The sequence below is a fragment of the Struthio camelus genome, chromosome 4 (genome assembly GCF_040807025.1).
Source record: "Struthio camelus isolate bStrCam1 chromosome 4, bStrCam1.hap1, whole genome shotgun sequence".
NCBI classification, from domain to species: Eukaryota; Metazoa; Chordata; class Aves; order Struthioniformes; family Struthionidae; genus Struthio; species Struthio camelus.
The window spans coordinates 60,605,242-60,748,087 of record NC_090945.1 but is presented as its reverse complement, the minus strand read 5'-3'; the positions used below and the strand labels follow the sequence as shown (position 1 = coordinate 60,748,087).

At 40.6% G+C, this 142,846-nt stretch overlaps 2 protein-coding genes and 1 long non-coding RNA gene across 3 annotated transcripts; 2 read left to right on the top strand and 1 right to left on the bottom strand.

Annotated features, from left to right (window-relative positions):
* Positions 1-68,120: 68,120 nt before the first annotated feature.
* On the bottom strand, positions 68,121-74,711 carry LOC104143098 (uncharacterized). Its single transcript, XR_693847.2, has 3 exons — positions 74,490-74,711; positions 73,920-73,986; positions 68,121-69,779 (listed from the first exon to the last, which is right to left on the bottom strand). It is a non-coding gene; the product is annotated as an uncharacterized lncRNA (long non-coding RNA).
* A 92-nt stretch (positions 74,712-74,803) lies between these two features.
* TMEM33 (transmembrane protein 33) lies at positions 74,804-87,240 on the top strand. The gene is made up of 8 exons (XM_068943019.1): positions 74,804-74,923; positions 75,075-75,142; positions 76,294-76,388; positions 76,812-76,999; positions 77,973-78,040; positions 78,559-78,692; positions 80,760-80,843; positions 82,203-87,240. Exons 2-8 carry the CDS (start codon positions 75,092-75,094, stop codon positions 82,330-82,332), a joined length of 750 nt encoding a protein of 249 aa, XP_068799120.1. The 5' UTR covers positions 74,804-74,923; positions 75,075-75,091; the 3' UTR covers positions 82,333-87,240.
* Positions 87,241-93,986: 6,746 nt separating this feature from the next.
* SLC30A9 (solute carrier family 30 member 9) lies at positions 93,987-132,926 on the top strand. Its single transcript, XM_068943018.1, has 18 exons — positions 93,987-94,139; positions 95,487-95,663; positions 99,200-99,262; positions 102,116-102,215; positions 103,268-103,360; positions 103,764-103,846; positions 105,377-105,435; positions 106,266-106,333; positions 111,405-111,507; positions 114,415-114,470; positions 115,827-115,962; positions 116,398-116,437; positions 116,878-116,949; positions 117,420-117,527; positions 119,329-119,494; positions 125,153-125,282; positions 127,712-127,825; positions 129,984-132,926. The coding sequence occupies exons 1-18, from the start codon at positions 94,043-94,045 to the stop codon at positions 130,026-130,028; spliced, it is 1,710 nt and encodes a 569-aa protein (XP_068799119.1). The 5' UTR covers positions 93,987-94,042; the 3' UTR covers positions 130,029-132,926.
* The last annotated feature ends 9,920 nt before the right edge of the window (positions 132,927-142,846 follow it).

Sequence of the window (142,846 nt, the reverse complement as noted above, 5' to 3'; positions counted from 1 at the left end):
GGGCATTTTAAAATATTTCCAAGTGCGTTTCCTCCGGGGGCACCTTTTGTCCCGTGTTTTCTCCCCCGCAGCAGCACCGCGCTGTCTCCGGGACCGGCGACAGGCCGCCCTCCTCCCACGGCTGCCAGCGCGGCCGAGCGCCGCCCGCGGAGCGCCCGGGGCCGCCGCGCAGACGGGCGCGGGCCGAGCCGAGGTGCCGGCCGGGCCGGGCCGGGCCGGGCCGGGCTCTGCCGCGCAGCCGGCGCCGGAGCCAGCCGGGCCCCCGCCCCTGTGTCCTCCGCTGCCCCCGGCCGGCCGCCTGCGCGCCGCTCCGCGCCTGCCCGCGGGTGTTGGTTTTGGCCCCCGCGGGCCCGGCGCCCCGGCTCCCCCTCCCCGGGGCCTGGGCTCCAGTTGTTCTTTCCACACGCGAGCGGCTCTGCCGAAAAAGTTGTAGCAAATGGTTAATTTGATTATTGCCACTATAGGCCAACTGCCTCCGCGGCCTTCCCCCACGCGTCTGGCTGGGGACAGAGAAACCATCTCTAAGGAATAATCAAATCAAGGCGAAGTGTGGAAAAACCCCTTCTGATTTCCAGGCGACACAAATAGAATTAGAGCCTCCCGGTTGCCTCCCCCCCCCTTTTTTTTTTGGCTTCCAAAAGAGCCCTTTTGTCTCGGTCATAAATTCCGACCCAGCCGGGCAGCGCGGGGAGCGCGCCGTGCGCGGCCGCGTATGCGCCGGCCGGGGGTGCGCAGCCGGGAGAGCCCAGGGGTGCTCGCCTGCCAGCGGGTGCCGGGGAGAAACACGCTGGAAGTGTAAAAGACACTTTTCTTTCCTATTCTTTGCCATTCATAGAGGAGATTCCCCCCCTCCCTCCGGTCGTGGCCCCCCCTGGAAGTCAGAAGGAATGTTTGGAGGCCGGGAAACAAAACAGCAAACAAAATGCCATTGTGCTGGAGTGGCAATTCATGGGAAAGCGCTTGTCAGGCCCCTCATGCCTCACCCCGATGAAGCTGTTTTACCGCAGGCTAAACACAATAACATGGGGCTGAATAAAATATTAAATACCGGCGAGGATTTCTTTTTGACTGCTTTATTTGGGGAGAAACGCCAAATCATCTCACCGTAAAGGCAGCCTTGTGGCCGGTCCCTGGCGGTGCTTCGGGCTGAAGGGGGGGGGGGGTTATTTTGACTGTGGGGAACGTCCTTGCGGGTCCCCGGCCTTCACCGGCACCGGGAGCCCGCAGAAAATCCGACCAGATCGCCGGGACGAAACCGGCGGCGGGGGCACAGCCCCGCTGCCGGGGACACGGGGCGGCTTTCCCGTGCCCAAAGCGGCAGAGTGCGGCGACACCTCCCTGCTTCCGCCCCGACGGCTTTGCACCTGCACGGACCGGGACCGCAGCGCCGGGCCCGGGAACTTCCAATTGCAGTGAGAACCCACCTTTTTCTGCTGTTTTTCCTCCCCTGTTTCCAGGGACTGTGCAAAGTGCCCGGAGAGAGTCACTGCTCCGCGCTGGCGGCCCTGCGCGGAAGCCAGCGGGCCCGGCCGCGCCTGCCCTGCGGCGGTGGCGCGCCGCGCCGCGGGGCTGCGGGGCAGAGAGGGCCGTGCGCGCAGGGCGGGGGCGGCCCGGCACCGCGCGGTGCGCAGTGCGCGCGGCAGCGGGGCTCCGCGCCGCCGGCGGGGCGCGGACCGGCCGCGCCTCTCCGCGGGGGCGGCCCGGGCCGGCGGTGCGCGAGGTGCGCTGCCGGGCTCTTGCTTCGTGACCATTCGGCGTGGGGGGAAATTGCAATCATTTCTGATTTTATTGTTCATTTTTCCTTTTTAAATTTCATTTTATTTTTTGCAGGGCGCCGCGCAAAGGGGAGCGGGCCGGCCGTGGCGTTCAAGCCGCCGCCAGCAGAGGGATCTGCGCGTTGCTTTTTCCCTCCGCGCTGCTGCCTCCGCGGCGGGAACATCTGCGGGGCTGGAGGAGACAGGGCGCTGGAGCAGACGCACAGATGTAAAAGTGACATCTGCTTGTGACAAAGGAGCAGCAATTAGATTAGGCGGGGAGGCCTTTCTGCAGTAAAAAAAAAAAGGCGAAATACAAGCTGCAGACTATGCAAGCAGAGGAAGAGGATATGAAAGGCAGGAGCACTCAGTGGGCAGCTGCTAGGACAGCCGGGGCAGCACAAGGGTCCTGGGAGCAGAAATAGCCCTTCGAGAGGGCTTTGCTTTCCCTCCAGAAGCAGAGATGTGCCTGGGTCAAAGCAAAGGGCAGCAGAAAGCACAGCGCTGCTGCGACTGCTGCAGTGCAGCCACTGTCAGGGACCTCTTCAAGGGCTGCCACCCCACTCCTCGGGCTAGCCAAGGAGGTCCAGCTCCAGATACTTCTCTTCTTTGTTTTCCCATAGAATAAATGTAGGAAAGTTCATAAAGCCAAAAGCCAGAAGGCCTGGCTGTTGCTTGCCTTACGAACTGCCTCATCTGGACCCACAAAAAAAGAGCAGAGAGTTAGGTTTGTGCACGTTTGGAAAGCAGGACATAGCAAAACTGAGCTCCCCCACTCAGCTCCACCCAGGAGAATCTTTTAAGTACATGACGCTACCCTGCTTATCAAGGAAAGGCCTATCCCACATATTTCATATGGTGCAGTCTTTACCTTCTGCTTCATAAGCAATATTTTCCCAGTTACATAAATATCGATATTGAATGTTGCACTCTTTTTTTTAAAAACCTGGTTCCTTCTACATTAGAGATGCTTTCTGCCCCCTGCAGAGCAGCACACAGGAGAAGAAGTAGTAGGACCTGCAGTATAAGGCAGTCTAGGCAAAACCTGCTATGTTGCAGAAATAGCAAGCTACAGACCTTGTTTTGCTGTGCGTGGGGGCAGATCTAGTTGAACCTTTTAGGGCCTTGCTTCTAAGCCTGCTTAAGTGGTTGAAATGTTCTCAGCCTTTCAAAAAACGACTTTTATTTCAGCAGAGTTTGGATTAGGCCTTTAGGATTGAATAGCCTGTGGGACTGCAACTTGCCTGTGCAAACTGATGCTTAAACTTGTTACAAAGATGTGGAGTGTGAGCGTGTCACCTTAGCCAGTAACTGGGCTGAGGAGCTAGAAGACTGGATCACAGAAATTGAGAACCTCCTCATAAAATGTAGAGAGTAAGATGGGGACGGAGGGTGCAGTGAAAATGACTTAAAGGAGAATTAAGGAAATCCTATTGGTAGAAAAATCTGTACTTTATGTGTTTATCACAGCCAGAAAGCGCCAGTCCATCTATCTTCTAGCCGGTAGGAAGCATAGTGAAACAAGACATTAATGAGTTACACAAAAGGATCTATTTCATATTTAATTGCAGAAGTATATATATTTGTGCTGTTTAATGAAAAACATGCTTATGAGTCTTTTAATGACCATAGTCTGGATACAGACTCCAGTGCTCCGATGGCCTTTAAATTTCTATTGGCCAAGAAGATTTGCCAAGGGAAGGGTCCTTCTATATGTGCTGTTTCCTCTGTTTTTTCTCTAAGCAATCACTACTGGCCACCGTCAGACCTATGGCCTGACCCAATTATGGCAGTTTTAACGTTTCTGTGCCTGTTTGTGTCAATTAATCCAATGAGGTTGAATAAGGCAGTAAGAAAGATAGAAAGGTATGTTCTTCTCACAGTGAAAGATACAATTTATAAGCCAAGAGGTCATAGGAAAGTTAAAAAGGCCTCTTTTCTCAGAATAAGTAGCCAGTGATAAGGAGGCACAGTTTGGCAATCCTGAATTCCAGTCTGTAAGGACACACTGTGCCTTCAGGCATGGTGCTTCCAGCTCCCACCACAGGGGAATGGGCTAGCAGGAGTAAATACTGTTAAGCTGTTTAATCAAAGGTCTCCGTGTTGGCTCTGCTGAGGTATACAGCAGTGCCTATAAAAAACTGTAATATGTCTTGTTCAGTGCATAACAGCAACAGGTCAAAACAGTGCTGTCTGCCTTAAAGACAGATGGCAATTAGTTAGTCTTAAATGATGAGCAACAAATACTTAGTCAAAGGGCCTGGGACCTTTTGCTTAATGATGCAAATACCAAGAGTTTACTCAAATGTAAAGCAAGGGCTCCATTCCTGCTGGCAGCGCCTGGGTATGGTATCAGCTGCTGCTGATGGGGCTGTAGCTGCATCACTGCTATTGATTGGTATGGGTGCAGAGGCAGGTGGTATCCCTAAGGATCCAGCCCTGCTTACATTGCTCTATGGATCCTCTGCTTATTTGGACTGACAAATAGCAAGAGTTTTCTCTCACTGCTAAGAAGCATTTTTACTGAGAATAATTATCTTGTTATGGTAGCCTTTTCCAATATTTTAAAACAGGTTGTACTCAGATTGATGATACTCAACTCGGATCATTGACATAAAAAGTACAAGGTCAGCAAATACTATGAGCTGCTAAAATGATCACCCAAACCAGTTAAAGATAATTCCTAAATCAAATAATACCATATTCCCACTAGGGAACCCTTCCTTCCCATCTCCATCCTTTTTCTCTTCAGATATCTAAAAGAGGAGAACTTTTCAGTAGATCGTGAAGCAAATATTCTGAAGGCACAAAGACGTGTATCTTATGGGCATTCAGTGAAAAGACTACCGTTGGCAGGCTCCATCGGCTAAGGGCTGCAATCAGAAGGGGCATTATGGGTTTTATGGTATTTCAGACATGGTATTTCAGAACTGTTACTCAGTACTCTTAGTTCATTTTGGGGCTGGGCACTTGCCTACTATATCAGCTGTATTATTTCTATGAGGCAACTTATCAAAGCGTTTCTGTATGGGCTCTGCCTTTTTTTAGCAGTGCTTCAGCTTGCAAGTGATTCCAGATGCCTGATGCCAGGCACCTGCGCAAAGGAGGCACAGTATTGGCAGCTGTTCATTTTTAGCCCCCCAAGAAAAAGTATTCAAATCAAATAATCAATTAACCATTCAAATTACTGCTATTCAGCCCCCAGTGCTAACGTGGATAGTACAACAATGCCTTCCTGCCGATCACATACACACACATAAATTTCATTTTATTGGAGTCAAAACGAGTTCACAGGCTCTTTTACTGAAACTCAGGTTATATAAGGTCTATCTCTTCCTAATAGAATGCAAGAAGGGTGCTGGTGAGAAATTCAGACTTCAGTGGTCATATCCAGACTCCTTCTATCAGGATTTCAGAAGAGGGAGTGATAATACTTGGAAAGTATTGGCTGAAGAGGGAAAATAATATAAAAGTCTTAATTTCTTGGAGACTGCAGGAGGCAGAGCTGAACTTGAATGAAAAGCAGGAGACGTAAGATGTAAAATACATCTCTCTTTATGCTGACCACATATCTTCCTTAAGCTGATTATGCTGGATGTGAGGGAGCCTTAAATTAAGGGTAAATTATCTGTTTACGTTAATAGAGAATATGAATGGGTAATAGCTTCAGATGAGAACAAGACTGCAGTTTTTACTAATACCTTTTATGTAATCCCCACTTGAATCTCTCTTGGAAAATGTGGGCTTGCATGTGTACTCTGGGACCTTGTGCTGTGCCATTAACTAAAATAATTGCCTATATCCAGACAGGTGCTGAAAGGATTGGCACTGGGTCAGTTCTTAAAAGTTTATTTGCAATCTGTAAGAAGATTTCTTCTAATGCTTTTATAGGCATTGTTCTAGTTAATACTCATGTAAATAGAACATTAATTGAGTTTTTTGATTCTATACTCATATACTGAGATATGCTGATGTCTTCAGAAGTAAAGACAATGATGTGTGAAAGTAAATAGATGGTAGGGCATATACTAGTACACGACTTGTTTATACGCAGTCCATCCAAACAGACAGGAGATGATAGCGCTCTAACAAACTCTCAATGTAATTTAAATTACTTTGGATCAGGCTGTTAGAGTTCATCTGCTGCTGAGTAGACTCTGGAGTCCCAAGCAAGTTTTCTCCCTAATAATTGTGTTGCGGGGGGGGGGGGATGTCGCTGTTTCCAAGTAATGCAAACTCATCACAATTATTCTTGCTTTTATTACTGCTAGTACCACAGGTTTAGTTTAGAAGGCCACTGCTGCTAAAAGGGATGTTATAGAGTCAGATGAGCCTAAACTTCTTGGGGTTTTAAAGACTATTTCATGCAATATGGGCTCAACCCCAAAATGCAGAGGAAAATGAGGCATTGAACTGAAAGTAAACGTTGTGACCATATTGGCCTGTCCATCCAGGGACTGAACTGCTCTACCTTACATCAATGTGTCTGTAGTCTCTAACATTAACTATACCTTCTTTTAGAAAGGAGGGCTGCAGATCTGACACACATAATGAAAGCCACAAGAACAACAGCCTGCAACAAGCCTGAAGCCCAGAAGCAGTGACGGCTCTATCTAGATTCGGAAGTGGTGAACCATTTCCATGAAAAAGGGTCTCTGCAGATGATGGAAAAGACTCCCACCTTCGCTGAGTCAAGTGACAATCTCTGGCCACTCCCTCAGTCCCTTGGCATCTGGGATGGCTCATTTTGGGATTAATCTGGGATAAATCTACTATTGGCTAACTTTTGCTCAGGCCTCAAATCTGATCAGATGCAATGAAGGCAATTACAGGTAATGTTATTGAAAACACTGATTTACTAAGAAGTAGTAAATCTGTAGTACTCAGAGGATTGAAAGTTGTAAAAGAGTTTTGTACGCTTCTCTAGCAGGACAAAGGTAAAAAGGGGAACCCGGATGATTTTGGGATGCATATACAAAAAGCATGAAAGCAAGAACTCTTTTGTATTAGAAGATATTACTTTAACTAATTCAGAGAGACTCAAGGGCAGGCTGTTATACTAGCAGTCTTTTTGTCAGGCCTTGAACTACTACACTGAGGATGGGAATTTGAGGGATTCTTGTTCACAAATAGCATAACCACTTTTGCTACCCCTACTGTGTGCTTAGGCTACTGAATATGGCTCCAGACAGCAAACAATATCAGAGAGGCACCATTATATCAAAGAGATACAGAGAAGAGATTAGGGGAAGAAGTAAGAATAAAAATTTAAGTGTGCTACTAAAATCTGCATTAAGTTTTTGGGAAACTGTGATTTATATTGTTACCAAAAGCTTTTCATACGAAACAGCCCAGTGCAGTTTTCCTAGATAAAATAGTTGTGTATTGGTACGTATATATTTCACTCAGAAAATCCCACATGTCAACAGATCACAGGAAAGTCATATTAGTATTGATGTGAAATCAAATGGTCATGCCTGGATCAATACCTTATAATATTATTATGATGTTTTGGGAATATGAAATGCAAATTAGCAGTGATTGAAATACCATTCTCATCTTATATTCTAAATAATACATATTCTGCATTTTTCAGATGTCATTACATCACATATACTTTGTATCTATAAATGTACACACACATGCACATACCTACACATACATATAATGTACATCTTCTAATAGTGTATCATAACTGACAGTTGTAACATCAAGCAGCTACGATTTGCCTGTAAGACTGTGAAAACTGTAGATAAAATGATGAGGCCAAAGGGACTTTACTCGAAAAAAAGCCTTGGTAACTACTGAATGAAGGCCTTTGTATTTGACCCAATGAGAAATTTTGGCAAGATAAAGCAGTTAGAGCCCTGAGATGAGTGAGATCTGCTGTTCCCCTCACTTTATATAATACATAGCCTTTATATTACGTTGAGACACAAAACATATCTCTTAGGAATATTCCTCTATTTATACCAAACCAAAAAATCATTTAATTATAATGACAAAATATCCTTTTAGATTCCCAATTATTTGTAGTTTTGCTGCTTTCCTTCTTATTTGTTATGCTAATTTAAGATTGGTATTGAATGCAGAATTGCAGGGCAATGAGTATGTGTTGTAAAATATTTTGATTCAGATTTATCCTTTGGTCTTATTGATTACAGAAGATATTGCCAGCAAGATAACTGCTTCATACTTCAACCACCCTGATACGATAAGAATGGGATAATACCCATGCATTTCATATATGCAGTATGCTGATTTTGTGAATTAGGGATGTTTGTACCGGACACAAAGAGACCTCGTATTGCTCCTGAACAGTGAGTTTTGTGAAGGATAGGAAGGGTCTTCCACTATTACATATCTCAATTTTTCAGTGCTCTAATGGAATGGCAGAATAAGCTGCAAGAGAAGAAAAAAACAGGGAGACTCACGGGTGGTGTTCAGAGCTAAGGCAATCCAGAGTAAGAATGAACACCTTTAAGTTGTCAAGGATTACTCTGTAGATGAAATGGAAATGGAGATAGCAAAAGTAATTCTGCAGAGGATGTGAAAAAAGCTGAGATACAAGAAGCGTAAGCAGGAGAGGAGTGTACTCATACATCTCCCAGAAAAGACACATGCAGAGAGAAAGAGCGAGGCAGAGAGCAGAAGACGGAAGAAAGGACAAGGTGCTGAAGGGTTGAATAGTGAAGGGAGAGGTGATGGTATCTGAGGAGGCAACCCTGCCTTCAAAATTGGGCTGAGGAGGAAACATCTGTGGAAAAAGAACGTCTCTTATGTGAGAGCTTAAAATCCAAATGCTCCCTTTTCCCTATGGGTGCTAAAGTAGCTAGGGCACTTGCTATAAAAATGGAATATTGTGCTGAAGTTCAGTGGTAAGGAGGTCTGGATTTTTTTTTGGCTTAAACTCTAAACTGGTTTCTCCTTTCTACCTCAGAAATAGCTACATTTCAATGAATATACTTTGGTGTACATGTGATATCTGTCTCAATTGCGCTTTCAAGATATATTCTGCATGGACAGAGAATTATCTGTATGTTCTAGAGCTCCCCACAGTTTCTCTGGATTGCAGCTTATGCTTGCAATATGCTGGTCCAGTATGAGGTTACAGCCAGACTTCTCTTTCCTCCCTGGTCTTTATGGGTCATCAAGGAGGAACAGCAGCAGTTAGTTTTGTGCTACTTTAAAAATTAGCTCCTGGACAGAGGCACATAACTTTCCTTAAGTATTTTTATTTTAAACAAACCCTTAAATACCTAGCTATTGATTTTCTGTGGACCTTATGCATAGTTATTTGCATCCTAAAAGTCCCACTAATATCAGAACAAGTCCGAAGCAGCTGATAAGATGTAAACCCAATATATTGCAATTTATTCTTATGAAGTATCTTTTATAGAAAGCATAAAAGATTGTTATCTTTTACATGTAGAGCACACTTTCAAATAGAGGGGTTCCAAATTGTGCCCAGTAGTGCATAGTTAAGCAGAAGTATGGAAAGAAAGAAAAGACCATTTGAGGACTAAATAATGGCCAAGTATGATGCAGACTATCGTAGTCAGGAGAATGACAGAAAGTGGTGGCCCTATTTCCTGATGACGCCCTGGAAAGAGGCGAATGGAGTTAGATAGTCCAGAGGAAGGGCCATGATTTCCTGGATGGAAAATGTATTAATGTACTCTCGGGTAGGAAAGCACACAACATGATTTTTTGTTTCATTTTCTTTGTGTTTCTTCAAGAAAAATGCAACTCATTTAAGTATCCATGCACATTCATTGCTTTCCATGTAATAAGACCTTGTAACCTTGTGCCTCCTCAAGTCTGAAGGCATGAAAGATAACTCCTTCTGAAAGCTTAGTACTGGAGGTTATGTTCTCCCGGACATGCGCCGCAATGCTGTGGTTAAGCTTTGTGGTGCGATGAGCTAACGAACGTGGTTTAGAAAGAAGCAAGAAGTCCCTATTTCAAGGACCACAAACTGGAAGCAGAAAGAGCCTGATGGTTCTTGGGTTTGGAAGTGAGGAGTGGCAGGATTAGTTTTGAGACAGATCCAGAGGGACTCATCATTACACTTGTTCCCCTGATAAAGGTGGAACAACTTTGCCTTGGTTCTTTCTGATCTGAACCAGGTAATGTGTGTGCTCAATTACAATTTGTCCCCAATTTTGCAGACTTTGTGTATGGATTTCGATAGGACTATTGCAAAGTTGGGATCTCTAGAAGAGAGCTTTTTTCTCTGGTGGCGTGATTTCACTCTCTATTACATTGCTGTGAGCCAAACAAATGTAATGAATCCTCGAGGGTGATAAATGATACAGGCAGGATTTCACCATTGCTGACTACTGCTGAAAAGCTGTGACTCGATACCACTTTGTCCATGAGCTGTGAAATGGCTATTTCCATAATATCATTGCATTAACTGTTCCTGCTATAAGTTCCCATAATGACAATGAATCCCTATAACCCAGGGATAGTCAGTAATGAAGAATAAATAGCTTTTTGATAGAGGGACAGACTGGGGTTACTAACTGCAGTTTCAACGGTTGGAACTGGGCATCATTGATAATACTGCCTAAATTTAATTACCTCATTTTGTGACACACAGTATCCCCCTTGTTTTAGCCTAATTGTTTTGACTTGCTATTGTGGGGAGAATATTTTGTGCTTGGAAAGGAAAAGAAGGTGATTTTGAAGTTATAAAAGAATGTGAATTAGTTTTCTGTTATTTATAGCAGAATATAAATATAGCAGACCATATGGCATATTTTTGTTATTTGAAGCATTCATATAACCGTTATATTCCCTGAGCTTACTTTCAAAGTAGATTTTCCAGCAGTTGAACCAAATAGTACAATAGCTGAGCCAGAAAAGAAGCCTTGTTATTTATGGTAGAAGATGAATATAACTATGTGCAGTTTTAAACCGTGAACTGTAACCATGCTGAAGTCATATGAACAGAAAGAAAAGACTAGTTTATGGAAGCTATTTGACACATCAGTGTAAAGCAAATACTGTGTTCCTTATTTAACTGTGGAAGAAAGCAATTAGACCTAACAAGAAACAGAAAATAATATTATGAATCCACACAAATAATTAATTTATTTACCACAACAGAGAACTTTGGTTAAATATTTCACTTACTTTTATTCTAAACTAGGCCACTGTAGTTTTTAATTAATAAATATATTTTACTTTATTTTCACTTTTCTTTTATTAGAGTGACTTTATTTTCATGAAAGAGATATATCAAATTTATCTTCTGTTAGCTTTAGCTTCCAGTTTTCCTCTAAGCATTTATATAAGTGTCAAACTTAGGAATAGGTGGTGCCAATTTTCATTTTGAATTCTCCTTAATTACTGTTGTTGCTACCATTGTTATCATTATTATGATATCTATAAGGCTACAGAGTGTGACATTTTAAAGATACGTTTACTAGTAGCTTTTCCAATTTCTGTTTAACTAAAACGTTTCCTACTTCATTCAACTATCCTTACAATTTACATTAGACAACACTCCATCAATAAAACCATCAAAATGATGTACTACATTGTAGACAAAAGTTATTGTGTCAAGTTGACACTAATCAGTTAATTCCAGTAAACCTTCAGATAAACAAAAGCTTGTTGTCTATTACTGATGTGTGTGATTAGCCCCCTGTATGTCCTATAGCTATGCACATCTATAGAGATGTATCTGGCAGACACTTGGCCTGAGGGCTCTATATGTAAACCAGGACAGGATCTATAGTTAATGATGTTGACCCTGACTCCCTCAACAGAGATTGGATTCAGTCCTCATAATATCCCGACAGCTGATATGTATACTGTGCTAATAATATTATCAATTACTTATGCTATTGTGATTCCCAGTGTTTAAAGCTGATAGAAGGTTATTTCACATTTCTTTTTTACACACCTGCTATCTAACTGATCATGTTTTAGTCGCTTTTTTTTTCATTTTTAGGCCCACTTACTTCATAGCTTTAACTAAGATAGTGACTAATATTTGAAGCTAGAATGACCCATATTCTACAGTCTTTGGTAACTTTTTATTTTGTTTTTCTCTTTCACATTTGCTGTAATCCAGAAAAGATGGACTGATTTAGCTACAGTTTCTGTAACTCAGTGATTTAAGAGGTCTCAATTTGTACATGTTCTACTGGAAGCTTCAGAAATCCGGCATTTTCTGAAAGCCAGCCCTGTGTACCACTGCTCTCAGCTGGGACAGCCAAAAAATAGCAGTCTGAAATCATCAGATACTTTGAAATCTTAGCCATAATAATGCACATGCTGGTGCTTCGGACCCTCTCCAGAGAGTTTCTGCCTTGCCCGGCGTGGTGAATGGGCAGTAAAGGTCTGTGCATAGTGAAGATCAGATTTTGGCCATGTTTAAATGTTGGTTTTGTATAACCCCCTGACTGTGCTAGAAGCAGCATCATGCTGCTTATAAGGTACATTTTGCTGTAACAATATGTGTTTATTTTTGTTATTGTTGTTATTCTAGAGGAAGCAACACCAGCACATGAGACTTCACTCACTGCTGTGAATCCTGTATGCTCTGTGTGTGCGCGCAGAAAAGCCTCTCAGTTCTCTGGGGCAGGGACCTGCCTCTTTCTATGTTTGCAAAGCATTAAGTACATATGGTATGTGACACAGAACAGATAATCACAGCATGAAGGAAGGGTTTATGCCTTCCCAAAACCTTTCTCAGTCCTGCTCTGCTTGCCCATACAGAAGCTGGTCTTCTAGCTTTCAGTTCCCATGATGTGCCCTGCCCAGCCTGCGGCAGGAGCTGTGATGAGCCCAGCTCTTCCTCCAGGAGCCAAATGGCAAGGTTGAGCTGTGCTTCCATGCACTGAGCAGCTCTGGTTGAAATGATGACAGGGACCACTGTTAAAAATTAAATTCTGCCTTATTTTTTGTGCAGTTCTTGTGAGTCACATTCGCGAATAGTAGTGAGAGATTTAATGATCGCATATTTTTTATCTTATTTCACTTCGGTCGATGCCAATTTTTTTCTGTTACTGTCGACTTAGAGCTCAGAGTAATTTAGTAATTGATTCTAAGCACGGCTGCTCACCAATGGCAGCTCTCCATTCAGGGGAATATCTTTGCTAATTTTATCCATCAGAATGAGATTACCATGCTAATCTCTCCCAGCCCTAGTACCTTGGTCAGTTGGGACACACTGATGCAAATGAAGTTATTAAACATAAACCCTTCACCCAAGACAGGAGGAAAATGAAAGCAGGAGAGATGAACGAATCAAAATCTGTTGCAAGGATTCCTAAGACTGAGCTGGCATTGTTTGCATGTGTCCTCTTCATCACCCCCTGAGCTCTCGTCTGTGCAGCACTCTTATTTTGAAACAATCTTTGCTTGCTTGTTTGTTTATATCCCAATTCCCCCCCCCCCTTCAGAAAGATTTGGGTACTTTTACAAATTTTTAGTGTCTAAGGTGTAGCAGTGGCAGCTGCCATGAGAGAATCTTTTTTCTGCAACAGTCTATTTTCAGCCTGTATCTATCAGGAAGGTCTATCAGCATTTCAAATCTCTTTTCTCTTAGGTTAGAAAGGATGCTCTGCATGTGGCTGCTCTGAGTGACAGTGCTGTAATCCCCTTTATCTTAATCATGGGTGCTTTTGAGAGGACCCCTCTGTTCTTGGCCATTCAGGAGAAAAGAAGCCTTCAGTTAACGTTTTTAATCTATGTGCTTTTTTCTGCTGTGGAGCCCTGTTTTGGAGTATGTCCATCAGCTTGGTAACTCCATCTTGTAAAGGATGGAGATCTCTGGCACGAGTCCTGCAAAGCACTAAAGCATATGCTTAACTTGCAGGGGCCATGCAGAGCTCCGGCGCTGACTCCCGCACGGCATAATGGGATCTGCTGATAACTGGGCCTCTTCTAGCTCTGCCTGATTTCAGATTTGCTTTCAATCAATAAGAACCCTTTTAAAATCACATAAATCTTGGCCCTGAAAAGCAATTTTGGCCCATCAGTAGTTTAGATTAGTTCCATCAAAAGCACAGGCTGTTCTGCAGATGCTACTGAAAGGATAGCATAGAAAGACCAACACTCATTTTTGCAAGGCAATTCATTAATTTTTGGTGTTCAGTGATATAATTATTTATTATTTTCCTTCAGGAAAGAAATCAGAACATTTCTGTAAGTCATGACTGATGCTATCTGGAAACTACAAGGGTCTCATCTACTCTTCCGAAGCATGCAAACTTTGCGTAATTAAAAAGCTGAATTTCAGAACTTCTCTCTTGCCCTAATATACTATCTCCTTAGACAAACCAGTACGAATGACAGAAATTAATTCATTTAATTGTATTAACATTTTTATTATAAAACCACAGCAGAACAATGTACAACACATTGATTTGTGTTATTATTTTATTTTATTTAATTCTACGTATTTTTTGTTTGTTTAATCTTTCTTTTTTCTTTTGGAATCATCTTTAAAATAAAGTAGAAAATGAAGGTGTGCCTTCAGAAGATTAAAAAAATAAAGGAGATAGTGGAACAAGACATTAAATTAGTCTAAATAAATATAGTAAATGTTACTTGATGAGTATTTGCTGGCTTGTATTTGGATGAAAAGGGAAAGGGATCTCAAAATATTCATTTCAAAGTTTGAAAACACAAACAGAACCCCCAGATACATTGTACTCCCAACAGTTTAAATTCTCAAGGACGAATTAGGAGAAGCACTTGTGGACAATTTCCGTCACCGTCTCCTTTTATAAACCCAATATTTTTGATAGACATATATATTGTGTTGGCAGTTTAGAGAGTTCACTGAACATCCAAGTTCTTGAGAAAAATCACAGATCTGGAAATTTACTTAGAATCCCAGCTTTCGGGGCTGCAGCGCCAGAGGTCACGGGTGACGCGACGCAGGTGGCCCTCGGGGGCCCGGCGGGGCTTGCCGTGCAGGCTCTCCCACAGCTGACGGAGCGGCATCCGCAGCGCAACATACAGCAGCGTCAGCAGGAAGGCAAGGAGCGAGCACGCTGCGTGGCACTGGGCGCTGGGATAAGCTGGAGCAATGGGCCTGTTCTCCCAAGTCCTGCAGAGAGAGAGAGCATCATTTGTAGACGGACACCTCCGACAGCTGGCTGGGGTCTCGTTAGTTTGCTGCTTACGGGCTGTCATTAAACCTCACTTCATGTTAAAGATATTCTCCCCTAGCCTGAAGGCTACAGTCTACTGCATTGAAGATGTGTAAGGAAGACAGAGCAGCTGCTCTCCATTAATGCCAGCCTTCTGCTGGCCTAGAGAAAGGCATGGTCCAACTGGTGGGTACGAACCCTTGCCTTGAGACACATCCTCTCTTCTCCCCCACGTGTCTCTCTGTCTCTTTCTCTCTCCATGCCTTATTTTCTTATGTGTAAAAGGGAGATGATACCATTTTTTACCTCAGAGTGACGTGAAAAGGATGATTCTAAGACTGTGCCGCATTCAGGCATTGCACTGAGGAGTGCACCAGAAGTATCTAAGATAACTTTGGTCAGTGTCCTATGGCTTAACATAGAAAGAGTCAAGAATTGAGGTTGACCTTAAATCTTAAGGAAAAAAGCCAGAACCCTCAGATAACCAAGGACTTACTGTTTTCCAGTTCAGTGAAAGATCAGGACTGTACCTAATATTACCTAGTTGTGCATACAAAAGTGTATACGATAGAGAAAAATTGGCTTATGTTAGGAAATCAACTGCAAAATGATACACAGCTTATAAAGTTTACTTGCTAGGTCTTGTCCTATATACTAGTTAGTGCTTTCCAAGCCATTCCATTTGAAATGAATAAAAGAACCATCACCTAGTAAGTTCTGGTTTATAAACGTACATGTCTATGGCAGCAGTTAGATTCTTTCACAATGAATACACTATGCAATATTGCAGTCCTGAACGGAAAGACACATGATAAGCTTTACATGACTGGCTCTGGTGCTTAAATAGGGTCTTAGGTGTGATTTTTGAAGCTTAAATAGCACTTTAGGTGTGACTTCAGGCCATAGCACATAGACTGTACATTCGTTGATATAGTTGCTCACAGTCAGAACAAGGACAAGTACCAAAGCTGCCTTACAGCAAGCAGCCTCAGACATTCTCTAGATGGAAAATAACCAATCTGCTTTTACTAAAATGTAGCATGTAGTCCATAAGGTGTCCATGGCTACGTGCAGAGCTATGGCTGCAGCCGCACGCCTGGCATTGCCCTCTGCCCACTCCTCGCCAGAAGGAACCAGCAGCTGCCAAAGCGTTTCCTCCCCGCAGGGCCAGTGCCTGACACTGCCTGTCTCAAATCACCCTCTGAAGCTTGATGCAACTCCAGCGAGGCCTGAGTGGATCATGCTGCCGAATGGGGCCTCGTGTTGTTTGGGTTATTGGTGTGAACGTGGCCCGAGAGCCCATCTGGGCTTTGCTTATGCCCCAGCCGTGGAAGAAGTTGGCTGTTGCCTAAGGAATGGCAGAATCAGAGTTTCTCAGACCACTTTGTGGCCCCAGTGCTGACAGATAAGATTAAGGAAGAGACTGCTGAGCTTTTTTTGTAGTGGCAGAGGCTGAGCATTTGGTTGCCACGTTGGAAAACAGTGACTGAAACAACCTGCTGCCTTCTCAAAGTCTGCCTGGAAGTCAGGGCAGGTCATGGCTGTCACACAGGCTGCCCCAGGCATCTCTGCCCCAGGAGCCATGGGTGCTTCTAGGAGGCACTCCATGTTACTCCTGACACCAGCCTCTTCGTTTTGGTTATGTCCTTATCTGTAGGCATTTAGGGCTGTGACTGAGGACAAACAGCAGAATCTAGCCTTTTACTTGTCTTTTTCCTACTGTTCCGTTCTCCAAAAGGTGTCACTGTACACCAGGCGCCTGTCGGTGAAAGCACTCTCCATGACCAGAAAGTCTCATTTTTCTTGATAGCTGAGCCTTAGAGCAAATATAGTCAAAACATCTCCCCCTTCTTCTCTGTAGCCTGGCCTGGGCTTCCCACTTCCCCTGGACCCTTTAACAGGCCCACTGTGTTCAGCATTAGACAAATCTCTTCTCACAGTATCCGATGTCTATTTGCTTGTAATGTCACATTTTTAAATGTAGTGAGAAGCATGAATGACATCAATGCTTCATTAACTGGACAGGTGCCAGTTATTGCCTGGCGCTGCATAGAGAGCACACATACATGCAGATGTATCAGAGGAAGGTATGAAAATATATGGCTTTGTATCATCTGAAAAATTAGTTTGCAGAGGATCGTGCTGCTTCCCGTCTCATATTCTGCTACAGAAAACCCTACAGAGGTCCGAACCCCAGATTTAGCAGGGAGATAGTTACTGCTGTATCATTCACTTGTCCACAGCAAGATGAAAGGAACAGCAGCAGTAAGACAAGATTTTTTTCACATGGCAGTGAAGGGAGTAGGTAGGGAACGTAGGTAGGTTTTTGGCATGGGACTCAGGAGACGCGGGCTTTGCCTGCTGTGTTCCCACTTTACCTCTTGGTGCCTTTGCTTCCCCTCCCTTCATTGCCTGGCTGGTTCTCCACTGCCTGATCCACCTCGCAAGGTTATACTAGGGGATCCTGCTGGCAAAGGGCTCCTGGTCTGTCACAGTCTATAATAAACAGATCTCAGGTTGAGATTTGGGTGATGTTGTAATAGCAAGAACGACATGTTGCCACTGCTTAATTATGCATCATTTTCCACAGAGGGAGAGTAATAAACAGAAAGAAATCCCAAGTAGCAGTCTCTAATCTTCTCTCACCCACTGGGGAAGCGATATGGAAGATTCGTGGCCATGGAAATACAGCGGTCGATTTTCTATACTACACGAGCTTAGCTGAACTTGAGGCTTACCTTGAAACTCTGTGCGCATTCATTGATAACCCCATTATGAAATTCAAGAGACCTAATGCAATTGTGTCTGGGAAGATTTACTTGTTAAAAGGAAAACAACTTTCACATAAATAATTTACTACAACAGAAAAATAATCCTCTGTGTTATCATCCTTGCATTGAAACTAATCGAACAGAGTTATTTTTAAATTGCTTGGAAGTGTACTGCTCTCGTTTCATTGTCAATAAATATGCTCTGTTTCAGCAGAGCACTTCGCTAAATGCATCTGAATTTTTCAGGGGAGGAAATTGATCAGAATTTTAAAAAATGCGGAAAGTAGAAGTTACTACAGAAAATTCGTATGCTGTAAAATTTACAGCTCCTTTCATAACCTGAAAATGGGTCATTTTTTTTCTGTATTGATTTAGGCCCAAATCTTGATTTGCTACTGAAGTTTTGCCACTGGCCTTAGCATGAACAGATCTTTACTCCTCTGCTGAAATGGATGCTGTCTAAATCCTGAAAAAATAGCAGAATATAGCCTTAAGTAAACAATGTTCAGAATTGTAACAGCTTCATTTGACTTCTTGATCTGACAATAACAGAAACGTATGATCATAGTAACAATTAATAAGTATTCTTTCTTTTTCTTTTTTTCCCCATCCTTTTCACCAGATTAACCAGTAGGACCCACAAGGACTGCTAAACAAGACTTGCATTTTTAACAAACCCTCTCCCTTGTAAGTATGTCAAACCAAGTAAAAGAACCTGCATTTTCAAGTAATCCAAGCAGTATTTTCCGTTTAACAATTCCTTTGTTGTTTTCTTTTCTGTATCTTTTCTTTCAACAATTGCTGATCATTTTCTTTAAGATTATTTTCTTTCCTGCCCTACTTCCCTGTCTTTATTCTCATTCTCTGCAAAGAAATGGAGCATTAAATTATTTGAAAGGTAGAAGATGTAAGTAGCTTTTAGACAAGGAATGGCTTGAGAAATTGCTAGGATGTTGATCCACACGGGAATACCGCCAAACTCTCTTTGTGTCAATCCCTGACGGGGACACTCGGCAGTCCCTGTTCTGCCACAATATTTTAGTATATGGGGTTAGTTAAGACAGGCAAGGGCTTGGTTTATGCTTCCAGGGAATAGTGTTGGAGTCCAGGGGTCAGTGTCACAAGGGCCAGAAACATAAGCTGAGCAGTCATAGGTGACACGAAGATGAAGTTTTACACAATTACTCTTAAAATTAAAGCTAGAAATAACCAAAAATTTTGTTTAAATAAAAGATCTGGATAAACAAATGTCCTTTCTAAAAGGGAAATGTTCACGGACCAGACTTCTTCATTTTTCTCCCTTAGTTTTTAATAAAAGCTGCAGAGTGAATAGTTTTGGTTTCCAAAACATGACATTTTTCATTAAAAAATACATAGAAGCACGGAGAATTTGTAGGTGGTGGGGTGAAGATTTTGATTGAAAAGTCACTTTTTAATGACAAGTTTGCTTTATTGGAAAATGCTTGCAGAAAATGCTTACCGTTATCTTGAAGTCTCTCTGAAAGATTGATTTGATTTTGTTTAGTAGGTGTTTAGTTCACAAGATCCAACAATAAATGCTTGCCCTAGCATAAACATTTTTGGGAGAATCATACATATTCAGTGGCAGTGAAAGGGCACTAAACACAGGTATATGTAAGGACTGTGGGATATTAGATGCGTCAGCATAAGAAGCACTCTTGTGTCTTGTTTTTATCCTCTCCTACTCTTTACGTAAGCCCTCCAGAAGGTCTTTGAAATAGCTATGTTCTCCCTGTGCATGAAGGGTTGCTGGTTTAACCATCATGAGATAGACTTGAACTGGCATAGCTTTTAAATGTAGACAGACTAATTCAGTTTTCGTAAAAGTCCCAGAAAGGCACCATCATATCATACGCCATAGTATCTGAAAGTCACTACTCCACAGGAAGTCATCTTCAGAAAAAGTCATCTCAGTCATCTCTTATTGTCAGGTTGTGTCATGGCTTGGATTTCCACACTGTTAAAAACCAACGTATTAATTTCCATGCACAATCTAATAAATGCAAAGGAAACAGTGTGGAACAGTCTTGTTCACAGCTGGTTATTTTGTGTTTCTGCAATTAGCATGAGCACGTGTAATTATGGCTGTCGATCCTCTTTGGCTGAACCTACCTAACAACTTGCTTCCTTGAGAGGGCGTGATCCTACTCTACCTTCCCCAGTCCCTCTCTCCCTCTGCCCCATGCCCTAGTGTTTGCTCCTCCCTTTCCCTCTTATGCCAGCCGCATGCCGGGCAGATCCTGCGCTGAGCCAATTCAAGTCACCAGCCTGGCAAAAAGCTATTCACTTTCTTTGCTAGGTTATTTTTCTGCCAATCGGCATTGAATTGGCTGAACACTGGGTCCCTTGAAAGCCAGAAATGGCACAAGGGGAAGGGACATGTGCACCTGGCATTGGGGTGAGCCATGGTGAGGAGAGAGGGAGGACAGAGACCTCCTTGTTTTGGAGCCAACAAGCTGTAGCTGTCAGATAGGGTAAAGCTGTAAGGTGCGATTTCCCCTTCTCGACAAGCAGCCCCACTCTCCTCAGCTGGAGCAAGTGGCTGCAGGAGCAGCAGCAGCAATGGAGCTGGGTTTGCGTTGACCGTGTCTCAGGCCTGACGGACTCTGGCACCCAAGAAAGCAATATTTGACTGATGCCTTTCCTGGCGTCGGGCATTGGCAAGGTCTTTTTGTTGAGGTGGATGTTCTGGAGTGAATTCAGGCCAAAGCCTTGCTATCAGTAAGGGCCATAATTTGGACTTCTGTCCTCTATTTAACTGTCTATTTTCATGAAATGTGTGGAAATAGAATTATTTTTGAGCTTGTTACTGATCAAGCTTGGTTGAAAACAGCCAAGGGGCTTAAAAGTTATTACAAGGAGGATAAAGAAGAACCCAGACAGACACACAAACAACTTGATTGCAATAAGCTTCATTTCCTTAGGAAGCCAGGCAAAAAATTACTCTTCCACAGGGTCTAATTTTGTATGGACAGAGATACCAGAACACTAATGCATAAAAATTACAAATAACATAGAGGCTCTGCTGACAGGCGGAAGAAATTCCAGTACGCTGTTCCAGACCATTCCCTCACAAAATTATCCCTCCTCCTCAACATGCATAAGGACGGCATTATTAGTATGTGCATGAGCTGTCAGGGCAAAACATCTGGTGTAATGCAACTGGTTTGTCTTCCACAGCTGCCACAATCTGTTTCTAAAACTGTCCGAACCATTTCATGAAGAATCGGTCCAGTGTACGGGTGCTCCTCCTATGCAACAGAGATACTGTAATGAAGGCCAACGGCCCTAGCCCTGTACAGAATTGCAGGGCTTTCTCGTCCATACGTACCTTCAACCTGTGCTTTCTGCATTTCAGCTGCCTGCAAAACACAGCTGCTTGTGTCAAAAGTTGCTGTACAAATTCTAGTGAAGTGTTATGATTAAAATATATGGGATATTTTAAAATTTGCAGCCTTGTGGCATTTTGATTTTTTTTTGTCTTAATCTGTGTATGCATGTGCCTAGTGATGACAGAGTTGTCCACCAGCGGCCCAGACTTGCTGCTGGGGCTGACTCATAACCACCCACTGCATGCACACCTTCTTGGGTAACAGCTGCACCTTCAGCCTAACTGCACGCAACAGGATGTGGGCTCTGTGGGCTCTTTGTGTCAGACACGAGCTGCTTCCCATTTACGGCAGAGTCCTCTGGCTCTCTTTCTTACAAGCAAATCTGATTTTTCCGAGCACCCCGGTCCGGGCATGGTTCCCAGTTCTTCAGGGCAGACTCCTTTTTGTCAGGAGAGCAGTGACACTGCACCACAGACCTGCAGAGCTGTCCACAGGGCTGGGGACTGCTGCAGCTGTCCCGCTGCATCCACAAACCTGCCCTCGCCTGGGTCTTGCCCCACATCTAACACTGTCCTTCTAACTGTCATAGTCTTAGCTGACACTGCCACAAAAAAATTGGTTTTCTGAAGTTTCATTTCTTGGCAAATGCCGGCCACTGTAGAGTTACTGCAGTGGGTGCATCGTCTCCTCTGCAGTAACATCCACTGAGCCATCACAGCTGTCTTCAAGTAGGTAAATGATACATCTCTTGTAAAACAGGAAAATAAGGGAATATCTGCCTTCAATATGATAGCTAGGAGTGAGGAGGACTTCCAGTGTTATTACTACGTCAGTGCACTCCCTCTTGTCTGGGAGAATTATTCTCTGAGGCTGAGAGGTAATTTAACGCTCAGGCTCATTCACCCCTTGGCCTCTGTGTTGCTGTTCTGAATATAATGGCAGTGGGCGCGGGAGGCAATGTGGATATGATAGGAGTGCATGGCCATGAGGAGCTAGCGTGGAGTCCCTGAAGCACTTCGCACAGCCTCTGTGACATTCAGAGTGACTTTTTGTCTACTACTGGCCTGTCTGAATTAGAATTGGCAGCAGAGAGGTGAAAGGACATGGATGCTGTTCCCAGTCCTCTGAGCCATCCAGTCCTCTGAAGGGTATTTTGAAATGTAAAGTGCAGTTATTTTATGCATGCTGTAGCAGCAATATTTTAAACAGAAATCCTACTAAAGTAATCAAAATACACAAGTTAAAAATATATTTGAATTACCTACCATAGCCTTACTCCAGAATAACTAAAAAAACAATCTGGTTAAATATTAGCATTATATTTAAATAGTGTACTTCTAGTCTGAAAGTGTTGTGTTGACCATATCTTTGCTGCCAGTTTCTCTGTTATTCCAGCCAAGGAACTTGTATTAAAGCGGCTTCATGACCTCTTCAAAGTTCAGCTTTGAAATTCTATGATATTTTCCAAAGTGCCCAGTGGTAGCAGCTTTATTTGATTTTTTTTTTTAACCTCCGTGTAGATTTTTGAAGAAACAATGGATTCACAGTGCTATTGCTGTCAGCTGGACTACTCAAGTGGGTAAGAGGCTGGATGTTTCCTTGAAGATCTCAAGTAGTCACGCTGCACCTTTCAAGGAAGGAGTGAGGTAGCCCGTCAGAGAAGCCCTCTCCACGTCCCCACCGTGGTCCTGCTCACAGGCCTGGAAGAGGACTGCGGCACAGCATCACAGCCTCTCCCAGAGCAGCTCTGCCCACCGTCACCTGAGGGCTTGGGCAATTTGCCTTGAACAAGAGTTGCCTGGCAGGCAGCCATGAAGACACCCACAAAGAGCGCACAATTGCTGTGAACCGCCTCCTTAGCTCAAGGGGAGCAAGCTGGGTGGAGGACCTCCAAGTGCAGGCAGCTGGGCAGTCGGTCGGCTGCGGCCACTGCAAGGCCTGTGGCATGAAATTTGTGAACAGTCCACAAATACGACACCAGTAGATTGGATGTGGGCAGTACACATCTAGAGTGCTACAAAAACACTGAGAAAACGGTCTGAATCATTGCAGACTGGGCATTTAGAATTAGCAGTTTGGGCCTCCGGTCCTCAGTAGCCGTCTGTAAAATGGGAATAAAGATATCATCTTTTTTTTATAGCTATGGCTAAGATAAATCTATTGATACAGTGTAAGGCACTGAAATTTTGGGAAAACACCCACAGAGAAATGAGCGTCTTCAGTTCAGTTTTTGAACAATATACAGTAAATAACCCCTGGGGATTAAAAAGTAAAAAAATGAATAGTTAATTTATAAAAGTACTTAAGTTGCTAACTGAATGAGGTGAAAATCCTGTGTGATTTAGTAATTAAAAAAACCCTTTACATTTACATTTAAGATTTGACTTACAGTTGCACAGGCAGCCTTTATCCTAGCATACCCAGAATTAAAGTGTTTGACCTTGTCACCTCATCATTCCTGTAATTGTAGTTTTCTGGGTGGAATATGCATGTACCTTCCCTTTAACCACTACTTTCCCATCATTTATTTAAGAAAATATTTGAATTGCTTTACATGCCACATGAAGTTAATTAAATAAAATTAGGAATAATTAAGTGTCATAAAACACGATATAAACTTGTTGATGTCAAGGTGGATGTTTAAAAACAACAATACTATGACCGGTAAATCTGACATATGTCAGTAGTTTTTCTGTAAGTTATGTAATAGATAACCATATTTGATTTATTTTCCAAGCTTTCCTGTCAATATAATCCAGGTTTACTCTATTCTGTAGCTTGATTACAGTAAATTCAATTTTATTTTTAAAAGTAAAAATTTTCTTCTAATCATATGCTTTGAAATGCCTAAATCAAACACCATTCTGTAATAAAAAATTTTAAGAATATGAATTGTTGGGTTGGGTTAATTAAAATACATCATTAAAATTGTATTTTCCTATATTAAAAAATTGATTGCATTTTACATCTTCCCTGCTTTTGTTAGAGCAGCTCCACTACAAGTTGCTGTGTACCAGCCTGTGGTCTATGTCTCTGCACATTGACCTTTGTTGTAAGATCTGCTATAGACATCACAAACTCTCACATCAATTTACTGCAATTGGATGTGGCATCTTCCAGCTAATTTGATTTAGGAAGAAATGCACCTGGCTCTGTTTTTCCCTATAGAATGTTGAGGGAGTTCGGAGCCCTCCCAGATGCCATCTATCTGAGTAGCCCATGTGCTTTTCAAGGTCTAAGCAGTTTGTCTTCATCTTCCAAAAAATAAGCCATTACAATAGGAGAGTAACTGAATTATTTAATGTAAAACTAAATTTGATTGTAGGTGCAAAATACACATCTATAATATATGTATGTATTTATTATATATATATATACATAAATCAAAATCAGTTCCTATGCTGCATCAATATTTAATGTTTTTTTTTAATTTGCTTAAATTTATTTGTTTATTTATTTTCAGTTAAGCTGTTAACTCTTTGGGAGAAGTAAACGGGTAAGGTCCTAGTGAAACTTTCCAGCCACTGAATTAGATCATATGGATGACAGAGTTTATTAAGATTAATCCTGTTTCCAGTAGGAAAATGGAGAGGGTGAGCCACAGACCTTTATTCTCTATTTTATCGCATAGGTCCAAAAGTAAAAACCCATTTTAAAGTATATATACCAACTAATTGTTAGTGTAGAACTGCGTTTCCTACCTGTGTATGTTTCTAGAGCAATCAAACAAATTGAATCGCTGGATATAGAGTTCCAAATGAATGTGGCAATTAAAATGAGTCTAGACCATCCAACGGAGTAGGTTGCTGTAGTCCTACTGGGTCAATGGAGCTGTGCTGAACAGAACGAGTACAGAATTTGTCTCACGGTATTTAGCTATATTCTAGATGTTTTCACTGGTTGATTTTTGGTATGGGGATGGGGGGGGGCTCAGGAGGAGTGAGGGAAAGGATTGCTTACTGAAATATTATTTTCATGACAAACTACTTAATAAATATGAAGATGTAATAGTATAAGCTCATCTTGTTCCATTTTACAGTAAGTGGAATACCTAAGTATACTAAAATGAACTGGTTTGAAATCTGGTTTGGGTTCTTCAGAACTGTAATGGTCGTACTTGCTCAGTCGGTGGCTGGCAGGACTTGGAGGAACAATCCAGCCCCCAGGACACCAGATTTCATCTTTTTCAGGAATCCAAAAGCTTTCACTGATGCCAGCTGGGGCCTGATCCTTGCCCGCAGATTACAAGGAATTCTTAATGGATCAGTGAGGGCTGCTTTTGTGCTTCAAGGCAGGAGAAAGGTGAGAGACGGCTTTCAGAGAGGTTTGGTCTCCAAGATTTCAGCAGGTGGAAATGGCCCTTGTAAGAGGTGCTACAGGACCATGAGAAGAACCAAAATACAGCAACTGAAAGCATAAATATCTGCTCTTAGCAACTACAGTAGATATAGGCAGAGTTAAATATAGTTTTTGTAAACATAAAATGAGTATTTAGGGTGATTATTCTGGCAGTACTTTGAAAATCTTTAAAAAATTTAACCAGATGAATGCCATATTTTGCTTTGATACTTTGATGGCTAAAACTTTACATTTTTATGTAGAGGTAAAAAGAAATGGTTCATTAAAGCTGAAGTTGGAGAGCTGGACTATTCTGAAATACTTTGACTGTTATATCTCTTCTTTCTTTTCCTGCCTGTCTACAGACTCATGAAAACAGAATATATTTCCTGATGCGCTTTTTGTATTTCACAATATTTCCAATTTCAATAAAACAAGTAAATTGTGTCAAAAAAAAATAAGGGAATGCCATCTGCACGTTTTGCATCTGCTTTGGTTTTACCATTGCAATAAAAACCCTAAATAATTTCTGACAGTATTTTGTGTAGTTCCATTTTCAAATCATTTAGGACACCAGGAAATAAAAAAAATATTTATTGTTTAGAAAAACAGCTTGCAATGAAATATAGATAAAGTGCTATTAGTATACGACCATCATTTACTTTATAAATGTATTTACTTCTTTTCTCATAGAATAATCTTTGGTAATGGTTTCTCTATTTAAACCATTTGTTTGTAATTTCCATTTACTGCAGTGACACCTAATGGTAGGAGAAGAAGAATTGATCTCCAGCAGCCTTGTTTGCTATTGAACAAAGGGGTTTCTGCATTTTAAACTGGTGGGGAATGTATGGATTCTTTCCTCTTTCCTCAGAGAGCAAACAGAAGCTGCTGTGATCTGGAAACCATTCAGCTGCAGGAACAAAAGCATCTAAACTAGAGGTCTAAAACTATAGCCCTTAGAAAGCCAAAGGTCTAGCCTGGTGATTTTCTATAAGCTTCTAAGCATCAGACTTCTGCTACAAGTAAGGAAGGGCAGCTAGTGCTCATTATTAAAATGACTAACAACTAAATGATATATAGTAGCTGTTTGTGGCGTACGGTCATAGACTATACATCTGGAAGCTTCAGGCTGAAGGGGGCTAATATTTGTGATGGATATTTTAAATTCATCTACGATAAAAGCTGCCAGAAAGCGAGTTATTCAGGTCAGAATAAAAGTTGGCAAGATGTATACCAAAGATGTTCAGAATTTACTTTTCTATAACAAGCTTATAAAATGCCTTTTTTATGCAGCTAAGACCAGCTGGACGAAAGTTAATCAGCCAAATGCAATTACAGAAGGTGTAAGTCTTATTAGTGTATTAGGAATTCTCAGGGTACGACTGGACCATTCCAGATGTGCTGCTGCATAATGAGTACAGGCTAACCTTGCTCAAGAAGCCAATCTGCCCGGGCTCCTCAGCCCTTCTATATAATATTACTATGTAATATTTACTTGTGATAGCTCAGAAGGAAGTAATAGATGTAATAGGTTCCTATTGAAATTTAGACTTCATTTTGCAATAAATGCAGTTCCATACAAGCCCGAAATGACAAAATTTTACTTCATCCTTAGTGGAGAATGCCACTTCTTCAAACATGCAGCTAAGCAAAGGCAGGCCTTATTTGGTACTCTGGCTAGGACAGGTACATATTCATGCTGTGAAAGCCAAACTAAATGATCAGTTTTGCGCTGGATTGGCTACAGCCTCCGCAGGATATTTCTTCCCAAAAACGCTAGCTATGTGCAGAGGTGCGGGGCAGCCAGCCACACGGAGGCTGGTGTTCCCGACTTCTGAAAAGACAGCACAGGCTCGGCAGGAAGGGCAGGTTGCAAATCCATGGAGAAAATTTGGGACTCATGAAGACATCTGAAAGTTTTCTGTTTGGCTGGTTTTCACTCTGACTGGGTTCGACCCTGTTGGTCATGAGACAGTTTGAGGAAATAGGTAGCCTGTGTCCCACTAAGCTGCTTCTTTCCCTGGACAGATAAAAGAAACACCCACAGGAAGCCTGGATTTGACCAGCCTACCCAAGGTACTCACAAAAATATCCCTACTCCATTTTTGCCTTCTGTTTATTAACATGACATTCCTAGATCAAGTTTCTTATCTGCAAATGGGTTATTCATTGAGCAGCCATGAGGACCAGCCTTTACCCTCGGACATTTGTGCAAATCAGGGATTACCTGTAATTATTTCCCAGTACAAGGGCTGCCAGGCGGCTCCATGGTAAACTGCTGTTCTATCAATATTCTGGCATCTAAAAAGATCACAGCAAACCTACGTATCTTCCCTATTTGTAGTGACAGATTCCCTAAAGGAGGCACGGTTTGTCTTAGGGACCTGGTATCCTCTTTGTAGATACAGTCAGCTTCTATTAATCTCAGTAATGAGAACTACATTCCCAAACAGAAGAAAAAAATTCGTCTGGTAAGAAACAGAGATTTCCCGGGGGGAGGAGAGAAGGCAGCTAAGGAGACAGTAAGGTCTTCTTCCATCTGCTCCCCTCGCTGGGGCACCCCAGGAAATGCCCTGGGATCACCTCTGGCAGCACCCGTGCAGCTGAGCCGGGCCACCCATCCACCCCGTTCAGCTCAGGCCGTGTCTGACGGCAGGAAGGAAAACCAGTGAGATATCTCTGTTGCCCCTTCCAACAGAGATCAATGTCTGGCCACGTTGAGTAGGTGTTTCTTGTGGTCCTTGGAAAAAAGACAGGGCTTAAGGAGGAAGAATGAATATGATACATTCACTCGCAGTATTTTCATCTCAGGAGAGAGAACATAAGCAGTCATTTAACCTTTCATATTTTATAATAAATTTCACTGAATCAAATCTGGAAACACTGTTGCAGTCCTAAAATAACTCTCATTTAGCTAAACTGTTTGAGAACAGAACTTACGCACAGTCTCCGCTGGAAGGAATAGCTTCTTGCAGGAAATGGCACAGCCCAGACTGAGTAATTGCCGTGTCTCACTGAACCGTGCTCTGCCTGCCCTCCTGGTGCCATCTGTGCAAGGAGCCTCCCGTGAGGAGGTAAGTTACCCCTTACCTCTCCCTTCTCCATCAACAAGCAGAGCTGCAAGCCAAGAGGAGGGACACCTGCTTCCTTGTCCTGGGGATAAGGCAGCTGGCAGCTGTCTCCCGTGCATCAGGGAGTTAAAAGATGCCCCTGAGCTAGCAGTCCGTGCCTGCTGTTAATTACAGCTTGATGACTAGTGATGGGAAATGCCATCATATATATTTAACAGGAAGCTATCTGGGACTTGTAGTGTCAGAAGCATCTGCAATTCTTACTCTTGCAAGGAAGAGGGAGGCCAGCTGAACTCAGGACGTGACCTGGGCAAAAGTAAAGTAAGTGCTTCCTTAGGGCAGCAGTCTGACAGGGGCTTGCAAAGGTCCAGGCCTAGGCAAGGAGCGCAGAGCAGCAGCTTGCAGGGAGCAGGGTCCTCAGCCCAGGGGAGGACAAGAGGAACGGGGCTAGAGGCTGGCCTTGTTTCTTGTCTTCCACGCGTTACATCCCCCCGCCCCGGTACCAGCCAAATGCTGATGTTCAGTGCTGGGAACAGGATGGGAGCAAAGGCAGGCAGGGAGCGGCATGGGCATGCAGAGCAGGAGCAATGGGAATTTTGCTCATCCTCAATGCTCTGAGTCATTCAAGAAGGCTGGTGCCAAGGAGCTGCTCTGCTGTGACTGAAAAATTGAATTTTGCTTGGGCTTACTGGGAAGTCTTGAGTCAGCCCTGGTTCTGCTATTATGTGCAAAAATGAAAATTACCCAGATTATGTAGCATTATTGCCTTTATTATCTATGTCAAATGAGTCCAATGTTTTTTAGACTTTGTGGCCTTATGATAGAATCATGTAGCATCAATGTTCGTCATTGAAGATTGAATTTAATTGCCTAACAGCTGTCAAGCATGTTGTGAGACCTGGCTTCAAACTCCAGCTGTGTGGCAGGCCAGCCTGCACTGAGCACCAGAGAAATCCCAGGGAGCCCACCCTGGCAGGCAGCAGGGAGCCTGATGCAGCACGCTGTGTCCATCAGCTGTACGCATGAGCTGCTCTGTAACTGGGAGCATGTAGATGGGACTTAAACATGAATTGAAAGTTAAGGATGTTCTTAAGAGATTCATTGAGCAGAGGTTACCTGAATCATAAGCTTTGCTGAATGCTTCAGTAGAATTTCTTCCTAGGCAGTAAAAGGCCATCTGAAACTCTGGTCATGACACACAGGCTTCTTCCTCATGAGGAAAAGCAGTCTGCTAACAACTCCACTGGTTTGCTTAGTACTTTCTTTTCATCAAGGAAGTGTTCTCCTGCAAGTGTAGGTGTAGCAGGAGAGAACAGAAGTTCCGTGGACACAGAGGACTGGCTTGGAAAAGGAAGTACAAGATTTCCAGTGCACCATGCTCAGCGCGAGGCACTTCCCAGGCAGCCTGGTGCTACCGACACAGCCAAATGTTCAAAGCCCCACCTACCTTACTCTTGTGTGAGGTGGTGTTTGGCTAGCTGATGTTCTCCCACCAGCCTGGAATGGCTGCTTATGGATGGAAAGCATGGAGTGACGCTGCTCCTGATGAGAGGTTCCCTGAACTCCCTCAGCCTCCACCCAGCAACATGATTATTTCCCTGCTGCACATCAAGCCTGCGTCCCCAAACTGTGTTTTTATTTAGGCCTGTCCGGAGCAGCTTATGTGTGTTTTTTGCACAAACGTTGCAAGTTCAACCAGGAGCAAGTGTCATATCAGTCTACCAGGTTATAGAGAGTTATCCTGAACTCAGGCTTTTGAGGCTTTCTGAGTTTTTTTCTTAAGCAAGCATTTACAAGCGGATGCATGAAGTTGGAAATAAAGAGAGCATACAGAGATACAGCTTAACAGTAAAGTAAGTCCTTCTTGCTATCAGAAAAACGTGTCTCTTTTGCCTATGTCAGGATTCAACTGCTTTTGTATGCAGCTGGGACATAACTGGAGTCTGCACCATTGCTTCTGCCATGTGTGTATTGCCTTTGCTTTGAAGCCTGTAGTCATGTTTTTCTTAAGCAAGTTTGCCATGTTTCCTTCACATGTAATGATTAAAACAAAAAGTATTAAAACAAAGGCCTTTGAAATGACTAGCTATTTTGTTTCCCACTAAAAATCAGGCTAGGTGAACATGAAGAATATAGAGTTTGCTGGCCGAGTGAACGCTCGTGCAGACCCTGCAGCACTCAGACTGGCACCTTTAAAGCTATTTATAAGTTGTTTGGTTGGTGGTTTTAAGGCGCTGGAAGATGATTTATGGTGCTGGGTACTGGAAGAGTTAATATTCTGTGCTACACAGATCACACAGTTGCCTCATTATTAAACCATATTTCAGTGTTCATGTTAAGGAAATCAACAAGGAAGGCCACTAACTTTCAAATAAGGTGAAAGAATAAAAAGGTGCATTAAATGTTCATCTGGAAGAGTGTGCTGAAATTATGGAGTGAAAACGAGATCCACAACTGCAAAGTTTGGATTTGTGTCTGGAAAATCAAATGTTCTTCAGTGTGCAAAATTTAGCTGGAAATCTAATTAGTAAAGATTTTTCTTTTCTTTTCTTTTTTTTTTTTTTTGTGAGATGTCCTTATCTCAATTTCCAGTAAGGTAACAGATACTAAGATACAAGCCTTCCCATGGTATCGTGTCTGTTTCATTTTTGGTCACTGAGAAAGCCCAGAAGTACAAATATGAAAAAACAGCATCCAAACACCACAGAACTTGCTGTGATATTTTACCTTGAGTTTGGTTCCAGCAACTTTCAAAACTTGGAAGCAATTCAGATTTTCTTGTTCTAAAAGCACATGTAACTGAAGTGTTCTGGAGGAGCAGGCACAATTTTTGATGTTACATCTTTAATTTCAACATGATATGGGACCCTTTCGATTTTGGAAAGAGGGGATCAGCTGTACGGCACAGTGAAGTAATGCTAATAATAAATTCGATTACGATCTGGAATGTCTTCTTAGCTGCAAAATAGTTAAGGTAAGACCAGCTTGCCTGTTGAGCCAAGACCTCCTTGCAGGAAAAAAGGAAGGAAATTTAGGAAATTATGTATGGGTCCCTCGTTCTCCGGCTGCTCTGGCACCAGGAACGTTAAAGCAGTTATAGAGCTGCTTTAATTATCCAGTCCAGAACCCAACACAGGGGAAATCTGAGCTAATCAAAAGAGCTGGTTTCTAGCCTCCTTGCAACATCTAAGCAGTACAGACTATTTGAGCCTGGAGGAAAAAAATTTGTCCTTAGCTAGCGCTCCAGAGTTACTCTCTGAAATCCTTTGCTCTCCTGAAGTGATGTTGCCTCCTAGGCAAGATCTTTTGGAAAGATCTTTTTCAGTGGGATATGATCTCCAAGTAAAACTCCCATCTTTCTATATTTTGAAAAGAGTCTCTCTAGGTTTGAAAAAAACTCCAAACTTCTGAAATTGCAAGCAACAATACTTCCTTCCAGGGCTCTGATTTTCCCATATAAAATGATCTCTGTTATCCAAGTGGAGAGTGTGTCTTCTTTGGAGTCCTGTTTTTATTTAAATGCAGGATTTTTAATTTCCCGTTAACTAAATTTCTTGTTCATTATTTACATCATAAAGGATAAGGCCTTCAGATAAAAAGATTTTAGTTCTTTTGACAATGACAGTAGTAATTAAAAAAAAAAAAAAACTTGTATGAGATGTCCTGATAGCTTGTATCTTTGGAAGGTATATTTTTAGTCACTGCTTTTTACGTGGACTTCTTGGAAATAGTTGCTATAGGGCAGATCTGTGCTGGGACAGATCCAGTTCAGTGCAATAAAATGGCCTGTTAAAATCACAGCCAGTTCCAAAGAAGCTGTTAAAAAACACCTGTATCAAGCTCTTGTCCTGGCTGCTGCTGCTCTTTCTCTTCCTTGGAGCCAACCAACTCGCTGGCTGTATCTTTGCCTGCTTGTGTAGGTTTATGTTTGGGAGCCCCTGAAGAGCCTGTTCTCCCTTTCTTAGATGTCATGGTCCCAGCAACCAGCAAGTTGTTTTAAAGCATTTTTTACCTCACTGTCCTTCAGGACCCAGTAAGCAACAGCCAGGTTGCAATCAGCTTTACCTGCAATTTTTCCACAAGCTGTTGTACACTTTCTTTTTTTTTTTTTTTTGATTGACTGTTATTCAAGAAATCGAAGGAAACTTCATTCAAGAAGCTAGAGCTCTTTTGAAAAGAAAGAAGAGAACAGTGCTTCCTCTTTGACAACTGGAAAGATGATCTTTATGATCCTGTTTCTGTTATCAAGCAAAAAACGCAAAGCAACTAGAGACTGACCAAAATTTGGACCCTGGGAAAAGGGCGGAGGGGGAAGGGAGGACATGAGGGGCAGCAGAGAGGAGAGGCAAAATCGTCCGTGAGCATGGATCAAACTTGTAATGCTAGTTGGGGACTAGTTTTACTTACAACATGGAAATCATTACTAGTCTGTTAATTTTAATACTGTAAGTGCTATATAATTAATGGAACATAATTATGACAACTCTTTTTAACTAAGTGTACTTACTCTATTATTCTTTTGAATTATATAAATGGTTTAGTTTAGTGTGCTTTTAAATAATAGTGCGTATTCCCTTCAATATTCCAAATGAAGCACAAATTATGCTGCAGATAATACTATTTTTCCTATATTTAAGGCTTTGAAGTCAATGTAGTCAATTTGATTACATCTGTCATGGAAAACAACATTTTTTTCCCTCCACTACAAAGCAAGAAACACTGCCTAGGTCACAAGCCTCACATGTAAAATGTAAGAAAAATATAAATAACAAAATCAAATGCCAAAAGTTAGACAGGGAGCCTGACACAGGGTGTCTGAAGTACGTGAGTCCTGGTACTGCCTCATGTGGTCTTGGCATGAGGCGCAGCTCTCTGCAAGCTCCCTTGCACATTCTTAGCAGCCCTGCCCTGGTTGGACAATGGAGGAGACCGAGGTTGTTAGGTTCGGTAAGAGCAGGAATGAGCCATTCATGTTGCTTGAAACCAGGGAAAACAATAGGTCTTTAAGACAGCTTGCACTGCTGAAAGTAAATTGTTTTTTAATAAAATGTAGACAAAAAAGGTGATGTCAGAAGAATTCCTCCCTTGTGCCACCCCGGAGATTTTTCAATGAATTGCAAGAAACGCATACGTTTGGGAGAACGTTTTCTGTGTTTGTCATGCCCACTGCATCTGTACATGTGACTTGATCCTGTAGGCCCAAGCCGCTGTTTTCAGGGGGGCTACTTACGCGAAAACGGACCGCGTTAGGTGTGCGGGGTGGCGCTCGCCTGCAACAAGTACATGGCTATTTTGCCTGTACCTTTAGCTGTGCCTTGTGGGACATTCCGCACCTGGTTTGCTGTTTTGCGCTTTTTCCTTCCTCTCATCCACTTCAGTTCATGTTCACTGTGAGCTCTTTCTTTGATCAACAGGAATCATGTAAAAAATACAGACCTACAAGCATATTCATACGTATGTATACACACAAAATAATTGGATGTGTGTGCACATACATATTTATATGTATGATTACATAGATGCATGTATAGGGTGTGTGCAGATGTATGTGTACACATACAGTCATTTTTTGGAGAGGGGTGCCTTGTGTTGACAAATTGTGATAATGAGAAATAAATCAAGCTAGTAAATAACGGCCTTTTAAGACAACCTATACGTTAGCAGCTCAGGTTTGATCATTTTCTTGAATATTACCACCTTGCGGTTAGAGTCTTCTGATTTCCTGTGTTGTATCTATATTAAAAATAACACAGTTACCTGTAATTCCTTCTGTATTTTCTTCAAACACCAGGGAAAAAACACATTCCCTAATATATTTTATGGGTGCACTCTCTTTGTAATATTTCCTTTGCAAAGGTCCTGCTCGTATTTGTATCTTATTACTTTTCCTATACTGGATTTATTGATAGTTTCTAACAAAAATATGATTTCAGTATATTTACTGAACAAAACTCAATATAACAGCCCCCAATTCAATTTTTTTCATCAAAATGGAGAACAATAAAGAATCTAAACTCTTCAGTTCAGACACATAGCATCAAAGCCCCCTATATTGTTAAAAGAAATAACTCAATAACAGGGAAGTGATAGATATTACTTAAAGAGCAGCATTAGCTTTGTTTACCTTATCTGTGTTTCTAATAATCCAGACTACAACTTGGAGAGTTACAAATATTTCACTAGTGGAACATGTATAAATTCGGTCATATTCTGTAAATGGGTAAAAATAATGCTCATACATTAAGAAATGCTTATTGTCTGGTGTTACTGCTAGTAATAATGTTACAAGCATTCAGATGCATTTCAGACAAAGGGTATTTGGTTGTTCTGCCACACTTCTTTCATAAATGAATTTTGTTTATGTGGCTGAATTTTTTGCTAAGAGTTCACGTTCTGCATTTCTAATGGATTACTTCTAGAGAAACACTGTGGAGCTAGTTCGGGGGATTGTTTTGTTTGTTTTTCTATTGACCACTAGCTAAAGATTTGATTAATAACTTTCGCTAACAATAGATTTTTAGTTAAATAGATGGATGAATTCATTATTTACCTGTTCTTATTCTCGTGTGTATTGCCCGGTGATGATTATAGCTGTTTCAGAAATGATCCTTATTTATGGTATGTTGCATCATCCAGAGATGTAGTAATGATTTTAGATTTTCCACCTAAATTACAGGGCACTTTCCACTGAAAATGGTAAACAATATTACAAACTTAAAAAAAAGAAGTAATCTGATTTCGGGGAAGAGGGAACCCAGTGAAAGATGTGTGCTTTTATAAGGATGGACAATGGAAAGCAAAATAATAACTCCTAAGTTTGATTGTTCAAATATATTCTGCAATACAGAGAGCTGCATGCAGGCTGGAGCAGGCATGGGGCAGGAAGGTTAAGTAGAAGAGAAGGCACAATACTTCAGATTGGCAGTAGACTGCAGCAAGAATAATCTAATCAAAACTAAATTAAATTATCTAGTCCCAGGGCAGGCTCCTGGGACTGCTGCACTGAATGCTAGCAGAGCTCCTCCTAGACATTTTTCCCCAGTCAAACTCACATGATGAATGCAGATGAAATTTGAAATATGAAAATCTGAAATAATTTATGGAAGTTGTCAGAAATTTGGCCTGCTTGTGGTGTAATTTCCTCTGAGACGAGGCAGGCTGGCTCATTGCTTCTAGTCTCAGAGCAGTTGCTGGTCTTCCAGTGGATGGATCAACCCCCTTAAAATGCTCTTCCAGACAAATTACAGCTCATTACAGACAGCCTTGCACCATGCCATTATGTCAGAGGAAATCTTTTTTCATTTGCACAAATTTGCTTGGAATTCTCATATTTATTTGAGCATCCATTATCGAATCTGAACATTGAATTATCCACAATTATTTTCTGGGTAGGCGGATGTTTGCGTATATAGAATAGATAGTGACTGTGTAGATATAAAAATATTATAGTATTGCTGAAAAGCTTACATATTTCAAACTGCTGCACTTACGTAGAGAGTTGCTACATATATAGAGAAAGGTTATTTGCTGAAGGTGGTCTTTTATGAGGCGTATTTACTTTCTGGAAAGAATCGTGTACAGAAAACAGCTCGCTTGCCTGTGCCTCAGAGTCTGTTCTTTGTTGTCACCGCAATTAGAAGTTCTGTCTGTGCATATGCAATTCGTGTATGGCCTGGCCCCATGTGAGACATCTCCAGTTGTTATTTACTTTAAATCACGTTCTGTAACAAACATGCTGCATGTCTGCATCGCTGCCGTGCTCGCATCCAGCACACCTCCCACCTCTTCCATGTGCTGACTGTAGAAGCAGGTGCTAGCATGCAAAAAAATGAAAGAGGCAGTGATGGGTCCCATCCTGCAGTTCTGACTCCTTCACTCTCAGGGGAACTTTACCTAAACTAGGACTGGGAGCTAACTGATGTACTGAATACTTTCTAGATGTTTAACCCTGTTACTAGAATACTGATACTGTAACTTCAGTGTTGATTAACGTCAGAAATATTCACTGGAAGAAAGATTTTGCTACTGATAAATCTGGTGTAAAACTGAACCCTTAGTTTATCTCTTCATGAAGCCCGGACTCTTAGATATGAAGATGTTTAAGGACAGGAGTTGCTCAAGTGTATGAGGCCGATACATTGGAAGGGGTTTTGGAGGATTTCACCTGAAACATGGTGAGTTGTTGTCTTTGTTTTAACATACATTCAATTACAAATAGTCTCAGGTCTCCAGATAAAAGTTTGACTGTATTAAAGTTTTTTAGCCACCATTTGTTCTACTTTATATAGATGTCCTTTAACTTACATCTAACCTATTCTAGCACTATAGCTCTGATCCCGTCTTCAGTTATGTCCTATGAACTTCTCATGGAAAACTTTGTTACTACCTCCAGAGACTAAGAGCTGTAGTAGAATAGAGGACAGAATTGTCTTTTCTTTTTTGTCTTGTTCACATAAATTATCTTTTTCCTTATTCAGTCAGGTTATTAAGTGCTGAGGAGAGGCTCACAGTGCTAGCAGACTTTTACAGACAGGTGCATTTAGGGCTCTGGCTTTTTATTTTCTTGAGGTAGAATTAGGTTTGAAAAATCTTTCACAACATTGCAACAAAGCAGGCAGAGTTCATTTTAACAAATACACACAGGCACCATGCACACATGTCTCCAGAGAGCCCACTCTGTGGAGCCAGTGGCCGTCCTCTGTCTCCTCCTTTGACATTTCCCGAAGCCTGCCTGGTCCTTCCAGAGGAGGGGCTCTGCCACAGACACAGCTCTCCACACATCCTTCTGCTCCAGGTGCTGCCAGCTAACATTTAGGGGAGACCTTGGACACTGGCTGACTGCTAGAGTGGCTTTGGTGGAACAATTCCTTTTTGCTGTTTGGTGTAGGACATGGAGAAGGCATGAATTAACATGTTAATTCTTCTCCCCCCAGTATTGTAGATTGCCTCAACAATACATTATTGAAGATACGCTTTTGCCACTAGAAAATAACTAAGAACTTTCCTTTTTATCAGGCTGAAATGATTGTTTCTAGTCAATCAATTTTTTTTTTTTTACTGACCCTTCATAGGTTATCTTTCTTGATGTTGGTCAGATATGTGGTGATATTGGTCAGAAAACTTTCCATCATATTTGATAGGGTTTGTGGTGTACTGATCTTCCTGATGCATCCCTTGCCTTACCACTTAATCTAGACATCTCCCTATATGAAGTCACTTTTCCCTGTTTAGCTTTTCATTCCATATTCATATCCCCGGATATAGCTGGACTGTTTGGAGATTACACAGCATTTGGGATAGAATGTAAAATACAAACTGTTCAATGGTCTTAAGAAAGTTGCCTGTCTGTCTCGGGATATAGCCTTAGAGTAGTAGTCACCGTAACAAACTCAGGAGAAGAGGGCACGATAGCATGGGTTATTTGCAAGGATTTCACAGTCGGTCGATGGCTCTTGTGAGCTGCAGAGGGAACCCAGCAGAGCTCGAGGAGCCACCCCCATTGCAGCAAGCAGCCAGAGAAGTCCCTGGTCAATTTGGGCCGTGAAGAAAACGTGTTCATTGCTGTAGGCCCTTGAAAGGGCTACTTCTGGCTAGGCCCAAGAGGTGCAAGTAGTTGTAAAGTGCAATTGGTGGTGTGCTGGGGTGATGGTAGACCATGAATGAACCCTGATTGATTAGGAGGCTTATGAACATTAGCCAAATGTAGTCATTTGTGCAATTAACGCAATGATGCTGAGAGCAGCAATACCTAGTATTTTATTGTAAATACCCTGAACAGAATTTTGAACTAAGGAGTCATTTGTCTACTATGGAAGTTATTTATGTTAAAGATTCTTAATGATATTAGGACTTTAAAAACTAGGGCCAGGGAACTATTAAACTGAGAAATCTCAGAGCAATTTTATGTATGTACTGCATTTGCATTTTACTCATAATAAATATAAATTGAGAAAATTCCTTTTAAAAAAGTCAGCAGGAAAAATAATTACCTGGGAATCATGAACTGATGTTTATTAGGATTTCTGCTTCTTTTTCTGTTAGGTGTTTTGAAATATTAGTGAAGCTGCTTCCCAACCCCCATACCATTTGCTAGTGTTGTCAGGATGAAAAAAACAGTCACAGAAACATGTAATTTATTTAAGCCATCACATTCTTTCTTTCATCTGGATAGCTGTTTCATGGCTGGAATAGGTTGCACCCTCCCAGCTTCTCTTTGCTGCAGGAAACTTTGTAATAGCACTTAAATAAATAAAGAAACTGGGTAGGAGATTATTGCTTTCATTGTGCTATTGTATAAGTGTATTATAGAGTCACCCCATAGATTGACACAATTAGTTGAATGTGGGACAAGACAAATGTTGTATATGACAGTGGGGTAGTATTGAAAGATGACCCCATATCTGGAGAGCTAAGAGTTATGGATCCATTGATAGCTGTTACCAGCATTTTGAAGCGTGGCTGTTAAATTTTGCCTGCTGGCTTCTGGCTGCTGGCCTGCCTGCCTGGGCAACAGCGCGTTTGAATGGAACTGCAGGCAGCGTCGGCACTTTGTTCTTCTTTTATAATAACTGACCACTGGCAGGAGGAGCCTCTGCAAAAAGCCAACTGAGACACATCACTGCTGATCTTTGTTGCTCAGCTCACTGCCTGGGCTTCTGTTGTTGCAGCAATCTAAAGGGTTGAGAAGCTTTCAGACGCCTGTGTATGGCTGCACGGGTAGAGAAAAGACTCTCTGTTCACAAAGAAAATATTCAACATAAAACTGGGAATTGTAATAAAACGTTCAGCATTCCCTCTGTGGAGAGAGACGCTGAGGAGAAAACTTGACAATAAGACCATAATAAGAAACCTAACAGTGACAGCTCAGCACCTCTGAATATGAGTCGTTTTGTATTTAGATGCATGCATGTATTATGCATATGCATATGATATAGACAGCTAGCTTCTTTTGGTACCCAGCCTTGAAGATGTTGGCAGAAGTTCTTGTTTGCTTTGTTTTGCATATCTATGATTATAATAATAGGTGTAAAAATTTTATGGTGTTTAGTCTTGGATCACCACTTCATCTGTAAATAGCAAGGCCAGTATTCCCTAGGTAGAAGATTTAAGTGCTTCAGCAGATGTTCCACATATTTACCAGGAAAAATATTTAGGAAATTTTTGAGAGAATTTTTGTCTGACTTCCTGGGTAAATAAGGTGATCACACCGTTTGGGTTGTATGCCAGTGCTTGTGCACACGCTCGCCCGTGAGCGTTCCCTAACTTTGGAACCCAGAGGACAGTCTACAATAAAATGATGGTGAGACGAGGCAGGGATATGTTTCTTGCAGTCTCTTGGAATGGGCAACAGCTGATTTTTTCCTACTAAAGAAAATACTAAATTTGAATTCAGCTTGTACAAAACAAAGAATCCGTGCAAGTGAGATGTTTTAAATATGGCAATTTAAAAATGAAAGCTAGCCAAAAGGCAAAGTCTATAAGAAAGAGAGTGAAGTTCTGAAAAGTTTTAAGGTATAAGCCTCTGCTAAAAAAAAAAAAAAAGTAAACTGCCTACTTGACTACATACAGAAAAAATGTGGTGAATTGTCTACTTGACTTGTATACTTTTCATAAAGAAAAAATTAGGCACATGGTTGACTGTTTCCAAAGGGGAGCCATTTCTATCTCAGATAGTTTATAAAATCCTGGTCTCTTTCCCAGGATATAATTGTGTGGACACTTTGATTTGGGTAGAAGGAATTCCATATTTGGAGAAAACTAGAAGTTTTTATCTGACTTTTCTAAGCCAATAACTTAGTTAAAAGGATGAGTGGTACAAGTTAAACATTGCTAAGTGCAGTTTGTCACTTGACCCTGTGCTCATTGCAGGGATATTGGCTACACACACACACACACATATACAGGCAGGGATAACTCTATAGCATAAAGAGGTGTCTGTTGACATAACCTCATGCCATTTTGGAGTTTTTTTATTACTGATGAAGAAGAAAACATTTTTTTGAATTAGAAGACCAAACAAGCTAGTGTTCCTCTTCACATAAAATCCATGTGGAAGGGGGAAACTTGTGACTTCCTGTGAACAGTTTCCACCAAATTACTGTATCAGGAAGAAGATGGACTTCCTCCCCCCCCCCCCAAAAAAAAAAAAAAAAAAGAGCCTTGGCAGGCTCCAGGCCTTTGCAGTTTCCAGTGCCTCTGGCTGCTGTGTTCCCCTGGAAGCTGTGCTGACAGATAATAAGCTGGCTGGTTATGACCCCTAACTTTCTGGACTATCTTATCCTCTGTTCCTCTTTGCATGTTTGAGATGCTTAGTCCTTGTCCTTTCAGCTGAACGTTGGGTGCTTCCTCTTTCAAAGGTATAGTCGAGTCAAAGAATACTTCATCTCATAGCATCTCTTTTTCCATGTAGAACATGGATAAGTAATACTTGCCCTGACATTGTAGCCAACCTGTGAAATTTTGTGTGCTTTAAGATCTCCAGGAAGAAGACAGTATCTACATACTAAATACAGTTGTGTTTTATGTCCTGCTCATCCATTAATAATTTTTAAATGCTCTGAGGTCCTTGGATGTAGGGTTGGATAGAATATACAGTAATGTTATTGTTAATAATAAAATGAAGATAATTTAGCGATAAAAGGAGATTGATAGATGTAATAGAGTTCTGTCTAGGAAGAGACAACAAGTAGTTTCTCTTTACATTGTCCCAAATGTCTTTGTTTGCTGTTAGGAGACAAATCACAATGTACTGATAATTTCATTTAACTCACTGATTTCCTTTGTCCCTCCATTTTTTTAAAAGCACTTTACTGTTGCTTTTGCAAAACAGTGATCATGACTCACCCTTCATACGCATTTCTTAATGAAGTTGTGCTATTATTTTTCCATAACGTTCTGGAGTTCAGGAAATTTTGTATGGTACGTAGTGAGTGGAATTACTCTCTTAAAGTAAGGCTTTTTTTCCTTTGCTGCCAGCCATCGGTGAGGCTACTCTGATCCCAAGGCAGCTGGTGAGAAGAATGCGGTTCCTGTCCATAAAGGTTGTTACCTTGGTCTCTGTTAAACCTGCTCACAACGCCGGTGTAAATAGTTCCTTGGAAGGTAGTGGGAGTGATAAGTAAGGTGAACAAGATTTTAGTCTTGCTAACCACAGTAAGAGTTTTATCTGTTTCGGGATTGAGGGACTAGTGCCAATGGTGGGTGATCAAAGCCAAAGTGATGGAGATGAAGGGAAAAAATGAATAGTCATCCTTTTTTCTCCCTTACAACCTATTCTCATTGTTTTACTGAATTCTATTTTTTACAAATAGTACAAAGCCTCTTTTCATGATGCGTTTTCAATTAGTATAAAGGGGGAAAAGCGTGGATATGTTGCAACATATTATTTCTGGTACTTTCCTTTCCTGAAAAATTTAAGAGAGCGTTTGTGGAGGACTTCTGGTCCATGCCGGGAGCCCTAGTAGCAGGATCTCAAAGTGTTCTTCTCCTTGCAATGAAAACTACCTTTCTAATGGTTAGGGGGGGAAATGCAAACAAGGTTTAGAGGGTCACTCCTTAAAAGGATACTTTTTTGGATACATTTTGGATACATTTTTGCATAGGACTCTTTCCTGCCATCGATTTGTACACAGTATTCGAGTATACCTGTGAGACTTCGATGAGCCTTTTCATTGCGAAGTACTACGTTCAACGGGAAATGTTTGCAGATGAGGGGTTATAAAGTAAGGGCTTTCCCATCTAGTCATCTGGTTATTAGGTTTAGTCCACTTCAGAGAAGTCATTTTACGCCGGGGCGGGGGAGGAGGAGAGGTTAAACTGAGGAGCAAACCTAGCTATGCTACTTTCACCACAGTAAGACAGTTGTCACTTTGCAAGTCAGGGTCACAAACTGAGTTTTCTGCCCTGCCTGCCAGAACGCCTTTCCAACAGCAACACCCATCCTACCCGGAACCACCCCAGCGGCAAAGGGAAGACTATCACGGCCGGCACCTTCCCTAGGGTCTTGGCTTGCCTTGTATTTCCCCCAGGCGAAAAAGGATGGCAGGCTCAGCTGAGGAGCTTTGAGGAGCTCACAACCCCGGAAAATACGGCTGTAAATTGACAGGCCCTGTTCCACCAAAACCTTGGGGGCATTGGTGATAAGAACGTCTTTAACATGCTTTATTTAAATCTCATTATTATTATTTGAACATCAACAGTTATTATCTCACGTTTATCCTGCCACACGTACGTGTGCTTGGGGCGGCGGGCCGGATGTATTGCAGGTGTTATAGGTATGTTGCGTTATCAGAAACGAGTTAGTTGTACAGATGCCCGAAAGATACGGGCAGAGTCTGCTTCAGTTCCCTCAGCACATTGGCCGGGGCGGAGGAGACCCGTGTGTGCGCCGGCTCGGGAGGCCGGGGCGAGCCCGCAGCCTCCCCGGGCGGCCGGAGCCGCCGGCGCGGGGGAGCGCGCAGCGCCGGCGCCACGCTGCGCTCCCGGCAGCTGCGCGGGCCGGGCCGGGCCGGCGGGCTGCGCGGTGTGCGTGCTTGCGTGCGTGTGTGTGTGTGTGTGTGTGTGCGCGAGTGTGTCAGGAATGCCCCCTTTCACCCGCCTCACTTCCTCTCCAGCGCTGTCCTGCTTCAGGCGGCTGGTGGCTCAGTGCATAAACTGATTAGGTAACAACAGAGCACCTTCCCTCCCTGTTTTCCCTCAATGCGCTTGGGCCACGGCTTTTGAAGGAGCCCAGCCCTGCCACTATCCAGCCATTATGCCGGGATGTATGGGGCTTTATCCGGAAAAAGCTCAGCCTTGCCCCAGGCTTCATCAATCATTTAGACCGGTTCAAATCCCCTTCATCGCGTTCCGCCTCATTAAACCTATCAAGGGGGACTGAAGAGAGTTTGTATAGGTCCAGAATGCCTGTACACTCCTTCTCGCTATCTCAGATAGCGGAGATGAAAAAGGCCGAAGAAAAAGGCAAGAATCAATTAAAAGGAATTTCCTTGCCCCGTCCGCTGCCTCCACGCATGAGCTCGGCCAGGAGCAACGCCAGGCTTCGAAATAAATTTGGGGGTTATTGCGGAGAGGGGATTCACAGCTGCTGGGGACGGGTGGTGTCGGGCCCGGGCAGCCGGGGGCTCCCGGGCGGGCGGGCGGGCGCGTCCCGGCCCCCGGCGGGCACCGCAGTCCCGCCGGGCGGCTTAAACAGCCCCGACGGGGAAACGCCGCTGGGTAAACGCCGGGGTCTGCTCCTCCTCCAGAGCGGGCTCTGCCCGTTTGCAGCCAAGGCAGGAGGACATATACGCACAGAAATCCTATAAGCAGAGAGTCAATCAGCCCTTTCCCATTGGGTCCCGTGCCTGTCTTTTTCAAACAAACGTATTGTATTCTCCCCTGGGCGGGCGAGATAAATCAGCTCTGGTAAAACGGCGGTGATTGTTATTTATTGTTATATTTTTATTATGACCACGTCACTCCCCAAACAGCCCGTAGCTTGCTACCGACACCTGGAGCGAGCCCAGGTTGCGGTGCGCTGCTGGCCGGGGCTCCGCCGCGGCCGCGCCGTCGGGGCTGCGCTCCGGGGCCGCGCTTCAAACCCAGCCCCGGCGCAGCGCTGAGAGCGGGAGGCGAGCGGACGCGCGCCGCGCTCGGGAGATTGACTCCAAAATGTTGACATTTGCATTTAAAACAAAGAGGGACGGCTGCATTATCGTCGATTCCTCCTGATATTAATAGTCATAAAACCTGGTATGATTACCAAAAGGGAACGTGTCAGAAGCCTGGGTAGGGTTAGGTTAAAATAAAAAAGGCATTAAAAAAAAGGCAACGTACCGAATCCAAGTCTGTATTTTAACTTTTTTAATAATGATTTTTCCTGTGCTGTAAGCTTGCACCGAATCCTGGAGGAATTGCTAAATCAGATTAAGGTTATATTTTGCAACAGACTGGATGGAGCAATAAAGGAGAAAGCGCGGAAATGGGACTTCACCCATCAATTAGATCTCTATTAGCAGCCAATGCAGGCTTCACCACAGGAAATGTCACGTCCCGGCAGAAGCAGAGCCTTTCGCTTTCCCCTGAAATTAAACAATTCTTCATGCTCGCAGACCCCGGGCGAGCGGAGCCTTTGTTCCGCGGCCGCAGAGGGTGCGCGTCCCGCCAGCACCTGCTCGCGGCCTGCCCGGCGAGCCGCGCCGCAGCCACCGCCTGCACAGGTTGCCCCAACACCTGCGCTGCTCGCCCGCCTGCCCAGCGCCCAGGAAACGGCGCGCTTAAAAGCCTCTATTAATATTAAAGGGGTTATTCCAGTCATAAACGGGCCATTACCAACACAATGGGCAATATTTTGAATAGCAGGTCCGCTCATCTGCCTCCATAGATCATATCTGCCAAAGCGCCTCCCCCACCGCCATCCTTGGCGTTTCTGAGACCAAAAGCCCGAAGCAGCCCCTCGCACCACTTCCCTACGGTGGCATCTTTTCTCCGGCAGAGAAGGCCACTCTCCAAGATGAAGGAGGAGGCTGCTTCCCCCTACTTGGTGCCGAGCAGCGGGGGAGCTTGGCGCCGTCTAATCGGGACGGGCCTGTACCACTCCCCCCGGTACCGCGACCAGACGGGCCACCCGCTCCTGGGAGCATCCTGCGGGGAGGGAGGCAAGGAGACGCACGATGCCTTCCCTGCACACGCCCCCGCCCCTCCTTCCCCCCTTCCCGCTCAGAGAAAAGAGAGAAGAAAGAAGAAGAAAAGAGAAGAAGAAAAGCCCTTGAATTTGCCCATAAGCAAGAAAGGTGCAACAGGAAAGGAATGACCAAGCAGGGGGAAGTTGCAGGGGGGATAAAGGGGGCTCTGTTACTCTGGTCCTTGTTGTTCTTGCCGCTGCTCCATTCAGGCACCGAATTCAAATGGATATTTACAGCTCAGCCCAGCTGAACGGGGGCTCAATGCCTGAAAGCTGCCGAGCTGCCTCTGCGGACATGCTCTGGGCCTGATATTATAATTTTCATAATGCGCTTTTATGTAGCTCCAACCTCCTCCGGTGAGGAGCCCGCAGAGCGGCTGAAAGGGGCTTTGAGAGACCGGGGAGCGGGGCTGCAGCGAGCTGCGAGCCCCCCGCCGGCGTGAGTGGCACTGCCTGCCCCGACCAAGGGCGCCTCCCTCCTGTCCCAGCCCCCGGGCCCGGGGCTCCGCGCCCCTCTTCCCCGTCCGCCTGATTAGCATGCACGGGGTGCGCCAGCCTCGTCCGGCCCGGCCCGGCCCGGTGCGGAGAGCGTCCCGCGGCCCCGGGCGGCCCCGGCTGCCGGCAGCGGGCGCCGGCCCCGGCAGCGCTTGGGTCAGTTTCGCTGCGGCCGGGCTGGGGCGCGCCCTCATGTATCTGGACCTGAGAGGCCAGGCTCCAGCGGTCCCACTTCCACCCGGTGAAAAAGGCAGGGAAAGGGGGGGTTTTCCCTGCCAGACACGCCTCGGGACCCGGGTGAGCTCCGGAGCCACCCTTACACCCGGCCGGCGGGAGGGAGCTAAACAATAAACATCAGGAGGGTTGTTTCTTTTTCCAAAAGCCAGGTCAGCTGAAAAATCTGTAACTGTACATTTATCAGTGCAAATAAGCCATCCACCTTTTAACGGAGTGTCCGGTTGAAACGTTAATCGGCTGGTGCCTGTGGCTCGGAATGACATTCAAAAGGTTATTGATTTCCCTTCAGCACAAAGTCACACGGCTCCACCAACGCCCGCACCGTCCACCCCGATCAGCAGGTGAGCAAACCGCGCTGATCATGTGAAACCATCCGAGTTTCGCTTTAGAGCTGTTCTCCCAGCCCCTTCCGTCTTGGGAGGCAGTTATTTGCCAGCAGCAATAGCTGAAGAGGTCGTCACTGCAAAAGGAAAGGCCCATTTAAAATCTTAAGTAGGTTTTTCTGCAGTCGGAGGAAGGATTTTAGTTCTAAATGTGTCCTTAAATATTTGCCTCGTAAGGTCGAGGAGCTGAAGGGAAAAAACAGTTTTAAAAAAAAAAAAAAAGCAGAGAAAGTGGGAGTCGGCTAGGCTCCGGGGCCCCGCAGGACACAGGGAGGCGGCTCAGGGCCGAGGAGGACCCGCTCTAGCCGCCGAGCGTCTCCCTCCGACGGCGCCCGCCCCTGCGCGCCCGCGGAGGTGCTGCGGGACAAGCGCGCAGCCCCCCCAGCCCCGGCCGCGGCCCCGGCGCGGGGAGCCGGGAGCAGGCCGGACACCGGCCCTGCGGTCCAGCAGGGCTTCACGTAGGGACAAAGCAAGTAAGGACTCAAGGAATAAATACGTCTCTACCTGTTCATCGCATGGCTTTTGACGCTTAGCAAGGGGTGGAAAACCCCGAGAAATTAATTACTGTCTTATCACGCTATTTATAGCTACAACCCTAATATAAGTAGCTTGTCCCCCAACCTTTGTGTAACTATTGCAGCGCCGGGGGCTGCCTGCGGGCTCGGCCTTGGGGCCGCGGGGGGCCGCGGCGCCGGGCAGGGCCGGCTCCCAGCGGCGCGGCGCGGTTCAGCCCCGCGGGCCTGGCCGCCGCCGCGGCTCCGCTCCCCCCGCGCGGGCAAACCGCCCCCCGGTGCGCGCACCGCTGCGGCAGCGGCTGCTACCAGCAGGAAGACAAAAAATGTGCCTTGGCTTGAGGTGGGGCGGGGGGCGGGAAGACCGTTTTTACCACTTTCAAGTGGAATCTCACCCAAGATCCGCCTCAGGGAGGAGGACTGCTCGCAGCCCCGAAATCCGCATCCTGTGAATTGCTCTGCTTAACACCCACGGGGCCCGTGGGAAGCCACGAGCGGCCACGGGCCGCGGGGCGGGGACGGCTGGTTTAACCCTTTGGCAAGTTTCCCTCTGCCTTTCTATGTGATTCCTTGCAAATTGGCCAATAGGTTGTCAGGCAGCTGGGCCACCTCATCCCCCTTTTTCCCCAGGGGCAGAGAGAGGCCGGGGACCCCGTCTGCGCTTTGCAGAAGGGTCCGGGTCCTCCAGGAGGGCGGATGTGCCCGGCGCAACATGGATGCTGGCGCTTCTCGGTCGTGTTTGCTGGAAACCTACCGCGCTCATGTTACAAATGCAATTAATAGTAAAAGCAGCTTTTATCGGAGGAGTAGGAGGCAGCTGCACACCGCGGGTCATTATCCATTAGCGGAGAGTGTTCAGCACTTAGCAGGGTGGAAGTGTTCAAGGCGAGGGGAGGAAAGGCAAAGCTAATGCTTTATCTGAATCTCTCCTCTCTCCGTCACCTCGCTGTCCGTCTGTCTGGGGCTGGGAGCGGTCGGCAGCGATCTGGCCTGGGAACCAGGGCGGCCTGTGCGCTGACTTTCTGGTGGCTTGCTTCCTGGGGCAAACCCTGGCTCCCAAAGGGGCTGGCCCCGACCCCAAGCAGGCTGCAGTGCGCCCCCGTTACGCTGCCTTAGACCCGGCTTCCTTTAAGGGTCCTGACTTCTGCGCCTTGGATAGGCGCTAGCAGCTTCTGGGAAACTGGAGGAGTTCAGGCCTCCTGAAAGAAATCCCTCTTGCCTGCCTCCGTCCAAAAGGGTTCCTCACTTCATTTCGTGGCGCTGGGAAGGGGGTGACGGGTACCCAGCCACCGCCGGGAGCTCGTAGCACTTCCCCTCCGGACCAAACCGTGGGAACGCGGTCCCGCGCCTCAGCTTCCCCCTCCCGCACACGCAGGCCGGGGCTAGCAGCTTGCTTTGCAAAACACCTCCAGACCGACGGCTTTTGCTAGTGCTGGCGATGCTAACGGTGTTGCCACACCTCCGCGGGCCTCCCCTGCCAAATGACCTGCCTATCCTAAGCTAGCCCAGACACGTAGCTGCTAAACGGCTGTCCCAAGCGCAGCCTTCTACCCGGTGCAATATTCCTCCTCTCTCGGCCAGGGGCTGTAGGACCACGTCGGGCAGCGGCCGACATCTCGGTGCCACGAAAGCCGCGGTGGGACCGCGGAGCCCCCGTGGACGGAGCGGGCGCTCGGAGAGGCGGCTGCGGAGGGGGCGCGGAGGAGAAACCCGCCCTTTTCCGCGACACAGCCCTCTGCCAGCCACAGTTTCAAGCAGCTTGGGCCAGTTTAGCACGCTCCACCGAGGTTTCTGCCTGAGGCTCTTAGGGCTTCTCCCCCTTCAACTAAAAGCTCTTCGACAAGTTCAAGGATACTCCAACAGGTCTGTGTGAACCTAACTCGGGATGCTCGCTTTTATCGCGGCATGGAGCAAAATATCTCCACACCAGCCCAGGCGAACTACCTACCATCTGCTTAAACCTTGGGATAAGAAGAAATGACCTATTGATTGAGTCGCTAAAAGAAAGAGAAGGAAAAAAAAAATCTAAAACAACCCTTTCTGTACGCTGGAAGAAAAAAAGCACCACTTCGTAGCTCAGTGGGGAAAAAGGTCAAGTTACTATTGACAACTATGTAAAGACATCTTCTAACCATGGGAAAACATGTATAAATTGTTTCGACTCACTGCATTCAAAACCAATGGAAGTGAATTACAAAACTGCACTTCTTGCATTGTTGGATTGAAAGGATATCTATTTATCATCTTATAAGACAGCTCGAATGATCTTTATCTGCTTTGCCCACTTTCTGACCCAAATTCAGGGTTTTTATGGAAAATTGCAGTCAGTTTGATTGATGAAATCCAAAGATGTCTAAAATGGCACCAAAGATCTCCAACTGTGCAGACTCCAACCGAGGGCTTCAATGTTGGCATTGTTCCTACGAAAAAAGTTGAGAAAACGAGCAAAAGTTAGGGAATTTCTGCTTAAAAACTTCAAATTTCAATGAGCATCCCGAACCTATTATCCCTATTCATGGAGCGAGCTGTGTGAACATAAAAGTATTTCCCACACATTGCAAAACAACAACAAAAAAACCCTTAGTTTTAAGCCGTGCAATAAACCTTCTTTGTAAAACGCTGAATAACCCTTTGCAAAAAATAAATCCAGCCTTTCCCGTTTAGAAATCAGATAAGTTTAAACTGTATAAACGGGAATCTCACGAGCTGAAGATTTTAAAGCGATGAAAGAAAAAATTTATATCATCTGCTCTGTGTCTCCGCAATTAAGGGGAGCCTGAGTGTGAAATTCGGAGCGGTAATTCCAGTTTCATTTTTAACCCCGAAACGCACCTTCAGAGCGTTTGCTCCAAGTTTTAAAGGCAGCAGATCCCTCAAGGAAGTTCTTTCCCAGCCCCACGCGTAAAAACGCTGCCTGTCACAATTTAGCCGGCAACCCGTCTAATTGCGGGCTGGAAACTTCTTAGGTAAATTAGCGCTGGCTGCCTCTCGGCTCAGCCGGGCCCCGAAAGGGAAGTGGCAGCGGTGCGAGCCGCGGCGTTGCTCAGTGACGGATCTGTTGTTAGCGGCTCCCTGTCTCAGCCAGGGCCATGCATTATTGTGGAATATTGTCACCTGCCTAATTGTTCTAAATGGCCACCTCCTATTATTAATAATAGCTGGAACGTGGCTCCTAGACACGTTACCAAGGCTGGCAAGCTGATGAATGAAACCCCTACTAGGGAAAATCTTGGTAGCTGTCTTCTGTCGCATTACCCAAGGGGGCCGACTATAAATCTTCCTTCATTTTAACCACGTTTACCCTCATACTCCTCCAGGCTAGGGATGCTGTGTTAAGATTGCACTGATGTGCCAATGCTTTGGACCAGCTGCTCCTAAATACAGACAAGTCCTTGTCAATTAAGCCATTGAGGAGCAGGGCCTGGGAGCTCTGGGGCATTTTAGCAGGCAGCAGTGTGCAGCCCCAACAATTAGCATCCATTTTGAAGGGACCTCCAGGGCACAACTGCACAGGCAGGGAAGAATCAAAACACCAGGCAACTTCAATTCTGAAAACCGGTCACATAATGATACTGAACAGACCGGCCTAGGAGAAGGGAGCCAATCTTTCTTGGGAAGGACATTCACCCGCTCCCCCAGCCAAGCTATAGGGCCGAGGCACGCCGCGGACCGCGCAGTCAGAGGAGATAAATGAACACATTCATTTGCCTGTGTGAGCCGAAGTTTCCTTTGGCGGTTCTTCTTTGTAACTCGGTGTCACCTCAAGCAGCTGGTGGCATGCAATGCTCCCATGATGCTGGCCTTTGGCCCAGGCGGAGCTGGACAAGGCAGCCCGCTCCAAGGAGAAGAGCTGCGATGTCTCAGGTCAGAGAGGCCACGCTGCCAGTGGGACAGGCAGAGCACCAGGAGTTCAGCTAAACAAAACCGCCAGGGGAATAGGGAGCCCGGGGGATCATTAGCGAAGGTGTTTGCTTAAGTCATTAGGAAGCTGGTAGCTAGGGGAAAAAGGGGTTGTTACACAAGGCACCTCCCCAGAATAGCAAGGTTGGAAATGCAGAGGATATCACAGCACAAGACTATGTGACCTTACCAAGTTCAACAACAGAGCAAACAGCACATGCCATTAGGGACAGCAGTCAACTGGGAGGTAACAAAGAGGGGAAGGGCACTGGCAAAAATGTTCCAGTATTAAATATGGAAAAGTATGGGGACAAGGGCAGGGGTCAATGAAAGTCAACAAGAGAGCAGGCTTAATGATAGAAAGAATTTAATATCAAAAATACATAAATCTGCGTGGGAGGCAGCCCCAGAATAGGCAGAAAGGAAGGCAGTGTTGGAGTCAACATTCACTTGGAAATAGAGCCAGAATGGATAGCACCAGGTTGTTAACATTTAACACAAAAGTTAGCGGGGAATAAAGGAAGGAGGGGCGGCTCCTTTAATTGTGGGTCCGCCGGGACATTTCCATATGTCACACTAAATGGATAACACCGGCCCTGCTCTGCAAGGCCTCTGCTGGGGGGTTCCTTTTCCTCCCCCCCCCCTTTTACTTTCATTCCCGATTATTTATTTTCTCTCCGTCCCTTTCCACAGTTCCTTGCAGAGTTCCCGAAAGGGCCCGAAATAAAGATTTGGTTTTAAAAACCATCGTGGAGGTGGTGCAGGGAAGGATGGCACTCCAGCCCCTTAGCTTTAGGAAGTGCAGTCCGAAAGGCCGCAAGCGGCTAAAACCTGCGGTCAGAGCAAATGCTCCCCAACTGCCTTTTTTTTTTTAAGGGGTGGTATTTTTTTTTGCTCTCAGTAAAAATATCAGCGGGGGAGAGAGAGGGAGAAGGCGATTTTGCCGGGCCTACACGCCGACCCGCCAGGCGTCCCCTGCTCCGGGGTCCTGCGGGGGGGTCCCTGGCCTGCCCCGTCCGGGAAGCCTGCCCGGCGCGGGGCCGAGAGCGTGCAGGGCCGGAGGAGGCGGAGGCTCCCCGGGAACCCCGCGAAGGGAGACCCGGCCCGGGCCGCGGCGCTCCTCGCAGGAGCTCGCCGGGGTGTCGCGACTCGCCGCTTGCTGTCGCGACATGAAATTTAACTCCTGTCGCTTTTGAACGTAGAGAAGCGAGGGAAAACGGGGTCTGAGGAAAAAAGGACCCCTCTCCGGTTGAGCAGGGCTCTGTCACAGCGTGGAAAAGGTCTCGGCCCTGCCGCCACCTCCGTGCGGGGACTGAGACACGCGTGGGTCCGGCCCCGGCGGGCCCGGCTCGGGGCAGCGCATGGACTGGGGGACAAAGTGAGTTCGCGTTTTCACGGACCAAAAGAAAAAAAGAGGAAAAAAAAAGAAGAAAAAACCCGCGCCCCTGATCAATACGGCAGTGTTTCCGCGCTGGTTCAGGAGGTCACGCGGGCGTAGACACAGCATGGAGAGTTATTTATGTCAAGTCGGGTTATTGTAAACGAAATCCAGCAAATTGCACATAAGTTCCTCGGGGCCGCCAGTGGGCTCGTGGGCAGAGGTCAGTGTCAGTCAGTCTGTCCATCCCTCTGGAGACAGTAATTGTCCGGGGGCTGACACGGCGTCGGGGGCGATAGGCGGCTCCATCCATCTCCATCCAGTTGCCCCGCGCCGCCAGCGGCGCCGGGGCCGGGCGGCCCGCGCGCAGCGGGGCTGGCGGCGCTGCTCGCCCCGCCGCGGCTCGCCGGACGGGGCGGCCGCTGCCCGCGGCCCGCGGTGCTCCGCCCGTGCGTGCCGCGGAGCCGCCGCAGGGCCCGGCGCCGCCGGCGGACGCGGGGCCCGGGGATCCCCGCTGCCGAGGGCGCCCCCGCTGCCGGCCGGGCCGGGCCGGGCCGGGCCGGGCGGAGCTGCCCCCCTGCCGCCGCCGGCCGCCGACACCCCGCGGGCTCCGCGCACCCCGCGCTCCCCGCAGACGGCCGATAGTGCAGCTTCGTGCCCCTCCTCGCGAGCCTCCAGGATCCAGCTCTATCGCTCCCCCATAAACCCTTTATTAATAGGGAAATTCTTCCTTTCTGACAATTTAATAGTCCAAAGTAATCATCTGCGTGACATTGCCCATCCGTCTTCTCAATAGAGAAAACAAAGGAGATGTTTTTTTCTCTGGGTCTCTCCAGATCTTTTTCTATTTTGAGAAGGGCTCCCCACAATGGGGTCCTTATGAACCATAATGGTTATGTTTATGAAGCCAGCGATACCAGTGTATGAAGACAATTTTATGCCTAATTAGAAAATGATGTAAGCAAGGAGGAGACAAAGAGGGCTTGTTTTCCGTGGCTGGGTCCTCGGCCATCACTCCTGGGCGAATATATCGCCTCTTCTGTGCCTTACGTCCACTATTTTTGTAACATCTCGTCCATTAGCTCCTCAAACTGTTTATGATATCGTGGACAGTTAGTAAAACAGCTCAATTTAGCGGTGGATTAAAGCAATTTTGAAACATGTTCCGGAGGGAATCGCACGGGAGGCGAAGAGCAGCCCTTCCCGCTCCTATCCAAGGGGACTTCACCTCTGGGAAGACTCCAATAACTGCAACCCCAGCCCCACTCGATTAAGGGATAATTTTTAATATATATGCAATAAATGTTCACTTTGTTAGACTGAATGACAGACAATAATATCGGCAAATCTTCATATCCATCCATTACCGGCAAATGAGCCGCACAAAGAACATATTTGCTTTTGATTAATTTATTTGCAGACTCTGTTTGATAAAGCAATAACTATTTGGTTAAACTTGACATTCGGTCTTCGGGGGGTTATCAGACCAATTCCCTCTAGTTCGTGGGTGATAATAAAGCTGTTTAAACGGGATTAATTATTAATTGGTTGCAATTAATTTCCTCTCTTCTCCGCGATGACAAACAATGAGAATCACTCACTCCCAAACAAAAGCCTGCCGCAAGAGCATCGTCGTCCCATCCATATCTATCTATCCGTGTATCTGTCTGTCTCTCCCCACCCCGCCTGCTCCTTCCACACGACACTTCTGCTCTCCTCTCCCAAGCTTTACATTTTTTGCTCTTCCAGGCAAATCCATCGCCCTGCCGGGGAGAAGGGAGCCCGGCCGGGCCAGATGTGTGTGCCTGCGCTCAGGGCCGAGGGGAGCCGGCCGGGAGCCGGGTCCAGCCCGTCGGCGGGGCGCAGGGGAGCCGGCGCGGCCCCTCCGCCGGCCGGGCCGGGCCCGCTGCGGCGGGGGAGCGGGTCGCCGGAGGACAAAACTCCCCGATTCAGCCGCAGTGATGAATTGCTGTGGGGGAGAGGAAGAAAGCTGCTCTCTCCCCCTCTCTTTGCCTCGGCCTCTGATGAATGAGCCCGGAGGATGGATAGTCCAGAGTGTGTTATATCTTCATCAAACTGTGAAACCCCTCCCTTTACTAATAATCTGTCACAACTTTACAGAACACACACTGAGACCAAAGGGAAGCCCCTGCCCTGCAGCCTGCCCCTTTCTCCCTTGTCAGGAAGGGCTTTATCTGGACAGGGAGGACGGGGGAGGGGGGGGGGTCTCCCGCTGCAGCAAACTTTCCTCGGCCTCTGCCCCTTCTCTTCCCCCTCGGCTCCGCCACCCGAAGGGCCCCGTCCCCTTTCGGGACTGCCGGCCTCTGAGCCCCGGCAACCCCGTGCCTGCCGCAGCAGGCGAGGGGAGATGGTGCTGGGCACAGGTCGGGCACGGCGAGCCGAAAGCGCCCGAGAATAATCTCGGCTTCGTGGACAAGATTTTTACTCCTTGGAGGTACAAGACAGGGAAGGGGAAGCCACCCGCTTCCCTGGGCAAGCGAAGGAGAAATAACTAAGGCGAGATGCAGCGTCGTTCTGCAGCAATAGATTTTGTTCTTGTCACTGGTGTTTCATCAGGACGCAAATATACCTCCCCTTTTTTTCTCTTTGGATATTTACATTTCGGACAGACGCTCATTCTGGCAGAAGTCATGCCAGCTCCTTTACTGCATGCAGTTAAAAACAGTAACTGAGACTAGTTGCTTTAAAGTAATCGTGGACTGCACATAGGCGCCGACACTCGTGTGCGTGTGCGCCGCGACTCCCTGCCCTGCCGTGTAACCCGTGTCTGCAGCCCCGGAGAGATGCCTCCACCGCTCCCTCTGCCTCTGTACCTAGAGAAAGGGTCGTTCCGGATTATCTTACTGTTAGCAATAGTCATTGCTCTGGCCGGGAACAGTTGAAGGCGTAAAACTGATGCAGTGAAAGACATTAGTCTAATGGGGTTTGTCGTGTAGAAGCTGTTGATATTATGTTGTCATTCATCTCATTTAAAGTCCGAAGAAACGCATTCATGAGATTGTTTCTTTATTTTTGTTTCTTTCTCCCCTTTTCTTGCTGTTTTAAAAACATCGCTTTCTTTGGCTGTTTGCTTTAGGGGCTTTTCATCTGCGTGTTTCAGATAAGAAAAGAAATCAGATTCTTTTATTTTTCGATTGGATCCGAATTCCTTTTGATGTCCCCATTTAGTGCCTTTGACTTCTCCTGTGAATGGCAGCCTTTTGTTGCCGTCCCACATGCCCTTTAAGAAATTCTCCCTTAAACGCCTGGTACCCGCTGATGGATCCGTTTTCAAATGGACCAGAAGCAAAATGCAAGGAGAGAGAGGCCCGTTTCCTTAGTAATTGCTCGCGTTTGGGTGAAAATGCAGATATTTTTGTCTGATGTGGGAGTATCGGGAGCAAGAACATCAGCAGGGGTTTAAAACAAAGATTGTCAGCTGCGATCTCGCTGCACAAGGCGAGCAGCTCGCTTGATTGCGTTTGCTGTCAAAGTGGGGTATCCTCCAAAGTGGGGAGCGACGCGCAAAACCTCCCGATCACTAGAGCCGCCTCCTCAGGACGGGAGCCCCTGGCTCCGAGCCGGGCTCTGCCCCGACCCGGGCAACTGCGGGAGCAGCCGGCCCGAGCGCAGGCTGCCTGCCGGCTGCCACCCGCCGCTGCCTCATCTTCCCTCCTAGCGACCATTGCGTCTAAAGTCATTTCGGAAAATTGCTAGGAGAAAAAAAAAAAGAGTTTATGTGTGTGTGTGTGCGTGTGTATGTATATATACGTATGAGCATATATTCACGGATGGAAGGATGATTGCGTGTGTGTCTATTTAAATATTTCTGGCACTAAAGAAAGATTCGTGCCTCCCAAATTACACTTCCGAAGAAACTGCTCCAAAATAAGTTCGCCATCGCGAGCACAAATGCTCCTCTCCCGCTCCTTGTGCTCGGAGTCCCAGCAAGCGGAGCGACCCGCGCACCGAGCCGAAGGTGCGCTTCAAAGACCGAGTGTTACAGCTCACAGACATTCGTGAAATAAATGATTCGACCTTAAATAAGGAACTTCCCCCCATTACGACTCTTGGAGCTTTAAATATGTTTGAAACAACCTAATCGGTAAGCGATTTGAAGTCGCTTTCAATAAACGACTTTAAGGTCCATGGAGCGGGATAAACATCGTGTCCAACAGAGATCCATTCGCTACGCTGGAGCCCGTTTTCTCCTCCAAGTGCAGCACTTTTTGTTGTTGTTCGCCATGGCTACATCGTTGCAAAACCATTTCCTGACCATTTTCGGGTTTTTTCCCTTTCTTGTGTAAACCCTCCTCTGTTGCACCGTTATATATTGGGAAACTGAAGGATAATTAAATGCTCACAGAAATAGCAGAAGGTTGGATACATGACTTAGAACTATTTACTTCCACCCAAGTAGAGCGCGGTATTTCGGGGTTGTAATGGGAAAAGGCTACCGGGCTGAGCCTTTGCAGGGCACCCGGTGAGCCGGAGCAGGTCGAAGGGATGGAAACGCTAGGTCTCCTGGCAGGTAGTTAAATCTTGACCGCCTGGTTCTGCTTCTTTTTTGGCAAGACACTGCAGCGGCCGACCTGAAATAATCACTTTTCTGGTGGGGAGCTCTCCAGGGCAGATACCTTCTCCCCCCCAAGCAGCAGGAGCTAACCAGGGTCCTCCAAGTCATCTATTCTCCAAGGAAAAAAGCTCGCACTGCGGCAGGGGAAGAAAAAAATCAAGCAAGATTTTCTCTAGAATACAAATGCGGGAGAAAAGGTTGCGCATATTTGGAAACAAATGTAGCCACACATAACATTTCGATTCTGCATAGACAATGGCAATAAGAGCAGAGCGAAAGGTGCCTTACTTACGTTTTAGGCGAGCGCCTTCCCTTCCACACTGACCTGCCTCCTGTGCTGTAGATTATTTTATACATTTCTCCCAGATACACTTATAAACAAGTGGAAATTTTGCATCCTACCCGCACCATTTTATACATGATGAGCCATCAGTAATAGGATTATTAAACAAAAACCGTCTGAGGCGCTGGCGTTAACCTTTTTTAAAACGGCTAATTAGGTTTTGCACAGAAAAATTAGATTTAACATTGCTTACATTGCCTACATTTTCAGTTGATGCTACAATAATTTGGGGGGTAGGACGGGTAAAACAATTCGAAGACATAATAAAAAATTAACTATTTTAACATATATTATAGGTTTCCTACACTAGGATAAGGCAAAGAATATTTTCATGATCAAATATTATATACATAAAACTAATTATCTTTCGCTGCTGCCTCCATCAATTACGAGGGAGAACAGAGAGGTGCAAAGTGCCCTCTCGTGGCTGACTGTCGAAACGCGCTTGGCACATTAGAAACGCCAAATTCCTGTTCTCCTCTTCTTCTCCTTTTCAATTTTTTGGGAAAAAACTGTTCCTGTAATTGTTCTACGGCTGGATTCACATTCCTACGTAACATAGAAAATACAGAAGATGCTGATTATTTGATCTGACTGTTCTCTATAGAAATAATTACAACAGATGGACAAATTCAAGACAAAGAGATCGCTTTTCCTTACTACTTCCTTCCTTCCTTTCTCTCCTTCCTCCTTCCCTACCTTCCTTCCTTCCTTCTCTCGCTTTCTTTCTTTCTCTCTTTCTGACTCCATCACAATTTCTGCTACAACCTTAACCACGGTGTACGCTTCTATGTGTTTACAAGCTGAGGATGCAGGAAAGGGGGGGCTGCAGCACTGTATTTTCCATGAATTCCTCGCACCGGGCACGAAACCGCACGCACGGGGCTTTGCGAGGGGATGTTGCGAGTCAGCCCGGGTGGCCGCTTGCGGACTGGGCTCGCTTGCAGGTGCGGATCTGCTCCCCTATCCTGGCCCAAGCAGTGACCTGCCAGTGCCCATCCGACATGGTTCCGGCGGCTCGGGAGCCCCGTCCCCGCAGCGAGGAGCCGCGGCCGCTCCGCGCCCCGCTCGGCCCCGCAGGCCGTCAGCGGGCGGGCGCGCACCTCCCGCCCGTCGGGCTGCGGGGCGAAGCGCTCCCCCGGGAGGCGGCTGCAGCCCTCCCCCACCCCGGCCCCTGCCGGAGCAGTCGTGGGCTCGGTGCCTCCGACGGGGATGGCGGGGTCTGCTCCCGAGCCCCTCGCTGCGGGGTGGCCCGCTCTTCGGGCTGGGCCTCCCCGCTCTAACCGTGGGGTGGTGTTTGGGGGATTTAGAGCAGAAGAGCAGAGCCGCAGGCAGCTCTCCAAGAGGAGCAGAAGCGCAGGGAGAGGCAGGTCAGCAGAGCGCTCGCCCAGCTACGACTTCTCACGTCTTCTCGTTCTTCCACCATTTTCGGCAACAGCATTTGCATTTACTTCTGCTTTTTGGAAGGAAAACACTCAGAGGCAGTGGGCATCACCCATTTAACCTCAAAAGAGTCCACAGATAATTTCGGGGAAAGAAGCCCATCTCTAATGCCTGTCCTGTTGCCTCCGCCCCCGCTCCCCTCCCCAAGCTATTTAGCAGAGAGCGCTTGCTTTCTGGTGTGTGCTAACGAGCATCACGTAGACCAGCTAAAAGGGCTATCGTAGAAGGAAAAAGCTTTCAGCTGAAACAAACTAGAAATGTAAATGGTTTATCCGACATAGCAGCATTCATTGCTAAACTGTGTGCCCATTTCGCATCTGTGTGGTGGGCTGCTGGGCTTGCGGGATCTTTACAGGGGAAGGCAGTAAAATGGAGACATCTGCCCTATGCAACAGCAGCAGGAAACAAAATAAATCAGAGGAGGGCACTTGACCGAGGTTTTCCAAAACAGCAAAGCTGAAGGAGCATCAGTCTGTCTTTAGAAATGTTGCCTATCAGAACAGATAACAAAGTCAGTCAGTAATATGTTGCGTACTTAGAACAAACAAAAGATCTTTCAATTTGACTATTAAAACATAACATTAAAAACATTACACCGTAATAAGAAATGCTCCTTGGCTAAGCCTGGTCTGGAAGCACAAAAGCGCCTGTCCGCTTTTACATAACGCTTTTTCCCTATAAAGCCTTTACTGGGTGCCATAAAACTTCCCGATGTCAGCACCCAGGCTGTCGTGTCTGCGCTCAGCCCCTGCGGGACGGCGCCTGGGGCGCGCCCGCAGCCTCGCCTTGTAACAGGGAAGCGGCTCCCCGCGGCTCCGCTGCGGCTCTCGGCCACGCTCACCCAGCGACTCCGGTACTACCAGCAGCAGCTCGGATGAAATCTGGCGTACACACACATATGGTGCAATAGAGCACGGAGACACCCAAAGCAAGCTGTAAATGAGCACATTTCGCTTTGGCTAAATCACTCTTTTAAGAAAACTAATACTTTGCAACTTCTTCTGGTTTGAACGCTTTCTTTTAGAGGTAGCTAGAGTATCCTTTTATGGCACTGCGCTGAGCTGTGTAGGCATGTCCTTAGGCAAGAGAGCAATCCTCAAGATTCCCTGATCCTCAAGCAGCGCAGCTGGGTGATGGAGAGAGAGAGGGGAACTCCATAGCAGCTTCCCACCCACGTATACCAGACCATGTGCATAACATTCTGCCTACCAGCATTTCAGGCAAGGATAATCAGGAGTCTCCCAGCTAATCACTACTAGCACTTATAAATTAGCCGTATTCCCCACCTTATTTTCCTAAGAAGGATAGTCTGGTGGCTGAGCCCAGAGTCTGCTTGCTGCACACCTCCACAAATAACTTATTGCAGTCCTACATGCAAGTCCCTTCCTCTAACTTCTGCTCAGACTGTTTTCACGGGTTCTGTCAGGAGCTGTGAAAAGCTGACAATTCAGGCACTGGTCTCCTATAGCACAGTTCTGTACAGAGACAGGCTGTTTTTCATAGACTGAATATGTCCCATTTTGCAGAGTAATATTCACTTAAGCAGCCAGGAAAGAGATAAAGCCCAGTGTACTTAGTGGCTAACAATATAACAATCAGTGGAAAAGATGAATTACATTTTATTAAAATATAGGCATTATCTTGCTTTTTCCATACACAGCATTTATTTCAGTCACCTTCTGTAATATGTTACAGGTGGATTTTTTGAACTGAAGTATGCAAATATTTGGAATATAAGGCTGAAATATTCTATCTGTATGTCAAAATATGCTGTAGTATGTAAGTCTACTGCTGTTAGAGCAGACTACAAATATACCTAGCTTATCAACTTTCTTTATGGACTCTAAATCTTGGTATATAATACGGAAGGTTTTTTATTGAAAACAAACAACTGAAATGGCCCATTAGGACAGTTAGCCCAGAACCCTGTCTTGCCAGGGTCATTGCTTACAGTCAGGACCTGTGGTATAATGCAATTACGTGGCCCTGAGTTGTGCGGCATCTTAGGAATATATATCTGATCATATATCTTTCTTTCTCTGGTGAAAAGAGCTTGTGGACAGCTTGATGGCAGGATATGGCTGGTCTTTTTGCGTGGCGATAGCCAGACTGATGGTAAGGATTAAAGACTAAACACTGCAATTGCCTGTGATTTTATTTGGTTTTGAATATCATTTTGAATATTTTTTTTTGTCTAAGCTTTGATTAAATGGCTTCTAAGGCCAGAGCACAGGTTGAAATGCTTTCCTATATTTTCCCATACCTATCCAATTGTTACAGCGCTCGTTGGCAGGGTTTTGGCCCATCCCAACTATCACTGTACCAGACACAGGCATAATTTGGGGGGTAGTATGCAATACTGGCATAGAACACAGGCAGGAGTTGTGTTTCTTATCTGGAAAAATGCCTTATCTCAGAGAACAGATCCTGGCCCAGTTTATTTACTGATGTTGATGTAACCATGTTCTTATACAGTCTTTTATAAATACCTGAAAGAAGGAGCAAATTCTTATTCCACCTGTCTAGTTTTAAGTAGATCTTGGAAACTTGTTAGATAAAAGACTTGGACCAAATTTCTTCCTACAATGGAATCAGAGTTTGGAATATGAATAAGATTTCCTTTGGTTAAAACTTTAACACTCTACCCCCCCCCCCCCCCAAAAAAAAAAAAAACTTGCCACAGAAACAGCTTTAATCAATACAAATATCTATTAAGATACCAAAAACCAATACACTGGACCTTAAGAATGGAATTTCTTCTACGCTGGGATATTTCTGTCAAAACCAACAGGAACTGCATTAAGTTGGTAGAGTTAATTGACCTGATAAAAATGTCTCACTGATATAGCCAAGATGAGCCTAGCATAGAACGCGGACGTGGAGAACGAGGGCCGCAATACAGCGTTTGCATTCCCACTACAGCTTAATATTTTCAGTGATGAGCAAGAGCCAAACTTGTCCAGGATACATTGGAAGCTCCCTGTGTATCCCCTGTCTCGGTGATAACTCACAGGCTATGTCTATGCTGCTAAATATTGTGACTGAGGCCAAATGGCAAAATGGCTTGTGTCCACGCTGCTTAGCACTGGCTCCCTTTAAAGATCTGCACTGGAGAAAGATAGCCAGAGTAATTCAAAGCAGAGACAAGTAGTTAAGTTGGCACTGGCAATGTGGATAATCTGCCATGATTACTCAAATTCACTTTCTCAGCCTTACTTATTAAGTGGTTTAAATGCCCCTACAGTCATCCTGGCTACCCTGTATTTGTATTGCAACAAGAAATAATGGTGTGAAATCCAGATACCAGTTGATATCATCCATATTCTGTATTCCAGTCTGAGATGTACGTCACATTCCAGTCTGGGCTGTACGTTACATCAAGGATGTACCCTTCAACATCCCTTGTCCAGAGACTGTGGATCCAGAAGAAGGATGCAGGATGAATTGCTGAGGGTGGAGAGGATCCCATGACCTGCCTAAATAGTCAGGAACTGAACCTTTGTCTTCAAATTACGATTGTCATAGGATTTTATAAAGGTTTGTTTCACCAGCCTCCTCAATAGCTGACGCAATGAGGCACAGGGCTGCTGTGATTTATGCTCATCTAATGGTGTAAGCCAGTAGCACGGAAGGAGTAAAATCTAGCTGTCTTGCTCATGGATTTGTGTTGTAGTTTACATTGCAACCCAAACTGTATTTTAGCTAGAAAAATATTCTGCCTTTTCTAGTTACTTTTAGACTGATAAACACACTAACTGGTGTGGTGACATTGTTACCTACATAAACATCTACAAGGAACAAGTAAGAAACCACTAAACTGATTTTCAGTTATGATTTTAAAATAAGATTCCACAGAAGGTCTGTAGAGGTGAGATCTAACCAAAGATTAATGCCAAGTCACCTAGCTATCTGCTATCAGCCTTAGAAAGTATATTCTTCATAAAAAAAGAAGCTCTATTTTGATACCAGATGTTAATGACTTTACTCAAAGTGATCTCAGCTGATAGCATTACTGAAGAAGCTTTTAGCAACTGATAGAAATTGAAGTGCTATCTCTATTTGTGTATAACTAAAACATATGGTAGGCATCCGTTTAAAGTATTTTTCAAACTAGATGGCTTAGTACTCAATACTCAAATAGGAGAGAAAATTATTCACGCTGATCTACAGAGCAGAAAGAAATCAGATGACTAGGGCTGAATAAGCTAGGTTCATGAAAACAATCTTTGAATATTATGGGTTGAATATAAAGAACGCACAGAACAGATCAAATTCAAAATGCAATACTGTATTTCTATTCACTGGGTATCAATGTGCCTCTTTTATTGGTCTTTCAGAATCCGAGGAAGTCGTGATTAGATGGCATGAGTGTTCCATTTCCAACAGAATAGATAAAAAGCATGAAAGTCCTCTTAAGAGTTTAAGAAGAAATCCCCCCCTCACTATTTCTGGTTCCTAGTAAACTCTGCTGTTCTTTGAGAAATACCATTCCTTCCAGATATCATGCAACTCTACGTCTGCAAATGCCAGAAATACTGTGATGCCAACACCACTGAAAAAGTCCTTCAATATATTAAATACTTCTCTTAACTATTCTTCTTGTCACAAATAATATTCACTATTCATTTCTACTGACTTTTTTTTTTCAGTGTTGGATAGTTAGTGTTAGTTTATATTTTAAACAAGAAGGATCTTAGTGCAAGGGTCTCCAATGAAATCTTGAGAGATAATTATACAGTACAATGGAGAACAGAACTTATTGCTATCATTCAGCAAACATCATCATTCTACACTTCACTGCTTTTGCTATTGTTACCTCCAAAGGCCTCAACTGAGGCTGTTAAGACTTTGCTGAATGCTGCACTTGCTCAGATGAAAAGAAATCATTTTTTTTTGGCCTGCTCGTGCAGTCTGAGATCCTGAGCAAAGTAAGGGGGATCATCTCAATGAAGTTAAGCATACCTATAAGTATTTACTGGAAAAAAAACAAATGCAATGCCCCGTTTAGCTTAACGACTCAAGAACAATGAGCAAACACAGTCCAGCTTCTGGATGATTAGAGATCTGGGTTATCATGACTAAACTTACTTGAAGGCACAGTAGGAAGCTATAATTCCAGTGCACCTGGAATAAAAATTAACAGAACATAATGCTTTAAATCTTCATGTAATTTAAATAGAACACTGAGAAAACTGCAGAAACAGGAAATTTACCCATGTTTCTTCACCAGTTATGATGTAACTGGAAATTCTTAATAATTCCAGGATTCCAAAATTTGTTTTGAAAACAGATTCTCTACATTGTCATTGAGGTTATACTCCCCAGTTAGTTCATTCATTGAGATTGAATGAGAAGACTTGAATTGCATTGGATATGGCGTTCTTATCATAATAGAATCTCTTAAGAGATTTTCCAGCAGTCATAGGGACATAAAGGAAGAGTTATTTCTTCAGACATACCTTCCTCTTGTAGAGCAAGACATAATATCTTCAGAAGAGATCAGGAATCGCAACTCATTTTTTAGCATAACATAATATATGTATTCACTAATTTTGTCTTTCCCTTTAACTACTATTCAGCCCTGCACCCTAATTTTTTCAGGTTCACAATGGATAGTCTCTTCTCTGGCATGCAGTAGAACAGAGCATATCTTCTTGCCTTGGCCAAAAAAAGACTCATCTTTTTTGTGGACTTTAACAGGGAAAGCTCCATGACCTGCTTTATTTCAGACGGCTAACCCAGCTGCATCTAATGGTCAAAGCATCCAAACGTTGCAGATGAAAGGCTGATCTTGGGATTGCAGCTCATGAAAAAGGCTCTAATTTGCTTGGCCTTGTTGGTGCCCAAAATACACCCAAAATGAGGTCAGAGATTGGGACTTGTCTTTCCTGAAAGATTCTTTGAAATTCGATAGACTGGTGTTTGGAAACTGAGGTGAGTGTCAGGAACAGATTTTACCTTGTGCTTGGAGATGGCACTGACAGGCTTTCTCCCGCCTGATGCTTTATATTTTAGAGACTTCTGTGGGGCTTTTGTTTCCAGCTCCAAAGTTGGAGTCCCATTTGACTGTGGCACAAACATGTAATTCTCTCCTTGCTTTAGTCACGGAACTTCAGAGATGCTTTTTTCCAGCCATCTTGCAAAACTCTTTCCTCAGAAATTGCAGAGTACAACCCTTCTGTTTCAGCTTATTAAAAAAAATCACAAAGGAAACTCATTTCCATCTGTTTGAACAAAAAATTGCAGTGGAAATATATCTTTGAGTTGAAAAATTAATCTGCTTTCAAAATCTTAAAATATCAGTGGTACCAGCCATTTTCTTCCAGCAAAAATGAATATATCAACAGATTTCAAAAGATGCACTAGCCACTGAAATTTTCTTCGTTTTTGTGGATATGTGATAAACTTCATTTAAACAGCAGCAACAAAAAATAAATAAAAACAATCATTTTGGATGCTGTTTCATGTCTCCCAACAAACAGATACAATTAACTGAAGTTTTAAAGATGATTCAGAGAGTTCCTCCTTACCCTCCCAGAGGGAACTGCCTGGATTGTCAAGCTGTATAGACTTACTAAGCTCTATTTTAAAAGTATTTGGATGTTTCAGAGGTTTTCATTTCACTGTTCTTGCTGAAAGGCTTTTACAGAGTCGTAGTGCTTGGTTACAAGGTTTCTTCGTGTTTCCAGCCTACCTACATGGATAGCAATTTATAACTATTTATTTTTGTACCAACTTCAACATAACTAATTTCATGCCTGCCCCAGCATTACCTGCCCAAAACACAACAATTCTCTTCCACTATCCTCTCATGAAATCAGCTATTCCCCTGCTATACATAACGCTTTATACTTCTTTTCCTTATTCTTGAGCTTATGTGACCTGAACTGCGCAGTGTGTTATAGACGGAGTTTCACCTGTGCCTTATTCAAAGGCAATAATACTTCCCTACTTCTCCTTATGGCCCAGAGGGTCATGTTTATTTCTCGCGTTGCATATCACGTTGGCAGCTCATATTCGTGTTTTGGTAGTCTGGTACCTTCAGCTCCACCTAGATCACTTCCCGATTATGCGAGTTTCCCCTGATAGTTCTCTTTAGTCCACAAGGTTATGATCTTGCCTTTAGCACTGCTGAATTTGATCCTTTTTCTAATAGCCAAGCCCTCAAACTCATCCAGACTTTTGAGCGTGACAAAGCAATCTTTTTATGTCTTGAAGATGCCTCTTATCTTTGCAACACTGCAAATAACCCCAGCTCCCATACTAATACCTTTGTCATTATGCCATTATGAACGTATTAAACAGTCTTTGATTTATCTTTGGATAAGTCATGCAATTTATCTTCAGTAAACTAGCAACTAACCACCAGTCCTCCCCTTTTTGTGAGCTGTAGCATCTAGGAATAGCTGGATGGTACAGTTTATAGTAACCTGCATTCTTTCTTTTGCATCTTTGGAATCAATATGTGTCATAACGATACCATACCCGAGAATATTTATTTTGTTATTAACTTACATTGTTACTCAACTTGACTTTTATTTTTACAATTCCTTAAGAGTCCTTATCCGTCAGTGCCCATGTATCAATCATGCCTGCTATTCCATCATGAGTTTGCTGTCCTTGCAATGGTGCATCTGATGCCCATCACTAGTTGCTTCAGTTACTTCAGTTTTGCTGCTTGAGACCTTCACTCTTCACAAAATCACATCAATACTGGTTGGAAGGGATCTCGAGCCAGCTGGTCCAGCTTTCCTCTTGAAGCGGGTCAATAGCCAACACTAGATTAAGTAATCTGTGGCTTTTTCTAGCTGAATCTTCAAGGAAGTAGATTCCACTGCCTCTGAGCAAAATAGTACTGTCTACAAATTCTTCACTCATTGCCTATTTCTCTTCTCCCATTTCTCAAGCACACTCCTATCATGCACAGCGCCTACTACAATTGTAGTTTCTTTCTTCTTTCTCTTGAATCTTATGCTGACTAAAGTTCCTTTATCTATGTTAATATCTGTATTTCCATGATTTTTTCTATTTGTGCTAAAACTAGTGTGCAAGCTATACTTTTCCCTTTTCACCTTATTTCTCAATTTTTCTTTTTATCCACCCGACCAATCTTAATCCTAGAACACTTCTCAAGGATGCTCTTAGCATGAATGGCTTTAGTGGTCAAACATCCTCACATCTTTCCTGACTCACCCATCATGAAATTACCTGTTGAGATCTTCCCATAGCTTCTTTATCCGTAATGGGGTAAAAGAAGACTCATACTAAGCACTGACTTGGCCACTTCTTCTTTAAGCATGTTTCCCAGGATATTAATTACCCACGCAGTCATTCCAATGTGAATTTTGTGGTGTAGTGTGAACCTTTGGAATATTTTTTTTTCCTTCTCATGAGAGCATTCTTTTAAACTTTACAATTGTGTCTTGTTTCTTGCTCAAATGACTCTGAAGGAATCACATGACAGGCCCGCCAGATTTTTTAATATTTCAAGGCCTTTAAGAAAGGCCATTACCCTAATGTCATCAATGAAGATAAAAAACAAAGGTGCAAGACATTGTATCTTCCCATGCAAAGACATATTTGCAATGGCCTTGGGCAAACTGTAACGCTAAACAATATTACCTATGACAAAGATGAGTTTGGAAATCTCTATTCTTGCTTTGGATTAGGAAAATGAGATCAAGGGCACTTGCTTTATTTTTAGAAACACGTAACTGAATAAAATTCATATAAGGAAGAATAAATAATGTAACTCATCAAAAGCTGCATTAAACCTCAGTGAAGAAGCTAATGGTGAGTGTGGACAGTCTTTCACGGATATTCCCAGAATTCTCTATGCTTCTTTTCCTGCCTGTTCCACATGCCATTGATTGATATACCCTTAACCACTGTATTTTAGGAACTGTATGGCTATATCTATGTCAATAATCTTGCTCTGGGTTTAACTCTTCATTTAGCATGTGACCCTCTCCAGATTGCTTACGGCTTTCTTTTTATAATACCAGATACATCTCCTGAACCCTAACCCCTCTGTATTTTACTTTCCTAATGAAGTAATTACTAGTGGCTACACATAAGCAAAGAAAGATTGCCAAAGGAGAAATGTAAGATAGCTCTTGTGTGCATAAGACATCTTATAACATGATATTCAATAAGAAGTTATGAGCCTCAAAGAACATGCTTCCATTAGGAGTTGCCATGCTAAATATATAAATCAGAAGTAATATGACTGAGAAACTTTTCCTTGACTCATCAGTAGACTATCTGACTAATTGGTATCCTTGAGGATTTTAAAATCTCAGTATGAACATTTTCTGGGATATGGACAGCTTGATTTCATTCAATTTCACGCCACTTCTGCACATGATTAGATCAGATTTAAATGGATGGACTTTACCTATGACTGTTTGGAAGGACAAATCTAATTAAACGGATTGTCTTTCCATGTATTCTTTATCTTTTCTAAGTTCTAAACTCTTATTGATTACCAGCGGCAACACAAAAAACCAGTTGGATAATATATGCATTTTTTGTTGGCAATGATTATAAACCTAGATTAATCTAATTAAATTATATGGAATAAAATGAAAAATAGAGGGATTAATTATATAAACTGGAAGCCTTTGAGCTCTTGCCTCATATGTTTGGCATTGCATATGCTGTAAATGAATAAATATAACCCCCTACCAAAAATACCATTACAAAATATCTATAGAAGACATGCCAGAGCTCTGTGCTTAAACAATTTATTACAAAAAGTTAAATGTTAAACATATTTCCACATATCCATATCACTTATTCATCCATGTGATTTTCTTTGTCTATGAATTTCTCAATGGCTTCTTATACGAAGTTACTGATTTCAGAGGTTACTTGCACCCCAGAGTGCTCTTGAAAATTCAATACCAGAAGTATCCTGTACAAAAACCAGAAGAATTTGTATCATATAATAAATGAGACTACTGGGACATACACTGATTAGGAAGATATGACTGAAAATACTGTCCAAAACCATAACCTTCTTTCTGAAGCCTCCTCTAATCTTAATAAGGATTTCTATATGCACCTTCAAAACACTTACTTCCTCAGTACTTTTGTAACGGTCCTGACAGTGTAGATAATATTGATAGACTTGAAAAGAGTTTTCTAATGACTTGTTCAGGGATGAAACCAGAGGCAGCTTTGGAGGTGCAGAAGCTCAGGAACAAGGAACAAAACCTCTTATCAGGAAATGCAGCCCCCAAATCTGCTATAGTTGTGAGAAAAATTGTATAGGTGAATGGGGTGGGATTTCCAGCGTTGTGACTACTACGGTTATGGCAAGGAAGGATATCTAGTCTTTGGCTGTTGTTAGCTTCAGATAAAAGCAGAAAACTTTCTGGTAGTTCACTTCCAGTATCTCAGCTTATACCGCTTGCAGTCCTCGCTGTTTATTTTCAAAAATCTGCTCCTGCTGAATGAGTTGCAGAAATGTAACCCTGTTCACGAATACCTCTACTGGAAAAGACTGAGCCATAGACTATAGTGCTATTAGTCTTTTAAAGAAGCACTATTTCTAGTGTTACTGTTGCCAGATTTTGTATTTTCTTTGCTCAGTTCATTTAATGGATGGTTTTCAGAAAGTGAATGTTTCTTTGCATATTTCTACGCATATGTACAACTAACATTCCTTGCATCATGAATTGAAGTCCTCCTTGGGCAAGTTCACAGCTTTTGGTTTTTGTCCTCCTTGGTCTGTCTTTTTATTCCCTTGCTGCAGTCCATGATTAGTAGGGCAAAAGGGAGTCTTATACCAGTTACTCAGTACTTAGTTCGGCATTGGTCAATATACCTCCAGCTTTTCCTTCAAGCCTGCAAGACGATGCTTATCATTTTTTTCCTGCAGCAGGATTTCTAATCAGTCAGCATAGGTAGCTGAAAGTCCACATCTATTCACTGTGTTTCTCCATTTGTTGGTAGGTTTTCTTACTGCAGAATTCAAAAATCTTTCTTGTAGGAATTAGAACCCTTGTCCTGGCTGGAAATGCCATCTTTCTTTCTATTCTGAAGTTTCCAAAATTGTTTATGTCCTTGATGAGCTGGGCATTGAAAATAAAATACGCAGATAACACTGGTCTCTGATTCAACCACATGACAAGGCATGTGCCATATCACCACTCTTTATTTATCATACTTAACAATTTATTGTTGTCCCTTGTACCACCTTAAGCTTACACCTGCAGTTGCTGAGTGACTCATCTGAATAACGCATTTTAATAATGCAGGATATATCAAAATGTTGAAAGCTACAGAAGTGTTGACACAGAAAGCAAGAGGAAGGAATCCTTCCTATTTTGCACATCTCCAAAAAGGTTGTGGTTTATCTCTTTCTTTGTTTTGGCAGGCGCTTCCTGATTAACAGGGTAATCCTTCCTGGAAGGGTGAGTAAATGGAAAGTTCAGCTGCAAGGGAAAAGAAAGAAGACCATGTTTGATATTGCTATAGACCATCGAGCAGAAACCACAAAGCAATCCAACAGAGAGACAGAAGACTTCTCTGTTTCTTTTTCTGAAAAATGTAACAAGGATTGACCCGCTGTCCTTCATTGTTTCTTGAGCTTTGGATAGCCAGCTTGAGATAAGCACAAACAAGAACCAAATTGTTCATTACAAAATTTGCATAAAAACTTATTTCAGCTTTGCATCATACATTACTGATACAAATAATGTAGCTAGTTTGGCCATGAGGAACTGCAATACTATCGACCCTGTAGGAATGTTCTCTCTTTTATTTGAAAAAAATGAAAACTGTAAATGGATGTTATCAACAGGATCTTCTTTCAAGTCATGCACTATGAAAAAGATAAATCACCACCTAAACAATGTTATGTCAACTCCTATTAAAATAGTAAACTGAGGACTCCCCAAGATTGTGGTCTTGCTAATTTCATGATCTTGCTGATGTGTGTGCTACAATTACTACTCCACTGACAGTAAATCTCACATTTTAGAATCAAGTATCCTGCTGAAGAGTTAATTTTTATAATAATCCTATGTGTTTGAATGTCAGAATTAAAAAAAAAGACATGCCACTAAAAACTCAATAAAATGCCCACCTACAAAACAACCTGTAATGTTAAATAATGGCCTATGATATATTTTTAGGGGTGTTTAACTTTATATAATAATTGTTATTGTTTTTAAATATTTCTATAGCATCTGTAAGGAGGTTCTCAGTAATGAACTTGAAACACCATAAAAATATCCTTCTCCTTTGCATCTTCAAGCTGGCCTCAAATTATGTATGCAGTTTTGCAGTTGCTTTCTTTTGGAAGCAAACAAAGACTGAGAATGAAGTGGTGGTAGGGAATCAGGAACTCTGGATTCTGTTTCCAGCCCAGCCATGCTACCGCTTGTGTGGCTACAAGCAAATTACCAGTCAAATTGTGTCACAAAGTCCTCAGCTAACACGTAATTCACAGTTATGCTGTGAGCATCAGTGAACCTGCAGTCTATCTGGAGAGTCACAGCCTAAGCTAAAAAAATGCAAAGCATTTATGTTTTGTTAAATCTGTGAGTTACTTTACAGACATAATAAGGTGTTTCCTTTTTTTCTCAGACTTCTAAGTGGGTTAGTAGAAACAGGAATGCATACTTGAGCCCAAAGGGTCAAAATGTATCTCCTTGTATCCATAATTTTATAATTTATGAGAAAGCTGCTCCTTGGTACCTTAACCGTCAGCGGCTGGTAGGCTTACAAATGTGTTGAGGGAACACAGAGAGACGTGTTACTTAAGATTTCAGCTATGTCTGTGCCACCTGTGTTGACTGCCATAGAGGAAAAATAGCGATGTATTCCTAATGAGAGAGGTAAATCCTCAGTAATAACAATGAGACCTTTCTAAATATCTGAACAATCAATCACCAATGGAAGTAGGAGCAAGCAAATTGGTGGCTTGATGGCATGGAAGAATCGCCTTATAACTGTCAGAAACCAAATCATTAATAACGTAGGAATCAATTTCTGTTACTCCTCTTTGCTCCATCAGCAATATTATAGCAGAGAAGAACTGGGAATGAGGAAGCCAATAGCTGAAACTTGATTTTTTAAGATACAACTTAATGTACTTTCTCAAGTTAAAGTGAACGGTTAAAGTTAAAGTGAACGGTACTGTGGCCCAGATTGCTAGTGAGAGAGACTTCATTGAACAAGAAAGAACAATGGGCAAAGATCTCTAGGCATAGAACAAAGGTGAAGGGTGAAGTCAGGAAAAACAAAAAAGTGATAGCAAACCAAGGAAACTTCCTGGCTGTCAAGAACCAAGCATGATATTTCTTAGTAAGTTTTCCAAAGCATGGCATTTTTGAAGTCATTAACTTTTAAGAATAAACAACGGAATAACATTGTATTTATATGAAATTACAGGAAATTTGTGAGAGAAAACCTTTGCAAAAAGAAAATGTAAAATTTAGTGTGTATGACTGACAGACAGCAAACCAGACTCTAGAAGTGAATGCTCTTCTGTGTGCGTGGGGAGTGTGTGTGTGTGTATTCAGTCATTCCTACATTACAAATGCTAAGAAATAAACAAGCATTCCTGATAAAGATATGCATTTGTCACCTCAGGTCAATTTAAGAAATACATAATCCTGAAGAGAGGTCAAAAGGTGTTTTTCCCTTGTCATATTCTGTTTTGCAGAGTCAAATGTGTAGTGGTCTTCGTTGGGTATTTCCACATTTCAGCTTCATCTAAATAAACCTCCTGGATATGCTAATATTCTCTTCTGTGACAAACAAAATATTATTGTAATGATTTAACTGTAAATTACTGGAGCTCTATTCAGAGCCTTAATTTCAGTTTAACATAACTGTTTGTCAGTCTTTTTATTACATTTGCATAGTACTTTTGAGAACATCTGGTAGACACACTGGCAGTCCTAATTCACTACAGCTGTTTACCCTTAAGAGTCTCCTACACCTGTAGAAAATGGTCCCAAAACAGCAGGTAGTTCTTGTGCCTACTTTGCATCCACTTTATAGAGATGAGTGGTGAAGAAAAGAAGTGAAAAATCAGGTTATACAGCTTCAATTTAAAATGTGTTAATTAGCGTAAAGCCTTAGTTTACTTGTAATTGTTATGGCATTAGAATCTCTGTCAGCTGACTGTTCTTTTGCTCCTTCCCTGTCAACATATTTCATTATGCATTCTCCAGATGCTTTCCTGTGTCTGTTCCAATCAAGCTTCAAGTTTAATTACCATAAATCAGAAATGAGGCTGGTTGCTGATGTTGATTCCAGCATCCTTGGTCACAAAAATATGCTTTTTTGCTGCTAAAGAGTAACTGTTAGCATCATGGAACGCTTAGGAATGGGAGCAAATGGCTTCCTTTTCTCCAGCCACTGTGCTGTGCCCCCAGAAGGTGGAACCTGCTACACATCCTTGAGAGAAATCCAAAGGGATTCAAATCACATGAGGCTATGGAAGCTCAAATGCAGTGCTGCCAGTCTTGAGGACCTCATTTTGTTTTCTTTTACTAGACGCTGACTTTAGTGGAGCTATATTAGATTTATAGAGACCTAACTAAGAACAGAATCCTGTTCCCATAACTATCCACTACAGATCAATTAAAAAAATCAATATTAAGACCAGGGACAGATTAACAAGGGGGGGATTAACCCTTTCCCTGCACTTTCCAAGGCCTCAAAAACGGCATATACTACATGTTACCAAGTGGGGAGGAGACTTTTGTATTGTGCCATCCAGCTCCATCCTCACATCAGCATTGCTAAGATACCTGTACTTGATTAAAACCATACTTAAGTTCTTTAGCTTTAAGGTTTTAATCTTTAATATTATTGAGATTTACAGTCGGTTATAAATCCTATTGGTCTGTGCTGCAATATAATGCAATTTTGAGGTTATGTGTACGGTGTGAGTCTCAGTTCTTTGGCTGAAGTGTGGTGGACATACATACAGGCTGATACTGAAGCTTACTCAGTAGTGCATTGCAGGGTCCAAGCAGATCCTGTCATTTTAGAAGTTTGCTTTAACACATTATCAGATTTTGTTAAACGTGCAGAATCTGGAAGATCTTGGGCTAATTTCCTAAATGATAAAAGGGATGAATGATTACTTAACAAAAGGACTTAGAAACTTATTTCAAAGCTACTGCATTTGAATTTAATCCTATTTATAGTATGAGTGTTTGTGCATACGCAGGTTTGGAAAGGTTTCTTTCTTTTTGTCATTTTACACTATAGGAAACAATAACACACGAACACAGCCTGAGATGATGCGTTACCTAAGCTGTACATTGCATCGTTGCTGTGTGACATTCCTACATTACGTCAGTAATGCAGAACTGGAGGGTGTCATGTCTGGTATCTGCAGCCTTGTGGCTCCTGCTTACATTATTATTGGATAGCAGTAAGCTGTGTGTTAGTCTATCTCTCACCAAATGGATTTGAGATGCCTACTTGGCCCTTGGTAGAACGCTCCCCAGGTTCACACTGCATTACTGTTGCTGCTGTTCACTGTCACATCACAAGTCTATGGAGCAGTATCACTATATAGGTCATAGGGTGGGTTTAGAAGCTAATACCTGTCCTGATCTGCACAGCAGGGTCCTCGGCTGCCTGGCAAAGCTGCAGTGGGTAGCACAGGAACTACTGAGGAAGGAAGGGAGAATGCATCTTCTTAACTGTCTTGTCCTTTTGTCATTCCCTGACCTATAATTCCTGGATTTGTTCCCATCCCACATTAGTGTGAGATTATGAATTGCTGTTGTTGTGCTGGTGCAATGTATGTGATGATGTCATTGTGCTGGCCTGGGAGTTCAGTACTGTATAATCACAAAATGGCATGCTAATGCTACTATCCGCCAAAGTGGTACATGGCAAACCGCTGCCACGCTAGCTGTGCAGTTTTATGTATGACTGCGCTGCTGGGTGTACGAGAGCACGCAGCTCCAGGGACGAACCCAGCCACGACGAGCAGGGCCAGCAGCTGCACAGCGCTGGGGCTCTCCGCTCCCCTGGCGCAGCGCGCAGGCCGCACCGGAGCTGCAGGCGTACGTGAGGGGGTTTATGTGAAGGTGCATGGAGCGCAGCGCTTCTTAGGGCGCCTGAACAGACCTGCCGGCAGAACGTCACCAGCGGCACGCGGTACATACCGTGACGCCACACCATGAGACGACACACGGCGTGTTGTGAGGCCCCGGCACTCAGGCGAGCCGCCGTGGGCCGCTGGCCCGTGGCTACCTAGCGTCCCCCGGCCACGGCTGATAACACCACACGGTGTTGGCCTGCGGCGGCGCCACCCGGCCCCGTCTGGTGTGGCTGCTGCCGCCACGTGGCGCCGGCCTGCGGACCCTCGCCGGGGCGAGCCCAGGCCGGACGAGGCCCTCGGCGGGGGAGGGGCCGGGCCCGCGGCCGCCCCGCCCCCCCGCCAGCTGAGGCGGGCAGCGTGACGTCACCCGGCGCCGCGAGGGGCCGGCGGCAGGAGGGCGGCGCCGGCCTACGTTGCCCGGCAGGCCCCGCGGTCCCGCCGGAAGTGACGTGCGGCGCCATCTGAGGAGGGCGGCTGGAGGGGCGGCAGCGGTACCGGGTGTGTGTGGCCGCCTGTGGCTGCCGTGGGGCCGCCGCTGGCGGTGGGGGGCGCGCGGCGGCGGGGCCGGGCCGGGCCGCGGCCGAGGCGGGAGGCGGGAGGCGGGAGGCGGCGGTCCCGGCCCTGTCTGAGGCGCCTTCTCTCCCCGCAGGTGCGTGCGGCGCGGCCATGGCGGACTCCACGCAGAACGGGCCCATGCAGGGCGGCGGCGGAGCGGTGGTGAGGAGCCCCGGGCGCTGCGGGCGGGGAAGGGGGGTCTTGTTGCTGAGCGGCGGAGCTGGCTGCGCGGGGCGGCCCGGCCCGGCGGCGGCGGCCCTCGGCCTGGCTGCGCCGGGGCTGGGCGCCGCCGGGGACGGGCGCCGCCGGGGACGGAGGTGCCGGCTCGCAGTGTGATCTCTGCGCTGCTCCTGGCTGTGCGTGGGGCTGCCTCACCTGAAGGTCACTTGGGGTGGCAGTAACTGTACGTCCCTGGTTATGTTGCGCAAATAAGTAAATGGATAATGAGGGGAAGCTTGGATAATGATGATAAGAACGGATAATGATGGGAACCGGATGCTTGCGGTTTACTTGGTTAATTTTCAGTCCCCTTAAAAAGGGGTCTAGGGGCATAGAGGGAGGAGCAGTCTTCAAAAGCTGGCTCAAATTCAAGCCACGCTTTTGAACTTTTCCAGCTGAAAGGCTGTATTTGGATGCCTATCTTAGTGCCATAATAGCTAAAAGCATGCTGTGCTTTTTTAGAGTGTGCTTTTTTTAGAGCCTTTCTGGTACTGTAGGTTTATCAGGAGTGAAGAAGAGTGTGGTTAAGCAGAACTCAGCAACAGGAGGTAGACTAGATCACTATTCAAAGCTTTTTTCTTTTTTTTCTGGCCAATAATCTTTTTTTTTTTTTTTCCTGGTGTAGTTATGTGAATGTTAACTGACTCCCTTTTGTTGCCCCATCTATAAGAAGTCCTGTATGGAGTCTTTAGCCCCATGTATGTGAAGTATGTTCCAAAAGCAGCAATAGAGACAGAAGTCAGTAGGACTGAAGAGCTTGCATGATAAGTTATCTGTCTAGTGAGGTGGGTCCATATAGGAAAAAAATACCTCTGTAGAAGGTCCTAAAACCATATTTGATCATAACTTTAAGGGAGCCTTTTGATTTTGACACAGCGTAGCTATTTTTGATTTTCATAGTAACATCTTATGGATCAGGTATCACACACCCAAAAGATGCTATTTGCTTCAAGCTATCATTTGACTATATTCAAAGTTGGAGATAGAGTTGAAGCTTAGTAAGGAAGGAGGGATGAATGTAGGCAAATATTAAGATGCTAATTTCTGGGGGTTTGGCTTTTTTTTTTTTTCTTTCCTCCCCTCTTCAAATGTAGCAATTTCTGATGGCTAACAAGTTGGATACAGCAATGTGGATTTCCCGCTTGTTCACTGTTTACTGCTCAGCTTTATTTGTCCTGCCTCTTCTAGGGTATGTATTGTAATGTTATAAAATAACACTTAAAAACTTAGAAAGCAATTACACTTCTTTTTCTTAGAGTTGTTTTTTATGTAAGCCTGAATGTATAATATTCAGTTTACTGGATGCTTTCTGTGAGAATATTTTACAGATTTTAGACTGGTTTAAAACATTTTTTGATTTGTTTGGAAAACTCGTTGAACAACTGTGGAGGCAGTTATATTTTTTTGATGTGTAGTTATGGAATAATATACTGTTTTACCTTTGGCATCATGCTATAAGTCAGTGCTACTAGTTTTCGAGGTTGTTTTGGTAGTAGTAGTTATAGTAGAAAAAGCTTAAAATGATGTGCAATTGTGATGCAATTCTCAAGGGTGAACATTCCCTAAGCAGAGACCTGGTTTTTATGGTAACATCTCCTCTGGTAATTTGCAGGTTGCATGAAGCAGCAAGCTTTTATCAGCGTGCCTTGCTGGCAAATGCTCTAACCAGTGCCCTCCGACTGCACCAAAGGCTACCACACTTTCAGCTTAGCAGGGCATTTCTTGCCCAGGCTTTGTTGGAGGATAGCTGCCACTACCTGTTGTACTCTCTTATCTTTGTTAATTCCTACCCTGTTACAAGTATCCTTTAACAAAGTGTCATCCTGGTGATTTTTAAAAATGGAAGGAATGAAGGTTTTTAAGATATTATCTGTGCCATGACTTGAAAAAGCAGTTTAAACTAAAACGTGCTTGCTATTCATAGAACTTGCTCTGTGTAAAATAGGAGCTGCTTATGTTGATTGAGTCATATTTAGGTTAATCGTCTCTAACTAGTGCGTTGCATCCTCTGGCTCCTAGTATTTTCTTTTTCAGGATTTAAGTGCAGTGGTTTTTATGACCAGTGTCATGTGTGATACTTTAATGGCAGTTGATAATTTTCATTGATTACCACTACAGGATTTTATGTGAGTCTTCACTATAGGTAGGATATATGTTGTGTAGAGACAGCTGTTCAGTAATAAGCTTCTTTCAGATAACAATTTTTAAACAAAGTCTGAAAAAAGGGCTTATTCCCCTGGTTAGTCAAGATGACGTTTAAGAAATGGCTATTCTTTATTTGTGCTTAGTTTAATGTCCTGCTCTTAAAATGACTGCCACAGGAATCTTGCTGACTAAAATCTGAATTGTTGGCAACTGCATGTTCTTTGAAGAAACACAGTCTGTAACATCTATTAATAAAAATATTTTGATGACTAAATCTGTATGATAGATTTTAATTATGAACCTTGTACATTTCTTCCATGCAGGAAGAATGTATTTCTCTAAAAATGCAATTGTGTGTAAGGTCAGATGGTATTTTGTCCTTTTACATACACACGTACACACTTTAAAATCAATAAAATGTGTAGCTAAGAGAAGATGGAAGAAGCAAAGGGAACAGCTACAGAATCATTATACGTGTGCCTGTCTTAATCCAGTGTAGTTGATTCTGGCCAACCTTTTGCAAAGAGCCAACAAACTAAAATTTGTGCGTGTTATTGTAATATCAGTGTGTTGGGGTGGGTAGTGAAGCACTTCAGCAGCTTATAGTTTTCCTTATCGCTTGCTTCAGTGAGTATTTTCCCAATTCTGCTGTTTTCTTTGCTTCATGCTGCCACATATACAAAGAAGGTTCTTGATGTAAGTATCACAGAAAATACCGTTTAATACTTCCCTGTGCTTGGGTTTTATAACAGGTTTGAGAGTTGCAACTGTGTATTCTTTTAGCTACAGTGGAGGAGATACTTGCCAGGTGGAGCTGCTGCTCATGCACAAGCTTCTGCAGCCCTTTAACTCCAACTTCTCATATGCCACACTGATGTCTTGCTACTATAGGTTCTTTTACCCTAGTGGGCAGAATAAGGCTGGTGGCCTATGCAGTTGAACCTAAAATAGGTACATGAGGGATTGAAAGACTTCATATTTTTAATTTAATTTTACACAGTTATAATTCCTTAGATTGTTAATGATTTCTCTGAGGAGGATTCCATACTTCCAATAGTGTTCTTTGGGATTCTAATCTTAATTTCTAGGGAGCTAGTCTTAAAATGCTGAGAAGAGTCATAACTGATAGTTGTTAGTATTTTGATTTCTTCCTGCTAGAGAAAAGATTTATTTAACTTGCATATTTTTCTGGCAATCTTTTTTCTTCCTTAAAGGCACGAGGTTCAAATAGCATGCCCCTTCTGAGAAATCTTTTGGAGAAACTGAATGCTAATCAACAGAATATTCTAAAATTCATTGCTTGCAATGAAATTTTCCTGATGCCAGCTACAGTGTTTATGCTCTTCAGGTAAGAATTGCAATACATATCTTCAGAATTAAGAGCTTCTTATACAAGATTACTTTTTGCAGTGAGTTCTCTGTGGATCACAGAGATCTCCATTTTTACAGTTCTGTTTGATCAAGACGAGAACTTGGATTTATTTGATTCTAGACTTCTCAAGCTGGTTCATTAAATCAAAAAGCATTCACTCTAAAACAATTTGGCACCAAAAAAAACCCTCTCTTGATAGCATGAGTAAAGTTGCTGGTTAAAATCGGAATTTTTCAGTCTTGCAACTTGCACTCATCTAAAACCTCCAGTAGGTATAATTTTAGTCAGTGTAATACAATATTGAGATCTTTAGCTTCACTGAAGGTGTCTTTTTACTCTTATTTTTGAGTACTTGATCCCAGAAATAAAATTGGCATGGAAACTTATTCCTGCTTGCATAATGAAATTATGTCGTCTCCTGTGTTACTTCTGACCAGGGACGCTTTTTAAAATTTCCATCTGGTTTTGACTGCTGGGTCTGTGTGCTGCCTGTTGAATTCATTTTAGAGACCTTGAGTTTATGCATGTTGGAATACAGCTGAAGTCAAACAGCCATAACGGCCTGTATGTCACTGAAGTTGGAGGCATTGCCTTTTAATATTTGGAGGGGGGGACATACCCTTTATTCTGTGCAAGTTACAGCACAGTGAAAGCATTTGTGCTGAGGGGTCGGGAGGGAGGCTTTATTTTCTTGTAAGTTAATAGAATGCGTAATTTGTCTTTTTCTCCTGATATATCAACTGAATGCTTTGATGCCTTACTCTTGATGGATTCTGTTTCATTCTGAAGTCACTTAACAACCGCCACATACTCTCAGTATACAACATCTGAAGCATTCAAGCGCTTTAAACTTCTGTTTTGAAGTAGTTCTTTCTCTTTAGAAATAATTTAGTATATGAGGTGTAGCTACTTGATAAATCAGCTAATAGGTACTGAAGCTTTTAAAAGATGGTATATTGAGATTTAAAATAACATAAAGGTCAATATAGTTTACAATACTTCAATACAATTGTTGTGAAAATACACAATCGTATATAATTGTGTATAAGTACAATTTTGTGAAAGTCTGTTCCATAAGCTATTTTAGCTTATTAAATTGCTTGTAATTACTGCACGGGTGCAAGACTATCTTTCCCACTCCCCATAGCTCATTTTCCTTTTCACTTTGTATTATGCTTCTGGGTAAAGATCCTGTTCATATTTGAAGAAGCTCTAGTTAATGACACTGTCAGGTAATATACAGCTTTACACAGGGCTTTTTAATACTATGTTTTATGAGGAAACTTCAAGCAGTGAAATTAAACTCATGGTATTTCTGTTATTTACTCTGTGGTTTGGATCTACTTGCTACCCTTTCACTACTGTACAGCACTATCACAGGGAACAGCAGCTTTGTGAAGTGTATATATATGTATATAAAAAATTATTTCAAGCAAGTGGAATGGCTTGATATCAACATGGTTTTAATATCTCAATATGTCTATGGTAGTTTCCAATGTGTCATAAGAAGTTTTACAAAAGATTCCAGGAATAAGGCCTGGTTTTTCAAAGTGCTGTGCTTAGGACAAAAAATGTCTGTTGTAACTGGACTATTTATGCCAGCCAGCTTCCATGTTTGACCAAAAGGCTTTTGCTTAATAGTAAATGGGCCTCCGCTGTCACTTCTGTGACTCTTTTCCAACTTTCAGAATCTAGACATATAAAACACTTCATAAATACAAAATCAACATGAGAATAGCAATATTGCATTTCTTTAATTGCTTTATTGAGCAGTGTTATTCTGTAATGTAAGCTTCAGCCTTCATAAATGTACTGTTAGTTTTCTTGTTTGAGGTTGTGGATTTTTCTTTTTTCTTTTTTTTCTTTTCCTCTTTCCTTCATCGAATCTAGATAGTTTGAACAAATATGAACCTCAATCTGGCTTGGTATTTTTTGAGCCTGGGTAGTTCCCTTTTATTAGGGAATAATAAAATAATGTGTTGTATATGTGGGTTTTTTTGTTTGTTTGTCAGTATAAAACTCCACTTCTCTTTTCCCTTTTAGTGGGCAGGGGAGTCTGCTCCAGCCGTTCATTTACTATAGATTTCTTACGTTACGCTACTCCTCTCGGAGAAATCCATACTGTCGGTAAGCACTACATTGATTTTGGGAGCTAATGCTTAACAGCTTAGTGTTTTGGCATTCAGAAATTTCACTCTTAAATGAATAGATAACTGATAACTCTCAACCTGTAAATGGCAGTTGTAGAAATGTGGAAGAACCATGGATATTAACAAAAATATGAATGAATTCAAGGTTATACTTATTTCACATAACTGAACTTTTCTGAAATGTGCCATTTTTAAATGGGAACTTTCAGAACATACCTGCATAATTAAAACTAGGCTTTGGAGGAGAAAGTCTTCTAGATGTTTTGTAATTTTTTACCAAAAAGGTAGCCTTGTTTTTAGATTGCAGGCCTATCTTGAGTCCATTTCCGTATGTGAACAGACATTTATGAACTTGTGTAATGTCAACTGAAAAAAATTTGTGGATGATCTTAAACATGTTCATTCCCTACTTAAGTTGAAATCATAATCAGGTTTACTGTAATTGAAACATGGCCTTACTGATTTTGTTTAGCATTGACTTGACCAACTTTCATTGCTCTAAACTTTGAAACCATTAAATATTTCTGTGAGAATTTTACTCAGGTCAGTGCTTTCTCAGAACTTTCTCAAGACAAGCATTGCATAATGTAAGATTTGGTGAACATGCTTTCCAATCTGATCATTAGTTGATTGGAAAGTAGTTTGGTAAAGTAGGAAGTGGCTTTTGGCTGTTGTGGTATGCAAAGGCAGGTTTGAGAACCATAAGCTTAATCTCCTGCTATTCCCTACTGTTTTGTAGGAAATCAATTATTCCATCTTATTACAGGTATTTTTCAACAAAAATCAATGAAGGCACTTTTTTGGTATCTACAAAAAACTTAAATTGTGGAATGTTAAAACTGTTTTTTAATACAACTACTCCCCAGTGTTTTGCTGGTATTTATGTGATTTTAAGTCAAACTAGTGTTGTGAATTTTATTTCTTATGGCTGTCTTCTGAGAGTTGGTTCTAGACAGCAGGCCTTTTGTCCATTCTGGCTAGAAGCAACACCAAAGCACCACTTGCTGCCTCTTGGTTCCTTACGCAGCTTTTGAAAAAGTGTTACCTGCCCCTACCCTCTGGTTTTTCCCTGCTTGAAGGTTGAATTTGCCTTCTGTCTTGATATCTGTCTTTGTGTGGAAGTAGCGTTCAAAGTTAATTAAAATATTAATGTTTAAAGGATAAGAATTCTCGAGCTCTTGCAAGGTACTGCAACACGGAGTTGATCTAAAGAAACTTGTTAACTACAGTTTCCATTTTTTGAGAAAATGAGTGAATGAAAAGATTTCTAGGTACTAGATACTTCTGGCTAATGCTTATAGAATCTTAATACTCTTTGTTTAAATCTGATTCTCAGGACTCTCTTCACCGAGCTGAGGATTGTTGTTGAGCATCTAATAATGAAGCCCTCATGCCCTGTTTTTGTAAGAAGACTATGTCTCAGCAGCATTTCCTTTATAAGCAGATTGGCACCAACTGTTGCGTAGCCAACTTCCAGGCATTTATGTAATGTGAACGTTATGAGCAGCTGGCAATTCTGCTGATGATTATAAATTCCTGGTTTTACACTGATCTCACTCCAGGCTGTAGACAAATGTGTATATGCTTCTCTTGGAGATAATATGAAATTTATCATCTCAAAAGCGAGTCTTGGAAACTTAAAATTACTGTGTTGCGTTGCTAATTTGTGAGAAATAGCTTCATCTTATCCAAAACGTGCTAAGAAGGATAAAGTCCAAGCATATGGAATTGTTTTTTTTAAAAATCGTAGATTGTTTAAGGTTGATTAAAAGTTTGATTGTTTGTTTTAAGGAGTCTTTGCTTAGTAGGTCTCTTAGTTGGAACCCTAGCTACTGCAAAATGTCTCCAGTGGACACCAGTTGGTACATATACCAGTGCACTACACCTTGGACAGTATTCTTCTGCTTACTGATATGACCATGGACTTTTTTGCCTAAATTAGTATATTCAATAAAAAAAAATGGCCCACTTTGAATTTAACAAAATGGATTAAAATCTGTCAAGCTGGCATGGTTAACACCTTTTCTGAAGGAGAGCGTATTTTTATTAATTGAGAAAAAGAAAAAACTCTTCTGGGTTTCTTCCTTGTGATGTAGTTCTACATCATGTTGTTTGGAGAAATCTCAAGACTCTGACCACAGAAAACTCTGTACAGTTATGTTGTCATAACAAGATGTTTTACCAAGCCAAGTTGCTGACCTGTAAGCTTTTTGAGACAAAGATGCAATGCTTAAACTTTTAACCATCTCTTAAGTGAACTAATCAATGTAAATGTGGTAACTTTTTCAGAATCATTGCAAATGTGTTCTTGTGTCTCCACAAATGTGAGGCTGTGGTAACTCAAGCATGTCTGCTTTTTAGAAAATTAATCTGTAGCTAGCTTTATATAAATTGTTCTCCCAGTTTCTGAGGCTCTCATTGTGATGGGAAATTTACTTAAAGGATTGCACCTGTTCAGGCATCTATTGAAACAAATGGCTGTAGGATTCTTCTTGGCATAAATCCATCTGATCTTACTGATCTGAAGGCAGTGTCATGACTACAGAAATGAATAATAAATTGAGTTCTTATTATGCATTCACCCAGCAGCTGAAAGGTAGGTCATGGAAAAAGAATGTTATCTGTCAGAATGCAACCTGCTTCCATAAAGTTAAGGCAAAGCGTTTGTCTAATCGTCTGTGGTAAATGTTGATATTTTAATTACATAAAATATAATGGAATTCATCAGCCTTCTGTAAACTCCTAATGCATTGTACTTAATTCTTGCTTGGTCGGAGAAATCTTAGGTGAAACACTTTTGAAAGTGATCTTGAAACAAAGTATTTTCTTGTAACTTAACTTGTTTGTGATGTGGCTATAATTCAGACTTTTCAGTTGTATTAAGTATTAGTTTGTTGGTTCAGAGACATGCATTTATACGTTTATTTCATTTTTTTGCTCAACCTCTTGGTGCTGATGAAGACCTGTTTTTGGTAACCCAGTATGATATTGACTTTTGAACTTGCTCTCTGAACATGATTCGCTATTTACAGAATACTTGTACACTGCAGAAGCAACTGCATGCAGTAATGCTCTACAGCTGCTAAGACTTGCAACTAGATTTACTATCTGTATATCCTGTTATTTGAGCATTTTAGAAAAACTAAAATTTCTACTGCAATAAAAGGACTGTTAAATGTAATGTAGTAGGCTCTTCAAGCTTATTTTTCTTTCTAACAGAACATACTGATACTTGAACCTGGAAGTTGAGCAGAATGCAATTTTGTGTGCATGTTCTCTTGACCCTACTGCCACTTCTGAATCAGGAAACAATCAATGTCTTGTGCATTTCTAAACAGTGAATTTATAGGGAATTTTTTGCCTTATAAAGTGACCCTTTCCTTCAAAATTTAACTCAAGAGTAAGTACTGCAACAGTGCTATCTGATATGAGCAGAAATCCAGACCTACTTCTGACTGTTTCTATATTTCAGCACTGCTCTAGGCCCTATCTGATGTTGTGTATTTTTAAGTGATGACATCAGACTTTGCACCACTATGATTTTAAAATAAAGTTTGTTACCTAAGAGTCTATTCGGGAGTGGAAGGCAAATGAAGGCTTTGGTAATTAGTGTAAACAAAGTAACATTACTCTTAAGTTCTGAGCCAGTTCTTGTGCTCTAAGACTGCTTTTATTATGGGCCCAATTTACTGTTCCTTTGGTTGTACGTTATTATTGGTTAGAATTATGTTAATCTTAGTGAAGAGTAAAAACTGGGTCTGATATGTTACAAAAGTAGAAGGGTGCTGAGTTTTGTGACCCAGCTCTTTATGAATGGGCAAGGAAGATTAAAAAGATTAAATGAGTGAGATTTCCAATTCTCTACCTACTGAAGGCTCATGAAATAGTTTATATATGGATACGGGATTTCTTGCTACCTCTTTCTTTTAAGTAGTGTTAGATGTAGGTTGAGAGGAGAGAAATTTTTATAAACCAAATTTGATTTGGCTAGTGTTACATTTGTTTACATGCTTTGCTGAGACTTGCCTGACAAAACTGAGGCCTGGGTTTTGTTTGTGGCCTATTTAAAAAAAAAAAAAAAAACTTACTTGCAAGGTATGCCTAGAAAACATGGAATATTGGGATAACTTCTAAGCAAAATGAATTAGGCTACTGACCTGCACTCTGCATCAACTTTGATTTATTTGCTCTAGCCTTAGACCGCCTAAGTGATAGTACTGAGTTTTGTGCCCGCTTTGTAACAGTGGTTTGTGGCTGTTTCTGTACTAACAGCTAAACACATCAAATGCTGGTTGTCACAATTTGAGATTTTTCTAGTGAAAAGAATTGTATGTTCCTATTTCTATACTGCCGGCAGATAGCCATGATGCAGAGCCTGTAGCAGGAGTCAGTGATAACTAGAGGAACTTTGTAACTAATTGTGAAATCCGTTTGCCTACCCTGTGAAGAGAAGCATCCTTGTCCTAATGAAAGTTTGCCAGCCAAATGTGGTAACTGTTTCTGCTGGTATAAATCATACTGGCTTTTTTTATGTTGTCTTAGCTTTCATAACTTTAAGTGCTGCTGCATGAATTCTATGGGTAGGTCATACCCCTCTTGGACAAGCTTGCCGTAGAAGTGATGTTCCAACATAAGGCTTCGGTCCTGAGGCTTTATTTATCTACAGGTGAGACAGACAAATTATGTGTGTTGGGAACTGCTAATGCTGGTTGGGTTTTCTTATAAGTGAATAATCCACTAATACGTCCATCCTTCCCTTTATTGTCCTTTATTTAATTTTATACTTCTGTCATCTTTTGTGCTGTCAGTTTTATGCATTCTGTTCCCCTGAGATCTGTTAGTATTAAGTTCTATGTTTAACAAACTTTTTTTTGTTATAACAGTAAGTCAGTGTTTGTTCTGACAGTTTCTGAGCTATGGTTTAGTTTCTAAGCTGAATTTCTACAGTTTGAGCTATATATTTGACTGTGCTATCCAGACATTACATAGCTGATTGTTTTGTACTCTGTGTTGCACCCTCTTTATCATTAGGTACTTATATCACAATATTTGCTGTAGAGATCCCTTGCTATTTAAGAAAGTACAGTTACAGCCCATTTTACAGGTAGAAACTGAAGCACAGAAGGACAGATCACTTGCCCAAGGGTAGTGTAAGAGCTCTGGCAGAGCAGGCAGTAAAAGAATGAATGTTGCAGAAGTGTTCAAGGGGCTCTGATTCTTTTGTATGCCACATATGATTCTGATCTTGATACTGCTGCTTAAACAGTTGCAAAAAATACTGTACAATATGGTGCTCAGATTAAGGATGACTAAGACCATTGAGCTAGAACAGCATACTCTCTTAAGTGCTGTCAGAAATTGCTTTCCTTGTGGAAGGGAGGCGTACTTAGGTATGGCCCCTGGTATCTTCCTTTTTCTGGTGGGGAGGAATGTGCAGCAGAATGAGATCGTGAGTGCTTATGTCCAAGACAGATGTTAGCAGGCTATGCTGATCTGTTAAAATTGCTTATACTTTTTAACTGCTGCGGTGTACATATTTGTGGTTATAATATAACAATATTGAAACTAATTCGTTTATCTTTGTATTGAAACTTTATTTAATGTGCTAGAAGTTCCTTAAAAATCGTAGGAAGAATCAGGCCTTACTGTTTTAAATTCCTTTCTAAGGACAGAATCTTAAGCAATCTTTTATTTCACAGATGCATTATCAGTATGGATAATGTAGTTGAATTTAAGATTAAATGTAGATTCAAAAATATCCTTTTCATAGAATATGTCAACACTCCTTATTAACTTTTCTACAAAAGCTAGTTTCATGACAATAGCAGATACTGTACGAGTAAGGGAGTTGCATTGCTTAGTTCTGTGCTATCCAGCAGCACAAACTTCTAAAATGAATTGGAAAATTCATCGTTTTGTTGTATTGAAGAGCTGAGGCACAAAATGCTAATGTAAGGCTCAGAGGGGAAATACAGTTCTCCTGCATATTTGAGAAAATGTGCAGCCCTCTCAAGAAAATCTAATAAACATAATAATCACAGGCTGCTGACACTAAGGAAAAAGCACCTCATTCGCTCTTTCTTTTATGCAGCGATTTACTGGTCCCTACTGATTTTCAAATTGGATCACTGCAGTAAATTATCCATGCCAGTACCTGTGAAAGTAAGCACTGGGATCCATATTTGTTTAGTGTTCTGCTTAAATCAGCAAGAATAATAAATTTGATGGTATGAAATTGCAACTACCAAGGGCTTCTCTCAGTGAATGAGCAAAGTATCTCCACTTGTAATTTATTGTGACCCTTTTCACTGTATGTGCTTTGTATGTCAAATATTTATTTCAAAACAAATTAAATTGTTTTCTTTCTGTATTGATACAGCTACGGTTTTGTAGTTCTTGAAATCAAATTGTATAGTTTTCTCTGGATTTAAAATATTACCAATGTTATGTTGCAAAACAACAGTTGTTTAAGTTCAGTTCTTTCAGTTTGAGTTAGTGACCAAAGGCTTTGCATGTTAAATGTTCTAGGTTCGTGTGTGTGTGTGTGTGTGTGTGTGATCCACACCCTCCCCCCCCCCCCCCCCGAGAATAGCACAGGATATAGTAAACTACTATAACTTTTTGCTTGCTTTCCTGGAGAAAAAGAAAGATTAAGTTGTGTATCAAACCCCAGAAAAAAGCTGATACCCGTCTTTAAGTCATTGGAGATATTATGATTTATAACATTGTAGATGTCAGGCCAAGTTCTGTGAAAACTTATGTAGATGCTCAGTTTACTACCATATTTTCAATGGAGGTGTTAATAGCAGTGAAGTTACGAGTGCATCTGTGTTTTGGCAGGAGTCATACCCTGTTCTGTGAGTCTTCTAGTAGGTGACTTTGTGACTGTGGTTATATAACCCTAGCTAAATAAGACCAATTGCTGATCTGATAACCAGCACTTGATTACTTGGAATTTATCAGTGTAACTTATTTCATAACAAGTAAACAAAATCATAAACCAGTGCTGTTAAGTGTGATCCCTGTTACTCTTTTTTTGTGGGGTAGCCTTATTTGTGATGATGCTTTGAATACTGACTTCTGTTCAATCCTAGTTCCCATTAGATGGGTTTTATTTTATCACAACTGACTTCAACCATAAATCTGTGGTCCTAGGTTAGTCTTGGAGAAGCAATAGTGTGGATTATATTCTGAGGAGCCATCAAAGACCTTTCTCTTAATGGAATAGTTAATTGGAGGTTGATTGTCTCCTGATTTTCACGTACCTGATCGTGGTACCTTCTTTGTGGGGTTAGTAAGGAGTTGCAGCAGTCTGCCTCTCGAGCAGGATCCTGGAAGCTGCTTTCCTCGCAAACAAGTGCAGATCACAGTAATTTCATTTTCTGCTGTGTGTGTGTTTTTGAGTGCTAACGCCTTGTTCTTCACATTGGCAAAGAGTGCGTTGGATGAAGATGGTGTACCAGTCTGAGATATTTAACAGGAAAACTAACTTTAAAAGTCAGAAATGATCATAATGATGTAAGACTAGACCATCAGCAGGGGTTAAAGCAATGCTGAGTGTAGTTTTCACAAGGGTAGAAAAGTAACAGGGAAGAAGTAAAATAGGAGAGAAAAAAAACAAGGGAAAAGCTGAAGAGTTTAGCTCTATATAATAGGTATGGAAATCCTACTTGGGTGCTATGCTGCTTTCATAAACCCATGAGTGGAGATTTGAGGTTTATGTCATTAATATTATCTGCACAGTACATAGTTTTCTAGCTGAAAATTATTTCAAATCTCTTCTGTATTAAAATGTCATTGGAATAGCATCTTCAGATGCTGCCATGTTGTACAAGAGAGGCAGATCTTTATCTACTTAAAATGAAAAAAAGAAAGGTTTTGTGGAATTATGTGCTCTTGTATGTTATTTTCAAGAGCACACATTTCTGAATTTTAAAATCCATCAGCATTTTAACAGTTATGTAATTGTTTAATACATGGGAATATTTAAACCTTGGAAACTACAGTTATAGCATCAAGCATCAGTTTAGCTTGTATTTCCTCAGCATCCAGTGGTCCTATTCATTTTTAATTGTTTAAAAATTTTTAAATGCTACTCTTTGGGGCAGAGGCAAGCCTTAGGGCTGCTCTGATGTATACATGCTGTGAATCGATGTTGTATACGCTTACAGTATCAGATAAATGACTACTAATAAATAAAATGCTTAATGTTGTTGCCATTTGAATATTTTTCATATGTTTTGCTGTTTGCCTCTTCCTTATCTCTGCCAGCCCTCTCACTTTTCATAATGTAGAACACATTGTGAGGGAAATAGTTTAAAAAAACAAAAACACTTGCACTGTATAGGTATTTCTAATCTCTTGCCATTGTACACTTCAAAGTAGTAGTGAAACTGATTAAAAGAGTATGAAGTAAGGTAAGGCTCTCTGAGAAGTAGTGTGGGCAAAAGAATCAAGCTGCTGTTAAGCTGGTGTTTGATTTGTTCACAAAAGATTGTATGGCAGAGCTGCAGTAGCAGCAGAATAGACATGATGCAGGAAGCCTCCTCCAGTTCCGTGTTCGTATGCATCTCTCAGTATTGCTGTTCAGGTGAAAGAGTAGTTGTTTCAATGGAGTATGCATTATATATTTATTGTTTTAAGAACTGTAAACTACTTTTTTCCATTAGGATGGAGGTAAGTGTTACTATCCTTAAGAGTTTTTTTTTTCATTACCCAGAGACTGGAAATTGTACTTGAATATGAAACTTGGTCAGTTGAAATGAGTGGGAGTATTTCTTCAATGTTCTCATTTTATTCCAAACCACTGACCTCTAGTGGCTGACTTGCAACTATGAAGCAAGGCTTTTTAGTAATGTAACGTACATCTCGGGTGTCTTAGCTACAGCAGAAACTTTTTTTTTTACCCTTTTCAAGAGAATAATGTCTCTTCATGATTTATTATACTTTGACTTCACAAGCATCTGGTTTATGCATTGATGCTTACAGGAAAGGAGACAAAAGCAAAACCAGATTTATGGTTAGGTTTTATTTAAATAAATAGCTACAAGCCCAAATGCTTTCTGATATCGTTGTTTTGCAGGGAAACTAAAAGATTCTATGATCTGTGAGAGCATCCCGTAATAAAGGTCCTAAGACCTCTATTGTCAAATCCTTGCAATTATAAGGCACTATAATTACATTACCAGAATCTTAATCCCTTTTTCTTGCTTAGGATATTACTGCTTTACATTTGAAGTCTTTCCTGAATGTGTAGGTGTGGGATTTTTTGATAAGGGAACTGTAACCTTTTCTACTTTCTGCTACTGTCTGCTCTCACTAAGCCCTTTCTCTTCTGTAGCCACATCCTCCTTTAATTGTACTTTGTCTTCACCTGATCCTGTGATAGTGATACTGACTTCAGCCTTGCAGAAGATCTGATGTGGTCTCACCTGGGTTTCCGAGAAAGTGGTGATGTTGTCGAGCTGTGCTATGAGAGGACTGAAAACGTTGCCAGCAGCAGGGTGACCTAGTAGCAGTGTCAGCATGTTGCTAACCCCATGACCGCTGCTGGCTTCGAAAGGACTGGTGATCAGTGCTGCCCAGCGTTCAAAAAGCTGGAGATGCCTCTATTGCACAAAACAGAGCTGATGTTCATGTGAATGAACTTTGTGTGAATAATGAAAAACACTTACAAACTTGCTGAGGGTAACACTATCCTTACTTCTAGCTTATTTTGATCTTAGAACCTGTGACCTATGAAATTCTTGCAGATGTCAAGTAGTACATGATTACACACTTTATTTTGTGCTTATGCAACCTGCCTCACAAAGTATGTTTCTGTTAACTTAAATAATTTGCCTGCAAAATTTAAAGGCTCTCTGGGATTACTGGACACCTTATGCGTTTATTTAATTTTTTAACTATTGGTAAGTATTTCTGTGGTGTTAACAATAAGTGCAGGATCATAAAAGGCACAAAACCCAGTCTCTCCCTTTAAAAGAAAAAAAAAAAGTGTTGAATGCAAGATGCGGAAGACAGGATGTTCTGGGAATTACAAACAGCAATTTCTTTCAAGCCATTAACTCAACTCTTGTGGGTGTTGTGAGGACTTAAAAGTCTCTTCCACTGTATGAACTTGATATATTTAATGCATTTTGAGATTTACATTGTATCAATTATCAAATTTTAAGGCACACTAAAATACTTCACTGTATATTATCCATTACGTATGCATCATATATTTCATACTAAGCGGTAACCGTGGAAAAGTTCACCATGAGGTTCTGCTGTAGCTCAAGTAATCCAGTCAGTTACCCATTTATTTTAAATAAACAAGAATGAGTAAAAATAGGCTGGCTTTCCAAAGGTGTCTATATTTTGTCTTTCAATTCAGACACCTGCTTTTATTTAGAACTGTTTATATATCAATAATTTTTTCAAACTTCTCCATAAAGCAGGTTCCAAATCTTAAAAGGTTTTAGTCGCACAGTCCCTGTACTTCCTGCAGACTTTTGCAAAAGAGGTAAAGCAATTTGATAACCTTTTAAGTTTTTACTGACAAGGTAATATGCTTCATACAGCAGCAAGATTTTGAAGTGTTTCTTGCAAAAGGAAGCTTGAGGCAATGACTCCTGCCTGATAAGGTGGACATCCCACATCTTATGAGCAGTACACTAAGATCTTCCTGTGACAGAACTGTGATAGATATGCCAGCGAAGGGGAGGATAAGCGTCCTCGCTGATGGCACTGCTAGGTGGGATTGGCATGGCTTAGCTATGCAGGTAGCTCCAGGCAGTCCTGCAGCGCAGCCTGTGCCCCAGGGTCAGGCTGTGCAGGAGCCTTGCACAAGCATAGCACTGGGGCTCTTCAGGTAGCCCATAACTGTGGCATGGGAGTTGTGCTCAAACTGCTCAGGAGCCTCGGTCAGATTTTACCAATACAAAGTTTTGCAATTCTTCTGTAGTACCAGTCAAAGAACGGCAAATCCTGTATGTTAGAGGAAACCATCTTCCATCTGCTTTCCCTTCTTGTAACAGAGAAGATTTTTAATAACTTGTATCATTGAGGGCATACAACTTGAATGTGAATGAGTGTTTGTTTTAAGACATTTCATGAGATATGGGCTTAAAATGGCTCCATGGTTTTATTAACAATAAAATGTTAGGATGCAATTCTGAATATACTGAATTATAATGTTGCTTTATTTTTAATATTGCTTTATTATTAACAATGAGAAAGAGTTCACCCATTCACTATGGCTATATAGTTTCCTCTGTTGTAAGCAGAAAAATGTAGTATAGTTTGTATGTGTTGGATATAAAGTTCCCTACCATTTGCAAGGTTGCTCCACTCACTGCTAGTGATCGATTAAATTGATGATTGTGACGCTGATAAATAAAGATTTGGGATTTCAGTCTTAAAGGACACTGCAGATGCACACCAAGAGACATGGCAATTCATTACTGATTGCTTCCTGTACTTGCCTTTCCTATGCTGAATAGAGGCCTTCTGAGATCCTATTGCTTGTTCTTTTGTCTCCTTCCACAGGTTTCAGGTTCATCAACTGAAAGGTTCATGCAGAGCCCTTGACATAAATCCTGGTTGACCTCCGTACTGGTAATATCTGTTAATTTGTTTGTGTTATTTCAGCTTAACTGATTTTCTTCCTTATCCATATTTATTGGAATTCACTTGTATATAAGAATATGAAATAATGTAGTGATTCCATCTGGTTTTGGGTGGGAAATGATAGACCCAAAGAAAAATATTTTTAGAAATAATGCAACAGTTTGCATCTCTCCTAGAGTATAGCAGGGACTCTTCATGAAGTACAGATGTTTCAAGTTTTTCTATCCATTAGTATTCTTTCTGATATCTTTACATACAGAAAAGAAACTTAAGGAACTTTGTTAACCTCACACCTTTATTGCTAGGCTCTTGCCAAAATAACAAACAGTCGGCAAAGCGTATATTGGTTGCATGTTACACTCCAACTGGTAATGGGTGAGTTGACTCCACCTTTGCTATTTTACAACTTGCAGTGAGTTTAGTATTTAACTCCATGGCTGTACATCTGGTACTTCATGCTACAGCATCTGTTGCAATACTAGCCATTCACCTGCGCATAGCTGCCATTGGACTATTGGGAAGATAGGTGTTAATCCTTCTGTGCAAGTATTTAACTTCAACCTGCCTCCATCAGGCTTACAGATAACTTACACTGGCAAAACTGATCGCTAGCTGACTGTTAAAGAAGTTATGTGCCAGTAAACCTTGTTCAAAATCTAATTGGCTATGTTAAGGACAGGCACTGTTATAATTCCCGTAAGTGATCAAATGCATTGTGGATTATCAGATAACGTCAATGACCCGAATTCCCTGCCAGGCTAACTGCTGGTGAGTTCCCAAGTTCCTTGCTGCGTGCAAATAAAGACAAGGAAGCCACAGATGGTTTGTCAGTCATGTAAGTTAACGTCTAAGACACCCTGGAAAAAAACTTCAAATTGCCAAAATGCTTCTTAAAAAAAGCTTGTGATCTGATGCCAGTAGGACCAACATCCACAGGTCCTGGGCCAAAATCTAGATGAGAGAAATGGAAGAAGGCTTCACCACAGAGCTGAGAAGGGAGACAGGACATTGCAATGATTTGCCTGCGGCATCGTGCACAGGGCACCTGTCTCGGGAGACAGAAGTAAGTTTTAGGGTTTTTTTGTTTCGTTTTATTAGCGCGGACCCAGGGAGCTATATTTTCAGAGGGACCTAAAGACAGGGACGATCCCTTTTTACATAAAGAGGAAGAGCTGCCTCGACGCAACGCTGGGGCGAGGGGAAGGGCTGTGGCGTCTTGCGTGAGAGACGCCCGAGCCTCCGCAGCGCGTTACCGGCCGCGCCGCCCCCCGGCCGGCGGCGGAGGCGGTTCGGGGGCGGGGCGGGGCCGGGCGGGCGGGCGCTCTGCGCATGCGCAGCGAGCGCCCCGTGAGTCAGCAGCGGCGGCCGTTGGGCGGCGCGCGCCCCTCTGCACATCCGGGTGCCGCGGCGCCGCCCACCGCCGCCGTCCCGCCTGCTGCCGCCGCGCCGGGGGCCGCGCCGCAGCCGCGCTGCCGGCGCGGGCCTGTCCCATGAGCCTCGGCGCCCGCCCGCCGGCCCGTGGCGCGCGCGGCGGGCAGCGGCCGGGCTCTGCGCGAGGTGGCCGCCATGCTGCCGGCCCTGGCCGCCCAGCGGCGGGGCTGCCGCAGCCTCTACCGGCTGTACGTGCGGTGCCAGGCGGCGCCGCTCCGCCGGGCCTGCCACGGTGAGTCCCTGGGGCCCGGCCCCTGCCCGCGGGGCGCTGCCGGGCGGCGGGGGGCGCCTTCAGCCCCTGGGCAGCGTTTGGAAACGCTGCGAGGTCCGCGCGCGTGGAAAGCCGCAGTTAGCCTGCGGGCCGCTCGCGTGGGTGATTCGCTGCCCCTCCGAGAGGTTCTGTTTTGCGCGTGGGCTTGCCAGGCCTGCGGGTCGTCAGCGCTCGTCTGGCAGTGAGAGAAGGGGTGGAGTAGCAGCCCCCTCTCCCCCCCCCCCCCCGCCCCATTTTGCCGGCGCTTGTGGGCCCTTGGCTTAAACTAGGCTCAGTCATGAGCGTGGATGCGGGGCGGGAACGCCTTCGTGTTGGGGCGGTGACGCCGCTCCTGGCAGCGCCAGAAGCAGCGCTTGGGTTTGTGGCTGCCTTTAGAGTACTTTGGCTTTTTTTTTTTTTCCTTTAAAGAAAGGAAAATACTTAAGTAATAAATGCCTTGGTGGGCGAGGAGAGCGAAACAACTCATTGCAGGTTTTTTTTTTTTTTAACGTGCACTGTGTCGGCTTCCAAACCTGTCAGTTCCAGTCCTACCTAGTACTGTTTTATAATGTATGTTTTAGAGTTGAAGTTTGTAATAATTATAAAATAAAGTGCAGGCTTCTAAGATTTGCTTTGGTTTGGCAAGTAAGCCCTGGCCTTTTCTTTAGGCCGTAGATCCCATGAAATTAAAATTCTGACCACTTTTGTCCCTCTTCATACAGTCACTTATGGTTGAATTACAGTAAATACTTTTTTTTAGTGTATACATAAATTAGTTTTTCTTGCTTATTCAACTGAATGTGCTGATTAAGTTTCCATTTCAACTGCTGCAGTACTATCAAGGCTCAGGAACTGGTCATTTTATGTCATGTTTTTGTTGCAGTCTTTTGTGAACTATAATCTGTAAGGTCACTGAGCTGTGCTGGGTTGATATTCTGGGTTTTTGTCACATTAGCAGCAATTAATAGTTAACAAGAGCTTATCTGACTATTCCTTTTGTGAAATCATTCATTAATAAGGTCTAAATCGGCATGCACACACCCATGCAGTTGCTTCTATTTTGGAGGACTAAAGTGAAAGGAATACGGGACTGTGTAGAAAAACCTGATGTGTTAGAATGACTTTTAAAAATGGATGTTTAAATGGACACAAGGAAAGCATGCTGTCTACTCCCATTTTGTAAATCCTAAGCATAGGTAAAATAGACGTAGATCATTATTAAAAGCTAACCTTTTATAGTCTGTGTTGGTATTTCTGGACTCACTCTGCTCTCTTTTTTTCTTTGAAAATGATTTGTCTGCAACATCTTTTTTTCTTCCTCTCTCTTAGGATGGCAGGCTTCAATGAAAAGTGGGAGTCTTTCTTATGTTCTACCTTGCATTCGTCTGCCAGTGCAGCTGATGAGTCAAGTAAGAGTTTATAGCTCTAATGGTCAGAAAAAAGATCTTGGATCAGAGGATACAGCTGTATCAACCCCTGAAGAAACTGTGCCCAAAGCTGGAACAGGTCTTTATGTTTGTTTCAATTTTAGTAGTATTAAGACTAAAGTAAAGAGTATTTATTTATGTAAGTGTTAAAGCTTAATGTAAGTAACAATTGATACTTTTTTCACTGCTATACTACAGTTGCAGACCTTTTAATATTTGTGGCTTCTGGGCATGCCATATATAAATTTCAAGTGTATAAGCAGAGAAGAATGGCATTCCTAAGAAATTCTTTATTTAATTTAGGGTAGTGGAACTTGGTGATGATGATAAAATGTACATGTCAGAAGGGATTAGATAATTCAAGACATAAGAGATGGAATATATCACTTGTCTTTTACCACCTTACTTACTTAATTGAACAGTTTTTGTAGTATTGTAGATCTGTTGTGTGAACTGAACTGGTGCTAAAGATTAAATCAGTGTTGTGACCTCTCCAGATTAGGCCAGAGATGACTGGTGAAGAAGGTTAGGCGGTTTCATCTGCTAGAACTCGCTAATCTGGTGGTGGTTATACCTGCAACATTTGCAATAAATACTTGATACAATTAGGATAACCTGACCTTCCTTGCTGTTTGATTTGCTCATCAATCTGGTTCCTGTTAGAGGCTCAAGAAATTCAGTGCTATCTCATCCTTGCTCTGTCCCTGTGTTAACTATGTTTTCAGCTTATTAAACGTAGTTCTGTATAGATATGCATTTGAAAGACTAGTGTGCTTAAGAGATGGTAAAGATTTTAAAAATAAAAGCTCTCTTTCTGAGTGCTTTTGTCTAAAACGGAATAGTTTACTAAAGAAAAAATTATTCTCTGCACTGTAAGGTAGGTTAGGAAGTATTTGTTTTTACTTTTGTAACTTGTAAATTCCTGAGGTTCACAAGGGTCTTTAAAAGCTAGTAAAAGTAATCAGCTGAGAGCATTACTTTTCTGATGTTTGGAGTACCAAGGTAGATACTCAATGTTGTTGTAATGGTAACAGATACTGTTTCTGGAATCTGAGATGCAATTGGATTTTGAACATATTCATGCTCATTTATGTTTGGTAGAAAGTCTTGAGGTGACAGCTCAAGATTCAGAAATGAAGAATCTTGCAGACACATCTGCTAAATACAGCTAAAGACTGCAGAGTAACTTGTAGTTGTTGATATTTCCTAGGTTCTTAATACATGGGGACTTGTGTTCTTAAAAACTGGACATACGAAAATAGAGTTTAGCACTGTTACTTTCGTAATTGCCTTAAACTTATGTAATTGTTCACTATCAGGAGAAGGGTGTTCCCACCTTTTTCCCATCCCTATCTGATTATACTCTCCTGTATTAGCATTAATGATGGTTTAGGTTTGTTGAGCCTGAATTTTTCTTTTCTTATTTTGCGAAGTTAGCGTTCAGTTGGATCAGCAAGCTGTGCAGCCTTGGCTCATACTAGGCCACCAGTGGAAGTGTGCCATAGGGCCTCCATAAGACTTGCATTTTGTTGACGGTGGTGGGTGGTATTTGCAAATGTACGTGAAACTGCAGCCCTGAGATATTAGGCATAGACGAACAATTGCTTTGAAGTTTATTTTGGAATGAATTTTGTTGTGTGCACACTTCCTCTAGGAGGTATTTTCTGGGGGTTAGTGGATGCAACATTCATATCCAGCACAGACATATTACTGCTGTTTATTTTTAAAAACCGTGATATTCTGATAGAATTCTGAAAAGGCCATGTACTTCTTGTAAAGATTGCCATGCTCTTCCAGTAACTTAAATCTTCAGCATATTATAGATCTTTCTTGAACCTCTATTTCTCTATCAATAAACTTAGGGAATGCTTTTCTTGTTGGAGTATTGAAAATAATGATGTATTCATCTTGAAAGTACTGTTATCGTCAGCCTTTGCTTTTCTGAAGAACAGTAGTCCTGATTTGAAATATTCTATATTTTTTCTCATTGATGCACCTTTTTTTTTTTTTTTTTTTTTAGTTCAGCCTCTAGGCCAAGGTAGTAAAATTTAAAAGGGTACTTAATTTGGTCTTAGTGCTCAGATATAGATCTTGATATTTGATGTGTGATTTTTTTTTTCTCTGCAACTTTATGACTTAACCTTTTGCTAAGTACAGTTGATGTGATATGTTTTAGTGAGATAAAAGTTTGCATGATGAGTTTTTGAAGTGCTAGAGAATGACTTGTCGCATTTTCACTCAGTTTTTTCTAAGCAATCTTGGTTGAGGTCTGTTATCATGAAGAATAACAGGTTGGCTTCCATGTATTTTAAGCCTGGTAAGAAATGAATAGAAAATAGCAGCAAAGGCATCTTTTAATTGCTGTTCAAGTCCAACAATAATTGATAAGGATGACTGTTTTAGAAAGAGAGTTTTTTTAATAGTCCAACCTTGTTTGTTGTGTGCTAAAAATCAGTTTAATAAGTTTATAAGTGTTTTTGTCACTGCTGTTTTTCCAAGAAAGTACGCTTGGATTGTCATTAATCTTACTTCTCAGTTGCTTTAAGGCCATGACTAATTATCTGAAGAAAAATATAGTTATGTAGTCAAAGCTTCAAGGCTATCTGGTTGTTAAGTAATTCACATCGCCTGTTAAGCTAGGTGTATCTCATTCAACAACACAAATCTACTTGAAGGATCTTCAAATTTTGAATATAATTTTCAGCAAGGTTAGTTTTAATGTTATTAATGACTGCAGATGCGTGGCAAACCTCCAGAGTTAATGTTGGAGCACAAAAGAAAGGGTATGTTGATTCTAGGTATTCGAATCATAAGATTTCTGTTCTGAAAGCTAGGCTAAGATATATGAAAAAAGCATGCAATATTTGTCGGGTTTATCTAGTGCCATTCCTAGTTTGTGATTAGAAATCTTAAATTGCTGGAATTTATGAATTTCCAAATATGAAGACTCACTTCATGGTATTGTAAATTATATTTTACAGAAAATAAATATTAATATACATATTATTTAATGTTTATCAAGTCATATCCTCAAATTTCAAAAACAACTAATTGCTTTAATTATAATTTCAACTTGTGACGTGAGTTGTGGATTTTGATTTAAACTTTCTGTATTAAAAAAATAGGTTTTTTTATATTAAGAAGCTTCAGTCTCTTATAATTGGGTTACCTATTGAAAGCTGTATAAAATTCTGATAATTAGCTATCATAACTGCATTAATAGTTATGAACTGTCATAAACTGAACAGAATTCATTATATTAGTCTAAAATTTTGCCTAAATATTCCCCCAAACCGTAAGTATACAGTTTTGTTCTGTTGTTGGTGTTTTTTTTTTTTTTTTAATTTTTGGGTCTTTCTCTGATATATTTCAAGTTTGCAGTTTTCTGCAAGCTGTTAAGAATTTGCTAATCAATGCTAAGTTAAATGTCTTATTATCTAGCTCTCATATTTTGAGAGTATTTTAAGTGTTGGAGATCTAGTAAGAACATTTTTTTAATTGTCATGATGGAAAGCTATATTAAGTTATATTGTGATTTTATCTTGTCAACCAAACTCTTTACTAAAAAAGGTAGATATTTGCATATATGCAATGACTTTTATTTTTATTTTACAGGGCAAGATACTAACAGTGTAGGTCAAAAGCAATCTTTCCTGAAAGAGCCAATTCAAGTGAAAGGTAAGGAAGTACTTTCTGTATCATAACTTTACTTCTGTCTGCTATTAGATAAGATAGGGGTAGTGAAACTGTGGGTTCTGTTACTTTGATTATATTCAAAGTTACGTGAATAACATTTCCAAAAACACTTGTGTGTCAGTTTTGTTTGATGCCCAGTTTTTGAAAATGTCTCCTGAAAAATCAAGTATAGCGTTAGTCCTCCTAATTGTTCACCCTACAAGGATTGTTTTTTAATTGCTTCATTAAGCCAATTAGTTTATCAGGGAAAGACAAATTTGTTTTCTCCTCTGTTATCATGGCCTGCCCCTCTTACATCTTTTTAGCCATGTTTGTTCACCGTCTCAGCCTAATATGACTAAACTGAATACTTGATCTTGCCCTGCTCCTTGTTCTAAGTCTTTCCGTCTTCCTTCTTAGTGCTGAGTTAATCTGATCAATGTTGCTTCTAAATATATTCTGACCATGTGAACTACCTAATCTGAGTCCTGTAATATTTCCGTTCAGGCCTGCAATAAATACAGGCTTTTATGTCTTTAGCTACATTATTTGAAAGCATAAATGGATAAAATGAAAGGATAACTTTGTGTTTCTTAATTTATCATGACTTGGTTTTCCTCCATTTATGTATTTAGTTTCTATTATCTTATTGTGAGAATAATCCTTTAAAAAAAAATCCTGTACTTTGATCACTCCTAGCATCATGTATATGGAAAAAAGTCACCAGAATATAAATTATAATTTTCTATTAAATTCCTTTAAAAAAGAAGTCTCTGCAAGCGTTTCAAAACTGAGTTTCTGCTCATGACTGTAGGCTATAAAGTGTGTCAGAATTCCTTCCGGCCTCTTCCCTAATTTAAAAGAAACGTTGAATAATAAATAAGACATGTAACTAACAAGCTGATGTCCATATCTCCCTGTATTTGTTTTTTTTGTGATTTATTTGCATCCTTTATGTCAGTTTCTTTGGGTCAGTTGTCACTTAGTCTGTGCGTCTAAGGGACAGATACAAGGCAGATAGGAGAAGCTGCGATTACTTCACAGTCTTACTGTATCTAAAAATACATGCATCTTCCTAGTGAAAAGGGCTTTTTGTCTCTTTCTTGATTATAGGCATATGAGCAAGAATGTTTATGTTTAAAAAAAATATGATAATTTCTAGAAAGTGGGATTCTGGTCTTCACAGATCGCTGCAACCTAGACACTTATTGCTGCAAGTATTGCTAAAAATAATAATTTTAAAGGAACACTAACCTTAATCTGTGCTATTTAAGAAACTGTCTCTCCATCATTTTATGTTGCATTTGTCTGTATAGTGGAAATACAAATAGATATCTTTTTCATATTTATCATCAGTTTTACACAGCTACTCGAACATTAGGGTAGGATTGTTGAGATCTGTTACTGTATTAAAATAGTTATAGTATTTTCATCTAGTGAAACTTAGCTACGTTTCTGAAAGATGGATTAGAAAGTGTTTGATAAATCAACAAGTTATTTTTTGCTAGGGTTACGACACTTTGGATATACGTGTGTATTTTAAATAGGAAAAGAAGGGGAGTGTTCTTCCTATTTAAAAAGTGCTCGTACAATTTTAACCTTAGCGAATGCTGAACTGTTTTTATGAAATGCCTATTTTTTGACACTCACTTAAGGGTTTTGTGGGATTAATGCAATTACTTAAATACTTCAAAAACAACTATTTAAGTTCAAACTGAATGACAGAAATCAGATTATCTTGGTAGATATTGGTATCTGTAATGTTTGTGGAGTGTCGAGTGTCAAGCAATGTGTTTTGCCTTGAAGATTTCAAAACTCAGAAATAAGAAAGTACAGAACTCTGAAAATTTTTTCTTAAGGTCTTTAAATGCAAAATTTTTCTGTATGTATGTTATGACTCAAGGAGGAGCCTTGAACTAAATACAGAAAGGGTTGTGTGAGCTCCCATGATAGGAAGTTAAAGGCTGTGTTCGTAAGTCTTCTTGCCTGTAATATTTGAGCTTTCCGTTTTCGGATATTTTCAGTTCTTTAATATTATATCCTTCAGCAATTGTAACTCCTTTTCAAATCTCCTTAACGGTTTTCACAGAAGTAAGTTTATGATATATTAAATTTGAAAATGAATTCAATTATGTATGTATAGACAAACAGGCAACAGTGGCATGAGTTTGAAATTCTGTTTATCCTATTTCTAAATAAGTCGAGTGTTCCTTTATTTCTTGTACATAAATATCTGATGTGATAAGAGTAAATTTTCTAGATGTACACAGAATTATAGATAAAGAATGTATATTTTAATTGTTATGGATGTGCAATATTGTGTGGCTGTTTTGAAAATAATAGTTGAGGAAAAACCATGTATGCTGCCTATCTCAGTTCTTCATATGATCTGCAAATCAAAAAGCCTGATCTGCAGAAGAATTCAGAAATTGGTTAAGTACTGAAGACAAATTCTAACTTGCCGTTTCACTTGCTAGAACAAGGGTTTCCAAACTGCTGTACATGAATGCTTAGTAACGAAGCACCATCTCTGGCATTCGGTTGGAGATGTAGCTGACAGCAGTAGGCGTGTGGGATGTTTGAGAGCTTTGAACTAAAACTTTATTTGCAAGCAACGTTTTCAGATTCAGAATAGCATTCTTTGCACAGCTGGAGATGGAGTCCTGCTCTTACTTATTTCCACCATTGAGGACATTCATTTTTCTTCATTGTAAGTTTTCTGTCCCCCTGATAAGCAATGATTTTCGGTTCTCCACTTAGAGGTACTGTGATTTGATATTAGATTGAATTACCTTTTCAGGTTTCTATTGTAGTTTCCATGAATGACTTAACTGCTTATCTTTTTCTGTTTTTAAGTGAAAGCAGTCCTTAAAAAAAGAGACTATGGACCAAAATATACACAAAATAACTTCATCACTGGAGTCAGAGCAATAAATGAATTTTGTCTTAAATCCAGGTATGATGGGTTTGAGGTGCAATTTAAGTTGTGAATGCTTATATTTGCTTGTATGTGCTTTAAAAGTATTAACTATTGTAGCGTGATTTCGCACAATAACTCTTCTAAACGCTTTTGCAGTATACAGAATCGTAGCTGGTTAAAGTTAGCTCTGTTTCCTTGGTATTACAGTGGGTCAGGAACTTGCACTTTGTCTGCATGTCTCTGCAGTGGCTTCTTAAAGCAACTTACTTGTGTGTATAGGATCACATGCTTAGCTTGGGGACCCGGGGCAGGAGGGGGAGTCTGCCTCTAGAGCAGATAGTTATGACGGGGAATGGCAAATAACTCCTGTTTCAGTGGTTTGAGGTCACAATGGTCTGATGTGCAGAACATCTCTGAAAGAGCACTGGAAATTTCATGTTACAATTGAAGTCTATAGCATGTTGTGTTGATGGAACTCTTGCGTCCTTTACTAGTTTGTACATTAAGCTGAGGTCTACAATGTGGAATAAAATGTAATCTGGTTCCTTGTAGCCTGACTACTATTAGCTGATTCATATTTACTGGCTCTTACCATGTGCCATTCCTGCCAGCAGGTCTTACTGTGAATCACTTTTGTTTTATTGTCTCTGACCTTTTGCAGAAATGAGTAGGTGGAGCTGGGTGTATAGGTTTTGAGGATAACTTTGTTAACTTTTAGTGCCATGTGACTTCTGATTTCCATTTAGCGATGGTAAACTGTGGGCCCTCTTGTTTTTCGCTGCTACGTATCATCAGTTGCCTGCAGATTGTTCCCCGGAAATGCTTTATTACTTCTTCTTTCGTATATAATATTTCGTAGTGTGAGGATGTGATTTGGATTTTTGGCTGTGGGAAAACAAAATGACCTTGAAGAGCTTCCTAGAGATAGCTTACTTCATGTTGCATATCCATTCTGTTTGGCTGACGTGGACAACTTCCATTTTCTGTACTGCCCGTTATACTAGAATTGTGGAAGATAAAACAGACACAAAAATAAAATTAGAATAGTGTGAATTTTTTTCTTGCACTAAACTGTCCACTTTCCTTAGTGATTTAGACCAGCTGAGGAAAATTAAACGACGAAGCCCCCATGATGACACTGAGACTTTCACTGTGTACTTGAGATCGGACGTAGAGGCAAAGTAAGAACTTTTTTGTGAAGGAAAATAGTTGCATCATCTAAATGGGTTATATGAGAGAGAGAGAGAATTTTTAAAAGTGAGGTTTACAATGTAAAAGGGCAATAGTATTTTCCATTTTCTATCTGAACACATTTTATATCCCCACTGTTACAGTAACTACATGGTATATACAAAACTGAAGGGTGTGTTTTATGTGTCTAGAGATGAAACACTTGTCCTCCCTAAGCTTTTTATTCTGCAAAATAGTCTGTGTGGTTTCTTATTGGAAAGAATGATGTTTTGTTTTTAAGAAAGGCTTAGATTATGTAAACTCTTTAGTCAAACTCTGAAGAAGTTACAGGTGTGTTGTTTCATGGATTGTAACTTGCATAAATAGCAGTTAAGTTATTCTTACTCTGTGCAGGTCTCTTGAAGTTTGGGGTAGTCCAGAGGCTCTTGCTAGAGAAAGAAAACGACGTAAAGAAGCGGAGATCGAGTATAGAGAAAGTGAGTATAGAGTTTGCAAATAATTTCAAATATAAACAACAAAATATGAGGGTTAGAAATCCATGAGATGGTGAGCACACGTGGCATTGCATTGAGAATACAGAAATTTGGAGTTAGCAATCTCTGGTAAGATTTTATAGCACAGAGTTAGCATAATACATTCCTATGTGTGGATACAGTCTATTACTATCTTACATTTGACTGTCTTTGTGATATAATCAGAAAATGTATCCAGTGGAGAGCCATAGTCATATTCTGTATTTTTGGGCTTATAATGCTTAGGTGATAATAAACATCATCGTTGCTTTTGGATTTTTTTTTTCTTTAACTGAGAATTTTCAAAAGACTTAAAACCACCCTGAATCTTGATATCGTATCTTCATCCATTTATTTTTCCTCTGAATGAGTTCAGCTTACCTCTGTGCTTTGAAAGTGCGTGGGGGGGAATCAGCTTTTTGCTTAAAATGAAGTAATTGTTGTCATCTGTACTGCCACTATCAATAAAAGCTATAAAATCAGTAGTTTATAATGGATTTTAGTCATTTAGGTCAGTTAAAATCTCAAGAGAAGCAATACTGCTTCAAGGCTTAAAGGTTCTTATTCCAATTATTCATCTTAATATTCGAGATCTTTTCATTTGTGGGGACAAATCTGCCACTGAAAAAAAACTCTGTTAGTAAAAAGGTTAGAACTGCAGACACTTGTACTGATTGTGCAGCCAGTAACTCTTAAGGTTTTAGTGATCAGCAAAATAATTCTCAGACCTCAATCCAAAAAGCAAGAATAAAAAATTACTGCTCAGTTGTAAGGGCATACTGAAACGTTGTATGTCTGAAGTGGTAGCTTCCCTTCCTACAGACTAGTATTGCTTTTATCCTTGTACTCCACTGGCTGTTTTAATCTATTTAAATGATTGTGTATGTTTTGTTTTATATGACACAGGTGTTATGTTTGTATAATATTATAGAAGAGGATCTAGCACTAGTGTGTAGATACTACAGTATACCAGTGTATATTTATGAGTTACTGGGCATAAGTAGTGAATGGAAAAACTATTGCACTTAAGAGTTTCATTGAAACATATTCTCTTCTCCGTCCTTCCCCGCCCCCCCCCCCCCCAAAAAAAAAAAAAAAAAAAAGGCACAAAGAGGCTGAGGGGCAGGGAATCTCAGGATTTGGTTATACAGCTTTTTTTTTTGGTGCCTGGTCATTCAAGGATTGCCATAATGGTGTGTTTGGATTTTTTTTTTTCTCCTCTGCTTGTCCTTTTTTTGGAGAAATGGTGATAATGTGTAAGATCGTAACAGATAGTATTATACGTTTACACAAAATACCAGAAAATGTATATTTCTGATTAACAATGGGAGAGTTTTTTGCAGACAGAGATCCTTTTAAGAGATGTTAATTTGATAGGACCATCTTGCTTTAACATAAGCAGATTGTTAGCTGCTGTATAAAGAAAATAGACTTGAATTCGTTAAACTGCTGCAATTGCTAGTAAGTGTTCACGATAATAATTTTGTCCTGCAGATCTATTTAGAAACCAAAGGCTGTTGAAGGAGTACAAGGAGTTTTTTGGAAATACTAAGGTAGGAGTTATTTTAAAGTTTTTGGCTAGAAAAATGCCACAAGATGCAATGTGATACTTTTCGAAGGAAAGAAGTGAAGCAGTTGTATAAGCATAAGTAACTAGACTGTCTTGTAAAGTTTTTTTTCACTGCAATACACTAGATCTTTCTCTGATTGTAAAGCAGTGGTTAATTTTATTAGCACAGTTTAAATGGGTTCCAGCTGTGGGAGTGCAATCCACTGATAAGTTTTTTGTTAATTACCTTCTTTAGTAAAATTACATCTGTTTGTGATTCTACCCACTGTCCATAATATATAATTAAGTTGTATATAATATACTTTAATATAATGTTGTTATACCTTAACATAATATGAAGTATAATAAATATATTGTTAATTAGAAAAACTGAAATAGGTCTGTTAATGGAAAATTGTTAACACTTTACTCTATGCCCTACATTATTATTGGCCTTTCCACTTTCCTTAAGCAGACGCGTTCCCTGGCTCCAAATGTTTTGTCATGGCAGACTGATTTCTTCATCTTTCTCCTGCAAAACTTGCTGTTGTCCTTGTGGTTGCAATGGCCCCTGGTGGAGGCTGTTTTGGTTGTTTATCCTTCTTTATAGCCATCCATTCATAGTAACATATAAGACCCAACTGGGAATCTCCCAGACTGGGAGAGCATTCAGTAGTAAATTAGTAGACTTCCAGGAGTGTAACTTCATGTTTCCAATAGAATGTAATGCAAAGTTTTTATTACAATAATTTGTACAGAAGATTCTTCATGAGGTCAAGATTTGGTTGTTTAGTTTAGTGACTTGTTTTAATAATCTCTTATTTCTTTATATAGCCACGCTCCAGTACAGCATCTATGTTTCTCAAGGGACCAGGAAAGGTGGTAATGGTGGCTATTTGCATGTAAGTGTAAAAAAAGTAAATATTTCATATGTGCAAGTACAAAAACCATTGTTTTTTGTTGCCCTAAAAATGGGAACAGTGTGTGTTTTTGAGCTAAAAATACCTTTCTTACAAATCTGTGGCTGTGAAGTTGCGAAAAGCCTAAGAATGATCTAGAACTTCTCCGAGAAGATAAGGATCTCTTAATTTAAAAGTATGTCATATGAAAAGTTGGATTGCCTGAAAGCAGACCATTAAATCCGCACTTGAACCTCTGTATAAATGACTGATCAGAAAACTTCTGAGAACGAAACAGCTCTCTTCAAATGACTTCTGCTAATTTAATAAACAAACCAATGAAATGAGCAAGAAAAAAAGGAAGAAACTGTTAACATGTAGGCATCATTCCTCTTTCTTTATTAAAATAAAAAACCCCAAAATTCCACAGAGTACTGCAGCTTGGGCTTCTGAAATTTACTTATGCTTAACAGATGCAAGTACACAATGTAAACTACATAACAGATAAAAGCAAGCTGTTATATACTTAATATTTTGTGCAATATTAAAAAAGCAAGGTCACCACATCAGAAAGTGCATGCATTACTGAGCTCATTTTTTTATAGTGTTTTTTGTTGCATTTTATAAAGACGATCAGGCTAAACAATTTGATTAAAATAACAGAAATTTTGAAGGATGTGTGCAGGCCAGCTTTTAAAATTGTTCTTTCTTTTGCTCCTTTACGAGAGGAAGCTTTTTACATATTTTAAGCAATCTTCCATATAAATAACAGAAAATACTTCTCTTTTTGTTTTGTGTTGCTATTCAAACCCTGTTTTCAACTGATGGGATATTTTAGGAGGTTTTTGTCTTTCATGTGTCTTACAAGTTTGGATGAAGCAAAATGAAACTATAATAATCCTAATTTAAAGCAAATGAACACAGAGTCTATCTAGTATGAAAAGCACATAAGTATGTTAAGTATTTCTGAGGAAATTATATCTAAAATTTGCATGTCAAATAGCTGTAATTTTTTCAGATCAATTTTATATGTTTTTTTTAAAAAAAAAACATATATTTTCTAAAGCACTATCAACATAAGGGAGCAAAACAGATATGTAGGTAGAGAAAATTGAGCCAACTCTTTTGGCTAGAGATGCTTTTTTTGGCACAAGAAATGTTTTAAGCAGGAAATAGCTCTGAATTTTCCTGCAAAAGTGTATGCTTTTTGCTTGGGAAAAGAACACAAAGCTGATTTGACTGCAAACTTCCTTCTTTCTTTATTCAGAGCATTTTATTATTAACTGTTCAGAGCTTTCTACAGTAAAAACATCAGAGAACAGCTAGTATGGATGTTTGTATTGCCAAAAAAAAAAAAGTATGTTGATAGTTCCCCATCTTTCCTCTACTTCCTTAATTTTCTTCTACAATAATCTATATGTATAGACTTTGCCTCCAGATTTTTGAATTGGACGTTGCTATAAACATTGCACTTCCTGTGCTGCAGTCTTGCCTTCATAAATACCTTTCAGATGATTAGGGCCTGTAAAGAAGAATGTATGAAGGCCAGGCCAGCAGAAGCTTGTAGGGCCTGTTGTGCTGCTTAGTCACCTTTCATGTGAAATTTTTTAGGAGTTATAAGATCTACTGCGACCCTGAAATACCTGATGAATTTTCAGAGATTGAGATGGATTTTCAAGAGATGCCATCAGTGCAAGACATACAAGACTTCTTTGTTTATGGTGCTGATCTCATTGGCATCAGTATGGGCTTTTTTGGAGTCTAGTTTTGGGTCAGGAAAGGCAAATCTATCTCAAAACTTTTCCAGTTGGAATGATTTGGTAGGCTGTTTGCAAACTTCGGTTCTCCTTAGTGCGAGTGAAATGGGGTTCAAACAGAAGAGTTCTTGCCTGTGGATCCACCTGTGAGGACATAGTTATCTGAGCTGGTAGACTCGACAGTGTTAGACAGAATTCTGTGTCTGAGAATGAAACTTTGAAGCCATGTTGAAGAAATAACAGGAACACAATGTTGGTTCATTCCTATCCGATAACAACACTAACTAAACAAATTCTTTGGAGTATGCCATCGTTGAGGTGATTTTATGGTCATGCTAATATTATTATCTTTTCAGACAGCAAAAACTTTGCATGGTGTATAGTATTTCTTAAAAGTGCTAGTGGCAAAGGATGTTTCTCATGTTGCTGTTTATTTGGAAATAAGTCTGATGAAATGCATTAGTTTTCAAACTTAGATTTTAGACACCCATAATGAACCTGGATATGTTTGGTTTGATTATTAATTTCAACATTTATTTATTGCTGTCTTTTCAAAAGCCTCAATAATTTACATAGGTGTACAAGAATGGTTATAAATCAGACGAAGTCCTTCTAAGTCCATTATCTCTTGGTGTAAGCTAGAGTATAAATAGTGGGCAATCACATGCGGGTACCTCGTGTATATATTTTTCAGTTCCCTGTAATTCCAATACAACACATGCCTCTCTGGGCTTTAAGGTGGTTATCTTTGTTGGAACAAATTTGGAATTATAAATTTTAAAAAAAGTACTAAACCCCTTTTTTTTTTTTTTTTAAAGTTTACAGCTTTCTGGCGGGATAAGTTTATTTGAATTTCTTTTAATTGTTGTTTAAATTAGAAAGTTTGAATAATTTATTTTGATCTGCTTTTGCATTTATGTAATTTTTTTTTTTTTTAAAGCTGATTCTTTCTGATTGCATCTCAATACATTTTAAAGTTATCAACTACATTCCGACTTCTCACTAAACTTGTAAAGACAGCCTGGAGGATATATTGTATATCTGTTTCAACACATTTTTTTTTTACTTTTTACTTTTTCCTTTTGTTGGTGAATGTATGACTTCTCTGTGGGCTTTGTAATACAGTTAGAAGCATAGTTGTGTTGAATGAAACTATTTATTTTCTAGATGCAGAAGAGAGACTTATTAGAACGTATTGTGTATATTAAAAGTTTGGCTTAGTAAGCAAGAGATTTATAATTAACTTATGAATCAAACTTGTTGTTTCTTGACATGATATTTAAAACACTAGAATGAGTATTTTTCAGATTTTGCCTAGTTTTCATTTAGGTTTCGGTAAGATTTCCTATTCTTTCAGGTCCATGCGGTTTTGAAATGAGATAGTTAATTCAGTTCAGTCTAGCTCATTTCAGTACAATAGAGCAAATATTCTCTGTATCAGCAGTTGTGTTAAAAGTTGACTTTGTTATATCAAACTGATTCAGAATATTTTGGATGACCTCTCAGAGTTTTGGGCTATTTTCTCCTCTGCTATTTAAAGTCTTTGTAATATTTCCTGAATAGAATTTAGGCTTTCATAGCTCTTGTATTATTTTGAAACGCAGTGGTGAATTTGGTTTAGTTTTATTTTTACGTGAAATATATTGTATTTGCGGCAAAAATCTGATTTTTTTTCCCTCACAACTGACTTTTATCTATTGTCTAACGTTGATATGAACATCTTGTTAGAAAGGAAACACCAAATAGTTCTTGACTCACGATTTTCTTTACGATACATTTATTATATATCACTCTTGATCTTTCTACCTTCTATCTCCAATCTCCTGGGCATCATTAATAAATTAATAATGTTGCTGGACTTGACACTTGAAAAGCTTAGCATGGTTGTTTCTTTAGAGTTCTAAGATGTCAGATCCCCCCCCCCCCCCCCAAACATGGAATTTGTGGGGGTGAAGTAAAATATTAGCTGAGTCCCTATTGTGCCATCTGAACAGATGGGGGCCCTACAACTGAACTGCACCTTCAGATAAGCTGTCAAATCCATTAATGCAACACTGAGAAGAAGAATATAAAGCCAATAATATATTCATGAATCCCACTGTAATTTATTTCCTTTTTTTTCCTGTGCTAACGCTGTACTGTGCTGTGAGTTGAAAGAAATTGTTATTAAAACAGGAGGATTCAATTGTGCATTAGTGTTATAACAGACTTCCTTTCTGGTTGGGGTATTCATTAACCTAAGCTTTTCATTTCTCTCTCCGTGCCTATAAATTATGATAATACTTCCCGTCTTGGGAATTCTTCATGGGTGGCCTTAAAATGAATGTTATTCAGTAAACTGTATAATTCTGTGTATGGGAAGGGGCTAGATTTGTGCTTCCTCAACTTGTATATACTTTTTTGTCACGTGGTTGTTTAAAGGTGCAATTACAACAGGTTCTTAATACTTGTTTTTAACACTAAATGTCATTTGAATACTTTTTTTTAAAATTGCCAAACTTAAGGTAAACTTAAATATCTTTAAAAAGATAGAGGCGAATTTTGTAATCCTCCAGTCTGATTTCTTTTGTAACAAAACTGTAACAGTTAGCCTGCTGATACCGATAACATGGTTGAAGTGGAACCTATTATATTTGTGAGAGTACAGACTCTAATTTTAGTACTAATTGTTACTTGCTCTATACAAAATAACAAAATGCTTGCCCTAGTGGTCTTGTAATCTAAAAGGGACTTGACAGATCACACTGGATATCTTAATGGAAATTATCTTAGAAAATTGTTACAGCATAATCTATTGGTTATTCCCTGTCTTGTCTTCCTGTATGTCATTTTATGTTTGTATCCTGTTAGGAACTGCCCAAGCTGAGACTGGAGTGGGGAACTTTGCACTTCAGTATTGTGAGGGGATCTGGAAGGATTGAAGTAACAGAAAAGGGAATTAGTAAGGCCTGTATTCCTCCACTGATGGGAAAAGCTTGATATGAGTATAGAGATAGGCAAGTAGTTGCGCTGAGTTCTGAATGTGATGTTAGCTTTCAGGAAGCATACTCTGTCTAGCATTGCTTAAAGTTAACTATTTCAGGAAAAATAAAGTGTATATTTTACATATCAAGTTTGGCTGAAAGGGTTTTTTTAACATAGTATACATGCAGAAAATGTGTGTGCCTTATCTGCCTGTACAGGTCCCTAATGAACTGCTATTTGGTTTCATTACTTGCTGGCAGGTAGTGCATGATTATACAATGCTTGTGGTTTTACTGAAAATATTAAGGGCCAAATATTCTGTTGTTTAGCTTATTTCTTTTCTTTAATTTCAGAAATGGGTTGAATTTTTTCTTTAAGCTACTTGCTTGGGTTTACACGGGTTCTGCAAGTATGTTTTCGGAAGCCATACATTCTTTAGCAGACACTTGCAACCAGGTGAGTGTTTTTAAAGATAGATACTTACAGTAATTTTATTACGGTTGAAAGCAATAATACAATCTACTAGTGATCGTTAGTTAGCCTATAGTGTCTAAATAGTAACAAATGGAGAAATGAAAGCATATTCGTGTTTTATTTAGTGAGACTAGGGTACATGGCCGAATTCTTTATTCTTGTCATGTATGAACATACTTTGTAAAGGAAATTGGAGTTGAAGAGAAAAGCCTAGAAATTCCATGTTTGTCAGCATGAACTTTATTAAATATAACTTTCAGATTAAGCTGTGATGTTTATTTACTGTAATCTTCCTGTTCAGTACTTGTGTGTTCATTTTTGCACTAGCTTGTATGGTCTACATGCTTAGTAGTAGTATAATCTGGAAAGAAAAAATTAGTACTTAATCTAATGGCCATTTAAATAATATCAGAGCACAACAGTTTTAAGGTGTTTTTTTTTTTAGCTCAACCATTACACCTGAGAGAGTTGTTTATTTTTTAAATTTGATTATTGAATATTTTCTGGGTTTAGTCACTCAGATTACATAGCTTGCCTACAGTGTGACAAATTGTGTGTGCTTGCAGTAGGAAATGTACTCTTTTCTGTGTACCTGTAATATGTATGTGTATATTTATTTTTCTGCAGACAAAAGTGAGTTTCACTTGCAAAGTAATGTTATTGTTATTTACAGTTTTTATCAAACTACAAACAGATGAAGACACATTTTGTTAGGAATTCACATTACTTGCAGAAACACTGCTAAGAGCTTTGTGCTGTTTCCCAGCCTGAGTACAAAGCTGTTGTTACTCTGTTGCGCGTTTACTTTCCAAAACTAGAGGTTTCTACAGGTATTATGTTATCCAGCTGATCTTTTATTTACCTTTTATATTGATGTCAGTGATTTGATGGAGAATTCATAAACTAATAGCAGAAACATTGATCTAGTTTAGAAGTGTTACATATAGAAAGAATCACCCATAATCATAAGTGAAGTCTATTTTAATATTTAGACTCTTTTTTCTGCTCATGTAATACTATGTGCAATACATCTACATTATTTCAACTTCACCTCAATTATTTCTCTATTCTTTTCTAAACTCATGGTGTTTCATATAATAGAGCATTGCATACTTCAGTTGCGACTTATTTTTCCCTTTCATTAACTAATGAGCTGAAATTGCACTCCAAAAAGGTTAAAATATTAGTCAAATATACAAACATTAGGAAATAGTTCCCAGAACAGGCTTAATTTTATTTGTCACAAAGCATATGTGCAACATTACCATTTTTAACCTTGGGAGAGCAGTGTCAGTGCCGAATCCCTGTAATTCGAGTTACATTCTCTCTCCTCATAGTCATCGGTCTCGCTCACTGCCCTAACAGACAAGAATGAGGTATTGGTCATCTGGCAGCATTATTGAGTGTGTGTCCTGATGCTTCTAAAATTAAAATTCTGTGGTATTTTTAGAATTCATGTTAATGTCAGAATGAAACAAGTCAGAATATAGATTCTTAAGGCTTTTTAGAATTAAATTGAAAGACAGGAGTTGCAGTAAGTAGAACCATACTGAGTTATTTCATGGATCATCAGTGGGGCTTGAAACTAAGATGATCTGCAAAGCATACGTCTTTATTATTTTGGTTAAATGTTAACTTGAAACACCTTCGCTACCAGGTATAGAATTGACAGATTTTGTTGCTTAAACGTCTCTTGGTAGAAGAACATTGAGAATGTGAGCGGCATGGTTTCTTTTTCTGCTTCTAGATTGTCTGGTGGCCACACGTAGCGCAACTAGCCACACGTGAGGCATGTTCATTTTAATAGGTGATGTGACAGACTCAGAGCTGGGTGTGTTATATTAGAGTGAAGGGACCAGATTAGTGTTGACTTTTCCACTGTTTCCCAGGGGTGTGTGAGCCATACGTTGTGAGACCTGGCAATCTCCCTCTTTCCAGGGTAGAAAGAATCCTCTTTTTCTGCAGTTCTTGGTGTAGCAGGCCTGGGAAATTTAAAAAAAAAAAAAAAAAGTGAGTAGCTGGAACCCATTGGCAAACAAGGAGGATAGCCTATGATATGAGGCTGCTATAAAAAAAAAAAAGGTCTTATGCTCCTCTAACTTTGAGGAACGTACTGACCCTCAGAGCAGACTTTAAGCATTTTAACATTGTTTTTGCCACCCTTTTTACTTTGGTTGTACCTAGTATGCTTGTCTGTCTGGAAGGACTGAGTTGAGAACTTGCGTTCTGCTTTATTTTCTTTTTTTTTTTAGTGATCTTATACAATCTTTTTGCTGTTCCAGCTGTATAGTGGAGAGAGGGATGCTACTAATTCAGCTGATAATACTTAGAGATTTATGGGGGATTTGTGGGGAGACAGCCTTAAAGTTAAGGTATGTGAGATTAATTTGTCAGAGGGTGTCAATTTATAGGTGAATCAAGTTTGATAGTGGTATTATCTACCACTGATAAAAAAATTTTTTTTTTTTGTTCAGTTCAGAAAATGTTAAGTTTACTAATGAAGGAAGCTGCAATGTGAAATAATTGTGCTAAATTTTGAATGCTGTCACCATAGTCTGTGTATGATTTCTCTTCAAGAGGTGTTTATTTAGATAGCTGTATTTCCTGAACAACTACATCCCTTTATATTAGAAAGACAAAACTTGAAATTGCACTTAACACTCTCTTTAAATTGCCATTTACAAATGTCTTACAGTTGCAGTTAATAATTCTTATGGGAGGCAGATAGTGGAAGGCAGATATTGAGGACAATATTCCAACTGTAATATAACATCAGAAACAAAGTACATGTGAAAATAAGCAAATTGTATCTGATTTTATTTATCTTTCAAACTCAGTCAATCTTTCTTACATTTTTCAACTGATGGTTTTTCCTTTTGTCCTAAATAGGCATTACTAGCTTTGGGCATCAGTCAGTCTGCAAGGACACCTGACCCTAGTCATCCGTAAGCTTTTGGAGTAAATAATGGTTTCAGTAATTATATATAGGAGTAAGATGAGTTCTTTCTGTGCATTTCCCTGTTCTTTTTAATTTACTGATTAATATAATTTCTAAAGTGTATTTTTCCCCCTATCTTTACAATAGAAATAATAAGAATAGGGATGTCTGCCAAACTGCAGGAGTTTTAGCTTCAGTGTCTTGATGCATGTTATATTTTGTGGGTTTTTTTGTTTTGATATGCTTTTTGTAGTGCATTATTTTTTGACATTGTTCCTTAAAGTTATTCTAGGCTCTTCTGTTGGATAGATTTACTTTGTTCTTAAACATTTCTGTTTCTAAATATTCTCCACGTGAAGAGCAAGCTCTTTAAATAAAAGTTTACTGTCCTCTTTCCCGTTTCTGTGAGGAAACCACTTGTATCATTTGATACAAGTAAGGAGCTCTAGTTGACTGAAATTACTATTTTTTTTGTCCGAGTAATAGAGAATTTTAATGATATGTTCTTACAGTTTCATGAAAGCTTGAAGCTATCGTCTTTGTGATATTTTCTTGGCGATAACATGCTTTACCCTTCACATTTTTGGATGAACAAATCATTAATACTATAAGCAATAGGTTAAAGTATGTTTGACTTACAGAATTAGATAAACTTCTCTTCATTAAGAGCATCAAGTAATATGAGAAATGTTTTAATCTTAAATTTGTCTAAACTTTCTTTGCAGCTCCTCCCTCTCTTACTTTTTCCCCTTCTTCTTCCATAGTATTCTGTACTATTATTTTTTAAATGTCCCTAAAGAAATATATTGTTGTTAGTAGCAGTTAATACAAAAAAAGATGAATAAATGTACACTTTAGTATTGCTTTAGACGTTCTCCATACTCGTAAAACTGCATGTGTTGAAAATTTGCTGTTAGTAGAGCTACCTAAAGGTGTCACACATTTTATAATTTTAATTTAAAGGGAATAAAGTACGTAGACTAGCTGCCTACAATGCCCAGAGTTTTCATTTAGAAGTAACATTTCAATAAAATGTAAATACAACATATTCATTAAACACTAGAATGATTTGTTTACATTAATAAATACCTCAGTCTTTGCACAAGAGCTAGTACAGCTATTTATATAGCTTATTTAAAAAGGAATTAGAAAAATATCTTTGTACGTACTAAATATCCTTTTTCAGAGGGCTTTTTTTTTTTTTTTAAATTAGACAAGATTTAGCAGTTGTATTTTAAGTAGATGCCCAGTCATGTGGTGCTAGTTTTCAAGACATGGACAAACTTCATGGAAAAACTTGTAGATATATTTGTGAAGAGCTAGAATCTTGTTTTCCTAAATCACTTTCTTTGTTTTTATCTAGGTATGGTTTCACAAATATGCGCTATATTGCCTCCCTGATTAGCGGAGTAGGAATTTTCATGATGGGTGCAGGACTTTCTTGGTATCATGGGATCATGGGTTTACTCCATCCTCATCCTATAGAATCTCTTCTCTGGGTAAGCAGATCTTGTTTGATATTGTACCTGTAGATAGTACTGGTGGCTTAATAGAAAGTAATGGCGTAGTATGAAATACACTTCTTTAGTCAGTTTGAATCCCAAAACAATTGCAGTCAGCTTTGCTGAGAATATTTCGAGAAAAAAATCATGTGGAACTGTAGTTGATCTTACAGCAAAATGAGTTGTCCTTTAAACCCTGCAGTTTCCCTTCTCGCTTTCCAGTATCCTTTCCCGTTTTGCAATACATGTTGTATAATTTAGATGTTGCTGATCATCAGATCATTGTCTTTTAATTATGGATACCTGCATGGCAGAGTGGGGAATAGGGTTCTTGAATGTATCTTTTGAATAGTCTGTGGTGGGGGAATCTGTACAGATAGATGTATAATGTGATAATTAAGAGACACTTTTTTTTTTGTTGTTTTCATACAGGCATACTGCATTTTAGCAGGATCATTGGTATCCGAAGGAGGTATGCCTTGTTAAGAAATATTTCTATCTGTGTATTCTTAACCTCTGACAGTACAATCTGAGTAATTATTAGTAATAATGCTTTTTTCTGTCTTTGCTTACACGACAGAAAAGTTTTGAGCTCTGTTGCTGATAGTTATATTGTATTTGGGAATACTTTTTTCCTTTCCTCGTTTGCCTATGTAATAAAAAAGTGAACACATCATTTGAGAACATATTTATATTAAACTATAAATGAATAAACTATTTTGATTTGTGTGGGGAGGTGTGCATGGGGATAAAGGTATAGCTTTATACTTTGTCATTGGTTAAAGTATGGATTGCAGAGCTTTCTAGATGACTTGTTGCTACGATATAAGGAAAGGTTTTCACTTTTCAAAATTGAGACATAAATTATTTCGCCTCTAACCATTTTCAGCAACTACTCTGGTATTGTTTCAGCTACTCTTCTTGTTGCTATAAATGAAATTCGGAGGAGTGCTCGAGCGAAGGGTCTCTCATTCTATCAATATGGTATGTGTCGTTATAACAATAAGGTATGTGATTATTTAAAACAGAATCTATTTATCTGTATTTGCATAATTATAGAAAGCTTTGTCTATCTTCCCTTCCCCCGACCCGCTTAATCTATATGTTTTCTATTCTAGCAACAAATACGTTTTATAAAATAGGTAAAAACCTGTTGATTTAAGTAGCACTGCTTAGACAATTGAACTAAAGTAGTTTTGCGTTCTTCGGGATAAATCCCCCCCCATTAGATTTTCAGATATTTTGGAGAAGCTTCCGTAAGTGGTGTAAGGCTTGTTCTACATATTTATGAATGCTTTAAAAAAGTGCGCATATGTAAAAATTCATGCTTTACAATGTTATACTTTTGGAAATTTTTCCTCTTAACCTGCTTGCATTGATGTAGTTTGTAAAGTACTATGCATAATAAAGCAAGACTAAGATTTCTACAGCAGTGCAATTTTTATTGCATACAGTTGTGCAGAGTCGTGATCCTAGTACAAATGTGGTGTTACTGGAGGATGCTGCTGCAGTTCTGAGTGTGGCCGTAGCTGCTACCTGTATGGGTCTGACTTCTTTAACAGGTAAATTCTACCTCAAAATGAGGCAGACTGGGTACGAGTTTTCTTCTGTGCATGATATGAACACAAAACATGTTTTATTTGGCTTATGCCAGTTGATTTAAATATATGGCTATTCTTTAGGTTCATTGAACTTCTTGTCATAGTATGACTTTATTTCCACCTTGCTCTGCCTAGAATGTCAATTTTGTTAGCAGAAACAACTGAAGATTGACAACAGCTGTTCTTCAGTTTTTAAGTAGACCATTTGTTTCACGCTTTATAAAAAATGTGTTGCTGTATGGTTTACAGACAGTGGAAAATTTATTAGTTACGCAGACTTCAGTTTATGCGGAATTCTTCCCCTAAGATTGCACATGCATTTGCTGTTTCGTTGCTTCATGCAAACCACCCTTGCTGGTGACATTCAATTGCAGCTTATAGTGATTCAAAAAAAAAAAAAAAGAAAAAAAAAAGGAAAAAAACCCTGAACACCCTTGTGTTACAATCTGCTATTCAGATTTGAGGAATTTGAGTAAATTTCTAAAAGTAAATTTTGAAGAAAATATATCTCTGCTCTTTTCTGATTCTTCTATTTTGTTAGCTTCTGGAGGTTTTATACTCTTTTCTAATCTGATTTCCAGTAGATTGAAAGGAAGATATTTAAAATTAGAAAACAGTATGGGTTTTTTTTTCCATCTGTCTATTATTGGTGGAAATAAGCTTGAAAGAGTACTTGTATGCCAGTGGGTCTAACTTCCTTTTGACCTGTTTTGTCAGGCAGGCTTAAGGTATTTTTTATTAAAAGTATATTTAAATCACTCCCTATCTTAATGTGATTATATAATTTGAGCTTCCTTACTCAGTTGTATGCCTCTGCACGTGCACGTGGGGAGGATTTAAGGAAGCAGTTCTCGCCTTCCTTCAGATACAGAATGGTGTTAGTGTTGATCAAGAGCAGTTATTTTAATCCAAAGATAATGTGGCAAACCTAACTCATGCAGATATGATCATCTATGTGGCATATGATTCAAAGCTGCAAAAATCTGCCTTTGCTGCACAGTTAAGTTTTCTAAAGGGAGAAGAGTACTGATTTGTCCCTTTGTAAGTCCTAGCTTTAGGTTTTTAGTTGTTTAGAAAAATAAATGTGTTAAAAGCCTACAGAAAAACAAATATTAATGAGTTACAAGTTTCATTCTTTATATAGATGTCAAATTAATTTTTTTCATTCCACCTCTAGTTTCCGAACAAATCTGAATATGAATGAATACATGTTTAGCACATCCATTATATAAGTTCTGCATTCCAGGAGTGGTTAATACTTGCAAGCTTTTAAGTTGATAGGAAGAGTCATATAGGACTGTTCTATATATGCATCAAAATGGTGGAGTTATATGTATATTTATATAAAATTGTCTTCGTAAGACAACATTGCCTTGCTGATGAAAGAACAGTCTTTTGATTGTGCTGCTACTTATTTTTAGGTGTCTATAATTTTATAGTCATAAAGTTAAATGTATATCCCAGAACCCAAGTAGCTGACAGAAGAATTGACTGATTTATTAGTCCTAGAGGAGTCAGGAGAATATGGTATTTTCTAAGTGAGGGAGAGAGAGACATGAGACTTTATTGTAAGAACTTATTTTCTTCCAAGTTCATCTTATTCATCAATAGGGAAGTACAAAATGCCAACACATGAATTTAAAAAAAAACAAAAACCATCTCTTATGTTCTTCTTTTGGTGTGAAACTTGAATTATTTGCTATGTTTTAGAAATGCTCTGTGAAACTAATTTGAGGTTTTCTTTTTTTATTATTATTTTTAGGAAACCCTTATTATGACAGCTTGGGGTCTTTAGGTGTTGGAACTTTGCTAGGAACTGTGTCAGCATTTCTAATCTACACTAACACAGAAGCCCTGCTGGGACGATCCATTCAACCTGAACAACTGCAGCGACTTACCGAGTTACTGGAGAGTGACCCTGTTGTCAGGTGAGAATCTGGGCAACTGAAAATCTCAGCCCTGCAAAGAGCAAGAAGATAACACTTGAAAAGAATGGTTCAAGAACTTTAAATGTGAGAAATCTTTTTTTCTTTTTTAAGAGGGAATCTTCTGGATTAAGATTTTAGAAACTTAGTTTAGTTATCACATGCTAGAAAGTTTAATAAGCACGTACTACTTCTATCTGTCATTTCTTCCATAGGTGAAATAAAATGTCAAATATGTTCTCACTGTTACTAATTACAGGAATTGACACATATCTAGAGAATGCCATCACAAATTTAGAAGTATTTCTAAATGCATGAAGTGCAAGCACAGAAACGATACTGTAACGTTGTTTTTATAATTTATTAATACTTAAATATTTAAATTGTACTTTATTGTTGGTATCAGTGTCTCTGGAATTCTGTAACAGTTGTCAGTGAAGTGCTGCAGTAGTGTTATGATGTAATGGATTCTGCACATTAGATGCTTACAGAATGAACTCAGTGCTAATTTCCCTGCTTTCTTTGAAAGTCTGCAATTCGCAGTGAAATAACAAACTTACAGGCTGTTGGAATTCTGATGTCTTGTTTAAAGTGCTTTTAAGGAGCTATTTTAGCTAGTTTTAGCCCTATTAACCTTGGTTTAGAAACAACCCCCTTTTTGTTTTCTTCTTAACCTTTAGGTATATATTTTGGTGCAAATCAGCTGGAATATGTTAGGGCTTTTTTATCTGTAGTTGTTACTGAGCTGTGGACAAAACTCCAAGCCCATTAGTTTTGGTTTCAAGTAGTATTCCTGTATTAACTAAGCAATGCATCATCTCAATGGCAAGCAACAGATCAGAACAACATGCTCTTCGTTCTAGAGGCTCGGCATGTTGTTACAAACAAGATCCCTGTTATGGAGTAGGGCTGTGTTAGAATTTTCACTTGTCAGGAACTAAGCTCTATTAAAGCACTGTGATGGCCATGTTTGAAAGGTGGAACATACGTTAACAGCGTTGTTTTAGAGTAGTGGAGTTCACAGGGCTATTTGCTTGTGATTTGATAGCTGTTTTGTCCAAAGTGAATCCTTGCTTGTCCCAGGTTGGAATCCTAGAATCCTACAGTTTCTCCTATGCCAAACAACATTTAGTGTTATATTCCACTCTGTAAACAGCCCTAATTTCTCAACAGAGCAGATCTAGTTCATCTTCTCCTGGCCAAAAACATTTTTTTAAAACAAGAAGTAACTTAATTTTAAAAAAGCATGAAGGTAGAAAAATGAAGACTTCTTATGGTGGTTAAGTGCTTAGATGCATATTTCTCTTAAGGCTAGAAGCTGAAGCATGTTCAGGAGCTTTCTGTAACACTGTCTGCCTTCTGTGTGCAATCTATCTTGAGTGATCTGTATGTATGATCCATCACATTATTTGGCTCAATTCCTTTGTATTGCACAGCTTGTCTTTTGTCTAGCTCCTCTAATACCTTGTGCTTAGTTATATTACATTTTCTAGTAAGATACCTGGTCTTAATCTCAGACTTCTTTATGGTGTATAGCTGTATATTACCCTTGCTTATGATTATGAAATATTTGGGGGGGAAAAACTTACTCTATCTTTTTTTTTTTCCCTTACTCCAACCTCAGGCTGTGGGTGTGGGTTTTTTGTTTCTGTTTTTGGTTTTGCTTTTTTTTTTTTTTTTTTTTTTTTTTTTTTTTTTGGACAGAAGAAATCCTTTTAGCATCAAGTACTTATCCCGAAGGCTACTTGTACATTTTGATCAACTTACCTTTGGACTTGTAAGAGTTCAGGCATTTTCTCAAACCTGCAAACTCCCACATTTTCTTAAATGTGGGCATGGTCACTGTATGTACTATTTTAGCATTTTTCCTACTGTCACCGTAGGCAAAGGAAAAACAAATCCTGAGTACTGGGCTTCTTTTACAGCTGTGACTAACATTTGCACTTTTAATTTCAGCCTTTCAGAGTCTTTGGCTGTCAAGCCATAGATGAGTTCCTAACGCAACCCTTTTTGTAGTAGTTTGCATCCTAGAATAGAATCTTTTTTCTTTCACGGAGGGTTTGTGATCTTTCTTTTCAGATGCGTTCAGCCAAATATGAAGGGGGGGATATACCTGGGAATAATTTGACATTTATCAGAATGCGTTTTGGGTTCAAATTGACTGAAGAGAGGCTCTGATCAGAGGCTCTGATTTCCCTCCCACCCCGCAATTTATTGTTCTATCAGTAGGTCACCTGAACATGATGTTCTAGTGATAATTATAAAACGTTTGAGTTATCTATTGATAATTATAAAGTACTTGAGTTATTGGATAATACTAACTGATACACTACTGAAATAAATGATCTCTGTGTTACTAATCTTTTTTTCAACTAAATCTTGATTTATTTTTTTATTTTTGGTAGGGCTTGTTTGGCAAGGCCTACATTCCCTAGAACCTTGTTGACTGGAATTAATACTCTTTACATACCTTTTTTTTTCAGCTTTTCCACTATTTTGCCTTATGTTTTCAGGTGAAGTGCTTTTTAGTTAATCGGATTATCTTATTTGCCGTTCTTAAACTTTGGCACAGTGTCGTTAATACTTTTTTCAATCTCATGAGTACTGCAAGATGAAAAATTGATTGGCCTTCGTGGTTACTTTTATTTCTTTGAGCTCTTGAATGCAGGTTATGGAGCCTGCTGAATTAGAAGTATTTTATTTCTTTTTAACTATCCGATAAGCCTCTTGGTTACTAATAGACTGAGAAACGCTTTGTTGTACTAGCTTGTTGTTTTAATTTATCACATCAAGAATACAGTACTTGTTGCATATTTCTACCTATTCTGTATTATTAGTAAAAAAAAAAATTTTACCTTTTGCATCTAGAGGCAGGTTTGTTTCTAAGTTATCCTTTGTTTCTGCTGTGTTAACAAAAACTAACTCCTTCACATTGCTAGTAATGCCCTATCAGTTTCCTGGACTTCATAATTTCTTTTTATACTGATGGCTATTTACTTACTCTTCCTATGTATTTTTCCTCTGTAATTTCTGTTTGTAGCCCTTACTTCATCAGTGAACTATAAGGGCCTTTCAGTTGCAGTTGTTCTTTCTGTTGAAAGATTATTTGATTCTATGTTTTCTGGTATAAATGTTCCATTCTTAACTCTCATTCACAGATTTTGCTGCCTCTTTCTTGTATTCAGCTTAATTCAAACTTAGGAAAATAAACTTTTGAAACTGTGAAATAAAATATTTTATTTGGTACAGGCTGTGCTGAGTTTATTCCTGTGGAAAGCTGTAACTGGTGCCCAGGTACCTACTAATTTTTAGTGATTATTTCATCTTTATTTTTTGCTTATAACAACTATTTGGTAGTTGTACTACTGTTGTGTTGGAGAATATATCATTCTAGTTTAAAAAAAAAAAAAAGTATTTCTACTGATGGCTCACAATTCATAACTTGAAGTCCTCTGTGACAAATTCTGCTTTAATGCAAACTTACTCTGTTCCTTAGTTTGAACTGATGGTCTGTACTGGCCACTCAGAAGCTTCCATGCACAAGCTTTGCAACATAAGTTTTAGCATGCATATTTGTACTTCTGAATTACTAGTGACTTTCTCCTCCTGACTCACTGTCTTATCTTTTCGGGACAGGTTATAAACAGTAAGGTAGACTTCTTGTTTTTAAATTTACATATACAATACATGCATCATCCCACTGAGTTCTGATACCAAATTACTGTCTAATGAAAATCTCAAATTTCTTTTATCATCCTCTCTCCTAGCTCTGATATATCTGCACTTGATAGTTTTTCAACGGTTTTGAATCACATGAATTCAAAATCTCTTCAATAATCTTCACTGAACCACATCTCATATCTTAAATACCCTTCTGTGTGAGGAGATAGTTTGATGCCATTTTTGGTTACTTGAGTCAATGTCGTTTTGATTTGGTGGCTTCCCACAATTACTGTGGAAACTTGATTGGAGCTGGAAATTCTTTATAGCTACTAGTAAGCTGCTGGTTTTTTCTAATCTTCTTACATGTTTACTAAGGATGTATTTTTTGGTGTCAGTATTTAGTTTGTTCTTTTTTTTTTTTTTAAATGTGTTTAATACTACTCTCTTCTGCTGAGTATTACAATAAATTCCTCCTGTTCTCTGCAGGCGGTTCATTTTAGAAGGCTACTTCTGAAATACACCTTCCACTTCCACCCGCTGCCCTCTGTGAAATTCATTCTAATGCATGAGTGTTCAGATGTGAAGGAACATTTCTAACTGGGCAGAGCAAATGAAATGGTTAAGACAAAAGCGCACCCTAATTTTAAAGGTGCTATGAAATTGCACAGCCTAGTAAAATAGGTGCAAAAAATTTTGTACTTTCCATCAGATGAGCTTTATTGCTGAATCTAGATTTTTATGCTGGAATTTTAAATTTGCCAAGATTGGATTTTTCTGTCAGTAAAACCAAAACATTTGGAATACTTTGCAGTTTTTAGTTGACGTCAGGTATTTGTATTGCTTTGGAAATGTCAAAATAAAACCTTTCAGAACTTCTCTGTGATTTGTACCCCATGTTTTAGTCTTCCTGGTCTTGATGGAAAAAACGTGGAAACGTTCTGCAACGGCAATTTAAAATTCTACTTTGTTTTAAAGATAGATGAAGTTTGTGTTTATCTAATTAGAAAAAAAGTTTCACAAAATTTTACGTTTTTGAAATGCATTACAATACGTATTAGAGGATCTAGACATAAGGTTACTTCACACCTTATTATTCCTGAAAAATGGCAGGCTTTTTGTTTGTTGCCTGCATTCAAAAATCTTGGAGTTTATTCACAAATAGGAGTAAGATTGTATGTATAGAAGAACAGAAATCTTCGGAGGTCCAAAATGTAAACATACTGCAATGTTCATATTCTGTAATATATTCGGAATCTATAAATGGAATATTTTCACCAGTTACAAACAGTTGTATTATGATTAGGCATGATTTAATAATTCAGTGCAGTCAACACATTGTCCCCAACTTTGTCTCATATCAAATTGAACTTGGAATGGAAAATTCTCCAGAGAGTCATACCTTTACAAATTGTACTTATTTAGGAAAGGAAGTCTCCATAATTGCAGCATGTTCTTTCAGTAATTGGCAACAGCTCACTGTTCTCTTCTTCAAAATCAGGGTAGTTAATACATTTTAAAATAATTGCATGTATAAATTTCTTATTCCAGAAAAAATTATCTTTATATCCTAGAGCAGAAGAAAGCACAAAAACTTGTGTGCAATAGCAAACAAATTGAATTTTGAATTTGACTCAGGATTAGGGAAGTTTCCACTTTCTATTGTGGGATGTATTTGTGGGTTTATTTTCTTTATTTTAGTCTAGTTCAAAATCTACCATGCTCTTTGTACTTTGTTTTTTACTGTATTCAGCTGTATATAGGTGTGGTTGGGATAGTTGTGTTGGCTTAGTTACCTATGGAAATGATGTAACTAGTTAACTATAAATCAGTATTTAATGGGAGAATGGTGGCATGATAAGGATTTGTTAGTCCAAGGCCATGGCCTTCTAAAATGACACAATTGTTTTACTGTGACAATGTTGTGAACACCAGAATTCAAACTACCTAATTGTTTGCTGTGTGTTGTTCTACATTTTCTTTAAAAATTGTGTATTTCAGAGCAATTCATGATGTTAAAGCCACAGACATGGGAATGAGCAAAGTGAGATTCAAGGCAGAAGTAGACTTTGATGGACGGGTTGTTACTCGTTCTTACCTGGAAAAACAAGACGTTGAACAGCTGCTACAAGTATGTTTTAAAAAATGTTTTTGTAATTTCTGGCATTTGATTTTACTTTCCCAATTTCAAGCACGTTCAAAGCACGTTTTTCAAACAGGTGGGATATATTCCACGTCTTCATTTTGAAGAATTGCAGATGTTTTTACTTTCTGAAAGCTTGTTAAATATCTCTACACAGAATCATATTATTTGCTGCTGAAATAGAGCCATTTCTGGGTTGAGTAAGGCCTGGGTAGGGAGGAGGGCAGATTTTAATTCAACTTTTTTTTTTTTTTTTTTTAGCAAATATAGATTTGTCTGAAATCATTTTGGTAGGAACATAATTTTTCTAAGAAATATTTAGAGAGAATAAGCATTTATTTTGGCAGAGGCAGTCTCCTTGGGTGCTGAAGTTGCAGTCTTATGGTTTACAGATCCTGCTGCTCAAACTAAGCTTGAATATGGATTGCTTGTATCACATAACTTAGCAGCAGTTAACAATTAAACATCCTTAAGTAAGTGACTCTGTTTTTAATGTAGTTTGGCTTTTTTTTTAATCCCGCACTTCAATACAGAAATGCAAAACCACTCTTGGATGAGTTTTACCTGGCAAAGCTACAAAGCATGAAGTATAAAGGAAAAAATAATTTAAATCTCCTCGTATTATCTATAAGCAAACTGTAGTCATCCAGTTTCACTAATATCTGTGGCTTATATATGTTTTCTTTTGTAGCTACAAGATTTCTTACTTTGCTGCCCCTTATATACTCCTTCAAAATGAAAAGTAGATGTCAGATGTATCTGGATTTTATGTTTATCTGTTAAATGTGACTTACCAGGTGTCTGAGTTTACATGTAAGTTAAATTTAAGCCATTAGCCAGTGTCCCATTTTTAATACGTATCACCCTTTAATATCAAGAGAGTGCATCGTCCTTTAAAAAAAAAACAAAAAAACTGATGCACTAAATGATCTATTTTTTTTAATTTAATACTTTTTTCTTTAGAAGGAAGAGTGCTATCAACTTTGTACAACTGAGATACAGCAGATTTTCTTAGTTTTTATATTGCCAAATCTCAGGTATTTTGTTTTGCTGTTGCTGCTGTTCAGGATGCTGCTTTTCTTTGGAAGGATCTTACTAACTTTTATTCTTTACTCACTACTCCTTTTAGTGTTTTGCAAGTACCTTCATTGGTTCTTCCAGCTAGTTTTGTTGGGAAAGTTCTTCCTAAATGTTTCTAGGTTGGCAACTTTTTCTTATGCAAGTTAGGTAGCTCCATCTGGTAACCATCCGTCTGCTCTGAGACTGTTTCTGAAGGATAATCGTCAGGACTCATCCATCTGTAGTCGAGAAGAGACATAGTACTTGCCTTTTGGACTGTATATATTTTTAAATAATTAGATCATCCTGTATTGATATCAATGTTGCTCTTCCCAAAGTTGGGAAATACTTGTTGGGATGCTCTCCTTCAGATTAATCTTTTTTCTTTTGCTTGTTAGACTTGCCCTGATCATAGTCATAGCTTAGTGTGGTTGGAGTATTTTTAAGCTCACTCGATATTATTCTTCTTTTCACTGTTAGAGTAATGGGAAAACTAAACTTTATGTTACTTTGTAGTTGTATATGAAAAAAAAATTGATTATTTAATACTTGCTCTGTCTGTCAGCAGTAACCTATTTGTGTCAAACATACTGCAACTTTACCACCTAACCTATGGCCGAGATACTGTAGGGTAAACTGCTTCTGGCCGACTCCGTTCTTGGGTGTGGGACCTCTTAAGAAAAACTTACAATACTGTTGTGATACTTTCTTTGGTGTTTCTAATGCCTCTTTTCTGGAGGGAGGAATTCTCACCTGTAGTGGAAATCTGCCTAATATTAGAGGGAGTGTAGCGTCCTGTCTTCCTTAACCTGATTCCTGCAGCTTGGTATACTCTTGGTCTCCTATGCTGAGTTCACATCAGCAGTCTTCCAGTTTTTGGATATCACAGAGGGGTAGTGTTTACAGCAGATGTCTCAGTATTCCATGTGGATTTTGAGTTCAGTTGGTAATGCGATGCCCACAGTAAGCAGTACGATGGAATAGCAAGAAGATATGAAGATGAGGAAAGAATACAAAGAGATGAGCTACTTTGTCTTGCTGTGGGCAGGTGATACCCTGGAAGCTTCTAGAAAATGAATGAAATTTTATAAACTTAGTCTGCAAATAAAGGAGAAAATCCATTAAAAATAAAAGGTTGTTTTGTATCAGATGCAGGTGTAATGGTAAGCCAGTCATTTTCACCAGATAGATACTGTTTTTCCATGTCTTTGAAACATCAGACTAGATGCTGTTTGGAAAGAAAGTGTCAAAAGCTGGTAACTTTTTTTTGTGTTTGCAGGCCTGGGAAGCATGTCAGGACCCTTGGTAGGGCTTTTTCCTGTCTTTATCTCAGCCTTCTAAATTTTATTTCTTGCTAGGAAATTCAACAAGTAAAGACTCTTGAAGAACTAGAAGCCTTCATGCTTAAGCATGGTGAGAATATCATTGACACACTGGGAGCCGAAGTAGACAGACTTGAGAAGGACCTGAAGGTAAGATTTAGCTGTTGATAAGGGAATGTTTATTCTGTAAAACATTTTAAACAATATCACTGCTTCTACTTTTGAGGATTGTCTTTGATTGATAATCTTGATGCCAAACTTTTTGCTATGATTTTATTAACTAAATTCTGTTCGGCAGCAAGCCCTTGCTTTGCCTTTGATCTGTTTGCGATGTATTTTGGTCAGGTTTTTATGCCGTTATAGAACACTTTTCGTGAAATGATACTTGATTGTGTTTTCATCAGTGCTAGGGTAGTCTCAGAATGTCAGGTTATTCACAGGCTTTTGGATTCTGTTTAAGTTTTAAAGAAGCAAATTTCAAATGGTTTTTAATCTGACGCTTAACCCTGTATCAGAACTGATATCATTGTGTGATTGAAAGCTCTGGTTACTTGACCTTTTCTGCTCTTGGTAAAGCAGTACAATGTTCATTGCTTTATGGATCTATCATAACTTTTTAATAATTACATAAAAATTCATAATTCTTTTTTTCATTTTGAGTTTTAAAAATCCTTTGTTTGATACAACAGAACTGTTACAATTTTTAAATCTAATTATAATATGGCCATTAAAATCTTAATCTGAGAATTAGCTGCGGATAGTCAGAATGGCTTACTTGCTTTCATTTTCTCTTTGTATGTTCTTTACATACTGTAAATAGAAGCAGTTTAGTTCTGAGTAGTCTTATGACGAAAGATCTCTTTTTTTAATCATATTTAACACATTATTTGTCTCAGATCTTGGCAATTCTAGCATTATATCACTGATCTGATTGGACACCTAGCTGTGGTTATATGTGACTTTAGGCCTATGTTGGTACCTGACTACTAGTTCTGAACAGAATTGGAGAAGCATGTGATTTTTAGTGTTCTCTACTTCTGTGTGTAATTTGTAAAAACATTTTAAGATCCCAAAACAAACACCAAACCAAACCTGGACTGTTTGGATCTCAAAGAACAGGTCTGTGTGGAACACAGTGGAAAAGATGGGTATTTTGCATGTTCATGCCCTCTTGTGGTTGACCAGCAGAGGGAATAATACTCAATCATCTAAGAATGGTGTATCTCACAAGAAGTTGTTGGTGGAAATTTGTGTATAGTATCTATTCTGTACATTTCCATAGTAGGCATTCTGATTTTATGTTTCTTTATAAAATGCAGGATTCATTTCCTTGTTCTTAGATGGTTAAGCAAGGCATGTGGTCTGACAAATGTTTTCAGTTTGGCGTCAGTTCTGTAGTATTTTCTAGAGTGAATACAGAACTATAGTGACTGCTAGACAAATACGGTCTTTCCATGAATGCCTTTGCCTTCATCAGGAGACACTGCTCAAGAGCACTACAGCCTTGGCTGTAGTGTAGAATTTTTTAGAAATATTCTGCTTTTAGTTTCATCTCCCCCAAGTGATGCTGTTTAAAAATCAAATTATTATTTTTGAGTATAATTGCATCAGGAGATCTAATTCTTCATGGTTTTTGAGCAGCAGGCTCATGACTAGTTTTAAGCATGAATACTGTTTTCTGGTGTATCCAAGGATTTCAGTGATTGTGTTGCTGTTGAATATGTTTTACTAAATATGCTGCTAAGATTCACATGCTGGATGTCTTTGAAGTCAGTGACTTAAAACCTCATGTGGATTGTGCAACCCAAATAATGACCATAACATTTCTACAGTATCAGAAGATGCATATTTCTTAACAGAAACAGTATTTTGAATCTTTGTAAATAGCTTCAGTGGCATAGAGCAAATTATTTTAGCAATTATCTGGTGTTTGGGAAAGTGCCTGCTAAACGTGTGTCATTTTAAGAAAGTTTTATTTGGACAGTTTTATATAAAAACTAACTGCCTTTTTAAATCAAAAGAGCTGTTTCATACTTTTTAATGCAGAACTACTACTTTAGCTGTGAAGTTGAAAGTATTTGTCAAACAAAGAGACTTGCTCTTCAAAATTGCTTGTAGTATGGGATACATTTATTGAAGTTATTCTTCATTTGAAAATAGTCCCTAGGTTACCAGAAGTAGGGATTTGTTATCCAGTTGACAACGTCATACCAGAAATGCATCATTTGTATCCATGTGCAAATACGTGTTTGAGCATTTTTAATAAAAATATTTTGTTTTACTTTTTTTTTTTTTTTTTCCTCCTCAGCAACGAAATCCTGATGTTCGTCATGTGGATTTGGAGATACTCTAGACTTGACAGAAGAAATCTTTAGGTTGCTACCAGTTTGGAAAGAAGTTGTGTAAAGGGATGAAAAGCTTCTGAGACTGCAGTGACCTCAGTACCATACCTCACTTACTTTTGCTGTAGGCTTCCTGGACTGTTAGCGCTGTTTCTGGAAGAAAATTAGACTCGCAGGCAAAAATTTCTATGGCAAAATCTATTTCAAAAAGCTACTTTACTTAATTTCCACAAGAGAATCTGTCTGAGTGAATTTACTGCAATTCAGAACTTGAGACTTGAGGTTTGATTAGGCAGATATTACTGCCTGAAAATATAGAGCATACTTAGTTTTCCATTGTGTCCCTTTGCAATCAGTTTGCACTTCGTTAGTTTCTTTCAAGATATCGTTAAAGGTTCTTGGGAGATGTTAAGATTAACTAGGAAGACTTTGTTCCAGTGGAACCTGCCAACCTTAAACTAGTTGTTAGTTTCCAATTATGTAATTGTTTCACAGAAAGAACTCATCTCTAGAAAGAAAATCTAACAGGCACTGGCCTTCTCTCAAGTACCATGGCCTGGAAACCTGCTTTTTGCCACTGTTGCAGTTCACAACAGCACGTAGCAAATCCGTTCTTTCCTCAGCGGAGTCAGCTTTATGTGGCTAGCCCCAGAGTATGTTGTGTTGCTGTGAAGAGATTACTGTGTAGAGATTTCAGTGAACTTCCTCTGTTTAAATTTTGTTCTTTTCCCCCTAATTGTACACTTTTTCCTCTTATTTGTAAATATCTTCAGGTGTAATCTGGGAGATATTTATGACAGTGCTTATTAAAAGTTACCTGGCATTTTTGGTTTTTTATACTTTTAATAGGCTGTATTGCCAGAAATGGTCTTTGCTAGAGACATCATGTTTGGAAGTTATAATAATCAAAAATGTATTAGAAATATTTATAATTAAACAGAAATGAATACATTGTATTTTTAATTTATTTATCTATAGGTATTATCTGTAATCTGAATTCTGAACTGCTTGCTTTGCGTTTTTTTAAGAATCAACTTTGCTTGTCTGGAAGAGTGAAACCAATAGTCCTCAACAATCCTGAGATGAAGTGCCTAGAGTTTATAAGTTTGAAATGTACAGTTCTAGTGCTATATGAAATAGGCTTCTAGAATAAGGCTTTCTGCGATAGGCACCCAAGTCAGCAGATATTTTGAAAATCAGTCTTTTAATAAAGTCTATAAGTATTGATCATGCAAATCTATTAATTGGAATATACGTGAAATAACTACAGATAAATAACTCAGAAAAATCCTTTATGCACTTTAAAGTATTTCAGTAAAATGAAAATTGCTCATGGGTGAGAGGTGGCAGTAAGAGCCTCCTAGTGACTCAATTGCTGAGTAATTTAATGACTGATTTGCTGAGAGAAGAAATGTTAATATGAAACACAAGTCTTCAAAAATCAATTTGTTAATCTTAAATTACAAACATTGCAGTAAATAGTAAGTGTGGAGACCAATATGTCAGGATTTTATTAAAAGCTTTATAATATTTTTCATATAAAATGTCACCAGTAAATTACGAGAATTGAAAATAGCTTGGCTTTTGACAATTGCAAAGCACTTTGCATGCTGGTCATTTCAAGTAGAATAACATTCCAGACTTTTGTTTTCTAAAAATGAGCCTTCACATACTGTAATTGTGAGTGAAAGGTCTCTTTAGTACCCTTGTCCATAATTCCTTTTAACTAGTGACTTCTTTGTAGCATATTAGCTTATTATGGCTAATCCAAAAGAAAGTTGCATTCATCTGTTTTTTTTCCTATGGTAGAACTAGTAAGCCTGATGATCTGAAATGCATTTAGTGAAAAAGTTTAAAGGTAATTTGCAAATGTACTGTCTCAAGTAAATAAGGGATATTTTAGCTCGTTATAAATCATTTAACTGCCCCTTCCTGCCCTGTGTGAGCTTTGGCTCATCTTGGTTTGTGTTCTGTTGATGACAGTCTCATTCATGAAGAGCACTGAAATCTGATAATGCATATCCTTTTTCCTTCTTCCTTGAATATTTAAATGGATTTTGAGTTTGAATAGACACTTAAAAATGGTTATTCCAGAAATGTTAAAAGCACGAATAAGAGCGGTGAAAATGGGAAGACGTTCTTACTGTGGGGGGTTAGTGGAGACAGGAAACGTGATGTAAATGGTTTGTATGCTGGAGTTAGTGATGAATGAGTAGAGTTAGTCTGCACTTTGCAGGGATGAAATTTCATTCTAAATGCAGAAATGTTCCCATAGCTGTTTTTTAATAAGAGACATGAGCATATGTTCTTGTAGGAAGTCTGCTCCAAAGCCTGTAAAAAAAATGATATTTTCTTATTCATCAGAGATATAATTTGTATGAATTCTGATCTTAATCTCGTTATCTGAGTCAGAAGCGTACCCATCCACACACTTTTTGTTTGTATTCTGAGTTTCTTCTCTACCAATTGCATTATTGATTATATCATCACAATATGTTAAGTTTAAGAACCTACAACTTGAATGTTTTCAGTAATGTTGCTACTGCATAGTTTCAGGACCTCCTTTCATTTTTAAAACTGTCCTGGATGGTGGTGGTGTGTCAGAAAAAGAGGCAGACTGACTGTTTTTGGCAGTTGGGTGAAAATATTGATTCACTGAGTCTGTCAGCTTGTTTGGAAAAGAAAAGTAATTTCAAATTGCTAGAGATAAATATATATTATAACGTGCAGATTGCCTGTTAACAGATTTTTGTTTATATTTTTTTATTTTTTAAACCTTTATGGTCTAAAACTTGAGGTGATGTGGGTCCAGTATGTAATTTACTTTTCTTCTAGTGTTTTGGAGGAAAATTTGTAGATGGTCCATTTACATGACAGAATCCTCTGAATTAAAGAAAACTTGCAAAGTGTGTAGGAGTAGAGTTTTTCTTTATCACTAATGCAATTACTTAATGTTCCTTTTCAATTCATTTGAAGGATTGATTAAGGAAAAGGAGTGACAACTAACATTTATGTTCTAGGATATTTTTCAGTAAAGCTTTAGTCTTTTAAAATAATTTATTTTTGTAGTCTGTTTTGGCCTTAAGTTTTATTTTTTTCAAATTGTGTTCAAACTACTACTGCCCTCTGCTTTGTGAAAGATTGCTTATTTATTATATGATGTCTCATAATTCCATAAAACTTTTGCTGTTTAGGGGAAAAAAAAAAAGAGTCTTAGGGCTTCAGTATACTCCATGATCTTGATATATTTTTGCTGGATGCTAATATTAAATATTTTCCTATATGATGATTTTCTGTAAAGAAAATTCTGAATTCTTTACCCCCATGAATCAATTTCAAGTCTAAATCATCTCCTTTCTACACTGAAATTCAACATGTAATGTGCTTCTTTTCCCCTTTCTAAAGTAATTTAACTAAACATAAATATATGTGTGGGTGTGTGTATTGCAGACTGCAATTGCAAACAGCTATGTCAAATGTTCTCCACTGTTACCTAAGGATTTATTAAGCATGGTGTTCTAGTAAATCCTTCAGTGAAATACTATATTGCAGAGTCACTGTTTGCTGTGTGTCCTGGTCTAATAGCAGTAGGGGCTCGAGGAACAGGAAAACATTTTAATGACAAGTTGCATCCTTTGTCCTCTGTGGCTCATGCTCAAGCCAAAGGTGTTTTTAGGCTCTGCTTTTCTCCTTTCTTGAATTCACACACAGATTTCTTTTAATAACTCTTACTCTTACTCGAGTAAGAGTAATATCCTTACTGTGAAAGGAGGAAGCCATTGGGGGCATCTTATATTTCAATGGCAGGGCTGTATGCTGCTCTTGGACTCTGGATTTTATACTAACTACTTGTTTATTGCTAATGTAGTACAGCATGATTGCTGTTCTGAAAGCTCAAAATCATGTTGGCTAAAATTACCAGATGTTTATGCTTCTGCTGTGTGCAGGTTGTTTAAGCTATATCACAAACAATTGATTTATTTTAGAGAGATTTTTACTCTCCATCTTGGGTGGCGGATGGGGGACATGAAAGAATTTTAGGTATGGTTTGTCTAGGTAATACACTGATCGCAACTCTGTTCTCCGTATCTGTTATCATTTTAGCTCACTTCCGTTTTTTCCTTAATAAAGAAAAACTATCCATTATGGAAGTGCCTCTATTAATGACGAGTGCGTTAAATATTTGCAGGTTACATGCAAAGAGTTTTTAGGCTCTTATGCGTTGCAAGAAATGTTGCGATTTTGAAAAAAATCTCAATCGTTTTTCTAAAGTTGATTTAGATGTCTGTCTTACAGAAGAATCCACAGAAGCATACTAAGACTAGAGAGAAAAGTATTTCATTTTGAGGTCATATGTTCTGAAGGTATTCTGGCTTGGCAGAGTAGAACGATTGATTAGTATTGACTGTTGTACTAAAATTGAAGTTCTGTGCTTGCCTAAAGGCTTACACTGCAGAAGTGAATATAAAATGAAAATGCTTTTATTTTTTTTTTCTATCAAGTGTTGTACTGCTTCTGTTCTTATTGTTAGTCCTGAATAGAGAGTAAAACTTGCATCTCTTTGGCTGTTCACCTGCTTAACGTAAGTGAGAAGTTGAGATGCACTAAAAAGATTCTTTTGCAGAGGGGTTGGTTGGGTAGCTTAAAGAAGTAATTTTTCCTTTTTTGTTTGTGAAACGCAGGAATAATTATTAAAAGTAGACTATGGCTTTATTGCAGGTAAAAAAGAAATAAGAATCTATGCACAGTAGACTGATTTCTGAAATGCATGCTCTTTGAGGAAAATAAAATATGTCAGGAGCTCTGAATAGTTACGTGGACTGTAGAAGCTGCAGTCAATCAGGCTTTACTGAAGCTAAACAAACTATAACAAGGTGCATGGTAAAAAGAAAAGAATACAAAGAAGGAAAAACAGCATGTTGAACATTTGGGAATAGGAAAAGATCAGCAGAGTCTAGAAAATGTGGACAGAAATCAATTCCTCAGTTTAATTGTTTCCTAATATGGTGTTCAACCTTACAGGTTTAAACCTGTTTTCTCTCTGAAAACTTGGTCCTCTCCAAGAGTGATGGTATAATCTCAGTGTGGAGACTTGTTGATGAATTGTGTATTTGGTGAGTGGAGGTTGAATAATTTTAATGCTGGAAAAAGGAGTTGGAGTGAATTAAAGAAAAATAGTGAATTGCTTCTTTCAGCAAGAAAACAGGTGAAGCACCGTACAGAAGATGTTTTGGAAAAAAGGTGCAGTATTCTAAGGACTGCAGAACTGTTGCAATGGACTTGTGAACATTGTTGAATGTTAGTCCTTATTTTCAGGTTGCTTAAATGTCTGTGGATAAGCAAGTTTTCTAGGTAAATCATCACATTCTGCAAAGAAGTTAAAGAGAACATTCAAAGCATAATGTAAAAAGGATGTACTTAAAAAATACCACAGAGAATAAAAAATAGATTGTGGTAGATAAAGAACAATTTTTCTCCCTATTCTGTATTACAGTAGGCACTCAAAGACAATTTCTTTTTTGTATGTAAACCAGAACCACTAGTTAAAATATAAAGTCTTAGTTACTACTTACAAGTCTTACACTAACAGTAAGCCTGGATAAATTTTTGTATTTCTAGCATTCATAATATTTTATAGGGAGGTGTCTTTCCTAAAATAGTGGACTATAGCTCCACATTCTTTAGCCTAAGATAAATTTGATTTCTGTAACCTAAATGTAGACTGCATTTATTAAGAGAGTTATTTCGTGTAAAAACATTGGAGGTTGTGATGAGCTGCTTCAGATCTGAAGACAGAAGAAAAATGCAGATTGTTACAGAAATGACATAATTTAAGTTTTTTGGTAAGTTTCTTTTCAAAGTAAAAGACACTGAAGAAGGATGTGAAAAGTGTCTGAAAAAAAATGTCTAAAGCATTTAACAAGCATTTAGGCTATTACCAAAATTGCATTAAATCTGAAAGCCAGCAGTGAGGATTTTCACTAGTAGTAGAATTTTCAGTGAGTAATCTCAAAATTCAAATATGCTTTCCCATGCAGCCTTTTAATCAAATGCATTCTCCCCCTATTCTCATGCTTCTGTGTATTGCTTTTTCATTCTATGTCGAAATTATTTCATATTAGTGTGGGGAAATCATTTTAATCTGTGAAGTGTACACATTTAAGCATTTCTCTGCATAATATTGTCTTATAATTGACACTGGTACCTCTTGTAAAAACCTCTGGAAGTTGTAATTATTCAGTAAAATGTTACATAGCTGGTAAAGGTTGTGATCTCTTAATTTCAGCAATTTTATGTTATAAAGATAAATAATAGCATTGGCTTTAGGCAGTCGGTGAAGATTTGCTACAGTTCTGAATTCAAAGTGCGTATTACAGTATTTTACGGATGAATGACAAGGTTGCATCCATCCATTTGTGCTAGTTACTAGTGCAATGTTGTCAGTATATTAAATAGCATGCACTAGCTACTTGAGCAACCTGTCTAGGATAACCAAGCTATACTTATAAATACTGTGTACTTCATTGGCAACTGTGCTTTTAATCCTATTCCCTTCTACCCCCAAACAGTGAAATTCCCTCCACAGTATAGACTAAATGGATCTTTCTGCCTGGGTCAGATGCCTGCTGATACTGTCTTCAGTTTGGACTACTACTCCTTGTTCAGAGCTCAGGATGAGGTGAAGGACAGGCAGTAAAAGAGATCGCTCACATGTTTGTGTGTAGTCTCTAAATATGTGGAGAATTTCTTGGAGAGGTGGAGTTTGTATATTAGACTTACGGAGTAACTGATTTGACAATCCCAGCAGAGCTGTCCCAGCCTCTAAAGAAAAAGCTAAGAGTCAGCTTAGAAAGGATTTAACATATTGGTTCATTAAAGTGCCTCTTTTTATCACTAGTACTGATGAAAGCTGTCTGGTAGATCTATCCAGGTCTGAACTGTTTCAAATTGGACTAAAAGAATCTGGATGTGGACATAAAGAGGAAACATACAAATGCAGGAAGCCTGGGCAATAAAGTGGATGAACATGAAAAAAATGTGGAGTTTCTCTCTATGATACCTGATTTCAAAAATCAGGTAGACAAGCAATGTATTTCAGAAAAGGTAAGAAGGTTGTCCTTCATCTGAACCTTGATAACTGAGTTGTTTGTCACAAGAAGTTCAGATTCTTCAGCACATGGAGATGATAAATCAGATACTAGTTTTTTGGATCCAAAGGTAAATGGGGATATGACTTTCTCACCCTGGCATAGATCATTTTTGGGAGGGTTCCTGAGTGCTTACTGCACAATTGTATCTTCTGCAGAAGCCTTTTGATTGTAAGGGTTGTTAGATATCCTCATGGCAGTAGTGGATTAGGTATTTGGCCATCCTGGCTTGTAATGTAGCCTGCATTTAAATCACAGCAAGTGCACATATGCACCCTCTTCATGTATGGCTTTTGGAAGATCAAGAAATCAATAACCAGGTCTTGGAGAGCATACAGCATCTATCTTAAGTGCTAAAGATGCTTTTTTTTGCAAGAATTTCACTTTTAAGAAAGCCTCTCAAATGACTTTCTTGTAGCGGCACTATACGTTAATGCATGGTGTTCGGATTGATAAAAGACTGCGTGTCGCAAACTCATCTCCCATGCTAAGCAATGCGGGAGAGACTGAGCTAGCACTCAGTCTTCTCTTGTGATGTAAACTGGAATATCTTAAAATTCTTGCTTATTTTGATCTATTTGTAGCCTTCATTGAAGGGCTGTTCATAAAATAACTATGACATATTTGGTAACAGGTTAAACTGGGAACACATAGCCAGTTGGCTGGAGAAAATTGTAACAGATTTCAAGTTCAAGAATCAGTTTTTGTTTTAAGCAAAAGATTCAAAAAAGTAAGCTTTCCTTTCTATCAATTTAAATTAAATTTGTTGAAAATCAGAGGAGGGCAGTATGATTTAGGTAGTCAGCATGGATTCACCAAGGGGAAATCATGCTTAACCAACCTGACAGCCTTCTATGATGGAATGACTGGCTGGATAGATGAAGGGAGAGCAGTTGGTGTTGTCTATCTTGACTTCAGCAAGGCTTTTACCGCTGTCTCCCATAACATCCTCATAGGCAAGCTCAGGAAGTGTGGGCTGGATGAGTGGACCGTGAGGTGGATTAAGAACTGGCTAGATGGCAGAGCTCAGAGGGTTGTGATCAGTGGCACAGAGTCTAATTGGAGGCGTGTAGCTAGCAGTGTCCACCAGGACTCAATATTGGGACTAGTATTCTTTAACTTACTCATCAATGACCTGGAGGAAGGCACAGAGTGCACCCTCAGCAAGTTTACTGATGATACAAAACTGAGGAGTGACTGACACACCAGAAGGCTGTGCTGCCATTCAGAGGGACCTTGGCAGGCTGGAGAGCTGGGCGGAGAGGAACCTCATGAAGTTCAACAAAGGCAGGTGCAGGGTCCTGCACCTGAGGTGGAATAACCCCATGCACCAGGACAGGCTGGGGTTTGACCTGCTGGAAAGCAGCTCTGCAGAGAAGGACCTGGGAGTCCTGGGACAACAAGTTGGCCACGAGCCAGCAGTGTGCCCTTGTGGCCAAGAAGGCCAATAGTATCTTGAGGCAGAGTGTTGCCAGCAGGTGGAGGGAGGTGATGCTGCCCCTCTCCTCAGCCCTGGGGAGGCCTCACCTGGAGTACCGTGTCCAGTTCTGGGCTCCCCAGTACAAGAGAGACGTGGAGCTCCTGGGGCGAGTGCAGTAAAGGGCCACTAAGATGATGAAGGGACTGGAGCATCTCTCCTATGAAGAAAAGCTGAGAGGCTGGGCCTGTTCAGCCTGGAGAAGAGAAGGCTGAGGGGGGATCTGATCAACGTGTCTAAGAATCTAAAGGGAGGGTGTTGAGAGGACGGGGCCAGACTCTTCTCACTGGTGCCCAGTGACAGGACGAGAGGCAACGGGCACAAACTGAAACACAGGCCGTTCCGTCTGAACATGAGGAAAAGCGTTTTTCCTGTGAGGGTGACAGAGCACTGGAAGAGGTTGCCCGGAGAGGTTGTGGAGTCTCCTTCGCTGGAGCTATTCAAAACCCGCCTGGACGCGATCCTGGGCAATATGCTCTAGAGGTCCCTGTTTGAGCTGGGGGGTTGGACTAGATGATCTCCAGAGGTCCCTTCCAACCTCAGCCATTCTGTGATTCTGCCTTCACAGAAGCCATGACACCTTGGACTCTAGTAAATTACCCATATTGACTTAGTTAAGTGTTGGAATAGTTGCTTTTTTATTTATTTCAATTTTACTGAATTGAGGCTTAGTAGCTTTCAGTACTTAAGATCTTCTCTAGTTCCTTTTTTTCCTTGGAATGAGGTGGCTGAAATGTTATTCAAAGCTCTAAGTTTTCAAAAATCTTGGTTAATGTAGGACGATCTTTAGTGCTTTAGAAAAATTATTTTTCAGAAATAGTGAATGCTACTGGAATGAATCAGGCCATTCTGAATGCCCAAAGCACTTAGGATCAAAATATTTTTCCAAAGCAAGTTATGATAAAAAAGAAAATCTATCTTGATGCACATACAAATATATTTATAGGTGAACTTGTATCTCTATATGTTCTAATTGTGTGTAGATATCTTTGGGTGTGGATTTGCACCTCTTCATTGAGTGCATTTTTCATGAGAGAGGAGATGGCTGAGCAAAAATAAAAGCATAAATATTGTGGGAGAAGATTCTAACGAATATGGACATAAAGAAGGAAACATTAACGAAAGGGAGTAGTTTCAGTAGCGTGTGCGTTTGAGAAGAACAAGTTTGTGCTGTTCTGCACTACGTTTTCTGATGGCTGCAGTCAGAGGCAGCACAGAGAAAAGTTGATTGGACCTGTGGATGAACCCTCTATGGCTCCTATGTTTTTAGCCATTTAGACTGACTGACAGTAGAGGAGGAAGATAAGGGAAACTGAACAATGAAGCTGTAACCCTTACAAGTATATTATTAAACAAGATCAGAGCCTTACAAATGGATATATGAGCCACAGAGTGCATTACAGCGCAATTTAAAGAAGGTAACAGAAATGGAAGATGTGCAGTTCACACACATTGAATAGTTTTATAAGATAGAGGAATTACTTAGTATCCTCCTCAATCTGCAACGTACATAAAGGAAACCGTTTTCAAGTGACTTGGGAAGAGATAGGGATGTATGATTTTTTTCATTGTTTTCTGCTCACTTTTCATCTGCTTGGGGTACATAATTTTGACCTCTGTATGCTCAGGATAAATCTGAGATGTGTCAATATTAATCCTTATCAAAAACTGATACTTGGGCAAGAAGTCACAGGCCTAGTCCCAGATGAAGCATTTCTCAGGTGAAATTCTTCTGGCAGCCCTCAGTTTCCCCTGGTAGCCCTTTAGCAGCCCTTCTCTGCTGTAGAAGAGGTCAAACTTAATGTATCCCCAGCAGAACAAAAGTGAGCAGAGAACAGTGAAAATCATATCCCTCCATCTCGTGTGTCTTTCTCAGTGTCTCAACCCTAGCTCTAGGCTGAGGCCCAGGCCCCTTCCCCGGGGGCACGGCACACCAGGCTGGACCTGAAGAAGGACTTTTCGTGGAGAATTCTTTTTGCAGCCTTTAGTTTCTTTCAGTGAGTATTGGTCTATTAAATGCAAGAGGAAAAAAAACCACAAGAGGAGTGAGAGAAGAGGAACTTTGATTTTGATCATAGAAAATAAGTGAATACTCATATCACCTTGATTCACGAAGATTGTCGGTTGCTTGTACTTAATGGAATGGGAGGACCAAACATCAATTTTCAGGGAGGTGTTGTCTAACTTCCTTGACCTTGCTTAATTAATCTGCGTTAACATGGAGTCAAAATTTCATTTTTCAGTCCAGCATGAAACTCGTGAAATACATGTTTGGTACCTGCAGAAAGGAATGAGGGATCAGAATTCCTCTCTTAAGAGGGGTTACAATAGGGCATCATGAAAGAGCTGGTTACTACTGAAAGGCTGAGAAAACGTCATATTGCAAGAGAATACCCTTTTGCTTTCTATCTTTTCCTGTGCTGCCTTGCAGATGTTCACTTTCCCTTTGGTAGTACTTTTTAGGCAATGTTTAAATGAAACATGTTATTACAAACTGCTATATCATTTTTGCAGATTTTATACTAAGGCTAACTTTTAACACGTGTAAAGACAAAGAGAAAGGAAATGAGAGAGAAAGCTTTTGTTTCCAATTTACATTTTAAAGAGGGAACCCTCTGTACAAATTAGGTACTCGGACCCGTGTTCCGGAAAAGGTTGTGTCTCTCCTCCGATTAGGCGGCCCTCAGTAGAAGTGCTAAAATTCAGAATGTGTGGATCTCTCAGATCGCTGAGCCATTGTCTTGAAATATAGAGGAGAGTCATGACTGACCTGTACTCACTGTTTGAGCCTTTTTATTGTTTGTTTGAATTTAGCATCATAGTTGTGTCCTAAACTGCTCCTGCTCTGTCTGCATGCGAAACGTTAATGGAAGACTTGGTGTTTAACCCTTCCTTCCAGCTAGCCTTAGACTCAGCTTGATCAGAGTAATATGTCCCCCGCAGGGTACTTAGCAAAGTACTGCTTCTACTGGTTAGGCCTACTCAGTGCTTGTGCACTTTGAGGTGCTACCTGTTCTGTTCCTTCCCCTCTATTCCTCAGACTGATTTTCCTGGTATTAACCAGTGTATAACTTTGGTCTCCAGTTGGCTCAAAACAGTGGGTTTGGGGTAGATGGAAATTCATTCCAAAAGTACAGCAGCTTCCAAGAGCTCTGTAGGGATGGCAGATGATCAGTCCTTTCTGGACCATCAGCGATGTTCTGGCTAGCATTTGGTGGGTTTGGGAACAAGTTAAGGTTAATCTTTTTTTCTTGAAGGTCAGGAAGCTAGTCTCTTCCAGGAACCCTCTTCCTGATGCTATGGATTGGAAAGCTAGCCTATGTGTTTCCTTCAGTTTTCTTCTGTCAGGAGACTATATTAAAATTGTTTGCTTCTCTGCTTCTAATTTTGGATTATCCTTTAGGAAAAAAAGGCCCTCCTTCCATCAGCTCAAAAAATAATGCAGTTGTCAGCTACTTCGGTTTTACATCCTTTGCAAAAAGACTTTGTTTTTTAATTCACATTACTACAAGGTTTTTGAAAGGTTTAAGTAGACTTTTTCTGCTGTATTGCTGACCCTGTTCCTAAATTTAGTATTAACTTTTCTAATGGGAAAGCCCTTTGAAACATTAGGAAACCTATTTCCCGCCTTCATTTTTCTACAAGCTGCCTTTGTGCCTAAAGTGGCAATTATATCTGAGTGGGAGCGTTTTTAAGGGCAAAGGGTTTTTTAGGACTTCCCCAACATTGTGATGTAAGCTCATGTCAGATTTTTCTCTTGAATCAGGTAACTAATCTCCTGGTGGGTGGATGGGTGTGGTTCTTCCCCCCCCCCCCCCCCCCCCCAACTTCCTACCTTTGTGCCAGAAGCTGTTTTTATACACTTCAGATGTTGAAGCATCCTTGGAGGAGGGTTTTTTTGTTTGCAGGGCAAGGTCACATAGAAAGACCTGAACTTTTCCAAGGGAATTCATACTGCAACACACACAATTTCTCCCTGGAGAGCTGTTCATGTATGAACTTGCTAGGAAATAACAGAGGCAGAGCCTTTGATTTAAGTAGGCCCTGCTCAAGGAGCACTCAAGCAACATCACTGGTGCTTTGCTCTATAAATGACGGAGACTTATAAGAATGCCATCTGGATCTATATTCACAGTTTCCTCTTGCTGAAGCACCTGGGGGCCATTTGCAGTCACCCACAATGTAAATGAACATAAAGTAAGCA

Bases quoted from the DNA above. Each gene is read 5' to 3' on its own strand.
- TMEM33 (XM_068943019.1), top strand. From the start codon at position 75,092: ATGGCGGACTCCACGCAGAACGGGCCCATGCAGGGCGGCGGCGGAGCG. The intron at 75,143-76,293 runs GTGAGGAGCCCC...CTTCAAATGTAG, and splicing joins AGGGCGGCGGCGGAGCGGTG to CAATTTCTGATGGCTAACAA. The intron at 78,693-80,759 runs GTAAGAATTGCA...TTTCCCTTTTAG, and splicing joins ACAGTGTTTATGCTCTTCAG to TGGGCAGGGGAGTCTGCTCC.
- SLC30A9 (XM_068943018.1), top strand. From the start codon at position 94,043: ATGCTGCCGGCCCTGGCCGCCCAGCGGCGGGGCTGCCGCAGCCTCTAC. The intron at 94,140-95,486 runs GTGAGTCCCTGG...CCTCTCTCTTAG, and splicing joins GCTCCGCCGGGCCTGCCACG to GATGGCAGGCTTCAATGAAA. The intron at 114,471-115,826 runs GTAAGCTTTTGG...GTTTTTATCTAG, and splicing joins ACACCTGACCCTAGTCATCC to GTATGGTTTCACAAATATGC.